The sequence below is a fragment of the Muntiacus reevesi genome, chromosome 13, assembly GCF_963930625.1.
Source record: "Muntiacus reevesi chromosome 13, mMunRee1.1, whole genome shotgun sequence".
Taxonomy (NCBI): Eukaryota; Metazoa; Chordata; class Mammalia; order Artiodactyla; family Cervidae; genus Muntiacus; species Muntiacus reevesi.
In genome coordinates this window covers 52,153,996-52,298,174 of record NC_089261.1, presented here as the reverse complement: position 1 = coordinate 52,298,174, position 144,179 = coordinate 52,153,996, and the positions used below count along the sequence as shown (strand labels likewise).

Genomic DNA, 144,179 nt, shown 5'->3' with positions numbered 1-144,179 from the left:
GCCAGCAGCAATCCATATAGAATGAATTTTCAACTTTTACGTGCTCATACTATATATTTTTTCAGAAAGTCACAGATTTTGCTTAACTTGACCTAGCAAGGCGTCCTCAAATGTGGGCTAAGGCATGTTTTCCTACTGGTGGGAAAGCTGTCACCAGGCTTAACAAAGATAAGAAGTAGTTAGCAGCAAAACGTGACCTGAGTTGCTTGGCCCTGGGGTGCCGTGGATGTTGATAAGGTAATCCTGTTGCCCGTGAGAGGGTGTGAGACAGCATGTGGGCCCCCAGCTGCCGTCTCAGGGGATCAGATGAGGCTCCCCAGAGCCCCCCAGCTTTGCAGGCTAGGCCCCCTGTAACGTGTAACGCGAGCCACGGTGCAGTCAGTCACTCTGCCCCCTTTATTTCTGACTCGCGTGATGAGAAGAAAACCTGAATTCTAAGACATTTTAGATACTGCATTCTTTGGAAACATTCTAAAACTTTTCTTTTTCCACCTGTGAAACAAAAAGCAAGCACTAAAAATAACTCTGGGAGCTGCCAGTGTCACATTAGGACACAGTCTCTAGCCCTTAGTTCCAGAGTAAACAGATGCATATCTTGCACCTTGGCCAATCACAGAAGCTGCTTCTCAGCCACTGTACTCATCTGCTCTCTCTGTTGGTCTCCCACACTTCTCTGCAAACCACAACCCAGGGGTTGTTCGTTTTTACCCAAAAACTTGTTTCCCATCTTCCAATCTGCATTTATTTGCCCAGAAATGATCTCACTCTGCCCCTTCACTAGTGGGTCTAAACAGCCTGCATCTCAGAGTCACCCAAGTTTGCTGAAACACAGCCCACTGGGCCCACCCCCCTGGGTTTCTGATTCAGTAGGTTTGGATTGAGGAGTCTGAGAATTTGCATCTCTAATACACCCTCAAGCGATGCTGATGCTTACTGGTGCAGTGACCGCAGTTTGAGAACCACTGCCCTAAACCAGCTTTATTGATTCAGATGAACTACTAGAATGGGGTAAATTTAAATGGCATCAGATTAGGCATTAGGTGGAGATGATGTTTAATTAAATTCAATTAAATAAATAAATTAGATCAATTTAAAATGCCAACAGATAAACTGAGATACCACTGGGCCATTTTAAAATACCATCAGTCACAGATGATAATTCACCCACAGATTCTACGAAAAGGGACAAAAATATCAAGAGCAAGTGAGAGCTTTGAGAACTTCTTGCTTCCGTAAGTTCTTCAAAAACATATGGGAAGATATGCAGGCATATTTATGTGTTGATCCAAGTACACCAGACCATAGTAAGGTTATGGTGCATTATTTTATCAGCTCAGCTAAATTATGGGTTGGAATATAACCCTCACAGCTTGATATAAGGCTAAGATGCTGATAAGGCAGAGGTTAGTCCCTTCTCTTAATTCAGAAAATGGTTATTGAGGTTCTGTTATGTGCATGAATTGGATTAAACATAGGTGCAGAAGGTAGATGATAAGGTTCTAAGAGCTTGCAATCTAGTATGTAAGATTAGTCAGAACTATAGCATTAAGGCATTGAAAAATGCCACAAGAGAAATAAATGCACATGTATTATTTTGGATGTTCAGAGCGGGAAAGGTTCATGGGAAGCTGGGGCTAAGGAAGGGAGAATGAGAAAAAGTATAGAAGAAGAGGGGGCCTTTTGAGGGTACAGTGAACTTCCTAGGTCAGGGACGGGGCAGGGGGCTGTTTGAGTACTTGAGGACATTGACAACCTGGGCAGGTAGGTGGTCACTGTGTGATTGTGAGTGCACGACTTGAAAAATGAGCGTGAGTGTGACCTAGGTAGGTGGGAAAGGGTGAGAGTCTTCAAAAGAAGGGGACATTTTGAGTGGAAGAGTGAGAAAGATGAAAGATATAATTTCAAGTGTGAAATGCTTGCTTGAGGAATTTATTTCAAAGGCTTGGCAGGGAGGGGGGTACTCATTGGTGTTTTTTGAAATGGGGAAACTATCTGGTAAATAAGAAGGGTGATTGTGTCAGGTGAGTGTAACAGGTTACCTTCAATGAACATTTGCAAATGTGCTAGGCTCTGTGCTAAGTACTTCAGGGGGAATACCTTTAATCCTCACAACAACTCTGACAGGTAAGTACGTTATGGTTCCCATTATGAGGACACAGAGGCCTGGTAGCCTAAAGGGAGTTGCCCATGGTGTCGTAACTAGTAAATGGTGGGGAAGTAATGAGAGCCTGAGGAAGGGTGATGTGGCAGGAGTCCTCAGCAGGGGACATGCTCTGGAGACATAATCGCGGCAGAGATGGTGTCTGCAAGGCTGGGCAACAAACCATTGTGAGGGGAGAGGGCACGGGACAAGTCAGAGGTGACTCAGATTTTGAGGCTGAACAGCTGGGGAAAAAGTATTACCATCACTGTGGTTTCCAGTCCTGATAATATTAGCACTGTAAAGAAGATTCATTGCTTTTAAAAAGGAAAGTGGAAAACAAAGAAGAGAGACACCCAGTTGGAAAGGCTACGAAGAGAGTGAGTATTATTAGGTGAAGGGGACCCTGCTGTGTGATGTTGCCCCGTGTGTGCGGCGCACAGATGTAGGGAGCTCTTTGATCCTATTTTCAGCACCAGCAATGCTCCAAGTCTTCCCACCTTTTTCCAGTGTACCCTTGTTTGTTGTTGTCATTGTTTAAACAGGCACTCGGTCAAGACCGAATCTTTCGCGACCCTGTGGACTGTAGCCCACCAGGCTCCTCTGTCCATGGGATTTCCCAGGCAAGAATACTGGTGTGGGCTGCCATGTCCTTCTCCAGGGGATCTTCCCGACCCAGGGATCAAGCCCATGTCTCCAGAATCGGCAGGCAGATTCTTTACCAGTGAGTCACCAGGGAAGATTCACTGTGAATTTATAATTGCCAATGGTCTGCAATTCTTTGCATCTCTTTTCTTAGAGGTACAGTCTGTTTCCCCATCCTTTGTATTTTGACTGTCTTTGACCATGATTAATGTTGTCGAAGTGATGTTATTCCAGTTCTAATCCTGCTCCTTGCTCTCTGGACATGTGCTCACCATGCTGGGAGCCCCTGGTGAGCCCGCTGATGGAGACCCTGGGGAGCTGAGCTGAACCCAGTATCAGTGGAGTCTCCAGACATGTGAGCAAGGCCATCCTAGGCCACCTAGCCTCACCTGAGCCATGTCACAACTAACGTACCACCCAACCAACCTTCAGAATTGTGAGCAAATGAATGACTGCTGTTTCAAGATACTGAATTAAATATATATATATATATATTTTTTTTTTTTGTTTGTTTGTTTTTGTTTTTTTTTTTTTGGCTGTGCCACATGGCTGATGGGATCTTAGTTCCTCAACCAGAGATTGAACCCAGGCTTTCTGCAGTGAGAGTGTGGAGCCCGAACCACTGGACTGGCAGGGAATCTCCACCACTGCATTTTGGAGTGGTTTGTTATGTAGCAAACTCTGATTCACCATGTTACTTGATGGACCCCTCAGCAATATTGTCAACTGTGGATTTCCCAGCCATATCAGACCCAAAGGACTCAAGACTCAAAGAGTTATTCTGTCACTTCAGGCGATCACTTTCCAGTCCTAAAAGGTTTAAATTTGTTTCCTCAATTTTTACTCTTTAAAAACTATTTATTTATTAATATTTATCTTTTTTTTTTGGTTATGCTGGGTCCCCGTTGCTGCACAAGGGTTTTCTCTAGTTATGATGAGTGGGGGCTACTCTCTAGTTGTGGTGTTCAGGCTTCTCATTGCAATGGTTTCTCTTGTTGCAGAGCACAGACTCGGTGCATGGGCTTCAGTAGTTGTAGAGTACAGGCTCAGTACTTGTGGCACACAGGCTTGGTTGCTCCGTAGCTTGTGGAATCTTCCCAGACCAGGAATCAAACCCATGTCCCCTGCATTGGCAGGCAGATTCTTATCCACTGTACCACCAGAGAAGTCTGATTTCTTCATATTTTTAAAAGAGAACAAAAAAGAAGCCTGACTTAGTTTGTGGACTCAATGATAGATTTGGGGAAGATTTCTCCAAATCCAATTGTTAAACAATGACACCACTTTAACTAATCTTGAAAAGAAACTTCCTCATAAGTGATAATTTTTGTTGTCTACATCAGTGATTTCCAATCTTTAATGAGCATAAATATAACCTCAATAATTCTTGGGCCTCTTCTCGGCAATGTGATTCAATAGGTCTAGAGAGGGGCTTAGGAGTATTTTAAACTTGGGAGTATGTATATACATATAAATTGGCTGCACTGGTTCTTAGTTTTGCAACAAGGGATCATCACTGTGACATGTGGGCTCTTAGCTGCAGCATGTGGGCTCTATTAATAGTTCCCTGACCAGGGATCGAACCTAGGTCCCCTGCAGTGGGAGCATGTAGTCTTAACCCACTGGACCACAAGGGAAGTCTGTTGGGAGTATACATTGATAATAAGGGCCCAGGATTCTTATGAGGCATCCACTTCACAGATGGCACTTTGGAAATATTGGCCTAAATATTAAAGATTGATTCTAAAATAGCCTATGCCTCCTTTCTGGCCTTGCTTTGTGACTGACCCATAATTACAGGTCATTGGAAACAATTGCTGGAATAGGCCAACTGGTAAACAAATATCAGGATATTGAGAATGCCAATCTCCCATACTTATCCATGTAGACGCCAGAGTTACTAAATGCAATACCCTCTGTTTTCTTCTAAGTGAGGTATATTGAGGGAGTTAATAGAATGAGAGCCCTGTTTTGTAGATATTGTCTTTAACTTTCATCAGTCATTGACATTCTCAATCCTACTTACCAAGGAGGCTTGAAAAGTTACACAGCGGGTAGGGGGCAAAATTAATTGGTGTCTAGATTTCCTTAGGTCTGTCCCCCTTTCTTCAGTGTCATTCTTGATAACTGGGGTTTGGATGAGAAGTTTCAAAACGTGTATAGAAGACAGAGAAAGATGGGGATAAGGGAGAAAATGAGAGAGAGAGAGAGAGAGAGAGAGAGAGAGAGAGAGAGAGGTAGTTATACTGGGTGAGAAAAAAAGGGAGGGGAGGGTTTGTAAGTTTATGAAAAAGTAATGTTTACCACTATTCCTCCTTTTTTCAAAATTTCAAGTTTCAGGAAAATCTGTGTGGGGTATGGAGAGAAAGTTAGCTGTTCTAATCTAGCTTCTTACTTCTTGGATTCCTCATGAGTTTGAACGTGAATTAGAACTTGAGGAAGTGACCCTGTTCTTTGTCTGAGTTTGCAGGGTGTCAATTTCCATGCTTCATGCCTGACCAGTTTCACCACTGGATAAATCAGTAGTGCCTGAAAGAAATAGCCATCGTTGAAGTGAGGAGAGAGTTAGGAATCTTGAGAAGAGTGACTAATTTTCCTCATGCCCAAAAGGGGCTCTTTAAATTCACCTTTTCACTCATTTCCCCACTTGGTGATACAGAACTTTCTCCCCCTTCTGTTGATGGTTTTTTCTTTTTTAAGTTTTAATAGTCTTGTTGGAACGTAAAACAAATACAAGGAGGATATTCCACAGGGATAATACCCTGATTTTTCTCCATGGTAGAGGGATCAGAATGTGTGGGTGAAAACAGGGAGGAACAAGAGAGGAACTCATTGATTGGAGTTCAGGGCTCTCCTGCACTGTCAAATCACATTCGTCCTATTTCTAGGCAATTTCAGAATAACTGGCAGCTTTTGTTCATTGAAACATCCATTCAGTGTAGTAAAGCAAAAATCAATCCATCTGACTGATTGAGTTAGCCTGTCCATTTGACTAAAACCATGTGTTTCAACCTGAGAAGTGGTGGTCTTAGGGGGCAATGAAGAACTCCAAGTCAGAATCTACCAGAGAAATTACCTTTTTTTTTTCCTTTAAAATACATGATTAGGACCTCCCTGGTAGTCCAGTGGCAAAGACTCCTTGCTCCCAAAGTGGGGGGCCTGCGTTTGATCCCAGGTGAGGGAACTAGATCCCACATGCCACAACTATGACCTGGTGCAGACAAATAAATGAATAAATAAATAATAAAAGACAGATGCTCAGGCTTCTTCCCACAGTTTTGGATATGCCTTTGGAGTTCTGAAAAGACACCGAGATCATTCTGACAGGCCTCCTGACTCTTATTGAGAAACTTTGAGTTAAATAGCCGTGTTCAGGTAATTTTAAAGGTTTAAAATAGTCCCCTGGCCTCAGTAGTTTTAATAAAAAAAAAAGAGTGAGCCGATGGTTGATTTTCTAAAGGTGAAAACAAGACTAGTGTTACACTTGTCCTAAATGATTGGAAGGATAATTTCTTTTTTGGGGGGGTGGGGGCTGGTGCTTCAGTTTGTGTTTTAGGAAGACACGGACACCAACAGCACAAATGTGAACCCTTGCTTAATCGGAATCCGCTTTCAGCCTGGCTCTGACAGTGAGGGGCTTCCTCTTTTGAATGTTTGTCTTATGATCAACCAACCTCCTCTGCAGAACAGACAGTCCCCTGCACGACAAGGCTCTGGGCCATCCGGGGATTTACTGATGGCTAAGCCGCGTTATGAACAGAGATTTATGATCAACTTCCCAGTCAATTAAAATTTCAGATATGACTAAGGCAGAATTCAATTAAGGTTAATTGGGGCTTCTGAAAACTGCTTTTCCAAAGGGAAACTGTGATGGGATTGTGATTCCTGGTGGGTTTCGATCAGTTTTAAATAACTTTCCATGCCTTTCTTTTCTTGGCACACGACGCCTCTTCTCCCCGCTGCCTGGCTCCTGTGTTATCATTCGATTCAGATGTTGATTTTTCTGTCATAAGTTATCATGGTGACTTATTTGGTTTCAGCTTTGTCTTTTTCTTAAAAAACAAAAAACCCAGAAAAACAAAACAAAACTCCCAAGGCTCTCAGCAGACCAGAACCCTTAACAAAATTGCAACCTGCACTGGGCGGAAACCACAGTGGTATGACATGAAAGAAATATAGTCATTTGGAAGATTGTGACAACATTTCAGAAGCAATTATCCAAACTGGAGAAATAACCCATTTCTTTTCCTTTGTCATTAAGGTGGATGAAAAGGTTCCCAAACATTGTCAATGATGGGGGAAAATAAAGCCAGGGGGTGGCGGTGGTGGGGTTGGAAAACAGGTGCAGGCAAGAATTACAATGCAAGTCAGGCTTTCCATTCTACCCGAAATTTTATTTTCTTGTCGTCAAGGGCTATTGTGACAGTTCTTAGCACAGTTGATTGAACTGGGAAAACACATGGGACGGGGCCTTAGTCACCGAATGCAGAACATGTATTCTGTAGCTCACAGAGCAATCTGGAGCAAGGGGTGAATAATAATTTCAGCAGTTTGTTTTCTCAGAATTTCCAACCTATTGTTTATCACTGGAGATTAATAACATCAAGCTAAAGAGACATTTTCTTTCTGAAAAGGAGAACTGAGGAGTGTGTGAGCAGGGGAGAGACATGGTAACTGCTCAGATGTTTCGTTGTTTGAGAATTCTCCCATCTAGCAGACCTGGGCATTTGCCACAGCAGCTAGGAGCCAGTCAGATGTTGCCTCCTTCTTGAATTAGTGACTCTTCCCGAGTTTCACACCCCCATGCCTCTCCTGGCACTACTACCCACGAGGACATACATACTGGGGACAAGTTCATCCAGCGAGTGACTTTGGAATGGCCACGCTTAGGGGACAGGGGAAGGATGTAGGTGAGGCAAGTAGTAAAGGCTGTTGATTCATGTAATTTTCTTTGTGCATTTCAGCTGATGGTCAAACTATGCCGTGGACAGACTGTGACAGGTGAAGATATCTACAAGGCCGCTGTAGGTGGCAATGAACAGGCCCAAGCTGTGTCACCTGTTTTAAATGAGCTCCCTCCCAATGCCTCTTTTATTTGTACATGAGGGTGGTGTTCAGATTGCTCCTGCTCCCCCCCTCGAAGGAAGGACCCACATTGGAACTGTTTTCTAGGGATGGTGATGGTCCAACTGGCATAGCTTTCTCACCCACTACTTTTATCTGTGGATGAAGCACAACTGATGGGAAGGAATCATGTCCTTATCTTTGCCGATTTCCTCTTCCCTCTTTTTTTAAAAGGGAGACTAGAAAAGGAGAGACTGGAAAAAGGAGAGGTTCTAGCATTGTAGAGAGGTTAAGGGGAAAAGTTTCTGTAATCAGAAATCTGGGGTGTAATTATATGATCGCCAGAAGAAAGACACATTCAGGTGGAATAAGTCTCCTGAGTAAGATTACTAATGAATTCTCTCTGTTCCTTATGGAAAGAGCCACATTTGTAAAATTAAAAGTCAATGCCTCTTTGATGAGAGGATTTGCAGGCTCCGCTGTCCTTTTTTTCAAATATTGTGTGCTTGGAAAGAAGAGCAAGGAAGCGAAACCTCTAGTCAAGGGCATTGGAGCAGAGCTGGCAGCTGACTGCACCCCCTCCCCCAAATCTCAGGGCTGTAGGAGCCTTTTTCAGAAAGGACTTGATCGGTGCTACGTGCATGGCTGTTTTGAAGAATATGGCCTTGTCTAGACAATATCAGAGTCCCCAGTTAATTCAGAGGAGAAAAACAGAGGAGCTATACCAGTCTTCTAGTGTGGTGCAGCCCCAGCGAGTGGTTGCCTGGATTTTTCCCCCTCATCCCGATGTTTGGGAGCCACACTGGCTTGTGGGCGTGTGTTCCAGCCGACATAAACCGCAGGTGCGGCAGCCACCAAGCGTGACAGTGCCTGAGGCTGTTGTCTAGCTGGTGGGGAGAGTCTTCACGGAAAAACACAGATTTTGAGAGGAGACCAAGAAACAGCTCCTTCATAGACCCTCCAAGTTCCCTGAAATTCATGCTTTGTAGCTACTCTGTTGTTCACATAATAAATGCTGCCGATTAGCAGTCACCTTAGCAAGCCAGGAGGAGGGCTTGGGGCAGGGGGTGGGGGCGGTGATGGTGCTGGGGCATGCGCGGGGCAATTGTTTGCTGCAGCCATCCCCTACAGCCAGAGAGAGCCAGTTGTTCAATTTCTTGGAAGCTTGTGAGCTGGCTGTTAAACCCAAGTGTCAGTATTAAGAGTTAAATTACAAGAGCACAACTCAATACATTATTATCAGAAACAAAGATCACACTCAGTACTCACCCTTTCCCGAATATTTTTACTACATTTAACGTCTGTGCCCTGAGGCTCTGTGCCTCTGTCATGTCTGTGGGGTGGAGACGCTCTGTAATGGTGCGCTGGTGTCCAGCCCTTTCAGCAGCCCTCCAGTGGGTGAGGGACTTCCCGTTGGTTTCTTGAAATGAGCCCCGATGGCGGCTTTTATGCCACTGAAATGGCGAACCCCACAGATCAGGGTTTTTTTCTGTTTGAGAAAGTGGATTGATGAGCATTTACTGGCACAACACTCTGTGTGTGCGAGAGAGGGAGGGAGTTGAGGTGGTGGAGGCGTCAGGACGGGCCTGCTGGGTCAGCACAATGTTGGTTTTTATGTTGGGGGAGTGTCTTAGTCAGCTCCAGCTGCTGTAACAAGAATACCATAGCCTGAATGGCTGAAACAACAAATGCTATTTCTCATCGCCTGACGGGCTTAAACAACAAATATATTTCTCACAGTTCTGCAGAAGTTCTGGGAAGTCCAAGATCACAGTGCCAGCATGGTCCAGTTCTGGTGAGGACTGTTTTCCTCATTTCCTCACGTGGCAGGGGAGAGACCATGAGAGAAAGAGAGAGAGAGGGAGGGAGGGAAGAGAATGCTGTCTAGTGTCTCTTCTCACAAGGGCACTGATACCAACACGGGGACTCCACTTCCAAGACCGAATTACCTCCCGAAGGCCCCATCTCAAGCCATCAGACTGGGGGCTCGGGTTTCAATGCATACAATTTGAGAGGACACAAACATTCAGTCCAAAGCAGGGAGAAAATAAACCAACAGCGGGCAGGCAGGCTGGGGCAGGCTTGCTGGAAGGAGAGGGAATGCTATCCAGGGACAGGAGTCTTCCAAGAGAGAAATAGGAAGATCCAGCATAAACCCCCATGCTTTGCAGTTCCGTCCGGGGGCAGGCTGTGGTATGAGGGGGTCCTTCCGGGGTTACTCTTCTCTGCTTTCTGCCCGCCCCCCCACAACAAGCTCTCCATCCCTCCCCAGGTTACCTCAGCCAGTGGTCTTTGCCAATACCTAGCTTCACTACACGGCTTCCCTGGTAGCTCAGCTAGTGAAGAATCCACCTGCAATGCAGGAGATCTGGGTTTGATCCCTGGGTTGGGAAGATCCCCTGGAGGAGGGCATGGCCACCCACCACCGTATGCTTGCCTGGAGAATCCCTATGGACAGAGGAGCCTGGAAGGCTTCAGTCCATGGGGTGGCAAAGAGTCGGACACGACTGAGTGATCACGCACAGCACAACTTCACTGCTGATGAAACTTCTGACAGACCCTGGGTTCTGTCAGGGTTATATTAGAGACTGAATGTTTGTGTCTTCCCCACCCCGCCTCCCCATTCATATGCGGAAGCCCTAAAGCCCTTGGTATTGGGAAATAGGGCCTTTGGAAGATCAGGTTTAAATGAGGTCATGAGGGTGGGGTCCCAAGATGGGATCAGCGCCCTTGTAACAAGAGGAACTGGCCAGAGAGCTCTCGTCAAGAGCCAGCGCGGACCGTGGAGAAACCTCATGAGCTCACACAGAGGAGGCGGCATCTCGGATGGGAAAGCCAGCTCTCACTTGACCCCGAATCAGAAGCACCTAGACTCTCCAGACTCCAGGGGTGTGAGTAAGAACTCTCTGTTATTTAAGCCATTCAGTCTGTGGTATTTTGTTGCAGCAGCCCGAGCCACTAAGACAGATTATGAGCATAATTTTGTACAAATAGGTTGGGGGTGATTTCAAGGTATTTATTTAGTCTGCGCACAATCAAAGGAGCATGTGAGGCTTCTGGGGTGCTTTGTACACCCACTTGAGTTTCGGGAGAATAAGGGAAAAGGTACTGCGCTGGGAACCAGGGAGCCTGGGCTCTAAAGGCAGGCGCTGCTCTTGCGACTGCGGCACGGGTGTTGGGCAGGAAACAAGCGGCCTCTGTTCGCCCCGGCATTCAAAGGCTTGTGTCATCACTATGCTGTGAGATTCAAGAGGGAGGCTGTTTGAAAATTTATAAAACTGTGCAATTGGAAGTTGTGAGGATTCCAGGGGGAACTCTCTAATTCACAGGCCCGGTGATAAAGGCAATTTTTAAAATTTCGGAACCCGCTTACCCTTCTCTGCAGAGCCTCCCTTCTCTTCCCCTAATATTTAACTTACCTCTTTTTACTGTCTTGTTTGCTTTATTTTGACCGTCCCTCCTTTCCTCTTTGCTCTATTTTTCTCTGAGATTCTGTCCCTCTCTATTTCTCTAGTTATATGATAGAATTACTGTATTTTGAGTTTATCCTCTTGTTTAAAAATATCAATATCGCTTTATGTTTGCTCTCTGAAACCTCCCCCTGCTCCTGTGCTCAGGAGGTGGGAAGGACCTTATGTTGGGACTCTTGGTGATTTTCTGACTTGGTGAGTGAGGTATGGAAATGGGCAGGGAATCTTCTGGGGCCAGGAGAGATGATGCTTGCAGAAGTGGCACAGTTGAGGCTTAGAATCCCAGTTTTCCTCAAAGGAAGGGTGGCAATTAACCTTGGCATCGGAGCAGAACTCACTTGAGTTTGTACTTGTAAATCTGCACCTCTCCTTAAGCAAATATGATGAGAAGAATCCAGATTTTCCTCAAAAGTAAATTAAAAACGGAGTCTTCACATCATGAAAGAACTTGCAAGGAGATTTCTTTAGCGAGCAGCTCTTCCTCCCCTGTATTTGGGTGTGTTTTGAATCAGAGAAATGCATTACCAATAGGGCTTTTTCTAGCAGAACACCTCATGAAAACGTGAGGCACAGCTGGTTAAGTGACAGGCCAGTCCACATCTTCACTAAGCTTATGAACTGGCCTGCATCCTTAATTCTTATGGCATTTGACTATTTTTTAAGTTGTCTTCTTTCAAGGTGGACATTAAACCCAGGTGAGCCTATTGTTTTACTTCTCCCCACTGGGGCTTAAGACATGACTTGTTTATTTGGACTGTGACTCTGTTCTCTCTCCCCTTAGGCAGGGATTTTACTTTCTGTGATGTGTGAGTGAGAAAGTAGGTCACTAATGAAATGCTTCATGCAATGGATAAATGATCTGCCATCTGAATGGCAGACAAAGGATGTTTACCAGAGAGACAGTCCAGGCAGAGGGCGAGAGGCTTGGCCAGCCTAGGACACTTTCCAGGAATTGTCCAGGATGTCACTGCAGTATGGATGTTTGGAGCTATGAGCTGCAGGAACTCCGGACTGGTAGAAAATTCATACAGTGTCCCCAAGGGCAATAGCAGTAGTGGTGGACGCACCGCCTTCTTTGGGGCAGGATTTGCCAGAGGTTAACTGGCTCCAGCAGCTCAGCGGTAAAGAATCTGCCTGCAATGTAGGAGATATGGGTTCAGTCTCTGGGTTGGGAAGATCCCCTGGAGAAGGAAATGGCAAACCCACTCCAGTGTTCTTGTCTGGGAAATCCTACGGAGAGAGGAGCCTGGTGGGCTACAGTCCCTGGGGCTGCAAAGAGTTGGACACAGCTGAGTGACTACACAAACTACACGGCTGAGCCATCAAAGCTGTTTTTCTGACTTTGGGTTCATCTCTGGTGCATCCTGCGACCCTCTGATGACCTGGAATGTTGGGGTCCAGGAAGACGGTGCAGATTGAAGTGAGCAGTAGAGCCGGGGAAGGCCTTTCTGCAGGGACTGTGATTCCTCTTGAAGGTGTTCTCCACGTTGCAGTTACCGACCCCTCACTGCCTGTGTTAGTCTCCCGTGGTTGCTGGAAAAAACGACCACAGACCTGATGGTTAGCAACAATAGAAATGTATTCTCCCACTGTTCCAGAGGCCAGAGGTCTGCATGCAGTTTCCTGGGCTGAGAGCAAGGTGTCGGCAGTGACTGGTCCCCCCGGAGGCTCCGAGTGGGCACTTGTTACTTGTCTCTAATTTCTGATGACTGCTCAGCGTAGCCATGTGCTGCTTTTTATGTCAGATCTCCCTTTGCCTGTCTCTTATGAGGGTGCTGTGATGGAATTTAGGGCTCACTGAGACAATCTGAGATAATCACCCAAAAACTTGCCAAGGTTTTGCCAAGTAAGCTAACATGTGGGCTTCCCAAGTGGCAAAGTGGTAAAGAATCTGCCTGCCAATGTAAGAGATGCAAGAGATGTGGGTTTGATCACTGGGTGGGGAAGAGCCCCTGGAGAAGGAAATGGCAACCCACCCCAGGATTCTTGCCTGGAAAATCCCATGGACGGAGGAGCCTGGCGGGCTACAGTCCATGGGGTCGCAAAAGAGTCAGACACGACTGAGCGTGCACACACAGAATCAAAGGTAACATGGACAAGTTCTAGGCACCTGGTCCTGACATCTTTGGGGCCATTCTTTGGTCTACTGTACCATTTCTCAGTTTTCAGCAATCCAGTGTTTCAATGTTAGTGTAGCTCTGATCATTTGTAATTATTGAGTGGCCCTCGAAAGCTCTTCCATGGACTTCCTGCCAACTAAGGACTCTCGGGCCTCATAGCCTACAGACAGGTGTGTGTGTGTGTGTGTGTGTGTGTGTGTGTGTGTGTGTGATACAATATCCTGCCAAGGAGGGGCATTTGTTGCACAGACATTGCTTCCAATTGCCTTTGTGTGACAGCAATGATAAAACTGGGTCAGTTTTATTTTTGGCAGACCACGCCCCATCCCCACTTGCTATGTCACTGTCCCGGCAAGTTCTTAGTAAAGGAGCCAGTTCCCACTTTCCTGATCACACTAGACTTAGAGGGGTGAGGAGATCTGCTCACAGAGCTGAGACCAGCACTCCTGGCTCCTCACTCACAGTTCGGGGCTAAGTTCTTGCCCCTTAGTTCCCTCCTCAAGCCCCATGACTGGCTTCCACTTCCTGAGCCATGCATGCTCCAGAGGTCCAGCCTGACCCTGATGCTCCTCTTCTGAGCTGTCATCTTCTGGTTTTCCTTAGGGACTTTTCTCTTTCTCAGTCTAGGTTGCAGAGTGGGAGGTTCTTTCTCTACTTTTCCTAATTCCCCAAGAAATTCTTCCACTTTTCCCCGAGAAAAATTGGGGCAGGTGGGGCATCTCGTCCAAGGGCCCCTAGGATGCTCGCCAAGGGAAAAGAAACAGGAACAGAGATGTAGCAAAGATTCTGGGCATCTTATATATTCACATGGCTCACGAGTCACGATTCATAATTCCATGTTGCCTCTCTTAGATTGTGTGGGAAGTCCCTCTGGGGTGTTCTTGGATAGCCTTCTCACTTTATGTGACCAGATTTAGCTCCCCAGGTTGGATTAGGCTGGAGGCTGCCTGGCCTGCTCAGAAGGATGGGCTGGCTGGTCCTCCTAAACCCTCCTTCCTCATCTTTCTAGGTGGGGACTCTTAGGTTAGCCCTGGGATAGCTCTTGGGAACCGCTTTGCACAGGCTGTGTGTTCCTCTCATGATGTCTCCCTTGCCACCCCTGAAATCATATGCACAGAGTCAGGCAGAGGACACTCTCCCTTGCTATTTTGTTTTATACCCCGAGCCCCAAAGTAGCTGTTGGTCAGCTCGAGTAAAACCGACTCACTTTCCCAGGCTAGAGACAGCGCTCTGTGGCCTTCGACCCCGAAGGAGGTGGGGCAGCTGTCACAATCTGCTCTTACTTCTGAGTGCTCCCCTCCCAACTCCTGGACCATTCCTGGGGTGGGGTAGCTCTCAGGAGGGAACACCCGCAGGCTATCTTCCCTCTAAGATGTGAGCGATTCCAAAAAGAAATAACCACATTTACTGCTCCGCTGAAAGCTCCGTGCTGTAGCCCCTGAGGCCCCATTAATATTGGAGACCTTGATTCATCTATGTGACACCTCTTTTTGGAGAGTGGGGAGCGGAGCACGCACTCTTTGTAGCCCATCTTTCCTTCCCAATTTCCAGCTCCCTCCTCCCTCCTGTGATGATCCTGTAGACTCTGGTCTAAATAACCCTGGCTTGCCTTTCTCCTCTAGAGAAGTCTGGCCCGTCCTACACTGGCACTTACAGCTCCTTTGACATTTCCTCATTTAGCCTCTGGGAAGACCCCAGCCCCTGGAAGTCCTCCTCTCTTCCATGGCCAGCTTTCTCTGCTCTGCTGTGCTTGCTAGTTGCTCATCACTGCCCAGTCCTTAAGGCTGATTTGACGTTGGTTGGATGTCAGAATCCTTTCCTGCCACTTTAAGCCCATAGACCACCCCCCTCGGATACAGCCTGGCCCCACTGGGAGAGCCTGGCTTGCTTTGCAGGAATCTACATCTTTTATGTCAGGGGTCCCAACCTCTGGGATCTAGTGCCTGGTGATCTGAGGTGGAGCTGATGTAATAATAATAGAAACAAAATGCACAATAAATGTAATGTGCTTGAATCATCCCCCAAACTATCCCCAACCCCAAGGTCCCTGGAAAAATTGTCTTCCATGAAACTGGTCCCTGGTGCCAAAAAGTTTGGGGACCACAGCTTTACGTCCCCTCCCTCCTTCCAAAGGTTCCCTGGAGTTTCTCGTCACACCTAGCTCCTGTCGTCACACCTAGCTCCTGTCCTCCCCAGAGGGGCCTCTGGTTCACAGCTCCCCGTGGAGCAGAGTGGAAGAGTCCAGATCCCCTATCTCAGGCTCTTGTGGGTGGAGGCCCCCATCTTGTGTTACTTCCTCTGTTTTCTTCTCTCTCTGCTGCTCCCTTCCTCTTGCTCTCAAAGGAGCAGTCTTTGACAATCGCATCTTTAAAAAAGAAAATGCTTCAAAATACAGAGACGATAAAAGATGTAATCCCCACCGAGGGACCAGGAGGTAATTTCCTCACATGCATTTTTCTGACAATTTTGGCAAAGCTGCTTTCCAACATCTGCATTAAATATTCCCTACCAGGTGTGTGTTTCATGGGATCTTGGAGTAAATAACAGAATTGTAACCACCAGGTGGCCTGGGACTGGCCAGGACATTTCCCTGCATTGACTTCTTGGGGTGAAGGAGGCCTGGGGCCGGGGCTGCATGGTGAAAGATTTCAGGGACATGGAGAAGGCAGCCTGGGCTCAGGCTTTCAAAAGAGACGACCTTGGTTTTTTAATAGAAGCACAGCCCTGAATATCAACTTGCTGTTAATTTAACCACCATACTCTCATTCTTCGGCTTTGCAGATGAGAAAAAACGAGGCAGTGAGTAGTCAAAGATTATATCCCAAATTCATCCTCTGTCCCCTCATCTTCGAGATGAGGAGGGTGGACTAATGCTTTTCCTTGTTCTCAAATGGTCTGATTCTATAAAATCACTTCTTCCAAATTTATACACCCTTGCTGATGAGTGCGGCTGCCTCTCTAATTTTCGAGGGATGTGAAGGGTTTTCTAGCAATCTTGCAGGCTGAGCTGAATGCCTCTTTGTGCTTTCCATTGTGGGCTCAAAGAAAATCTTTGGAATTGTAGCAGAAGAAGGAAAAAAAAAACTCCTCTGAAAAAAAGTCTCAGAAAAAGAAAAGTGCCTTCACGGTAACCTCAGTTTCACAAAAGGAAAGAGAGCTTGATATTTTCCCAAGAGTGAATGAGCAGGTGTGGCAATTGTAAGAGGTAATGGCAAGATTTCCCAAGAGCACTGGGATAAGGATAGGATCATGACCGAACTTCTCAATGAGCTTTTTAAGGGGCAACGTACAGACTGGAATCTGGGATGCCATTATATTTCTCGGGTGAGGAACAAAAAGGCTGTTTCAGTGCGTCTGCTGCTCCACCTCCTCAGTGGCCTGCGGGTCTGCGTGTGTATTGTACATGTATGTGTCTCTATCATTCCACAAATGAAGCGAAAGTGAAGTCGCTCAGCCATGTCTGCCTCTTTGTGACCCCACGGACTGTAGCCTGCCAGGCTCCTCTTCCACGGGATCTCCAGGCCAGAATACTGGAGTGGGTTGCCATGCCCCCACCACGGGATCTTCCTGACCCAGGGGTCGAATCCAGTCTCCTGCACTGCAGGCAAATTCTTTACCGACTGAGCCACCAGGGAAAGCCTATCATTCCACATATGTATGTATATATCCATCCGTCCCTCGGTCTGTCCATCCACCTCCTTTCTTTCCCTTGGTCTCACCTGCTTGCTCTGTCTGTCTCTTCTCATTTTTGTCTCGTCAGGCTGAAATTACTTGTCTTCTCAGTAAGGATGAATAATGAACTAGTGTTTTCCCACCCGCGGTATGTCAATCTTTCTCCTGAGTGGACTGTTCAGATAGTTTTCATTGAATTAAAATTCCAAGTCTGCCCTGGAAGTTGAAGCATGCATCTATAATGCTTCCTGAGGGTTTTCAGAAATTCCACGACAGGTGATCACAGCTGCTGATGGTGGGGCCCTCTTCTCTGAAGAGTCCCTAAGGCCTTTTAGTATGATCATCAAGGAGGTGCCCCCAGGCGCCTGTTGGCAGTAAGGGTCCACATCTTCCCATTCAAATTCTCTTTGTCTCCAGAGGTGTGGATGGAATTTAGAGGCTGCAGAATCCCATGGAGAACCTGTTAATGCCATCTTTTCCTTAAGGGGCTAGAAGTCTTTGAAAGAAGACTCTTGCATTTCCTGAGAACAGAGTCATGAAACACACAAAAAGAATTTTGAAGAGCAAGTCATGTCTTCTGGCTCCCAGGCCTTGCTCATTTGACTTGCTGGAGTGTAGTGACGATAGCTAGAGTTGATCTGGAGCTTAGACATTGTGGCAAATGTGCATGCATGAACACACTTAATTCCCACAATAACCCAATGGGGCAGATACTGTTTATAGCTCTACTTTGCAGGAAGGGGGTTAATGAGAACACTGATATCTTTTTGATGGCGAGGCACACATTCTGCTCAGAGATTAAATAGGCAAGGGAATCCACAAAGTGTATTTCTGTCTTACCCACATTTTAAATTCCCTACTGGCAGGTAAAAATAATGTAAAAAATAGGGCAATAAGGATAAATAGGGCAGGGGAAAAAAAATAGAGCAACGATGGATGGATTGCTGGTCTGGACATGAGTGGAGATGATTCCATTCCAGGGTAGACGTGAGTAGAAATGACTGACATCGTCTTGAGATCCATCCCCAGCTGCTGGTTGGCCCTTGAGAACATTAGTAAGACAGATGGGTCGCTCCAGTTTTGTGTCATGACCATTCTCAGCCCCATGGGGTTGATGATGCCTCTTCCCTATCTCCAGTCACCCTCTCCCCACCGGGAATGTAGACTTGCTGGATGCAATAGAATCTGGGTTTCCCTCTATGCCTGACTTGTGTTTTCTCTTTACTCTGCAAGTTTCCTGGCTCCTGAGAGGTGGAGGGGGCAGAAGAAAAAGCTCTAAGGACCACTCCCCATGCCTCTGACTGGTGTCTGGTGGCAGGTGCAGGGTTGAGGAGGGGGAGGGCACCGAACTCAAGTCGCTGCCTCTGCTAGGCTGGTGGGATCTCCGTCACATTCCATCAAGAAGCGGCTAGTTGCCATCCTTCTGGACAGCACCGTGAACCGCCTGTGCTTTCCAACGGGCTAAACTTGGCTTCTGTTTTTAAGCCTTTAAACCAGAGCGTGGAGAAAGAAGGTCCCTCCAGTGCAGGATATTGACAGCTTATCTAAATTTAGAGGCCACGCGGGGTGTGATTTTTGCATATGTCCCTTCCTGATGCCAGTTGGCACAGCTGAGCTCAGCATAAGCCCCGAGCATTTCCGTGCTGCTCCCTCCCCGCCACACACACACCCTGTGCATTCCAGATGGGGTGCTTCAAGCAGGTGACTAAGCAGAGACAGCAAAAGCCCTTTACAGATTGCTTTGAAAATGGCTCTTTTCAAATTGCCGTAAGGTCCGGGTGCAGCTCCCTCTCCGGAATCTAAGGGGGAATGCCAGGTACCCGGAACAGGGTACTGAGGCACAACAGTTCCCGTGTCGGCCAACTCTGCCCTCTGCCAAGCCTGTTTAGAGTCTGAACCTTCACTGCCAGAGCCTCTCATGCGCCTCAAATTCCAAGAGGAAAACATTTGCTAGGCCTGACAGGCCATAGCCACTAGATGGCGCTAAAGGTCCGTGAAACATTTTCGGGTAGGCCCTTAAATCTGTAATTCCGCCCTTAGCTGAAGAATCCTTGTAGAAGAGAGAGACCTTGATCATAAATCCCACACGCAATAACAGGTTCATAATGCATCCTAGTGACTACATGTTGTATTTTTTTCTCCCTGAGAAATAAAATTTCTCTTTCAATGGAGAAGGATGTTCCTTAACATCTAACATGTGCTAATGTTAAATCTCTCTCTTAGGAAGCCTGCAAAACGAAGCCTTTAATGTGTGCTGACCAAGACATCTGGGCAATGTCTGTGGCGAGACGCCGATTGATAGCTTGAGGGACTGGGAACACATAAGCCACAGTCTTGGCAGCCTGGATAGGGAAGGTTATTTTTCCCCTAAAAAATGAACATTTGACTTGTCAAAACCGTTTTCTCATTGATCCACTGAGACAGAATCTGCAGGTTAGAGAGGCAAGTTTACAGAAAATCTCCTCCATTTTTGGAAGGGACGTTAGGGGAAAGCAGAGACTAATTTCTTTCATTTAAAAAGTATTTTCCTGAGAGTGAGTTTAAGAATAAAATACTGGTGGGATAGAAATGCATCTCTTTTTTGCGTTGACCCTTCCCATCCTATAGCCTTCCATGTTACCTGGGTAAGAGGAATGACAGAACTTCAAAAAAAAATGCCAAAGAAGAGAATCAACAGCAGAATCTATCTGAAGACATAGCACAATATATTCCCTGACATCTCAGTTTATTCTTAATATTGGTCCTTTCTTGAAGCAGTGTCACACAACAAAAAGGGCTGAAATTTCCTGATTATGATGCACCTTTTGGTTACCTTATTGGTCGAGTCTTTATGTGTTGATTATTTACCATGTGCGCAATGTGAGATTAGGTAAAAAACCAAAACCGAAACCAAAAAATCCACACACTGCAAACTAACTTTGGTGTTGTGTTGCAATTCCTTGGAAATCTACAGATTCCCAGTTAATTCTCTAGATTGATTTCTTGGATCTGGACTAGGGCAGGTGGTCTTGCATCTTTTTCCTTCTCGCATGCCTAGTACCTGGCATCTCAATCTACCTGCTCTGTGAGAGATGGGCACAAAGACCTGGCTCAGGGCCCTGCGTGGAGAGAACATGTTAAGTCCTATATTTTGTATGTGTCACATTCCACAATCTGCTTCTGGACCGACCCCTGCAGGGTCCGAAACTTACCTAGAGACCTTGCAAGCTTATGGTTGGAAAAGGAAGGATAAAATCACTGAATCTTTTTTTTTCATTTATTTTTATTAAAAAAAATAAAACAAAACAAACCATTGAATTTCCATGACACAAATGGGGACAATCTGCTGCCTTTCAGAGAAATCAACCAAGGTTCTCAAAGTTCTCAAAGCACAGTTATTTTCATTGACGTGTAGTTGATTTACAGTGATGCATTAGTTTCTGCTGTACACCAAAGTGGTTCAGTTATACATGTATGTTCTTCTCCACATTCTTTCCCATGTGGTTTTCTTGTGGTTTATTACAAGGTATTGGTTATGGTTCCCTGTGCTATACAGTAGGAGCTTATTGTCTAAAAATATGGATCAATGCTTCACGAATTTGTATGTCATTCTTGTTTGGGACCACTTTAAGCTTCTCTGTATTGATGCAATTTTAGCATATGTTCTGCCAAAGTGAGCGCTGGAACAATTATTTTTAACAGATTTGTTTGTTTTAATTACTATGAATCATAAGTAAGAGGTATTTTCTCAGTCAGTATTTTTATTTTCCAGAGTTTGATGGTGTTTTCCTGGTTTCCATAATGCTAACCAGCCATCCCATGTTTAGTGCAGGCCCATGTGTTGCTGTTGTTCACTCGCTCAGTTGTGTCCAACTCTTTGCAACCCATGAACTGCAGCACGCCAGGTTTCCCTGTCCATCACCAATTCCCGGAGCTTGCTCAAACTCATGTCTGAGTCAGTGACGCCATCCAGCCATCTCATCCTCTGTCTTCCCTTTCTCCTCCTGCCTTCTATCTTTCCCAGCATCAGGGTCTTTTCCCATAAGTTGGCTCTTAGCATTAGGTGGCCAAAGTATTGGAGCTTCAGCTTCAGCACCAGTCCTTCCAATGGATATTCAGGGTTGATTTCCTTTAGGGTTGATTTCTTTCAGAATTGACTGGTTTGATCTCCTTGCAGTCCAGGGGACTCTCAAGAGTCTTCTCCAACACCAGAGTTCAAAAGCATCAATTCTTTGGCACTCAGCTTTCTTTACAGTCCAACTCTTACATCTATACATGACTCCTGGAAAAGCTATAGCTTTGACCACACAGACCTTTGTTGGCAAAGTAAAGTCTCTGCTTTTTAATACGTTGTCCACATTGGCCGTAGCTTTTCTTCCAAGGAGCAAGCGTCTTTTAATTTCATGGCTGCAGTCACCATCTTCAGTGATTTTGGAGCCTGAGAAAATAAAGTCTGTCACTGTTTCCATTGTTTCCCCATCTATTTGCCATGAAGTGATGGGACCGGATGCCATGATCTTAGTTCTTTGAATGTTGAGTTTTAAGCCAGCTTTTTGACTCTCCTCTTTCATTTTCATGAAGAGGTTCTTTAGTTCCTCTTTGCTTTCTACCATAAGGGTGGTGTCATCTGCATATCTGAGGTTATTTGTATTTCTCCTGGCAATCTTGATTCTAGCTTGTGCTTCATCCAGCCTGGCGTTTCATATGATGTACTGTGCACATAAGTTAAATAAGCAGGGTGACAATATACAGCCTTGATGTACTCCTTTCCCAATTTGGAACCAGTTCGTTGTTCCATGTCTGGTTCTAACTGTTGCTTCTTGACCTGCCTACAGGTTTCACAGGAAGCAGGTAAGGTGGTCTGGTATTCCCATCTCTAAAAACTTTCCACATTTTTTTGTGATCCACACAGTCAAAGTCTTCAGTGTAGTCAATGAAGCAGATGTTTTTCTGGAATTCTTTTGCTTTTTCTATGATCCAACAGATGGTGGCAATTTGATCTCTGGTTCCTCTGCCTTTTCTAAATCCCCCTTGAACATCTGGAAGTTCTCAGTTCATGTACTGTTGAAGCCTGGGTTGGAAAATTTTGAGCAGTACTTTGCTGGCACGTGAAATGAGTGCAATTGTGTGGTAGTTTGAACATTGTTTGGCATTGTCTTTCTTTGGGACTGGAATGAAAACAGACCTTTTCTAGTCCTGTGGCCACAGCTGAGTTTTCCAGATTTGCTGACATATTGAGTGCAGCCCTTTCACAGCATCATCTTTTAGGATTTGAAATAGCTCAGCTGAAATTCCATCACCTCCACTAGCTTTGTTCATAGTGATACTTCCTAAGGCCCACTTGACTCCGAATTACAGCCAGCTTTAGGTAGTGATCACACCTTTGTGATTATCTGGGTCATGAAGATCTTTTTTTGTATAGTTCTTCTGTGTATTCTTGCCACCTCTTCTTAATATCTTCTGCTTCTGCTTGGTCCATATTGTTTCTGTTCATTATTGTGCCCATCTTTGCATGAAATATTCACTTGGTATCTCTAATTTTCTTGAAGAGCTCGCTAGTCTTTCCCATTCTATTGTTTTCCTCTATTTCTTTGCATTGTTCACTTAGGAAGGGGACGTCAAAGGGGACGTCCACGGCACATGTTCATTTTGACACTGAGAGAAACAAAGTGGAAACTCTTAATGAGGTGAGAGAAGTGTTTCTTCTCCCACTAAAGTCTTTGTGGTCAAACTTCATTTTCAGGAATAGAACAATACAGGGCTTCCCTGGTGGGGTCCAGTCGTTAAGACTCCACTTCCACCGTAAGGGAACTAGGTTCGATCCTTGATCCGGGAACTAAGATCCTGCATGCCACATGGTGTGGCCAAACAAAAACATTTAAAGGAAATAGAACAATATAAGGAAGCAGATGGGTATGTTCTAGGCTTTGGGTTTCTCTTTGATACTGCAGAAGACTTCTTACCTCCCTCCCCTTCCTTCCATCCCCTCCTGTACCCTGCTCTTCTCCTCCAGGCAAAGAGGTTTTTTTCTTTCCCTTCTAAGAGGTAAATCACGGTCCTGACCTTCAAATGAGGAACAGTTCTGTCTCCTTGGGCTGCATCCATACCCATTCAGTGATGTGGAACTGCAGGGCAAGTGTGGGGGATGTACCATGTGCCTCCCAACAGCTGAGCCCTGGAAGCTGGGATGCGAACACAGCAGAACCAGGAGGAAGGAAGAGCTCCTTGAGCTCCTTCCTCCTCCCTAGCTGCTGACGCCAGAGGCCCAGCGGGGAGGGGGCGGAGCTAGCTCCTGGCTCCTCCTCCCACCAGAGGCCCAGCGGGGAGGGGGCGGGGCTAGCTCCTGGCTCCTCCTCCCACCGGAGGTTCAGCGGGGGGAGGGGGCGGGGCTGGCTCCTGGCTCCTCCTCCCGCCCAGCTCACTTCCCTTCGACCTTCTGACCTTCCGATGACTGTCACACTCAGGAAGCAAGCTGAATGCAGTGCAGATGGCGCTTAAGCCACTCTTTCTTCTGAGAGTTACTTATTCTAGAGAAGGCAAGGACAGGGGGAAGGCTTTTCTGCTGGTCCCCAGAGCCCCCTTCTGCTCTGGGGCAGCACCTCCCCTATTCCACAGGGGTTTGGAGCAGTGTGGCTATCTCAGAAGATAGGCTGTATAGATATTCTCATCCCAACCCCTTACAAAGCTCTTGCTTCTCTCTGCCCTCTTTTCACATCCTAATAGTAACCAGGGGTCAGGAGTTGTAGAAGAGGTGCTGGGGACATCTCTGTGAATTTTCTGAGAAAGGTCTGTCCCAAGCATCTTGATATCAGGTACCTTTTTTTTTTTTTTTTTGGCATCTCAGTCGAAATGGAGGCAGAAGGAGTCTTATTCTGCTATCTCATTTCTTGGGGACTGAATGAGATTCTGTAAGTGAAAACATTTAGCATTTAGGACTGATTCTGAAGCTGAAGCTCCAATACTTTGACTACCTGATGGGCAGAGCTGACTCACCGGAAAAGACCCTGATACCGGGAAGGATTTAAGGCAGGAGGAGATGGGGATGATAGAGGATGTCATGGTTGGATGGTATCATCCACTCAGTGGACATGAGTTTGAGCAAACTCTCAGAGATAGTGAAGTACAGGGAAGCCTGGCATGCTGCAGTCCATGCGGTTACAAAGAGTTGGATCCAGCTGAGTGATTGAACAGCAACAAGTGAAAACCAAGTGTGAAGAGATCTCTGTTAACTATAAAATTCTGTGCAGATGTCACTTGTTAGGATCACCATTATCTGCCAATCTGGTAATGGAGTCTTGTTACAGCCACTATCAGGAAATAGTAAAAAACCCTTGCCAGCATGAAAGTGTACATTCTGGAAGCAATGTTTAGAGTCCAGGATTATTAGTGAGTGATAATCTTTGGTGGGGGGTAGTTAATTTCCAATCTTATATCAGAGGCAGTGGGCAATGGTGAGTCGTGGGCTGTGACTGTGGGGTGAATACCAACTGCCCTCAACACTGCCGCCCGATTCACACGGGGTGAGGGCAAACAAGAGCACATCAAGTGACTGTCAAACAGTGCTGCGGCCTTCAGAAGCCAAGAGAATTTCAGTCAGCATTTAACAACTAAGGCAACGAGAGGGGAAGGGGGAGTATTCCAGGCATGGTACTGCGGCCTGGTTGTGCAAATGGAAGGGAGAGAGGGACTACATGAGGGGTGTGTGTGTGTGAGATATGTGTGTGTGTGAGATATGTGTGTGCTCTGTGTGTGTGTGTGTATGAGATGTGTGTGCTCTGTGTGTGTGTGTGTATGAGATATGTGTGTGTGTGTGTGTGTGTGTGTTAGGGCTTCCCAGGTGACTTAGTAGTAAAGAATCTGCCTGCCAAGCAGGAGAAGCTGGTTCAATCTCTTCGCTGGGAAGATCCCCTGGAGAAGGAAATGGCAACCCACTCCAGTATTCTTGCCTGGAAAATCCCATGGAGAGAGGAGTCTGGTGGGTTACAGTCATGGGGTTGCAAAGAGTCGGACATGATTGAGTGATTGAGCATGACGACGTGTGTGTGTCTGGAGAAGGAAATGGCAACCCACTCCAGTATTCTTGTCTGGAGAATCCTGTGGACACAGGAGCCTGGTGGGCTGCTTTCCACAGGGTCGCACAGAGTTGGACACAACTGAAGTGACTTAGCATGCATGCATGCATTGGAGAAGGAAATGGCAACCCACTCCAGTGTTCTGGCCTAGGGAATCCCAGGGACAGAGGAGCCTGGTGGGCTGCCGTCTATGGGGTCGCACAGAGTCGGACACAACTGAAGTGACCTAGCAGCAGCAGCAGCAGCAGCATGTGTGTGTGTTATGTATGTGGTGTGTGTGGCATGTGGGTTGTGTGTGTATGTGGTGTGTAGTATGATTTGTGTGTGATGTGTATGTGGTATGTGTGTGTGCTGTGTGTGTGTGCACACAAGCTTGTTTACCTGCAGAGGGGGAAAGGTGTCTTCAGAGCACTAATTAGACATTTAATTGCCCTATAGAAAGCTGGTGGGAAGAATGTCTTAAGAGCTAAATTTGAGTTCAGGTTTGAGAAAAGTGAATGTTGAGACACACTGGATTCTTTCAAAACCTGTGTCTCATCATAGAGGGAGTCCTGCATGTGGTGTAACATGGAGATGCTGTGAAAGGCTCACAGAACGGGGTAGTGGATTTCCATCGCCATCTTGGCTCCTTGAGTTCACACTTGCTGCATCTAGTTCCATCCTTGTCCAGAGCAGGCCTCCCCTCTGATGTTGTAACCAGCCTCTAGGCTCACGTCTTGCATGATCTGGGGCCAGGCAGTGGCTTGGAGATGTCTGTGTCATTGGAATAGATGCCAGGAGTCTCCTCAGGAGGTGGGTGGGGAGGCAGGTGTGGGGCGGTGCTGGGGAGACTTGGGGTGTAGATCAGTGTCACTTTGAGGTGGACATCTCTAGGTGACAAGCCACCCTCAGCCATGGGTGGGCCTCACTGTGGGGCTCGGCCACTGCCGGCCACCTGCACCCCGACAGGTGGGTGCAATCAGCGTGCTGCTTTCAGGAGCCAAGAGAAATTCAGTCAGCTAACCTCTGCAGGTGGGGCTTGCAGCCTCTCCTTGTCGCCCTCTGAATCTTTGGTGGTGTCTCGCATCTTCTCCTTGGCCTGTGGAGCCTTTTCATCCAGTCTTGCTCAGCCTTAAACTTTTGTTCTGTTAGCATATGCCAGGATCTTCCTGCCCGAAATCAATCACTTGCCTCATTTTTCTTGTTCTAGCATGTGCCACTCATGCCAGTGTACCAGCAAAGGGTTTTGTGAGTCTAGTTGGAGGGAGGAACACATGCTGGTTAATAAATTTGAAATACCCCATATGGATAACTTAAGAGAGAAAGCCCCTCACAACACCATCCCTTAGCGAAGTTTCCATTAGTCATATGTTCTTCCATGCTTTTCTAGGCACGTAATAACACAGGCAAATAAGACACGTGATTATGTCTGTGTTATTTTCAAAATGGGGTCTTACTACACAGACTCTTCTGCATCATGTCCTTTTCACTTAACCCATCTTGGACGTTTCTCTGAATTGTGAGCCGTTAGATCACCCTGAGAATCTCTAGGGGGAGGAGGAGAATTGCGTTTTGGGAAAGCTGCTCAGGCAATTCTGGGAGGTAGTCCTCTGCAGCCCCGCTGCTGCCGTGTGAGCCCTCTGCGATGAGGACCCTCCCTCTCACTTGGTGCCCCCGGGGCTGTGCTTGATGCTGTATCAGTATACTCACTGCCACTTCTTTTGATTTAAAAAGTGTCCTCTGGGACTTCCCTGGTGATCCAGTGGTTAAGACTCCATGCTCCCAATGCAGGGGGCCCAGGTTCAATCCCTGGCTGGGGAACTAGATCCCACACGCTTCAACTCAAACTTCCACACGTGGCACCCAAGACCCCGCACAACTAAATAAATAAATATTAAAAAGGTGTCCTCTAACCTCTTTCAAAATCTCCCTTCCTGGGATAGTTAGGGAGTTTAAGATGGCATGTACACACTGCTGGGCTCGCTAGGGTGCAGTAGTCGTAAGGAATCCACCTGCCAATTCAGGAGATGTAAGAGTTGGGGGTTTGATCCCTGGGTTGGGAAGATCCCCTGGAGGAGGGCATGACAACCCACTCCAGTATTCCTGCCTGGAGAATCCCATGGACAGAGGAGCCTGGCGGGCTACAGTCCATGGGGTCACAAAAAGTTGGACACGGCTGAAGCGAGTGAGCACGCACACATGTACACACTGCTATATTTAAAGTGAATAATCAAGAATCTACGGTATAGCGCAGGGAACGCTGCTCGGGTTTGTGGCAGCCTGGATGGGAAGGGAATCTGGGGAGAATGTATACATGTATGTATGGCTGAGCCCCTCCACTGTCCGCCTGAAACTATCACACATTGTTAACCGGCTGTACTCCAGTACAAAAGAAAAAGTTCAGAAAAAAATCCTCCTTGCTCCCTCCCTTCCTTCTCTTTCTCTCCCTCTCTGCCTCACTCCTTCGTCCTCATTTATTTCTCTCTTCATAATAAAAAAGCCACCGAATATAAAGAATACTATTAATGTGGAAAAGAACCACAGACCGTCAGTTCCCTGCCTTCCCTTTCCCGTGAACAGAACCCTAACGGAGCTTGGATCACCCCGAGGGAGAAGATGCTTTACAGATGCCCGCCCCGCCAGTGGCTGCCGGACTGCGGAGGAGCCTGCAGCCGGGGGCGGGGGGGGAGGGCAGTGCGGCAGGAGGGGGCTCTGCAGGGCCCTCCGGATGCAGCCGAGGCTTCTCTGATACCTCGGGAAATATCCGGTCTCCCCTGCCGCTGCTATTAAATCTCTCACAAGATGCTTCTGTGCTCCTCTCTAAAAGCATAGAAGGAAAGCAGCTCTGGTTTGCCCGTGGTTTCACCGCAACAGGAGCCTCTGCCGGTGTCGGTTGCCTGATGGCTGGTATTCTGGCCTTTAATCAGCCTCATATGTCTGGATTGGGTGTATGCTTGTAACTCAGTGCAGCCTTCACCACGACAGAGCCTCTGTTACAATCCTCACGGTCAGGGGCACCATTACAGTTTCACCTGTTCCCAGAAACCAGAGGCCTAGTTCAGCAAATCTCTCTCTAACATCAATATTCTGTCTCTGTCTGATCAATAAGGAAACATTTTTGACAAGTCTGATGTTTGGTTTTGAGGAGGAAAATGGCCTGCTTGAGCTGGGAGGGGAAAGATTTATGTGCTGCTGCAAGAAGACCTTGGTTTCCACCCTGAGCTTGTGGAAGGAGGTTTTAGGGGAATGGGTACTTGGCTTCTTTTGCCTCTATGACAACTTCTGTCTACAGGGCTTTTTTTCTTAAGTGCAAATACCAAGGTTAGTAGCAAGCATTACAAACCATAACACCGGCAATCACAAAGAAGAAAAAAGAAGATTGCTGGAAGAGTAGATGACATCCTCTGATTTTCTTAGGAATAAGGGACGTGGTTATATTACAAGGTGTCAGAAGGAGTTATTCTGACCCTTGAATGGAATTTCCATTCAGGAAAAGGTTAATTTCTTTCTTACACCCCCTCTGTCTAGTGTTTTATTTTGTGACTTTCCTTTTCATCTTACGAATAAGGAATTTGAGGTACCGACAGGCTTGGTAAGTCTCAAGGAGCAAGTGGTATTGGAAACCTTTGTTCTACTGCGTATTATGATAGAGTCTCTGTTACTCTCAATTTTCTTGTTCCTGCTGGTCTTGAGATCAGAAGATATTGAAGACGTCCAGGAGAATTTCAGCACAGAGGCAGGAGACCCACAGAGATTTGGGAGTGCCACGTCCCTGAGGAAGTTTGGCCTCACCCTACCCTTACCTGGTGGTTCTTGGTACAAAGAAGTCAGGTGTGATGCCCTGGATCAGCCATCGTACATCCTGTTCTCTAGGTGCTTGGGATGCAGGAGAACACACCATGGTCAGATAGAATCTTAATTGTGGGCTTCCAATTAAATGGGATGTACACACGGTGTTTTTTTCACTCCCAGAAGACATAGAAGGGAATCTGGGATGAATCCGTCTGCTGCTTACAAGTCTATACTTCTGAGAGGTTTAGAGAAAGAGCATTCCCTCTGGGGGCCAGACCAATTCCAACTCTGAGGCAGATATATTTAAATGATTGACCGGGAGCGTGGATACCTATTCAGGGCCTGAAAAAAGAAAGCCAGGGCTTAACAACTAAGAAACTAACTGAAGCTTGTTAGAAATCAATGTGTTAAATGGAATTGAGCTGGTAGATGAAGCCTCAGCCAATCAGGGCATGTGGTTTGGGCGGCTTTGTTTATCAGCTCTGAGTCTAGCTTTGTTCAGTGATAATCTGATAGCAGTTCTGCAGGCTGGTTGGCTGGGGAGGCTCTCTTCTACAATAAGAAGATAATCAATCATGTTACTGGCTTTTGTCTTGGTGAAAGTATTTAGATTTCAACCAGGTGGTAAGCTGCCTCAAGGCCACCTGCTTGACTGAAAAATAAAGCATCGGTCTCCCTTTGGAAGGAGAGGGGAGGAAGTACTGACTTGTGTGATAATTTTAGGTGGATGATTAAATTTGGCCTCTTAGGCTCCAGCTGAAAATTCAATTCAGATGACTGGTTTTTCTTTTCATACACCATTGAGCAATCCTGTGTACTGCCATGGCTAATATTCCTGGTGCTGATTTTCCCTTCACTTTAACAAAGCACAGGATCCCTGGCCCACTCTCTATTTCACGTGCCTCCTGGCTACCAGAGCAAAATGAAGAAAAGCACTCTTTCTGTGTAAGTTAAGAATAAGACTCTTATGCGGGCAAGCTCAGAGAGGCTCTCCAAGGAGCAAAATTGCTCTGTAGGAGAAAATCAGAACAGTGATGATTTCTCTAATGATAATTCATAAAATATGCCAGTCTCCTCTAGTGTATTTCACCTCTACAGGGCAATTGGTTGTGCGTCTGGCACCATTTGACTGAAACATCACAATCTCAGATGCCAGAGGAGCAAACAGGTTCTATGTGTTTGAGCTGGCCCCAGATTGTAGTGGTGATCTTGACTCCCTCATTCCTCACGTGAAATCCATCAGCAAATCCTGCCATTCTAACTCCATAACATTTCTCTGAAATTTCTATTTCTCTGCTTCTTCTCTAAGTACCACCCAGTAAAAGCCTCCATTATCTCTTACCTGGCCCCTGCCATCACCTTGTAAGCTGTTCTCTTGCGTTCATTTTTGCCTTCCAAAATTTACTCCTCTCACAACAGCTAGAGCACCTTAAAAAAAAAAAAATTGGTCACAAATCCCGCTTTCTTGGAAAGCTCTAATAGCTGCCCATGATATTTAATGTCAAATGAAGCTTTCCAACGAAGTCCTCAGGACCTTATGAAATCTGGCCCCTGCCTGCCTGTCTGAGCTCATCTTACACCTGTCTTCCTCTCCTTCACCCTGCTTTTGCTGTGTCTGGAAAACTTCAAGTTCCCTTCCACCTTAGGGCCTTTGCATTTAGGAGTTCTCTGTGTCCAGACTGTTCTTCCTCTAACCAAGGTCGTCACAGGACGTCATCATTTTTATTCTGGTTTCAACGCAAAAGTCAACTCTTCAGAGAATCTTTATTGACTAAAGCAAATGAAAGTAGTCTAGTATTATATTGATTGGGCTTCCCTTGTAGCTCAATGGTAAAGAATCTGCCTGCCAATGCAGGAGACGCGGGTTTGATTCCGGGGTTGGGAAAATGCTCTGGAAAAGGAAATGGCAACCCACTGTAGTATTCTTGCCTGGGAAATCCCAGTGGCAAAGGAGCCTGGGTGGCTACGGTCTACGGGGTCCCAAAAGAGTTGGCCATACTTAGTAATTAAACTACCAAGTATTATATTATCCTATTTTATCTTCAAAATAGCACTAACCACTACCATACATTTTTTCTTGTGTATTTGTTTATTGCCTGTCTCTTTTACTCAGTTGAGTTTAGTCGCTCAGTCGTGTCCAACTCTTCATGACCCTATGGACTGCAGCACGCCAGGCTTCCCTGTCCATCACCAACTCCTGGAGCTTGTTTAAACCCATGTTCTTCGAGTCAGTGATGCCATCCACCCATCTCATCTTCTGTCATCCCCTCCTTCTCTTGCATTTAATCCTGCCTAGTATCAGGGTCTTTTCCACTGAGTTAGTTCTTCGCATCAGGTGGCCAGAGTATTGGAGCTTCAGCTTCAGCAACAGTCATTCCAGTGAATCTTCAGGGTTGATTTCCTTTAGGATTGAATGGTTTGATCTCCTTGCAGTCCAGGGGACTCTCTAGAGTCTTCTCCAACACCAACGTTCAAAAGCATCAATTCTTTGGCACTCAGTTTTCTCTGTGGTCCAACTCTCACATCCATACATGACTCCTGGAAAAACTATAGCTTTGACTACACAGACCTTTGTCAGCAAAGTAACATCTCTGCATTTTAATATGTTGTTGAGGTTGGTCGTAGCTTTTCTTCCAAGGAGCAAGTGTGTTTTAATTTCATGACTGCAGTGACCATCTGCAGTGATTTTGGAGCCCAAGAAAATAAAGTCTGTCACTATTTTCCATTGTTTCCCCATCTATTTGCCATGAAGTGATGGGACTGGATGCCATGATCTTAGTTTTTTGAATGTTGAGTTTTAAACCAGATTTTTTCACTTTCCTCTTTCATTTTCAGGAAGAGGCTCTTTAGTTCCTCTTTGCTTTGTGTCATCTGCATATCTGAGGTTATTGATATTTCTCCTGGCAATCTTGAATCCAGCTTGTGCTTCATCCAGCCTGGCATTTTGCATAATGTACTCTGCATATAAATTAAATAAGCAGGGTGACAATATACAGCCTTGACATACTCCTTTCCCAATTTGGAACCGGTCTGATGTTCCATGTCTGCTTCTAACTATTGCTTCTTGACCTGCATACAGGTTTCACAGGAGGCAGGTAAGGTGGTGTGGTATTCCCATCTCTTTAAGAATTTTTCACATTTTGTTGTGATCCACACAGTCAAAGACTTTGGCATAGTCAACAAAGCAAAAGTAGATGTTCTTCCGGAGCTCTCTTGCTTTTTCTATGATCCAGTGGATGTTGGCAATTTGATCTCTGGTTCCTCTGTCATTTCTAAATCCAGCTTAAGCATCTGGAAGTTCTCAGGTCACATACTGTAGAAGCCTGGCTTGGAGAATTTTGAGCATTCCTTTCCTAGCATGTGAGATGAGTGCAACTGTGTGGTAGTTTGAGCATTCTTTGGCATTGCCTTTCTTTGGGGTTGCAATGAAAACTGACCTTTTCCAGTCCTGTGGCCACCGCTGAGTTTTCCAAATTTGCTGACATATTGAGTGCAGCACTTTCACAGCATCATCTTTCAGGATTTGAAATAGCTCAACTGGAATTCCATCACATCCACTAACTTTGTTCGTAGTGATGCTTCCTAAGGCCCACTTAACTTTGCAATCCAGGATGTCTGGCTCTAGGTGAGTGATCACAGCATCATGGTTATTTGGGTCATGAAGATCTTTTTTGTACAGTTCTTCTGTGTATTCTTGCCACCTCTTCTTAATATCTTCTGTTTCTGTTAGGTCCATACCATTTCTATCGTTTATTGTGCTTATCTTTGCATGAAATGTTCCCTTGGTATCTCTAATTTTCTTGAAGAGATCTCTAGTCTTTCCCATTCTATTGTTTTCCTGTATTTCTTTGCACTGATTGGTGAGGAAGGCTTTCTTATCTCTCCTTGCTATTCTTTGGAACTCTGCATTCAGAGGGGTATATCTTTCCTTTTTTCCTTTGCCTTTCACGTCTCTTCTTTTCTCAGCTATTTGTAAGGCCTCATCAGACAACTGTTTTAACTTTTTGAATTTCTTCTTCTTGGGGATGATCTTGATCACTGCCTCCTGTACAATGTCATGAACCTTAATCCATAGCTCTTCAGGCACTCTATCAGTTCTAATCCCTTGAATCTGTCTGTCACTTCCACTGTATAATCATTAAGGATTTTATTTAGGTTATACCTGAATGGGCTAGTGTTTTTACCTACTTTCTTCAATTTAAGCCTGAATTTGGCAATGAGGAGTTCATGGTCTGAGTCACAGTTCACTCTTGGTCTTGTTTTTGCTGACTATATAGAGCTTCTCTATCTTTGGTTGCAAAGAATATAATCAATCTGATTTCGGTATTGACCATCTGGTGATATCCATGTGTAGAGTCGGCTCTTGTGTTATTGGGAGAGGGTGTTTGCTATGACCAGTGCATTCTCTTGGCAAAACTTTGTTAGCCTTTGCCCTGCTTCATTTTGTACTCCAAGGCTGAACTTGCCTGTTACTCCAGGTTTTTCTTGACTTCCTACTTTTGCATTCCAGTCTCTTATGATGAAAAGGACATCTTTTTTTGGTGTTAGTTCTAGAAGCAGGTCATCATAGAACCTTTCAACTTCAGTTTCTTTGGCATTAGTGGTTGGGGCATAGACTTGAATTACTGTGATGTTGACTGTTTTGCCTTGGAAATGAACAGAGATTATTCTCTCATTTTTGAGATTGCACCAAAGTACGCATTTCGGACTCTTGTTGACTATTAGGGCTACTTCATTTCTTCTAAGGGATTCTTATCCATAGTAGTAGATATAATGGTCATCTGAATTATAGCCATCCATTCCAGTCCATTTTAGTTCACTGATTCCTAAAATTTTGATGTTCACTCTTTCCATCTCCTGTTTGACCACTTCCTTCTACCTTGATTCATGGACCTAACATTCCAGGTTCCTGTGCAATATGTTCTTTCCAGCATCAAACTTTACTTCTATTACCAGTCATATCCACAACTGGGCATTGTTTTTGCTTTGACTCCCTTTCTTCATTCTTCCTGGAGTTATTTCTCCACTCTTCTCCTGTAGCATATTGGGCATATTCTGACTCGGGAAGTTCATCTTTCAGTGTCCTTTCTTTTTGCCTTTTTATGCTGTTCATGGGGTTCTCAAGGCAAGAATACTGAAGTGGTTTGCCATTCCCTTCTCCAGTGGACCATATTTTGTCAGAACTCTCAACTATGACCATCTGTCTTGGGTGGCTGTACATGTCATGGCTTATAGTTTCATTGAGTTAGAAAAGGATGTGATCCATGTGATCAGTTTGGTTAGTCTTCTGTGATTGTGGCTTTCCTTCCATTTGCCTGCTGATGGATAAGGATGGGAGACTTACAGAAGCTTCCTGATGGGAGAGACTGACTGTGGGGGAAACTAGGTCTTGTTCTGATGGGTGGGGCCATGCTCAACAAATCTTTAATCCAATTTTCTGTTGATGGGCTGGCTTGTGTTCCCTCCCTGTTGTTTGGCCTGAGGCCAAATTATGGTAGGGGTAATGACTATAATGGCAGCCTCCTTCAAAAGGACTTGTGCATGCACTGTTGTGTTCAGTGCCCCTGACCACACAGCAGGCCACTGTCAACGCATGCCACCACTGGGGACTCCTGGACACTCACGGGCAAGTCTAGTCTGGCTCAGTCCCTTGTGGGGACACTGCTCCTCCTGGTTCCTGGTGCACACGAGGTTTTGTTCATGCCCTCCAAGAGTCTGTTTCCCCAGTCCTATGGAAGTTCTGTAATCAAACCACACTGGCCTCCAAAGTCAGATTCCCTGGGTGTTGTCAGTCCTTTTGCCAGGTCCCCAGGTTGGGTAATCTGTTGTGTCTCTTTTAGCAGAATGCATTAATAAGATCTATTACAATATGGACTTTGTTGTGTTCAGAGCATGCCCAGTGCCTATGATTGTGTTTCGCTGAATGTGTGCTCAATCGTGTCTGACTCTTTGCGACCCCATGGACCGTGGCCTACTAGGCTCCTCTGTCCATGGGATTCTCCAGGCAAGAATACCAGAGTGGGTTGCCATTTCCTCCTCCAGGGGATCTTCCTGACCCAGGGATTGAGCCCGTGTCTCCTGCCTTGATGAGAGGATGCTTTATACCACTGAGTCACCTGGGAAGCCCTAGAGTAGGGTTTTGTAAATAGCAGGTGCTCAGTAAATGGTTATCTAGTAAATGAATGAGCCAAGCCTGGCAAAGAAGAGGTTTTTCCCAAGTGATAGAGCAACAGGATGCTTTTGGTGTGGCCCTATCAAGGGTTAGGGAATGAGGCTGAATGGCTTTTTGCAGGTTTTCTTTTTTTTGGATGCATATTCTGATCGTCTAAGCTATGTAATGTTTTCTGAGACCCAGTGTCTGTGATGCTGTTAAATGTACTCAAACAATGACAACCTCTTATCTTGAGGAGGTAAGACATTGACCTCACTCTCGCTGATCTGATCAACTGAAAAGTAAAATGTGCCATTAATTTTAGGATCCATTATATGTGACATTTTTGTCTTGCTAAAGGTTAGGGGTCAATAGGAGAATTGGAGAAACTTGCTAACCAATGTATCTTTATTCACATTTGGAAATTAGTTGGCCCTGGGGACAGTCTGTGTTCTCACCCTGAGCTGAGGTCTAGGTCTTATTTTTCCAGGAAGGGCTGGTGTCTATGCTTTGTCCTCAAGTGTCTAAAATATCTTATTCATGCATAAACAAAGGGCAGGCATGATTCAGACAGGATGAATCCCTGAACCCACGGACAGGAGAAAAATGTAGAGTCGTGATACTTGAAACATTTCTCAGCTTCTGCTGTCAGCGCTGGTACCCACTTCAGCACATTTCTGAAATGAACTCTGCTAAGGCTAGGTCAGTGACACCATAAAAGAGAATTTTGCAATTAAAAAGGCTTAGAGGGATCACTGGCAAGATGGCTTCTCCCCCCCCTACCCTTTTTTAAAAAAACCAAGTCACTTAAAGAAGTAAACTCAACAGAAGTATGCCCTGAAGTTTTACCACCAGTCAAAATGAAGGCATCCAGGCAGGGAAGAGCCACCATTTGAGAAACCCTATACGGCATGTTTTAGAACTCAGGCTTTGCTTGGGAGCCATTTTTATTTTTATTAATTTTTGGTCACACTGTGCAGCATGCATGATCTTAGCTCCCTGGCCAGGGATGGAACCTGCGCCCCCTGCATTGGAAGTGTGGAGTCTTACCCACTGGACTACTAGGGGAGTCCTAGGGAAGCCTTTTTTAACATGGTGAAGGCATCTGTATGGTGATGTTAGTGGTCCTCCAAGTTTGATAAGCCACAGAGAAAGATAATAGGATTAGGAAATAAGATATAGATAAAACAACTAATTGGAAAAGTCCTAGCTTTTATGAACAGCTATAAGTTTTACTATTTTAACTTGCTAGATTGATGGTAGTGATTTAATATTATAATACAAGAAAACAATCACTCCCACCAAATCACATAATATTCAATGTACATTTACTATTTTGATCCATCCGGGTCCTCAGGATTTCAATCTTACTGGCTGTTTAATAAATTAGCCAAAATACCCCAACTCAGAAACCAGGAAATGAATGAAAAAGGAGCAAGGGTCACTAGTGTCTTTGGTCCTCGTGGTATTTCAGGGAGGCAGCTATTTTCTTGAGCCACCCTGTGATGATAAGTGACTACTGGAGTTGACTTGAGTTCAGCCTCTCTCTCTTGAAGGGAAAGCAATTAAGATCCATAATGAGAGATTATCCCAAGGGAGGAGCTTTAAATCAAACAGCTGACTGGTTCTCATAGTTTGCAATTACCAGGACCACACGCATTTAGAGCAAAAGTGACCATAACTCTGTGAGGGGACAGAATGGGACATTTGGAGACTATTTGGCTGGAAGATCTCAGAGAGCATCCAATCTCTACTTCCTTCTTATGCTAACAACAAGGAACCTGAGACCTGAAAGGGTTAAGTGATGTGCCAAGTGCCACACAGATAACTAATGACAACGTGAGGGCTGGTACCTGAGTGTGGAGAACCACAGTCTTTCTAGACAGAATTAGAAAAAGCCCCATTGTTTCTAATGCTTATTATACAGTCTCTTCAATGCCTTTCTGTTACAAGGTGGCATATATTTGAAGAACTATGGCATCTGGATCTTTTACTCTTACCTGTCTGATCTTGGGTAAATTGTTTAACCAGTCTGGGTTCCTGTTCCCTGATCTTTGGAAAGTACAAACATAGGCAGTGGTGAGCTTGAAAAACAGTATGTGCAAAAGCTGGTGTACAGTAAACACATAGCAAATGGTAGCTGTTCTTATATTAGAGGAAATATTGTTTACTAGGAAAGAGAGTGGACACTGGAGCCAGGCTGATAGGCTTTGAATCCTGCCTTCACTTCCGAGTTCTGGGGTCTGTTTAGTTCTTTAAGCCTTGAGTCCTTCACTTTTAAAATGGGGAAAACAAAATACTTACTTCATAGCATTGCCATGGAGATTACTTCATGGTACATGTGTAACTGCACTGCATGCTGAAAAGTTTGATAAACATTGGCCATTATGATAATTATCTTAAATTTTGCTATAGAGGATATAGGGCAGGGTCAGTAGACTTCCTTTATGAAGGATCAAATAGTTAATATCTAGGGCTTTGCATGAAGTAAGAGTTCCATTGCAAATACTCACCTCTGCCATCGTGTCAAGAAAGCAGCCGTAGAGAATGTGGAAATGAGCATGCATGACTGTGTTCCAATAAAACTTTATTTACAAAAACAGGCAGTGGGCTCTACTTGGCCCGTGGGCTGTACTTTGTCAACACCTGAGAGAGGGCGGTTAAGAACTCCTGCTCTATGGTTTCTCGAGCGAGGTATCTGTTCGTGTAGGTAAAGAGTCGGGTCTCGTTTTTCATGGAAAGAAGAACTAAATGTCTCCCTCAGGCACACGTTTCCTACCTTCAGGCCCTGCTCGTGGCAGACTCATCGAGTAGCAGGGCAAGAGTTTCCTTTTCTCCCCCAGCCACAGCTGGCTTTCTCCACCACACAGCCAGCCAGGTTCATAGGGAGACAACCTAAGAGCCACCTCACAGAAAGATCCACACTGTCCTAGAATTTCCTTTCATGATGTCAGAGTACAAGATAAGGGATACTACCTGCAAATGCTGTGGGGCTCTGATACTGGCATGAGTTGCACAGTTCGCTAGGGGTTTTCAATTTTTCTTCTCCCTGTCTGTGGAATAGCAGCTGGAAATGCTTTGCTTTGGAGAAGGCAATGGCACCCCGCTCCAGGACTCTTGCCTGGAAAATCCCATGGACGGAGGAGCCTGGTAGGCTGCAGTCCATGGGGTCGCGAAGAGTCAGACATGACTGAGTGACTTCACTTTCACTCTTCACTTTCCTGCATTGGAGAAGGAAATGGCAACCCACTTCAGTGTTCTTGCCTGGAAAATCCCAGGGACGGGGGAGCCTGGTGGGCTGCTGTCTATGGGGTCGCACAGATTTGGATACAACTGAAGCGACTTAGCAGCAGCAGCAGCATGCTTTGCTTTGAGTCCTAGGGTGCTTCATGAGGAGAAGGTCTTCAGAGACAAGCTATTTTTGGTGTTGACACCATTCAATGATCTTTCTCCTGTTGTTCCTGAACCCAACAAGTGGAAGGTCAGGTGCTCCCCTTCTGGAGATGATTAAAGGTGGCACTTTGTTCCAGAGTGGAGGTGTAATCTTATTAATTTGGTACCAGAGTACATCTTTCAGGCAGAGAAAAGAGAAATTTAATCTTGGCCACGTTCACATACAGTATCCAGACAATTTATTTCCTACCCACTGATCCAGATTCTGGGACTGTAGGAAGGAAGCACCTTAGGAAACTGCAAAAATTAGGGAGTGGAGTCTGAGAAATAAACACTCAGTTGCTTTATAAAAAACAGTGCCACTGTTTACAATAGCCAGGACATGGAAGCAACCTAGATGTCCATTGGCAGATGAATGGATAAGAAAGTTGTGGTACATATACACAATGGGATATCACTCAGTTATTAAAAAGAAAACATTTGAATCAGCTCTAATGAGGTGGATGAAACGAGCCTATTATACAGAGTGAAGCAAGTCAGAAAGAAAAACACCAGTAGTGTATTAATGCATATATATGGAATTTAGAAAGATGGTAATGATGACTCTATACAGCAAAAGAGACACAGATATAAAGAACAGACTTTTGGACTCTGTGGGAGAAGGCAAAGGTGGGATGATTTGAGAGAACAGCATTGAAACATGTATATTACCATGTGCGAAACAGATCACCAGTCCAAAGTCAATGCATGAAACAGGGCACTCAAAGCCAGTGGACTGGGACAACCCAAAGGGATGGGATGGGGAGGGAAGCGGGAGCAGTGTTCGGGATGGGGGACACATGTACACCCATGGCTGATTCATGTCAATGTATGGCTAAAACCACCACAGTATTGTAAAGTGATTAACCTCCAATTAAAATCAATAAATTAATTAGAAAACCTCAAATACACAGTGCCAACAAGTCTCAATGGTAGTGAGCTATTCATTAGGGTGAGGCTCTAAGACTTTATCGGTGATCCAGGGTTTACTGTTGCCTACAGAGCATGTGTGAAAGTAAGTATTTTGGGAAAAAAGATTAGGTCTTTGTGGTCTCAGCAGAAACCTGTGACGAATCTTCCCTGGTTAGAGCAGGGGAAGGCAGTTAAAAGAATACCACAACATTTAGTAGAAAAGGAAAATTCTCTCATATTTCTTTTTTTTTTTCTTTTCTATTATGTTTTATTATAGGACACGGACTGTAGTTTCTTGTGTTCTGTCACATTTATGACAGTAAAATACATTATTTCAGGAGCTACATAAACAGATATTGATAATTTTCCCAGAATCCTCCCTACTGTAGAGCTTCGACTCTCTTGGGGGTGGGACATCAAATTTGTCATCCTTAATCAGAATTCTGGGGGGTTAGGATATCACCTTGCCAGTTCTCAACTATGGAAATGTTTATAATGTTTTAATTATGTGAATAGTGTTTCTATAGGTATTAAAATATATTTATTTTCTTGAGCATGATTTTATTTTGGTCTATCCAGACAACAGTTGTCATGCCTTCAAAATGGACTCATTTTATATTGCATTTTTTTAACATGTTACTTTCTGATTTCTGAGGTAACCTTTAATTATCTATGAAATTATTTTCTTATTAATAGGTGATGAATTAGTGTACAATCTTCTTAAAGGCATTTGTTTTTCAAACAGACGATTCCGTGAGATACAAGGTCTTAACCCAGAGAGATGACGTCTCAATTACAAATTTCACGTATGGGAGGTCTCTGTGCAGGGAGGTGGTGAGACTGTTGGTTGGAGAACTTTGTTTCCGCCTCTCCGAAGCCCTCAGACATATCCCTACTGCTCCGCTATGACTGAAGCCAACAGGTGGGGTCAGGATCACAGACAGGCAGGACCAGGCAGAGGTGAGGCGGGTGGACGGACAGGTTGGGGAGCTCAGAACGAGGGTTTCCTCTGTCATGTCAGACACACACACAGTGTCCAAAGGATTAGAAGTCCTCATAGACAATCAGACGTGGCAGAAAGGTTGGATTGGATGATCTTTAGGGGTCAGTGGTGGGCTGGGTGGGAAGGCTGTCTGTAAGATGTTTGAGGGAAGAATATGCGAAGGTAGTGGAGATCAGGCAGTTAAAGAAAGGATGAAAGTAAGGCTATATCTGCGGGCAGTAGCAAAGTCGAGTCATGAAAACAGCATGAGGAGAAATGATGCTCCTAACAGCCTTGCCAGGGACACAACAAGTCATGTAAGAGCAGGGGCTGGAACCCACGTCACCTGATACCCAGCCTTGGGACGATTTTCCACAGAAGACGAGCATAAGGATATTTGATGACAGGAGGGAAGGACCAGTGGAGGCTGGGAGCGGATGCTGCAGAGCCAGTGACTTTTGAGAAAAAGAGACCAATTGTCTCTGAAGGTGGAGAGGGAAGCCCAAAAAAGGTGGATAACAGGACAAGGGAGGCAGATGGAGGACCAATGCCAAGTTGTCACACTTCTCAGGAGAATCCATATTAAGGGTAAATGAAAAATCTCTCTCTCCCCCACCCTCCCCCCCCGCCCCGTACACACACACACACACACACACACACACACACACAAATAGTGGACAATAGAAATTTAGTAACTCTTACTTGGGCTGATTCTTTCCCTTTTCAAGAAGTAAATCGTCAAATGATTGCTTTGACTTGGATTTACGTAGGGAGAGAAAATTGTTGCCATTTTTCTATTTAAGTCTCTTTTAAATCAGGACAATTTTGATGCAATCCTTTGCCTACAGAATGCAGATTATGGATTGCTGTGGAGCTGGCTGTATTTCACGGAGACAGGAGATCACCACCCTCCCTTCCCTTCCTTCTTTTCTCTTACAAACTGATTTCTAAGTGTTGAGTACATGCCAAGACTAGGATCTATAAAATAGCCTTAATGATTTTACCAGAACTAGTAGACATTACAAGCTATCTCTTTAAGGTAGGATAATACAAATAATAATAAAAAATCTACCAGTTCTATGCTAGCATCAGGCTTGGAGGCCCAGTGGAAAGCAGGGACATTTCGAAAATTTTCTTCCAATGCTCTTTTGGTTTAGTTTGTTAGGAAATTCTAGGGGAAAAATGATGGGTGCTTTCCAATCACCATAAATGGCCCACATTCCTTTACTTTCATGCTGATCCTGAGGACAAGCCTTCATTCCTGCTTTACCTGCTAACTCTCCTCTGCAGCTCGGGACTGAGAGCTAAGAGGATCCTCCTTTTATATTTATAATCTCAGGATAAACTGTAGATGCTAGACATGAAGACGTAAGTTAATGTTTATCCAAAGTTCAAACATCCACAGAGATCATATTAGCAGAGTGTGTTTCTAAGAGTGCTGGGCAGTGATGAACAGTTTTCGTAATTGTCACCCAAGGCTTAGACTGATCCTGAGGGGCCGTCTGCATTATCAAAGAGAGAGGCCTTTTTGTTCGGTTTCCGGATTTGATTTCTTTCATTTGATTTTCTCATTTGCTGAAAACAGAGGATGGTTTATTAAACCTCAGCCAGGATATTTGATTAGCGGGGGCCCTGAAAGTCTAGCCGTTGCATCTGAATGGGGACACAGAGAAAGCAAATTCTGCCAGTTCTCTTTCCTGAAGAGGGTATCGGGATGGTGAGACAGTCCCTTCTTACCTCGCCAGCCACCTGTGTTCAATCACAAAAGGAGATGAGGCCACACAAGGGTTAATTCCTAACACCCGACTGCTCCTGCCAAACTGAGCGAGGGGGCTGAGGGTACCTGCTTCCTTGGTCTAATTACCCACCAACGCTGGGGTGGGGGCCCGCGCGGCAGGACACCCTGCCCTGCCTGCTTGAACGCTTAGACTGGAACACTCCCGGTTTTTAATCCTGTCCACAACCCCATCTTCTGTTAGTTGTTATTTTCCTTCCTCACCTCTGGACACTTCAGCACATTCACTGGAAACATCATCACAGGCGAACTTGGCTTTGACAGAAACCTCTCTGAAATGATTTTTTTCTCCTGTTCTGGCTTGCACTTGAATAATTCTCCATCAACAGCACGTCTGATTGAGTTGGCATCACAAACCCTTTTGTATGCTATTTTTTTTTCTTCAAGAAATATTAAAGTCTGAATAAAATTGGAATAGCTGCCTGGTAATGATCTCATTATATATAAATACAGAAGTGTTCGCAGGGGAGATAATGACTCCAAGACTCAGGTATGCGGCGAATTCCTATTATCTTGCAAGGAGTCAGCCCACAGCTGCCCTCCTCCACCATTCCCCCACGCATCCCTCCTCCACCATTCCCCCACGCATCCCGTTCAGTCTCAGGTTCAAGTCGCAGAGAGCGAATGGCTGATTGAAGCTGGGAATAGGGTTTTTTTTTTTCTTTTCCCCTTCATGACATATGTTAGGAGATGAAAGGAACCTGGGCTGTGTGTTTACTCTTCATTTGGGAGTTTCACATGTTCTGATCGATAGGGAAGACAAAAAAGGCAGAAGGGGAAACATTTGGTGCTGGCTGCAAACCATATCCATTCTCAACATGAGGTTGCCTCGTCTGGTGAGGGTAATTGTGATGAGGCTAGTTTTGGGTAGAGATGCTACTAAGAGATTTTTAAAAAATCACAGCCCCCTACCCAGTTTGAATTCTTATAGAGCAAAAAGTCACACACAGATGGCAGCAGCAGGGGTGGGGGCTGGGGTGGGAAAAGCCCTCTTAATATGGGAGTTTACTAGTTATTAGCCCTGGTCCTGTTTTCTGGCTGCCAAGGGTACATTACAGAGGGCCCCACATCGCATTCGTTTCCCTATATGGGCTAAGCAACCCTGAACAGTTTTTATTCCTTGTGATTAGCATCACAAAAAGCAATTGGATAAGGGAGGTTGTACACCCCATTGTTGTCATGTGCCTGTTAGGTTCTAAAGGGGTATTGATCTAAAGGGGACTTGCCATCTGCCCTCTTAGACCAGACAGAGGAGGGAGAACTGGACAGATACTCGGCTGTTTCCTCTGGCACGAGGTTGATTTTTCTTTCTGCCATCCCTGTTTTGTTGTTTTTGTTCAGTTGCTTAGTCGTGTCGGCCTCTTTGTGACCCCACGGACTGCAGCACGCCAGGCTCGCCTGTCCTTCACTATCTCCCAGTTTGCGCCAACTCTTGTCCATCGAGTCAGTGATGCCATCCAACCGTCTCTTCCTCTGTTGCGCCCTTCTCCTCCTGCCCTCAGCCTTTCCCATCCCTAACATCCCTGTTGAAAGAGAAGTTGCTCAGTCGTGTCCAACTCTTTGCAACCCCATGGACTGCAGCCTCCCAGGCTCCTCCATCCATGGGATTTTCCAGGCAAGAGTCCTGGAGTGGGTTGCCATTTCCTTCTCCAGATAGGCACTGTCAAAATACAAAATAACAACATGAGCATAATTCTTTGGCAAAAGGATGGAATTAATGACGAGGATATTTTGTCCACAGTTAAAGTATGTTGTAGAACAGTGACAACAAATTCCTATTGACTGAGAGAGAGTCACAGTCATAAAATCTAAAGAAGAGTTAGATTAGGCAGCGACCTGTGTGGTCCGACGGGAGCCCTTGGTATCAGGTGAGACCATTCTCACTTTGGGGAGAATCAGGACAAATGTCCTTAGCCACAGTTGGGTCTGTACTATACACATGCTGTTTGATATGCTTTTAAGTCTTTCCTTAGTTTATGTCTTGACATTTATAATGCCTGGGCTTCCTAGGTGGTGCTGGGGTAAAGAATTCACCTGCCAATGCGAGAGATGTGAGTTCAATCCCTGGGTCAGAAAGATCCCCTGGAGAAGGGAATGGCAACCCACTCCAGTATTCTTTCCTGGAGAAGCCCATGGACAGAGGAGCCTGGCGGGCTACAGACCATGGGGTCACAAAGAGTTGGATTCTACTGAGTGATTGAGCACACCATGGTAAAATGCCTTAGCCTCAGGGAAGGGATCTTCTTTCTCCTTCCAGGGCCACAGGTCCTGCTGAGATCTGGGAGAATGGCCCCTGATTTCCTTGGGTGGTGGCAATTCAATGTGGATTCAACTGTTTGCAGAAATTGAGTGTCAGAATCCTACCTTCTTGTATATTTCACTTTACCTGTAGAGGGATCTAAAAGAAATCGCCAGCTCAGTAATAACATTTTCTCCAATACCCAGGCAGATCTCAGGATGCCTCCGATTTTTGATGATGATGACGCTACACTGTTATTCTTTGAGAGTTTAACATGCGCCAAGCACAGTGCTACCTGCTTTGCACACTTTGGCTCATTTCTGGGGAGTGGATACTATTATGTCATTTTCAAGATGATCTTACAGAGAGTAGCTCGATGTCCAGTGGGAGAAGGACAGATTTGTGACTACAGATACTTGGAGGCTGTGGAGACAGGAGGGGAGATGGGTTACACAGAAGAGAAATCTCTGAAGGAATCCCTTATTTTCTCAATCCCTTTTCTAGCTTTCATGATGACTTCAGTATTCAGCCTCCATTGTGATACCACAGAGATAGGAGGCGCAATGCCTGCCTACAAGGCACCTGTTATCTAGTAGATGAATAAGACTAGAGCATGAAAACACCGCCATGTGGAACAAATCTGGATTTGGTCTCTCCTGTTCTATTCATTAGCCTTTACAGGCTGCGGGTTTTTTTCTTTTTTTGATTGTGTTGCGTGGTTTGTGGCATCTTAATTCTCCAACCAGGGATGAAACGTGGGACCCCGGCAGTGAAAGCACCAAGTCCTAACCACTGGACCACCAGGGAATTCTCAACCTAAGCTTCTTTTTAAAAAGTAAACGACTGGACTAGATAAGAAGTTGGCAAATTTTTCTTATAAAGGGCTGGATTGTAAATATTTTAGTCTTTTGGGGTCTTGCAGTCTTTGACTACTCAGTTCTGCCTTTGTAGCAAGAAAGTGGCCATAGACAATATGTAACAATAGGCATGCTGTATTCAAATAAAATTTTATTTGTAATTACACTTGTAAATAAAAATCAGGTGGGTTGGATTTAGCCTGTGACTGACCTTTGTACCAGCTGATGGCTATAAGCCCCTTTCAGCTAGAAAAATGCTATCGTTTGTTCACCTTCCACATTGATTTCAGCTTTGGAGTGTGGAGATATTTCTTTGACTTTTCTCTACTTGAGGCGGAGTATACAAAAGATGGCAATAGAAGTGGTCCTGGAGAGGCACCAGGAGGGATTCCCAGCAATGTTCTGATTGAAATCACAATGGGAAGAAGCCATTAAAAAAGGTGGGGAGAAAGGTCCCATTAATCAGAGATGGGCACTGCTGTTTTAGTTGGAGATCTGGCTATTAGCTCAGCAGGAAGACAAGATGGGGTAGGCTGGAAAATTGGCTTTTCCAGAGCCAGAATGCTAAAGAATTCTTTTTTAGAGCAAAATTTTCATGTAGTTCCTTATATAAGGCTTAGGACCCAAGGCACAAAACTTCCATAATGAAGATTTGCTTGTACTGGGAAGTACAATCCAGCATCGCAATATAACAATCTCACACAAGACTCTTAAAAACCGTAATGGTCTAACACAATCTAAACACAGATTTTATTTTTGTTGGAAATACATCAGTTCAGTTCAGTTCAGTTGCTCAGCTGTGTCCAACTCTTTGTGACCCCATGGACTGCAGCACGCCAGGCCTCCCTGTCCATCACCAACTCCCGGAGTTTGCTCAAACTCACGTCCATTGAGTCGGTGATGCCATCCAACCATCTCGTCCTCTGTTGTCCCCTTCTACTCCCACCTTCAATCGTTCCCAGCATCAGGGTCTTTTCAAATGAGTCAATTCTTTGCATCAGGTGGCCAAAGTATTGGCGCTTCAGCTTCAGCATCAGTCCTTCCAAGGAATATTCAGGATTGATTTCCTTTAGGATGAAAATACATACACATCTCCATTTGAAAACTCTCCCATTTATTTTTTTCCATATATCTGAATAACTAGGTTTTCCAAGACATTTAAACGAATGCACAATCGTAGGACTCTTCTTGTTGCAAGTGACAGAAACACCTTGCTCAAATTGACTTAAAAAATGGACTATATGGACTTAGAATATAGTGTGATCCAGAGGAATGCTGGTTTCATCTGGGGGAGGTTCTGACCCAGAATGTCCCACGAGGGTATTCGTTTCTTGTCTCTTTCACTTCTTCCTTCCTTTCTTGTATATCAGCTTTACCTTCAGTTGGACTTCTTCCTGGCGGTAGGATGCAATCTAAGACTCACTTTCTATATGCCCAAATACAGCAAAGGAAAAAGAGCTGCTTTTTTGGTCAAAAGTTATAGCACAGTCTCCTTGGTCCTGGCTGGGTTATGTGCCCATTTCTAAACCAGTTCCTGGGGCCTCAGCAAGAATGGTAAAGGCGGGGTTCCCCAAAGAAGAGTTGGGTTACATCTATTGGAAAGAGGTGGATGGTTTTGGATAACACACAGTAGACTTCCAGTGTAATGAGGCATTATCATTTTCAAAACACTTTCACGGAAACTCTAATTTGATTTTATAGTGTTTTCATGGAACGATAGTATGTTTGTCAACCATTATTTTTTAAAGACTTTATTTTTAATTGAAGGATAATTGTTTTACAGTATTACGTTGGTTTCTGCCATACTGTCAGCTATTATTATTTCCACTTTCAAATGAGAACATTAGGACTTAAATCGAATGGCTTGTTCAAATTCACATAGTTGGTGAAAGAGACTGTACTAACTTTTTTCCCCTCGTGCTGTGATGTTTGACCACTAAACAAAAGAACTATTACCTCTCTTGTTTTGGACTAAATGCCTATTAATGTCATCTAAAATATAATTGGCATTTTGGGGCAGCCATATCCCACTGGCTTACATTGGCTTATAGCAAAGTAAGAGCCCCACTGATTTTTCACATAATTGCTGGTAAAATGTATTAATACCTAAAATGGCTTTCTGAACCTAAGTGCAGGGCTATCTTTATTCCTGTGATATCTCACAATAAATTTCCCCCACTGCTCCAGACTGGCAAGGATTTTTGAGTCATGTGGGATCTGAAATATTAACTGTCTCAGCTTTGTGCCATGTTCAAGTTTAATATATACTTCTATTTCATCTTTTAAGTAATTGATAAAAATGCTGAACAATAAGATATATGTAATATTGATTAATTACTGATTTTAATCTGGAATGAGGTCTCCAGTGACATGTCACAGGACTCTCCACCTTTGGATTTATTCAATATTTTTATAACTGATATGGATGGAGACTTAACTGATATGTTAAAAAGGTGAATCACCTCACAGATGGAATATATCTTCTCATTTGACCTCTTGGCCCATATTTCTGATATGAGGAACATTTTGATGGAGGACATCACCTTTGAAAATAAAAAGCCAAATTATTGACCTGGAGTCAATGGTAGCAATGATTTTATGAAACTCCAGTATCATTTATCCTGGATAGAGTCAGGAAAATTGTGGCCATTCAGTTAATGTTAAATTCCTGCAATGAAAATAAAAAGATAATCACAGTGGTGATCAAGTATCACCATCTGTGAAAATTTAGGAATAAATAGACAGAATGTATTCCCTTAGTGACTTAATTTTCTTTTTTTCAGATTGGAAAATTGAAATTCTATAACTCAGATGTAAGTGATAACAAGGATTTGGCCAGAAATAGCGTCTAGGGCTCAGATTCTCAGGCAGGAGCCATGGCAAGTGGGATCATTGGTGGTAGAATCATCTGGTGGTAGGGATGGCTTTTACACAAGCTTCTTCTCCTGCAGGCATGTTAAGTCGCTCAGACCTGGCCCACTCTTTGTGACCCCATGGACCATAACCCTCCAGGTTCCTCTGTCCATGGGATTCTCCAGGCAAGAACACTGGAGTGGGTTGCCATGCCCTCCTCCAGGGAATGAATCTTCCCGACCTGGGGATACAACCTAATACTCTTAGGTGTCCTGCATTGGCAGGCGGGCTCTTTACCACTAATGCTACCTGGGAAACTCCGCTTTCCCCCTCTACCTTTTGGCCTCTCCGCAGCGCCTGTGGGATCTTAGTTTCCTAATCAGAGCCTGAATCCACGCTCCCTGCAGTGGAAGTGTGGTGTCTTAACCACTGGACTGCCAGGGAAGTCCCTGTCTTATAGCTTTGACTGGTGATTAGTTCAAAGCACTTTAAAGGAGGATGAGAGATTCTTAGGAAAATTAGAAATAATTTGATCAATTATTATTGACCTCAATAATTGATCTCAAATATTGATCTCAATCTTAAACAAGATTGAGAAACATCACTGTGCAACTTGATTTCCCTAAAAAGACTCCGTTTAGGATTGGTCTCATCCTGGAGCGGGAGGCATGCTGGACCACGCCCACCAGCAAAAGCTTTGCGGCCACTCCGTCCCAGGTGATGACATCTCCCCGACAGTGATCTCAAACACACGTGTTCCTGCTCTGCCTCACTTCTGCCACTCCCCTGCCCTTAGTTCTCTTAGAAACGCCACCCTTATGTCGGTATTTCCTAGACAAATCTTGCTTTCAAACTAATGGATAGATTTCACGGAAGATGAACAAAAGCTATTCTCGTCTTCCTGTCCCCATTAAGCGATTAACCGGTGCGATCAGGAAAATACCGTTTCTGTTTAAAAGGAGAAATATTTAGAAAGCAAATTTCCTTCACCTTTTCCCAACTGTTTTCAGAAAACAAGAAAACAGCAGCTGGTTCTGGTGCCTGATCCCGCCCCCTCCTCTCCCAGCGATCCCTCCTCCCCGCCTCCGGCGCCCCCCGCCTCCCCACCACACTCCTTCAGCTACAAGAAGAGGTTATCAAGGTGATAATAAGCGAGAAAATGTTCCAGCCTTGTTTTAAGCCTCAGCCACATTGCACTGCTTAAAAGAGGTTAAATGCTTGTGTGAACCTGTGTTTTCCACACCCGGCCAGGCAGCCCTAAGCCGGGCTGATCCCGCCTCGCCTCGCCCCCTCTCCGCCAGAGACTCGTGGTTCAGGATGATTGAGGTGGTCTCAGCCTCCCCAGCAGCTGCTGACTTGCACTTGGAAATTCAATCCTCTCAAGGTAATTCCTCAGCTTATGAAAAACTTCTAGCAGTGAATTCTGAATTTGATGCCTCCCACTCCCAGCGGGGCAGCTGGCAGGCTCCCTGACTTCCAGCAGCCTCCTGGCCTGGAGTGGGTGGGGAGGTTGTGTTATCTATCAAGGCAGTTTTACAAGGGACTTTCCTGGCACTCCAGTGGTTAGCACTCTACCCCTCCACTGCTGGGGGCCGGGGTTCAATCCCTGCTGGAAGAACTAGGATCCCACAAGCCCTGCAGCAACACAAAGCAGTTTTACAAGTAGGACTGTTTTGGTCTCATTAGATTCCTAGCTATTTCTAGAGCATCACTGTCAATCTCCTTTCTCTTCTGAGGTCTTCTAAATCCCAAATGACTTGGGGCCCATCTGGTCACCTGCAGGCCACAAGTTGGCCCGGCTTCTATGTCAGTGTAAAACTGTTGCGGGGTGGGTGGGGGGACCCCTTCCAGGGCCCGGGAGTGGTCTCTTAGCTCACACTCAGAAATGAATTGTCCGAGGAGACGTGTGCTGACAAAGCAAGAGGTTTATTGGGAAGGGGCGCCCGGGTGGAGAGCAGGAGGTAAGGGAATCCAGGAGAACTGCCCTGCCACGTGGCTCGCCGTCTTGGGTTTTATGGTGATGGGGTTAGTTTCCAGGTTGTCTCTGGCCCGTCATTCTGACTCAGGGTCCTTCCTGGTGGGGTACACATTGCTCCACCAAGATGGATGCCAGCGAGAAAGAATCTGGGAGGTTGGTAGGGCATGTGGGCTGGCATCTCCTCTCTCCTCTTGACCTTTCCCGAATTCTTCCCCACTGGTGGTAGCGTGCTAGTTTCCTGCAGCAATAATTCTTGCAAGTGGCTCCTCTCTTGCCCAGCCAGGGCAGGTGGTTTCAGTGTTCCCCTGAACAAACTGAGCTTCCGTCTCTTCTTGGCTGGAGCATTTCTCACTGCTTAGAGTGGAACTTTGTACTAAGGTTGGGAGGCCAAACTAATTGTAAAAGATGTGGAGTTACCATTTGCTATGATAACTCGGCCACCTCCTGCGAGCTGGTGGAGATGGACATCTTTTAAAAAGCAGATGGGCTACCAGGTTTGGAGACATTCTTCTCACTTCGAGAAAGTTACCCAGGATTCTGAAATAACCATCTGCTTTTAAGATGTGGGGGATCAGTATTCTCAGGCAGTGACAATGTCCCCTTCTTTTCACTCCTCACCCTGAAAGCGACTCTCGTCCCCAATGGCAGGAAATCCCTCGTCGTGGTTGCAAATGCTCCTGTGACAATCCTCTGCCTCATAACGGGGACAGCTTTGTGGTGGGAGGATCCGAATGTCCTTATTGTCTCCTAAAGCTTCAGCTCTGAGTTTCAGGATGTGTTTTGGCAAGTGCAAAATCCAATAGTTGTTGAACCCTTGATAATCTTTTATGCCCTGTAGAAGTATGTTTTTATTCATCCGTTTCTTCAGGAGGTACGAAATAAAGCTGTTCCATTCTAGGCATAAATTAGCATTTATAACAATGCAGTGCAAAAAATGTAATTTAAATAGAACTGATTAGAATTTTGATAGGGCACCTAGGAACCTCTAAACAAATGCCGATCAGGTAATGAGTGGAACAAGTCATTTATTTCAGTGGTTCAGCTATTTGTTCGATGATTGGGTCACAGTTTCCCAAACATCTACAGTGACTGTTCATTAATTATTCACTTCTCGCCCAGTAATTGTCCAATTTAACTACAAACTGAGCTTATAGGCAAAGCCACAGAAGACAGTCAAGGGAAAAAGGAACAACCTAGATAAAAGTATATTTTCTTTTTGTAATAGCATTCGATAATTCAAGGACTCAGAGAGAGGGGAGCTATTGTTAGACTTTGGCCTTGGTCTTGCCTACACGTGGTGGACTAAATTGCTCACCATTTGTTAAGCGGGGACATTTAAGCTCCAGAGTGCCGAGCTTTGCAAATGAGGCTGTTCAAATTGGCATTCAGCCTGTCTTTGTGGGTAGAGCCTCACCTTTGGGTCAGTGAGCAACGTTCTGTAAGTGGGGCAGAGAAGCTTCGGAATGCTATCAACCGCATCACATGTTTTTCTCCAGGTTCCTCCTCTTGGAAAATGTTCTGAGTCAATCTGAAAGGTTCACGTGCAGAGTTTTTCTCCTTTGATATTTTGCAGGTTTTTCTTTTCTTATGAAGATGAAGATGTTTCCCTCTTATTTCATGAGATCCGCTCACATCCAGAAATTCTTGGTGCAGTGGCTTCCCTGGTATATCCTTGCACTCCTTGATCTGTTTTGCTTATTATTGTCACTGGTAATTAGCATTAGTTTATCAGCCCTATTGTCTTGATATAATCTTGGTATTAGTAGGATGTCATTTTCTAGAATGCAGATTAGAAATGAAATCCTAAGAAAGGCAATAAGCTAAGCAAATTTCCCCCCAGGTCAGAATGAAGCACTGTTTTTTTTGTTGTTTTTGAAGCATTGTTTTAAAGGAAGAATCACCAGTTTTCAATTCAGTCGCTCAGTCGTGTCCGACTCTTTGCAACCCCATGCCAGGCTTCCCTGTCTATCACCAACTCCTGGAGTTTATTCAAATGATCATGTCCATCCAGTCGTTGATGCCATCCAACTATCTCATCCTCTGTTATCCCCTTCTCTCCTGCCTTCAGTCTTTCCCAGCATCAAGCTCTCTTCCAATGAGTCAGTTCTTTGCATCAGGTGGCCAAGGTATTGGAGTTTCAGCTTCAGCATCAGTTCTTCCAATGAATATTCAGGTCTGACTTCCTTTAGGATGGATTGGTTGGATCTCCTTGCAGTCCAAGGAACTCTCAAGGGTCTTTCTCCACCACCACAGTTCAAAAGCATCAATTCTTCAGTGCTCTGCTTTCTTTATAGTCCAACTCTCACATCCATACATGACTACTGGAAAAACCATAGCTTTGACTAGACAGACCTTTGTTGGCAAAGTAATGTCTCTGTTTTTTAATATGCTGTCTAGGTTGGTCATAACTTTTCTTCCAAGGAGCAAGCATCTTTTAATTTCATGGCTGCAGTCACCATCTGCAGTGATTTTGGAGCCCCCCAAAATAAAGTCTGTCACTGTTTCCATTGTTTCCCCATCTATTTGCCATGAAGTGATGGGACCAGATGCCATGATCTTAGTTTTTTGAATGTTGAGTTTTAAGCCAGCTTTTCCACTCTCCTCTTTCACTTTCATCACGAGGCTCTTTAATACTTCTTCGCTTTCTGCCATAAGGGTGGTGTCATCTGCATATCTGAGGTTATTGATATTTCTCCTGGCAATCTTGATTCCAGTTTGTGCTTCATCCAGCCCAGCGTTTCTCATGATGTACTCTGCATATACGTTAAATAAGCAGGGTGACAATATACAGTTAAATAAGCAGGGTGACAATAATCATCAGTTTATTATATAGTCTTAATGTTGCACTTCTTGCCCTGGGGGTTTTGTGGCTGAAGAACCTCCAGGGATGAGACTCTATAAAGTGGAGTGTGCTTTGAATGAGCGTGTGATGTCCCGGCAGGCGTGAGAATGGTCCTGCTGTCTGGCAGGCTAATGGTTGTCACAGCGATTTGTCTGAGTGGCAGTATCTTTCTTCATGCTGCTGCCTGAAAAGAGAGCATCTTCCTTCCTTTGGGTCATGGCCAGGTACAAAGCATGCATCTAAGTCACTACCCAGTGGGTCACTATTGCTGAGTTAGTAAAGCCGGGGTCTGGGCGATGCCCCCATGCTGGCAGTGGAATGACAAGCATGTGTAGAGAATTTCTGTTGTAGATAAAAACAACAGTGAATGTCTCTGGGACAGAGTCTTTGTTGGCCAAACTCATGGTGTCTTTGTGAGAGAAAAAGTGAACGTTTGTTATTGCTGGGAGAACTTACAGCAGCCTGGCTCTGTGTTTGCAGAATTCACCCATCATTTGAATGCCTGTTTCTTTGAATAGGTGTCAGGCCATTTTACAGGTGAGTAAACTAGGGGAAAGAGAGGTGAAGAGATTTGCCATACTCACAAAACAATTCTGAGGCCCTGGACGCATGAAACCAGTGGTCCACCTCAAAGCAGTTTTAAATCACCTAGGCCTATGTGTATGCCTGTGCTTTTCTTTCAAAACAGAGGGAAAAGGAAATAGATATACTTTTAGAGACGGCTGATACTGTTTTTGACACTGATGATATTGGTTCTCATAAACTCTGCTATTTAGATATGTGCTAAGAGAACTCACTACCTTGGAACAAGCAAATGGCAAATGGATAAAATACTGTGTTTGGGGTAATTTATTTTCTCTGGCTCTGTTAACTCTTGAGCAATTAACTGGATTATTCCCTTAATGTGAACAATGATTCTCTTCACACTAAAACAATTAGTTGGACAATGTGCTAGGGTGAACATTTACTTATTTTTTTTTTCCTTTCCTCATGTCACCTCTCGTTCCCCACATGTCTGGGTGTCTCTCTGAGAGCCATTTCAAATGCATAATGTCTGCGTGAAGACTGGAAGCTCTCAAACATCATAGCCAGGAACTACAGCCACACATTTCTTCTCAGCAGATCTCCGCGTATCTTTGGAATTTTATGTCGTGCTTACTCTCCAATCACTGGATTCCGTGTTATAATGTCTCCATTATTTTGGTGGGCAGATTAGAGCTGATTGTTGCTCACAGCAGCCTTCAGCCACCCCTGGTGAGACCTCCACAGCCTACCTTATCATAATATTGGAAAGCAATTTCTCTTGACTGCTGTGAACTCATGCCAGAAATCCGAAATGTTGCCACAGTCATTAAGTGATTTCCAATTAGTTAATTGGTTTCACAGGCTGCTTCTTTCTAAACTGCACCTTAAATGAAAAGCAGAACCATCCATATTTGAAAGAGAAGAAGGAAAAAAAAAAAAAATCCTGCGGGCCTTTGGGTTTTCAGATCCTAAAACAAAGCATACTTTGGAAAAAACGGTGCTAAATACACCAATCCTGCAGAACATAAAATATTATTATTTATAATTTTATTTGCTTATTTGCTCTTGGCTGAGCGAGGTCTTCATTGCGTCGCGGCCTTTTCCCTAGTTGTGGTGAGCGGGGATTACTCTTCCTAGCGGTGTGTGGGCTGCTCACTGTGGTGACTTCTCTTCCTGGGAGCACAGGCTCTAGGGGACACGGGCTTCAGTAGTTGCATTTCTTGGGCTCCAGAGCACAGGCGCAGTAGTTGTGGTGCGTGGGCTTGGTTGCTCTGAGGCATGTGGGATCTTCCCGGATCGGAGATCGAGCCCACATCGCCTACACTGGCAGGCGGATTCTTTACCACTGAGTCACCAGGAGCGCCCTGAAAGTATGATTAGAGAAAAGAATGTATTCTGTCTCCTGGCTTTCCCAAATGGTGGAGAGTTTATTTTGCCCACTTTGAATTCAAGGAAGTGAGGTAGGCTATTACAGAGCAGCACAGCACATGAAGAATTTCTAGATCAACACGGATTCTTCTCCAGGGAAGCTGCCCGGCCTGAGTGTTGGGTCTCCAGGGCAATAGCTTGGCTGCTCTGACATGCTATTAACCCTCACTGAGCAGTGGAGCGAAGTCCTTGCGAATGGTTCTTTAATAGGCTGCTTTTCAGAAAGGGATTTGGATGTGGTTAGGTGTGTGTGTATGTGTGTTAGTCGCTCAGTTGTGTCCGACTCTTCGTGACCCCAAGGACTATAGCCCGCCAGGCTCTTCTGAACATGCAATTCTCCAGGCAAGAATACTGGAGTGGGTAGCCATTCCCTTCTCCAGGGAATCTTCCTGACCCAGGAATTGAACCTGGGTTTCCTGCATTGCAGGCAGATTCTGTACCATGTGAACCACCAGGGAAGCCCCATGGTTAGGTATATGGACTGTCAAAAGGAGTGAGGTGAAGGAAGGTGAAAGGTTTACTAGAATATCTCTAGTTAATGGTGGGGAGTCATGAACAGGAGTTTTGAGCAATTACTGATTTGTACAATAGAGTAAATATTTATTTAATAGGGTAAATAGGGTAATAATTTAGCCACTAGGTAAATCAGTCATCTCTTTTCTTTGATAGAGAAAAGTAATGAGAGAAAAGTCTAATGGTAGATAGAATGCATAAAAAGTGAATGCAAAATTTCCTCTCTGTTAATTAGATAAAGATGCAGTCATTCAAACAAGCAGCAGCAGAGAGTAGTGGTTAAAAGCAGACTCTGGAGACAAATTATCTGGGTGGAAATCCTGACAATCACTTTCTAGTTGTATGACTTGGGGCAAGTTACTTGACCTCTATGTGCTCCAGTCTCCCGTGAAACAGGGGAGAAGAGCTTTAATCCCGTCCTCACAAGGTTGTTATGAAGGGTGAACATGACAGGTTAAAATCCATCAGTTCCTAAGAACCAGGTTTGATACATAATTTGTTAAAGAAACCAGATTGTATCATACACCATGTTTTGAAAGACTCACTGTTTGATCTTTACATTGAAAAAACCCTCTCCTCTTGTGGGTAAGTACCCATGAGAACCAATCCTCAAAGGAGGGCAATATCTGAGATGCTGGTGGCCCATTTGGATGGTCATTCCATCTGTCAGTCAGCTATATTCCCTACCATTACCTCTTTAAGACAGTTTCTTTCCTTCCGACTGATCTTTTTGTTAAAGAACAATTTTTATGTTAGAGAAGTAGATTAAATTGGAAGAGCAGAGGAGGCAGTGATTGGAATACTGGGTCAGAAAGAGATTAAAAACTTGTGTACAGGTGTGTATATATGTGTGTGCGTGTCTGTCTGAAAGACAGAGGCTGAGAGAGAAAGACAGATACACATACGGACAGACATGAACAGAGAGAGAGACAGGGAGAGAGAAGATCTGGGTAGCAACAGAAAATCTTCGGTGAGTGGGAGGCCGTGCACGTTGCTGTGAAGGAAACAAGAGACAAGGTGAATCCGGCGGCAAAGAAGGCAGGACAGACAGCCCTGGCTGGCACCGGTGCCTTTCTGTCTGCTTTGGAAGCAGTTGGTTCATCATTTCAGCAGCCTGGAGTCCTTTAGTAATTTTATGGATTAAAATTTAAAACCAAATTAGATGTGTTTACAAAACAGCACCCACACTGCATTGATAACGAGCTGCCAAAAGTTGGTCTGACAATTATCCGGGAGCCCTGGGGTGTGCCGTTCTGGTAGATGGTCCTGTTGTTTATTGATGTGGGCAAACCCACAGCCAGGCTTTCTTCTGTATCTGTTCCCCTCCCTGCCTAAAGATAGCACTTTTAGGTGATATGCTGGCAGGTTCGAGTAAGTAACGCATTTATGGGCACATGTTTCCTGACCTCGACAGTGACTCTGGTAGAAGTTTGTCTGCTTTTTGGGTATGTCTTTAAACATTTTTAAGTTTCCTTGTGCAGCCCATTCATTCCAGTGGAAACCATGGTTTAAAAAAAAATACTAAGTTTGAGATCTCATAATGATACAGGAGTTCTGAGGTGGTATGCTGTGAAAGTGAAAGGTTTTCAGGGATGATGAATTCCTCTGCCCCCTTCTCCAGCAGTCACCCTGTCTCCTAGCACATAGCTATTTCAGAAAGGGAGAATCTTTTATTCCAGTTTTATGCAACAGAACGCAGTATTTTCTACTCATATATTTTTTAGAGCAGGAGCTGTTCTTTCAAGTTTGTTAATCAGTATAAAGGAAAGAAAGCATCAAAGTGAATGCTTCTTGGTTCTATCTAGAGACAGCAACACTTTTTCTTGTAATGAAGAGCATCAATAGATTTTTCTATGGTCCATGAAGCTAGTTACTACTCAATAAATATTAAATCAATCAGCCGAATAAACTCTCCCTGCCCTCGAGGAACTTATGATCTGCTGAACCAAGATGAATCATGTCCCTTTATCTTTTAATATTTTTTGACTTTCACTTTTGGGGAAGAAAATCTCCAGAATTCCCAACAAGGGAGCCTGAAGAGGTTTGGGCTGTGATACACTTAAATTCATTTACAAGCCAGTGAGAAGACTCGGTAGGAGTTGTTACCTGAGCCTTAACAGTGCTTGTGAAATGGCCCCTTTATAAAAGAGAGTTAAGTGCTAAAATAACACCAGGGCTAAAGAAAGCATAGCTGCTGGGGATGATCCAAAGGGGTGTGTGTTGTGTCTCCAGGGGTAGGGAGACGAGATAGCACGCTGGGACAAGACGGTACCATCTGTTAATCACAGAATTTAAAACCACAATTCAATTACATGGGATTCCATGCTAATATGAGTGGCTTTTCCATTTCAGAAGGCAGCAGGAGCCCGCAGTAGCGTCAGTGCGCATCCCAAAGCCTGATTAAATGTGTTGGGGGTGCGCATGGAATATTTTAGTCTCGGGATATTATTTATATTGAAACAGGAGCGTCTTGGGGGAACGGAGCTGCATGAAAGCCACACACTTAACGGATGATCTTTTGCTTCCAGAGAGGCTGTGTGTTCTGCGTGGACTCCGGTGGCCCTGGTAAAGCTCTTGGCATCTTCCTGACCTGCCGTAAACCTGCTCGCTGGGCTCAGACACATTAGAAGTAAACAAAATGCACTTGTTTGAATGGATGCCAGGCTTTAAGCTGAAGCTCCTGGACTTTGTAGCAGGGACTCCAGTAGGGAGGGTTATCCTCTGGTTGCGCTGCAGTTTGGGTAACAGGAAATTTAAAACTAAAGGAGCCAGATATTTAACCCCTACAGGCGCTTGGTCCTGGGAATTTTCCTTGGTTCTTGAGCCTTTAGGAAGCTCCTGATTTGATAGGAGGGAGGGCGCCCCCCTGCCCCCAACAGGGTCTCACTGCTCTGACTCTTATCCCCTCCACCTGGGATTTTCTTCCTTCTATTGTATTGGCCACAAGGATTGGGTTTTATACTAGCTCATGGAAAACCAGAGTGAACTCTTTGGCCAACCCGATACTTCTAGATGTCCCAACTCAACTCATTCTTCAAGAGCCAGCTAAAATGTCAGATTGGTTTTCCTTGCTGCCTTCCTTCACTAGTTCTTCTTCTTCTTCTTTTTTTTTTTCGCTCTGGGTTAGTTTTTTTAAAAGGCTTTTTATTGAATTTGTTATAATATTGCTTCTGATTTCTATGTTTTGGATTTTTGGCCTGGAGGCATGTGGTATCTTAGCTCCCTGAGCAGGGATTGAACCTGCACCCCCTGCATTGGAAGGCAAAGTCTCAACCACTGGACCAGGGAAGTCCCCCTTCACTAATTCTTTTCCTCCTCACCCTGCAGTCCCATCCCCATAAAGCACTCAAGAAGCGTGTCCTCTGTGTTAGTAGTTCAGTCATGTCCGACTCATTGTGACCCTGTGGACTGTAGCCCGCCAGGCTCCTTTGTCCATGGGATTCTCCAGGCAAGAATGCTGGAGTGGGTTGCCATGCCCTGCTCCAGGGGATCTTCCCAACCCATGGGATTGAACCTAGGTCTCCCACATTGCGGGCAGAGTCTTTACCAACTGAGCCACCAGGGAAGCCCTTAGTCGCATAGAAAAGCATGGGTTTTGGACTAGATAAGTCTGAGTTTATGTTTCAGTTCTCACAGTTATTGTGTGAGTTTACCTGGTAAGGCTTCTTACTCTTTTAGCCTTACTCACCCTTAGCTATAAAATGGGGATAATGCCACTTACCTTAGGGTTTGTGGGCACCTTAAATGACGTCACCAAGTTCAAGGCTGCATAGAGAATGCTCCATAGGTCTTAGTTCCTTCATCCAGCTAGTGGTCATTCTTTACCTTGTGGTCATGGATCTCTTAGAGGATCTGATGAAAGTGATGGTCTCTGCTCCCAGGGATAAAAGATACATGGACATATTTTCATACAATTTTAGGAAATTCAGGATCCCTAAAGTCCAAACAAGAACCCCTTAAGGGTGGTGGTCCCAGGATCTTCCTGGTGGTTAGGACCCCATGCTTCCACTGCAGGGGGTGCAGGTTTAATCCCTGGTCGGGGAACTAAGATCCAGCAAGTTTGGTAAGAAAAAAAAAAAGGGTGGCGAGCCCTTGGTTAAACTCCTCCTCCACCAAAATAACCACATTTGTAAAACTGAAAAGAGACCTGCACTTATGAGGGGCTAAACAAACTCTGGTTAATCTCGACTCTTCCGAAATTGCAATCAGTGTACACCAGGCCTGGAGGAAATCTAGTTGTGATTTTTCCTTGTATTTAGTTTCGGGACGCTGTCATGGCCAAGTGACAGAAATACCTCAGAGCGGAGAGTCTAGTCCTTGACTGACATGTCTTCCAGCTGGCCTGCCATACCTGCCTTGAACAAATTTGGCCTTTTCAAAGATCTTCCCTTTCTTGTCCGGCTCTACCCTGCAGTCCTGTGTGTGCAGCTATCCAGCCAGGAGACGTGTTTTGCTGACATCTCTGTCTTCGCTCTCTGTATGGGATTTATAGCAATTATCCTTTGCTTGGTCCCGGTGTCTGTATTTTGGCAGGCCGCCCTGCCTTCCATGTGATAAGTGCTTTGCAGACAGTGCAGCCGGAGCTCTGCCAAGCCTAATGTCACCCCCATCAGATGCCACCTGGGTCTAGGGGTTACCTCCGCCTGCCCCTTCCTTTTTAAGTCTGCTGGTCCAGGTTCCCCTGGTACTATGTTTAAAAGCACAAACTGTTGTGCAAGTCTGGCTGACTTCCAGTGCCTTGGAACAATGTTAGCGGTGAACCTAGATAATTCAGGCATCTCTCAATGTCTTTTATAGCCCATACTACCTGGATTGGTTTGTCTGACTGTGTACAGCAAGTAAATGAACTGGATAATCGCCATATTTCTATTCCACTCCGTGCTGTGTAGCCTGCGCCTCTGGAAACAAAAAGTTTTCTCTCCAACAAAGTCAGTCCTCAAGAACAATGGCACCCCCTGGGGGTGAATCCCTTTGTCAGTGTGTGCCAAGGTATGACTAATCAAATTGGCTCAAAAAAGCACCTTTTTCCCATTTGACTTTCATTTGATATTTTCACTGAAGGGCAAGCCACAAGGACGACAGCAGAGAAGCTTTAAAAGCAAACAAAACTCAAACCAGCTTCCCTCCCCTCCCCCCACAAAATAACCATCTCTCACTGATGTGTGCGGATCCCGGTGTGCGGGTCAGGCTGTATTTATTCTCTGGCTGCCTTGTGTCCACATCTGAGAGCCCAGGAATACCATGGATCACTATTTCTCAAACTTGAACGTGACTTCAGATCACCTGGACATCTTGTAGAAATGCAGATTCCTGTCCAATGGGTCTGGGGAGGAATCAGAGATCCCGCATGTCTAACGAAGCCCCTGGGGATGCTGTGACCACTGGTCTCTGCATGAACCTTGGAGAAGTGAGACGGTGGCCTCATCCTATAAGGGGCCTGCACGTGAAAGTTCAGTAAACCTACGTGGCCTGTGAGGCCCTCGGCTTGGTCTGCTCTTTGTCCTGACCGGATCCTGTTTCTTATAGCAAATGCAAGTAGAAAGCATCTGGTCTTGAGAGAAGAGCAAACACATTTTCACGAAATCAAGGCAGGATCCACCTAAATATAACACATGGTCCGCGAAGATACCTCCTTGCCTGCAAGTCCTCACTGGCATCTCACTAGTTATTTAAAGTTCTCAGTAGGAAATTGTTCATCACTCAAAATTTAGGACAGCCTAGAAAAGTGCAATGAATGTAAAATTTCAAAGTCTGGAGTCGTTGTCACAGCAAAGAGCAAATTTTTGGAGCTTGAATTTGAGACAACGAAAACTCTAATCACAGCCGCTCATTCTTTGTTCATTCCTATTAAATACCATTCTTTTTTGGTTTTTATGTCTCTTTGAAAACTACCTGGACTCTTCTGGAAGGAGTCGGGTATATAGTAACATATTCATTATGTAAACATTTATTCTTTCAACACAGAGTGTCTCCTATGTGAAAAAATTGTGGTAGTGACTTCGCTTCTGAGTTAATAAAGCAAAGCCATTAACCTCCGTGAGTTTCCATTTTCACATCTGAATAATGAACAGCTGGCCCCAGGTGATCCCGCGTTGTCTGATATCGTGCATTCTGAGCACTGTGAGGCACCGAAGCAGAAGCATTCTGCCTGTTGGTGGCTTTTTAGTGTCCAGCTTGAAGGCTTTCCTTAGCTCTTTCTCATTCATGGCCGGGTGAGGAAGGTATTCATCATCCTGTGTGTGTGTGTGTGTGTTGTGGTTTATAGGGTGATAAGTGAGGGAAGGAATATGGTTCCCTGTACTAATGTTGCTTTTCCCCCTCCTTTTTGGTGGAAGAGTATTCCTATCAAAGAAAATCCCCACATGGATATGAATGTGAGCAAGGTGAAGGAGACCAAAGCCCATTTGGAGTCTATTTCTTTGGCTGCTAAGAAGGTTCCAGAGATGCCCCAGGTCTCTGCTGGAGAGGGTTAGAAAGCCATTGCTCTAAACATCCAAATTAGTTAGTTCTCGAACATTCAAATTCCAAACCACTCTATGCTGTTTCTATGTAAATAAAGCTGGTAATGGGAAATCTAATTTAAGAACAAATGTGTGAGAAAGAGTATGGAAATCTGAGTTGGTCTGGGTAGATAGAAATAAGGAGGATGAAGAGGCTCTGTCATGCTTCTCCCCCTGCAAGGGGTGGATGTGAGTTCTACAATGAAGAGGCTGGCCCCGGGCTTGTCTTGAAACAGGGATGAGGGGCAGGTAGAGACAGAGAGAGAGAAAGAGCAAGAATAAAGGAGAGAGAATGAATGAGAGAGAGAGAAATGTAGCCAGCCTGGGTCTGTACTCCCTGGGTCTGGTGGGCAGGAAATGAAGCGGAGCCGCTGGGAGACTATGATGGATGGCGTGGAGGGGACTCTCCTATCCTTGTAGTCTATCCATTTCCATTGAGTTGCTTTGGAAGTCCCAATCTGCAAAGCACAGGGGCTGAGTTTAGACTCTAAATCAAGTCTCTGCCTTCATTGCCTTTGGTGTCTGTGAAATGCTTAAGTACTGAGTGAGAAGAGGAATCCTAGCTTTTACTTAGGCCAGTAGAGCATAAGTCCTGCTGTGGCCTTCGGGCAAATGGCTTTTTATTTCATCTATACACCAAGTACCCCCACCCCTCATATACATGTATTTTTTTCTTTTCTTACAGGATGGCTAAAAGTGAAGAGCTCCTTTCCTGTTGTCATGAAGGCTGCTGTCTAGTTGAGTTGCTTCTCTAGCAAGAACAGTCGGTGTCATTAATTTTTTCTCCGTACTGTGTGGGCTGTGGAACACGAAACTGACTTGATTGATCACATTGCCACTTCGAAACGGGAGTCTTCGGAGGCAGGTGGGTGAGTGGGTTGGTGAAACACTTCGGAGAGTTAATGCATTTGTGCAGTTATCACAGCATTGCCCCTTCGTAGATGGATTACATTTTGGATCAGCTTGTGTGTGAGGGACTGGGTAAAATCAGGATGGAAAGAGACAGATGGGGTGAAACTAAAGGGAGAAAGTGACTCTGCCTCAGCCACACTGTGGCCACAATTGCGAGATGGGCTAGGTTCGGGAGCTCATGCAGGGCGTGATGTGTGCCTGGGGGCAGAAACAGAATGGAAAAGGGATTGAAAATCCTGGCATCTGAGGAAGAGATTAAAGACCAAGTGTATTTAATGGCAGAAGAGAAATTCTTACTTTGTGTGTGTCCTGGTTTTTGTCTTCAGTTCTTAAAGGATGGTTGAAGAAAGGGGTATGGAATATTCTGTGTGGCTTTTGACAAACAATTGAAACCTACTTGACTCCATTTGAGGGTGAAATGTTTAAATGGAGTGGGTACCTTCTTATGGAAGTGGGTTTCTCCTCATGTCGTCATTCAAGTCAATGCTTTAAGGGAAATGCGTGCTCTGGGACATATTTGGCTTGGTTGACCTCTACAGGTGCTTAGAAGGTGGTCAGACAAAGATTTCATCACATTTCATAAATTTCCTTCCCATCTTCAATAACAACTTGAACAATTTCTGGCCTTGTTGAAACCAGATATCCTGCCGTGGACAGAATCTAGTTTCCTGTGAAAGTGGAGTCGTATATAACTGGCCCTTTTTTCCCTTTAAGAAATAAGATTAAAAATCTCAGTTTCTGTGTCATTGTGGTACAGGAGAAAGAATAGAACTTGCAATCCAGAGTGGGATCCCAACTTAAACATTTTCTTATTGTGTGATCTAGGGCAAAGCTTCAGTTTTTTAATTAGTAAATTAGAGCTAATGCTGTTCCCTTTGCAATGGTTGTTAGAAGCAATAAGATGACCTAGGGACAGGGCCTGGGACATAGTAGTCACTCAGTAAGTGGACTTGTTTCCATTTATTTCCTTTTGTCTCTCAGACAACTAAAATAAAGCAGTTGGGTTATAAGAAAAGCGAACTACATGCCAATATCCCTGAGGAATACGGACAAAAAAATTCTCAACAAAACGGTATTCACAGCACATTAAAGGGATTTATACACCCCGTAGTCAAGAGGGGTTCACCCTTGTGATGCAAAGATGATTTTGACACATGCAAATCAGTAAATGTAGTTCATCACATTAATAGAATGAAAGATAATAATCATATGATCATCTTTCTGGGATAACAGGGTATGAGGCTTCTCAGCACCTGTCTGTGACTTAGGGTGACTGCGGGTCATGGATCCAAGACCCATGGGAGAGGTGGTTGGGTGGAGGGATGAGAGATGGCAGAGCGCTGGGTACCAGCCTGTGGGTAGTTCAGGCTGGAACAGGGGTGTCCTTCTGTGGTCCCATTTGCCTCAGAGCAGTGTGTGTGTGTGTGTGTGTGTGTGTGTGTATGTGTGTGTACGTGCATGTGGACACAGTTGTTTTCCTTTAGCTTCTAGGCTCAAACTGTCTACTGCATAATTTCTTCTAGTCCAGTGTTTCTCAGACTCCAACATGCATACAAATATCCTGTGGCTTTTGTGAAAATGCATATACTGATTCAACATAACCATGGAGGGGCCTGAGATTCTGCGTTTCTCACAAGCTCCCAGGTGGTACCGAAGCTGCTGGTGTGTGGACTACACTTTGGGTAGACTGTGTAGACAGCGCTGCCTGCAGAAAACCTCTGAAGCCATCTTCAGTTGGGTGATGATTTTGGAGCCTGCCTCTCTGATTCTGCCAGAACTCATGGAGAATGCCTCCTTATCATTTTTTGGTGAAGAATCATTATTTATGAGTACTGTGTATCTCTTTTTCTCCAAAGATGAAGTCTACTTGCAATCTATAAAGCCCATATATAGGCTTCTTATAGCAACGCATCTTTTTCTCAGAGTGGTGCTAACATTGCTGGTGGTGAAGCCCTGAGTACAAACCTGTTTTAGGAAAGAAATTCATCTTGTTAGAGGGAGCTGAGTACTTACAAGCCAGATAACGTTCTGCAGTTGCTGAATTGATGAAGAGAGGCACCGGGATTCAGACTTAACTATTTTTCATTCTTTGAATGAAGTCTATCTTCTGAATTACATGAGCTGTGTGAAGCGGGGAAGGAGCGCAATGGTTCTGGAAACAAAAACAGAGTTCTTATCTTTTAATACAGGAGAGAATGCCTCGGGATATTATTATTTGTGATTTATGGGGTGCATAGCAATATGACCAGTGTCTCTCCACAGCAGACAGAGGACTCTGACCCTCTGCCTTTGATGAACTCTTGTTCTTCCCAGGGGCAATTTTCCACTGTAGAATAGCTGCCGCATCACAAAATTTTGGCTTAAAAAAATCATACTGAATGAGCTGCTTGGAAACTTGGTTTTTGTTGTCAGTCCTTCTACTGACTTTTTCCTTCTTTGTCTGAATTCCTTATATCTTCTGCCCTGTTAGTAAGGTCAATCACTCTTGCTATCAAATATTTGCTTTTGAAATACATTGAGATGTTTATTAGCTAAATTAGTCTCGAGTATTTGTGAAAACTATTTCCTTCTGAAGATATATCAGATTTCTCTGACAAGATCAAACTGTGTAAATGAATAAAACCAACTAAACAAACAGAAGAATATGGAACCATCATTTGTGAGGAAGGAGTAGAAGACAAGGCAAGTTTCCTCCCTCTCTTTCTTCCTTCCTTCTTTCTTTTTTAAAACTTTATTTTGAAATATTTCAGATTTGTAGAAAAGTTTCAAGAACAGTATAAAGATTGCCCAAATGTTAACATTTTTACCATGCTTGCTGTCATCTCTCTCTCCCATCTATATCTATGTTTTGTTGACCCAGTTGAGAGTAAGTGAAAGACAAATAGATGCCCCTTATGCTTAAATACTTCAGTGAATATTCTAAGCATGTACTTAACCACAGTACAGTTATTAAAATCAAGATTAAACTGACAACACTATTAAACTTATAGACTTTATTCAAATTTGAAGTGTGCTGCCGTCCATGGGGTTGCAAAGAGCTGGACTCGACTGAGTGACCGAACTGACTATGTCCTTTAAAGTAAGACAGAAAAAAAGCAACTTCCTTTGGTTCAGACCCAGACCAGGCTTATATGTTATATATAGTTATCATGTTTCTTGTCTCATTATCCTGGAACATCAACTCAGTCTTTCTGTCTTTCATAGTGAAGGTAAATTCTTTTTTTTTAAATTGAAATATAGTTGAAATACAATATTGTATTAGTTTCAGGGATACTACATAATGATTTGACATTTACATACATTATAAAATGATAATGGCTGAGTAATATTCCACTGTGTATATACATATATATAATGTGTCTATATATGTGCATATATATATCATATATATGTGTATATATTTATATTATATGTGTGTATATATATTCCATCTTTCATAGTGAAGGTAAATTCTTTTTTTTAAATTGAAATATAGTTGAAATACAATATTGTGTTAGTTTAAGGTATAGTACATAATGATCTGACATTTATATACATTATGAAATGATCACCACAGTGTCTAGTCTGTCCCAGAGTTATTGCAATATTATTGACCATATTCCTCACTCTGTATGTTATATTCCTGTGGCTTATTTATTATATAATTGGACGTTTGTACCACTTAATCCCCTTCACCTATTTCTACCACCTCCAGTCCTCCTTCCTTTCTGGCAGCCACCTGCTTGTTCTCTGTATTTATGACTGTTTTCATTTTGTTTGCTAGTTTCCACATTTAAGTGAGATCATGCAGTATTTGGCCTTCTCTGTGAGACTTTTCACTTAGCCTAATACTGTTTAGATCCATGCTTATTGTTGCAAGTGGCAAGATGTCTTTTTTAATGGCTGAGTGATATTCTACTGTGTATACACATATATATAATGTGTGTATATATGTGCATGTATATCATATATATTCACATATATGTGTGTATATATATGTGCTTATGCATATCATATCTTCTTTATCCATTTGTTTATTGATGGACACCTAAGTTCCTTCTATATCTTGGATATTATAAATAAATAATGCTTCTGTGAACATTGGAGTGCAAATATCTTTTCGAATTAGGGTTTTTGTTTTCTGTGGATAAATACCAAGAAGTGAAATTGCTGGATCACATGGAAGTTCTGCTTTTAATTTTCTGGGGAACCTCCATTCTGTTTTGCATAATGGCTACATACACCAGTTTACAATCCCACCAACAGTGCAAGGGGTCCCTTTGCTCCACATTCTTACGAACAATTGTTATTTGTTGTCTATTTGAAAACAATCATTCTGACAGGTATGAGGTGTTACCTTGTGGCTTTAATTTCCATTTCCCCAATGATTAATGATGTTGAGCATCTTTTCATATGCCTGTTGGCCATCTGTATATCTTCTGTTCAGTAGGTGGCCTTTTTGTCTTGTTGATTGTTTCCTTTGTTGTGCAAAAGCTTTTTAGTTTGACTTAGTTCCAGTTGTTTGTTTTTGCTTTTGTTTGCTTCACTTGAGGAGAGAGATCCAAAAAATACTACTAAAGCTGATGTCAGAGAGTGTCCTGCCTATGTTTTAGTATTAATTTTGTATCCTGCAACTCTGCTGCATTCATTTGTTAGTTTTAATAGTTTTTTTTGAGGGGGTTTTGTCCTCATTTTTTCTATATAAAGTATCATATCATCTGTAAGCACTGACAGTTTTACTTCCTCCTTTACAATTTGGATTTCTTTCCTTTTTCTTGTGTGATTGCTTTGGGTAGGACTTCCAGTATTATGTTAAATAAAAATGGTGAGAATGAATATCCTTGTCTTGTTCCTGACCTCAGAGGAAATGCTTTCACTTTTTCACTGTTGAGTATGATGTTGGATGTAGGTTTGTCATATGATGTTTTATGATGTTGGGGTATCATGCCTTCATACCACTTTGTTGAATTTTTATCATCAATGAATGTTGAATTATGTCAAAAGTTTTTTCTGTATCTATTGAGATGATATTATTTTTGTTCTTCAATTTTGTTAGTGTGATGTATCACATTGATTGATTTATAGATAATGAGCTATCCTTGCATCTCTGGAATAAATCCCATTTAATCATGATGTATGATCCTTTCACTGTATTATTGAATTTGATTTGCTAATATATTGTTGAGGATTTTTGCGTTCATGTTTATCACTGATTTTGGCTTGTAATTTTCTTTTTTTTAATGTGTGATGTCTTGTCTGATTTTGGTATCAGGGTGATGCTGACCTCATATAATGAGTTTGGAAGTGTTCCTTCTACAGTTTTTTGGAATAGTTTGAGAAGGATAGGTGTTAACTCTTTTTGAATTGTTTGGTAGAATTCATCTGTGAAGCCATCTGATTCTGGAATTTTGTTTGTTGTGAGTTTTTAAATTACTGATTCAATCTGATTAGTGGAAATTGGTCTGTTCACATTTTCTATTTCTTCCTGATTAAGTCTTGGGAGATTGTACATTTCTAGGAATCTATCCATTCCCTTTAGACTATCAGCATATAGTTGTTCATAGTGATCAACTATGATGTTTTGTATTTTTGGTGTCCATTATAACTTCTTTTTCACTTCTGATTTGTTTATTTGGGCAGATCATCTCTCTCTCTCTTTTTTTCTTGATGAGTTTGGTTAAAGGTTTTCAATTTCAAAGAACCAGCTCTTACTTTCATTGATCTTTTCTATTGTTCTTAGTGTCTATTTCATGTATTTCTGCTCTCATCTTTATGATTTCTTTCTTTCTGCTAACTTTGGATTTTGTTTGTTCTTTTTCTAGTTCCTTTAGGTTTAATGTTAGGTTGTTTATTTTCTCTTGTTTCCTAAGGTAGGCTTTTATTTCTATAAACTTTCCTCTTAGAACTGTTTTTGCTGTGTCTCACAGATTTTGGGTTGTTGTGTTTCCATTTTCATTTGTCTCTAGTAGTTTTTGATTTCCTCTTTGATTTCTTCAATGACCCATTGTTTAGTAGCATACATTTAGCCTCTATGTATTTGTTTTATTTTTTGCAGTTTTTTTCCCCCTTGTCAGTTGATCTCTAGTCCTGTGCTAGTGTGGTCAGAAAAGATGCTTGATATGCTTTTAATCTTCTTAAAAATACATTGAGACTTGTTTTGTAGCAAAGCAGGTGATCTGTCCTAAAGAATGTTCCATGTCATCTTGAAAAGGATGTGTGTTCTTCTAATTTTGAATGGATTGTTTGAAATGAAATGTATCTTATATCCATCTGATTGGTCCAATTTGTTGTTTAAGGCCAGTGTTTTTTTTTTACCGATCTTTTTGTCTGGATGATCTGTCCATTGACGTAGGTGGGGTGTTAAAGTCCTCTACTATTATTGTGTTACTGTCAATTTCTCGCTTTATGTTTGTTAATTTTACTCCTATGTTGGGAACATATATATTTACAATTGTTATTTTTTTTGTTTGGTCCATTTATCTTATATAGTATCACCCATTGTCTCTTCTTACAGTCTTTGTTTTAAAAATCTAGGTTTTTTTTGATATAAGTATAGCTATTCCAGCTTTCTGTTTCTATTTGGAGGGAATACCTTCTCTCTGCTCCCCTCACTTTTAGGATGTGTATGTCTTTATATCTGAGGTGACTTTCTTATAGGTAGCAAATATATGGGTCTTGTTTATAAATCCATTCAGCCTGTGTCTTTTTATTGGAGTATTTAATCCATGTACATTTAAAGTAATTATCAGTAGGTATGTACTTATTGCTATTTGTTAATTGTTTTCTGATTGTTTTTGTAGCTCTCTTTTCTTCCTTTCTTCTTATTTTCTCTCTTACCTTGTGATGTGATGATTATCTTTAGTTTTATGTTTGGATTCCTTTCTCTTTTTTGTGTATGTATCTAAGTTTTTGGTTGGCCATTACCATGAGGTTCATAATAACAACATATATCTAATCATTTTAAGTTGATGATATCTTAAGTTTGAACACATTCTAACCACCCTACATTTTAATTCCCCATCCCCGTGTTTACCATTTCTCACATCATATTTTATATCTTTTTGTGTATTCTTTAACTAGTTATTATGGATATAGGTGATTTGACTACTTTTGTCTTTTAAGAGAATGTCAGTTCTTGACTTTAAGAGATTTTATAGAATTTGGATGGGCAAATATTACTTTATTTTAACAAAGAGTTATAGAAGGCAGCTAGGAAATCTCAAGGTTAATTTCTGAGAATATTAATGTTGGTTTACAAAATTATAAAAATCAGACACAATTACTATAATACAAAAGTGAATTCTCAAAATAGGAGTCAGCCCTTCACTTTCACTTCTGTTTGAGTAAATGCCATTAGAGATTTTAAAATATTTTTTCAGATCTTCTACTGTGCTCATAAAATATGTGCATTTATAGCTTGTGTTTGTATTTTAATAAAAATGAGATTATACCATGTGTCTTGCATTATAACTTTCTTTAAAAAAATTCAGTATGTCATTGGTATATTTGCCTGTCTGGCTATGCAGGTGTGTGAGGGTAGACTTTTGGCATCTTTACTGGGAAAGCCTAAACCCCAAAGTATTTTTCTTGCTCAAAGTCTTTGATCTTGGTTTTGGTGGTAGTTTTGGTTTACTGATAAACTTGAAAGTGGCCTTGTGCACTGGGAGAGAACATTCTTTGTTCATGCACGCAAATGGAGTTTGGAGAATAAACTCCTTTCTTCGGATTCTTGGCTCTTTCTGCTCTTCTCTTTTATGGTATCCTCAGATGCTTAATTTATTGGCTCTTCTTGGAGGATGTCATCAGGGTGTTTTTAACCTGGAAAGGCTTGATCACAACTTGGATAATATAGCTTATATTATATATTATGTATGTGTAATGTTGACTCATTTCAAAGGTCAGAATTAAAGATGAAACAAAGTTTAAAATGACATTTCAAAAAATGAATCTGTCTCTTTTGTACTGAAACTAGAACTCATGATTACATGACCTAACACACACACACACAAACACACATACACATATATATCTCAATATCCATGCATGCCTGCATGAATTTTGTACAATTTCTGTGTTCATGTATCTGGGCATCATCCCTGTGGGTGTTAATTTCTAACTGTTTAGATGCTCTTTTATCTGTATCCCAGATTAGAAGTGCAGCTGTTCTCCAGTCTTAGACATACTTGCTTGATCTTGGAATGACATTAGGGGGTTTCTTGCAACTGTTTTGCTGAGATCATTAAGAAAATCAGTCTTAAAGATTGGTTTAGGCTGGTTTTCCTTTGGTTCTTAAGTGGGATTTCTCTGAACTTTTCTGACCTTTAACTCTATTTATTCTTTGCTTATCCTGACCTTAAGGTGCCTTTAAACCTTAGAGGGCAACTAGTCAGTGATGATTCAAAGTTATTTATGAGCTTGATGGCTGTATTAGTGGGTTTTCCATTTTGCTTCTCTCCCTGAAGCCTTTAACCTGAAAGCACTTTGGAACAGGGTCTGTTTTCCACTAACTGCCTTCTTGCACTTGTTGGGCAAAATCAGAGCGGTGATTGAGTCCTCAACACCCTTATGGCACTGCAGAGTAATAACATTTATCACACTTCTTGTTTAAGCCCTTTAGAGAATGACATTTCACAGTGTAATTTTGCTTCACAGATTTTTCCCATGTGAATTTTAACTTTCAGGGTAGAATTCTCTCTTATGGCTTCACCTTTTTCCTATTTTGTGTGTTTGGGAGAAGTTGCACAAATCAGCCTCCTCTCAGCATAGCAAATGGAATCAGGTTACGATCCCAAGCGCCCTTCACCTCCAGATTCCTGATGATTTCTTCTTTGTTTTTCGTGAGCAGACCCAAATTGCCTCACCTCTCGCTGCCCTTTCCACTTTATGAAACAAGCAGCTAATAGCAACACAGCTCTAAAAATTCCCGGATGACCTGCATTTTGCTCTTTTTATTATCCCTTAAGAAATGTCTCAGTAATTGAAATCTAGAGCAGCAAAGTTTTGTGATCTTGTCATTTAGCATTTTACTTATATTTGGTTTATTTATACTGTGCCTTTAAACTCCAAGTGGTCACCGTCTGCCTAAGGGACCTAAAGAAATGAAACCCAGAACACAGTCATTAATTCAAAGGCAAGAAGTTAAGCAGAGGTCTTAGTGCCCACGGTTGTCTGGGAGTTAGGAGGAGGGAGAGGAGGAGGAGAACATGGAACATTTTAGTGGACAGCAAGGGAGAGGTGAGACATCTATGCCAAGATTGATACTGCATGCTACATTTTATTTATTTATGGGGACATGGGTATCTGTTTTGTCCCTCTACAGTAATTTATCAGTGAGTTCATCTTGATTTAGTAGTGCACAGAGGACCCCTACTGCTAATTCCCCTTTATTTCATATATTTCTTTTACCTTAACTCATAAAGCTTCAGCATTGCTACTTCCTTTATCATCCATCTGTATTTCATCACAAGTTCAACTCTTTTGATCTATAGCATGAGCCCTTTCTCCCCACCTCTTTGTCCTCTCTTCTTCACAGATTGCATTCCTCAGTATTGACGTTTCAGTTGTTTGATTTATCCCAACAGGTTCCCTGATGCCGACCAGATCATAATTCCTTAGCATCACTTCAAGACCTTCCTGGTTATTTCCCATGCCTCCTTGTATTTGTGGATTGGTACCTAAGAGATTTACCGATGACTTGTCTCCTCTTTTAGGTTTTTCTTTGCTTAGATCCAACCACAGGTGGTAACTTAGAAGGCCTGAGGATATCTGGAATTGTGTGAAATGGGAGCTTTGTTCTGCTTGGTAGGGAGTGCTGGAGTGTTCTGTCACAAGCATCCTCACAGAAGGGCCATATCTGGAATTCCTTGAAAGAAAAGAAATCTGCTAGCCTTTATAAATCAAACGTCATCTACCTAATTTCCCTGAGAGCTTCTAGATGGGGAGAATTGGATGATCATCAGTTTTCAAAGTGGATTGTCTTTTAAAAAGAGAAACACACCTGTAAGAAACTCATATTAATTTTGGTTGAAAGAGAATAGAAACCTGTTTTTCTCATGTCATCTGTTTTTCACTGGTACTGTGTCTGTGGGATCTGAGCCACACACACATATTCAGACAAGCACATAGATATATATATATATATATATATATATATATATATATATATAACAGGGAGACATGAGAAAGAGAAAGAGAAAAAAATCTCCCTTTTGTTAATTCTCATGATATTGGCATGAAAAGTCTGAATGTTGCATTATCACCAGACCTTCAGCTGTACTGATTTACATTAGTGACATCTCTTTCTCGTGTCAGGCAAGAGAAAGCGCTACAGATTTTTTTCTGGTCTTTTTAGCTTATTTTAAACAGTTTCTATGATTTCACATGGAGAGAGGTCTTGTCACTTCTGTATGATATATTAGAAATTGAGTGTATTAGGAAAAATAGCCTTGTCCTTAAGTTGAGTATAAACCAGGAATTCTCCCATTATTTAAAACTATAATGTCGTGAAGGGCACTCATAATTCTCTATTCTCTTGCTTTATTCTGTAAAGCACGTGTGACTGGGGTCTTTCAGAACTGTTCTGGTTGAGGTTGATGAAGTTGATCCCACCTCATATCATGATGGTGGATAAAAGACCTTCTGCTTGTGGGTAGGGAATGCCTATCAAGACCTCCCCCCACCATTACCAACCCCCTCCCTCCCCATTCACTGCAGAGGGCACATTGACCATAAAACACTGTGGTGTCTACTGTTCTATGGTCCCCTCATCTGTAAAATAAAAGAAGTTTGTTGAGTCACTCAGTCCTAAAGTCAAGTTTAAAATGGGCTTTTATTGTCACTGGAGGGCTTTGGGTAGCTCTGAGGAAGAATTTCCTGATGCTGAAGATGTCCAATTGCTTGAACAGTTGTATAATCACATTCTCAACAGACCTTAAAGACTGTTTTAATCTCTGTCAGATACCTGAAGGCAGAAGACAGAACCCTGTGACGTTAGGTCCATGACTCAGCTCTTTAGTGGGGGAAGCCATCACAGTTCGTAATTTCTGATAGTGGTACATGGATTTCTGCCCAACATTGATGTTCTATTGATTAAAAAATATTCTGGAATCCTGTGAAATGAATCCAAGCTGATAGACAGGATGACTAAGTAAATAATAGTAAAATAGTAACCAAAAACATCAAGAGAATAAAGCATGGAGAAAGAACTCTAACAAAGAACATATGTTTAACCTCAGAGGTAAATAATAAAAAGTCAAATTAATTTATTTAAAAAAATCCATCCATATATATATATATATATATGCCTGTTGGAATTATCAAGAAGAAGAGGGCAGTAGCAGAAGCGACATTTGCCACTAAACTCCAACACTGAGAATCATTTTTATATATTCCACCAATCCTTACCAATTGGACTTACGCAGTATTATAAAGAATTTATTATCCTATAATAATAGTATGTACACTTGGAAATTAGGAATATGCTATAGGCTTTGACTGAAAATGCATAGGCTGATGGCTTTTAACAAGAATGGAAGACAGGATTTAAAAACAAAACAGACCCCTAAGCATTGAGCTATGGCTTCTCCTTAAAACACCTTCTCACAATTTTTTTTTTTTAAACTGACAGAGAAGTACTGATTTACCATTTCTTTAAGGGGCATAATTTATCTGCACTGATTAAAATGATCAAGTATACAGTGACAGCTCTTTATATTCCAGGTAAATGCTTCCTTTGTGCTTTTCAGACAAGAATTTCTGACATGATGTGGGAAAAGCTGAATTCAGTCAGTCTTTGGGGTGTGTTTTTATCCAGGAGGTGGCTTGAAATGGATTAATGGCAAATCACAATAAATTATTTATCAGATAATAGGTGTGATAATTATTCTTATTTATCATCAGTATAACTTGCCTTGTTCTCCTGTCATGCTTTCAATCAAATCCTCCCCAAAGATTTGCTGGTTAAAACATATGGCCAAAAGGTCATTCCAACAATTTTTACTCATAATGGCACAGTGATTATCTCCTAATTGAAAAATGTAAACTAGGAGCTCTGTAAGAAATGCGAGTGACCCTTGCATTTCTAACACAATGAGGAGAGTCATTCTATTCCTCATTCATCCTATCAAGGGGAACAACACAATTTTCAGTAATTTTGATGGTCTCCTGAATTAATTGGAAATAACTTTTTGTTTTCCATGGAGAAGGAAAAAAAAAAAAACTCACATACCCAAGTTTGCTGAAAAAGTACGGATGTAAAATACCACTATCTACTGTCCTGCTGGCAGCTAATCCATTGAAGCTTAATTGTAATTATCCACCAGGTCTGGAGCCGGAGAGGAATACTGATTACTGCTACGTGCGTTTCCATGGGCAAGACTGTGTATTGAGCCTGTTGCAAAGTTGTAAGTAAATTTATTTCTACCGGCAGCTGTAATGGATCATTGGTCATGGACTATTTCTGGACTCAGTGCAATGGGAGAAAATAATTCCAACTTATTCATGCAGAATTTCTCCAAAGATTGCCAGTGTTGCAAAAGGAGCCTGACACACACTTCAGCACCACACACTCTTATATAGAGGTACCCGTGGTCCCGATATTTTACCTCCACCCAGAAAGCCCATGCTCAACTAGACAACCCAGTAAGGGTTTCCCCACTTCCTCAATGAGAGTGGTAGCCGCCACAAGCAAAGAAGTCTACACACTTCTGTGTCTCTTCCCTCCCCCCGCCCCTTACCCTTTCCCGCCCCCTCCTCCTTTCTTTGCCCCTCACCTATTTTGGGTGTGATCAACTGGTAAAGAATCTGCTTGCCAATGCAGGTGATGCAAGAGACGAGGGTTCTATCCATGGATGGGGAAGATACCCTGGAGAAGCAAATGGCAACCCGCTCCAGTGTTTTTGCCTGGAAAATTCCATGGACAAAGGAGCCTGGTGGGCTACAGTCCATAGCGTTGCAGAGTCAGACATGACTAAGCACGTGAGTGCGCACATACACATATCAAGGTCGTGGCTCAGATAGGAACCTCTCCTAATGCACCATTTCCCTTTTGGTTGCACGCGTCCTGCTGCAGCCTCTTTTGGACTGTTGCTCTGAGGGGACTCCATAAACCTTGCCTAATTCACATATCTGTTTTTTCCTGGTCAGCCTGCTTCTCTTGTAATTCTGAAGATTTTCACATATTTGAGTTGGATTACTGTCTATCCGAAGTTGCTTGCATCCTTTACAACTCCAATCTACAGGGCTCCTATTGATGCCCTTGGCCAGGCCCTTCTATACCTACTTTCTCTACTCTTGTTGTCTTGGCTCCAGTCCCCTTTGCCTTGTATCATGTTTTTGCATCTCTGAACCACTCTCTTCAGATCGTTTGTATTGTTTCTCTCTCTCCCAATCTTGCCCTCATCCTTGGAAACTCTTCAGTTCCTTCTTTTTTAATGTTCCACAGGGGTGAGCTGGATTTACCTCTACTTCCTCAACTTGATCCTTCTGCTTTACACCATAATGAAGTTTAGACACTATTAGTGTTGACTCCCATAGTAGAGGCCACTTCCTGACTTTTAGTAACCTGGTCAGGGGGCCTGTTTTTCCAAAGAGTCTTAATAGCTATTTCTGTGATTTTATCAGTTCCTCAAGAAGTTGCCCTGCCTGAGGGGGTGTTAGTGGTAAAGAACCTGCCTGCCAGTGCAGGAGACACAGGAGATGCTGGTTCAATGCCTGGGTTGGGAAGATCCCTTGGAGAAGGAAATGGCAACCCACTCCAGTATTCTTGTCTGGAAAATCCCATGGACAGAGGAACCTGGCAGGTTAAGGTCCATGGAGTTGCAAAGAGTTGGACATGACTGAGCACACATACACTCTTATCTAGGAAATAGAATTTTTTGGTGAACTGGGTAGTGATAGAATATTCCTAGAGTGCCATACAGAACTTCTTGGTTTTGGTACTGATTGAGATTCAGTGACTATAACCTTGTATGCAGGGAAAACAGTAGTTTTATTGATCAAATTCTTTGAATCCCCAACTCAGGACACATAGGACAGAATATTTGAAATCATGAGAAATCCAGGATGCCATATTAGTCATCCATTGCTGTGTAATGAACTACCCCAAAACTTAGTGGCTTAAAACAGCAAACTTTTAATATCTCATACAGTTTTTGTAGGTCAAGAATTTGGGTACAGTTTAACTGGGTGGTACTGGCTCAGGGTCTTTTATAGGGATGCTGTCAAGATGTTGGCTGAGGTCACAGTCATCTGAAGGACTTGTTGCTTCTAAGGGGACTCACTGAGATGGCTGTCAGTAGAAACTCTTCTGCACCACATAGTCTTTCTATAGGACTGCCTGAGTGTTCCCACAATATGGCAGCTGGCTTCTCCTAGAGCAAGTGATCCCAGAACGGCAAGTTAGAAGATTTAACGTCTTAAATGACCTAGCCTTGGAGGTTGGCACTTCATTGTTTCCAAGTACTGTATTGGTTAAACATGTGTGTTCAGTTACTTCATCATGTCTGTCTCCTTGTGACCCCATGGACTGTAGCTGCCAGGCTCCTCTGTCCATGGGATTCTCCAGGCAGGAATACTGGAGTGGGTTGCCATGTCCTCCTCCAGGGGATCTTTTCGATACAGGAATTAAAACTGCGTCTCCTGCATTGCAGGTGGATTCTTTACCACTCTCCCACCTGGGAATCCCCATGCAGAAGTCAGCCCTATTTACTGTGGGAGGGGACCACCCAGAGGTAGGATACCAGGAGGCAGAGATTACTGGGGACCATCTTGGGGGCTGGCTACCACAAATGTGTAGATCCATTTACTGTGCCTTATTCTGCCCCTGTTATCCTTCCAACCACATTTGGAAGGTGATGAAAAGCATTGTGCCTTGTTTAGCTGAGCTGGAAGAGACACTGGGGCGCATTATGTCTTTTGAGCAAGTGAATCAGAAAACAAGGGACTACAGCAGCCATCATGGTTAAAACAAAATGTTTTAATTCACTCTCTCATTCTCTTTTCCACAAACCTTGGTGTTTCCCAATGTGTATTTTCCACGGTTCTAATCCTGTGAAATACTCTACCAAAATTATTTTGCACTCAAACTCAGAGATCCACAGTTTTCATGATGACTCTGAGAATTCTTGCAATAGAGATACTTGTTTCACTTTAACCCAGCATTTCTCAAGTTTGTTTATCCACAGGTTTTCAAACTTTGTCCTACCTAAAAACATCCTCTAAACCTAAGTGTTGTTTAAAAATATATGTTTTGAAACACTGGGCTGGAGAGTTAGATGTCCATAGCCAATATTATTCCAGAAAAGATTTAAGATGGTCGTAATATAAAAACAGTATGTTGAACCTTCCTGGCATCATACAGTTGAGAATGCCCATTAGATTGAGGTCCTTGAAGGGCAGTCTTATATCCACCATACCTAACTCAATACCTAAAACTCTTTGTTTGCTGGGGAGCCCTCCATCGATTATCCCCTTTATTATGCTCTCAGAGCATCTACTTTGATGTTTCTTTACCCCTGTATGAAATCTCTATTGAAAACTGGCCCTCAAAGTCTTTCAAACAGCATTAACCTCCTTCCCCCAGTTGGAGAGAATTTTCTCCACCTGCGTATAAACTCCAAGAAGCATTGCACTGCTGAGATTAAGCATCTCTTAGCTGGTGTATTTTATGACTGAATTGTTTGTCTTGGTATGTAAGCCTCTGGGGCATAACCATTTCTTCTTATGAGTCTGGTATAGCACTCAGCACACTGTCAGCATTCAACCTCAAATAAATCATCATAATAATAGTCATAAACATAAATCAAGGGAGCACAATTCAACTTATTTATAGCCTTACAGGAGAAGCACAATAGAGAAAGTGCAGTTATTTTCCATCATATTATCCTATATCATTTCCAAGCAAAATGTCATATTGTCCACTAGTGTGTAACCAGGTAATGAAGGATTCTGGTATAACCTGCAAATTCCTTGAGGCCAGGGTTAAATGATGTGAGGCTAGACGCTCACATTTTCTAAGTTTCTGTAATTAAAATCTGAATTTCTAGGGCTTATTAAGGTAATATTTAACATATAATTATCTTGACATTTTAAAAGGGAGAAGTGTTTAAGACAAATTATGTAGTAATATTTAATCACAAAAAATCTACTGGTTCTGCTCATTTCTTCAAAGGTCTGTTCTCTGATTTCTAAGGTGAAAGCTTAAAGCTTAATAAAGTTTTTAATCCAGTGTTTAATCTAATGGATAATAGTAGATTAGTTAGTGGGTTATAATATGCAGAGTGCTTTTACCACATGGAAATTAGGCCCACCTTCCAGTTGGGCTTGTTATTCTATATGACTGAATATCAAACTATAGTAGTCACATTTTCTACCTTTTTTTCTTTAAACTTGAGAGATTTGGAAAACACATCTACACATACCCAGCTCCCGGTACCCATCACCCCTGTATGCCTACAAACAACAAACTCAAGTGTATCCATCATCAAGCAAGGTGCTTGAATATTTTGATAGACTTCTGTTCTGGCTTTATCTTAAGCATCTTCTTAAAATAATATCCAAGAAACACTTGACTGTATTTTCCTTTTTTGTCTTTTAGGAAAACACTGTAGATTGGGCTGAAGTCCTCTTTGATGATCATTTAAATCTTGCCCTCCCTCTTGTAAGTGGCAGCCCCTTTTTGGTGTTCATAATCATGAGTTTGTTCTATATTCTTCCACATGATTGTTTTTTGCACTAACATACACATATATGTACCTCTGTGAAATGTATAGTATTGTTTTATAACATGAAAAGCATTAACATTATATATAATATATTCACATTATATTTTATATATTTTATGGAAATAACTTTAAAACAAAACCGTCAATGGTGACGTACACACACATCCGTTTATTTATTCTGGTCTATTCATTTTATCTACCATATGATATTCCACATCTTAACTATACATCAATTTTATTTAACAATTCCATGATTTCTGTTGTAGTGAACATCTTTGCCTGTACTACAGTGTTTTTCTAAATGAATAGATATCTTAACATTTAACATGTGGGTTAGGGTTAGGGCTTCTTAATGTTCATGCTCCCCACATGAACATTTAAAATTTTAACAGGTGGTATGAAGTGAATGTTCTCATTCACAAGGTCGCCACTGGTGAGTAAATCCTTCTGTCTATAAAACCTTGCCAATGCTGGGTATTCTCAAATGTTAACATTTATTCTTATCTGATCACTGTAAAATATCCCTAGTGACTTAGTTTCTATTTCTCTGGTTATTAGAGAGGGCAAACATATTGTCATATGCTTCTTGGCCATTTGTATTTCCTTTTCCACGCAGCCTTTGATTGTGTGAATCACAACAAACTGTGGAAAATTCTTAAAGAGCACCTTACCTGTCTCCTCAGAAACCTGTATGCAGGTCAAGAAGCACGAATTAGAACTGGGCATGAAAGAACTGACTGGCTCCAAATTGGGAAAGGAGTACATCAAGGCTGTATGTTGTCATCCTGATTATTTGACTTCTATACAGAGTTCATGATGTGAAACGCCGGGCTGGATGAAGCACAAGCTCGAACCAAGATTGCTGGGAGACATATCAACCTCAAACATGCGGATGACACTACTCTAATGGTAGGAGGTGAAGAGGAACTATAGAGTTTCTTGAAGAGGGTGAAAGAGGAGAGTGAAAAAACTGGCTTAAAACTCAGCATTCAAAAAACTAAGATCAAGGCATCCAGTCCCATCACTTCATGGCAAATAGAAGGGAAAAAAGCGGAAGCAGTGACAGATTTTATGTTCCTGGGCTCCAAGATCGCTGTGGATAGTGACTGAACTCACGAAATTAAAAGACCCTTGTTCCTTGGAAAGAAAGCTATGACAAACCTAGACAGCGTATTAAAAAGTAGAGACATCACTTTGCCCACAAAGGTTTGTATAGTCAAAGCTATGGTTTTTCCAGTAGTCATGTATGGATGTGAGAGCTGGACCATAAGGAAGGCTGAGTGCTGGGAAACTGATGCTTTCAAACTGTGGTGCTGGAGAAGACTCTTGAGAGTCCTTTGGACAGCAAGGAGATCAAATCAGTCAATCTTAAAGGAAGTCAATCCTGAATATTCATTGGAAGGACTGTTACTGAAGCTCCAATACTTTGGCCACCTGATGCGAAAAGCTGACTCATTGGAAAAGACATTGATGCTGGGAAAAGCTGAAGTCAAAAGAAGGGGCTGCAGAGGATGAGATGGTTAGACAGCATCACCGACTTAATAAACATGAATTTGAGCAAACTCTAGGAGATAGTGGAGGATGGGAGCCTGGAGTGCTGCAATCTGTGGGGTCACGAAGAGTGAGACATGACTTAACAACTGAACAATGACATTCCTCTTCAACCCGTTGCCTATTATATTCTACTACTGGATCATCTTTTTCTTATTGATGTTTAGAAATTCTTTTTATAGTTGGGATATAAGCATTTTGTCTTTCATATTTGTTTCAAATATTTTTCACAGTCTGGTTCTTGTCTTTGAACTTTGTTTAGGTGTCTTTTGTTTAGATGTAGGTTTAAAATTTTCAGGTAACCAATTTAATTTACATTTTATTTTATGGTTTTTCTTTTTTAAATTTTAGGAAGACAGGTTCAGTTCCTTTTTTCCTCTAGAACAATGAGTTTGCAGTAATTCTGGATCTTAGCTTGATCAGAAGTGAAATCAATATGGATTTGAAACTAAGGTAGTTGACACTGGTCCTAATGAACTTAGTCAGTGGAGAATCACAGAAAATATCTAATACATGTACCCCATCTTGACAAAGTGAAGGTACTGCTTTCTTTTTTCATCAATGATTTTATGCCCGAGCTTACTATATTTAGCAGTTGCATTCTCCTCCTTTGATTTTCAGCATCATTTAATTAGACATTTGGCAATCTCCATTGAATGGCTTTCTCATTCTGTCACTAAAATTTTAACAGCAGTTGTTAAGTGAAACAAGAGAAAGCTGTGTTCACCAGGATATACTCCAAATTCAAGGGAAAATGGGCTCCTGAATTGGAATTAACATGGTTATGTCACAAGAAAAATCTCTCTTGAACTTTTCTGCTTTATGTACACCGAGTCCCCTCTGTTTGCACATTAAATTTCCTATGTCAAAACCACCTCACAGCACATTTATCCTTGTCTGTTTATTGGCTTATGTTCAGAGTAAGATATCAAGTAGTGAGACTTTTCGAAATTTGACCAAGTCTAAAGTGGCTGCTGCCCCAAATTTTAGCAGTGGAGATGGAATACAGGATCTTAGTGAGATGGACAGACTCCTGGCATACCACTGTATCTTGGGGCCAGGCTTCAGGCTTGTTGCATATGCTAATTTAAGAACATGTGCAGATAGTGACTGCTTTGATAAGTTTTAGGCTTATTCTTAAATATAATTGGATTGACAGGATGGCATCAAAAAACCTTTTCCAAGGAAAATTTGAATGTAGTCATATGGTTAACATAACATAGAATGTTCTTAATGGAGAGCTTTCATATATCTTGAAGTGAAGTGAAGTGAAGTCGCTCGGTCATGTCCAACTCTTTGCAACCCCATGGACTGTAGCCTACCAGGCTTCTCCGTCCATGGGATTCTCCAGGCAAGAGTACTGGAGTGGGTTGCTATTTCCTTCTCCAGGGGATCTTCCTGACCCAGGGGTTGAACCAAGGTCTCCCGCTTTGCAGGCAGACACTTTACACTCTGAGCCATCAGAAGGGCCCAATATCTTACACTGTCCTTTACTCCTTGCAACAAATCTGATAGGGATTATTTTTCAGTTAATTAATTAATTTGGCTGGCTCAGATCTTAGTTGCAGCATGCGGGATCCAGGTGTTTCTTCAAGAATCTTTTGTTGCAACCCTCAGACTCTCTAGTTGTGGTAAATGGGCTCAGTACTTGGGGCTTGTGAGCTCAGTAGTTGTGGTTCATAGGCTTCGTTGCTGCAGGCATGTGGGAATCTTAGTTCCCTGATCAGGGATGAAATCCGCATCCTCTGCATTTCAAGATGGACCACCAGAGATGTCCTGGTATTATTTTTTAATAACAACTTTATTGAGATATGATTCAAATAACATACAGTTACCCTTTTTTTCTTATTTATTTATTTTCATTTTTATTGGAGTATAATTGACATAATGTATTAGTTTCAGGTGTAGAGCAAAGTGAATCAGTTATACACATATCACCTCTTATTAAGATTCTTTTCCCATATAGGCCGCTACAGAGTAATGAATAGAGTTCCCTGTGCTACATAGTAGATCCTTATTAGTTACCTGTTTTATAAATAGTAATGTGTATATGTCAATCCCAGTCTCCCAGTTTATTCTTCCCTCTCTAACCCCGGTAACCTTAAGTTGTTTTCTACATCTGGGACTCTATTTCTGCTTTGTAAATAAGTTCATTTGTACCCTTTTTGTAGATTCTACATATAAGTGATATTATATATTTGTCTTTGTCTGACTTCTTCACTTAATATGATAATCTCTAGGTCCATTCATGTTGCTGCAAGTTGCATTATTTTGTTCTTTTTTTTATGGCTGCGTTCAATTACCTTTTGAAGTGTTCAGTTCAGTGGTTTTTCTTATGTTCATGAAGTGGGGAACCATTAGCACACTCAATTTTAGAATATTTTCATTACCCCTCCCCCAAGTCCCATGCTCGTTAATGGTGAGTTCGCCATGTCTTTATTTCTCAACCTTAGACAACCATTAATCTACTTTCTGCCTTTACAGATTTGGCTTTTATGGACATTTCATATGTATGGAATCATTAATATGTGGCCTTTTGTGAGCGACTTCTTAGTATAGTATTTTCAAGATTCATCCATATTGCAGCATGTATTAGTACCTTATTTTTTATTAATGTTTAATAATCCATTGTATGGATATACCACATAGTTTTGTGGGAGATTTTAGAAATTGAAGTATAGTGGTTGTACAATGTTCTATGTTACAGGTGCACAATACAGTGATTCACAGTTTTTAAAGGTTATGCTCCATTTATAGTCATTATAAAATAACGGCTATATTCCCTGTGCTGTGCGATATATCCTTGTAGCTTGTTTATTTTATATAGACTACAAAAGTAGTTTGTACCTTTTCACCCCCCACCCTGATTGTGCCCCTCACCACTTCCTCTCCCCGCTGCTCTCCATTAGTTTGTTGTCTCTATCTGTGACTCTGTTTTGTTATATTCATTAACTTGTTTTATTTTTAAAATTCCACATATAAATGATATCATACAGTATTTGGCTTTCTGATTATTTCACTTAGCATAATATTCTCCAGGTCCATTCAGTCATTACAAATAGCAAAATTTCTTTCTTTTTTAATGGCCGAGTACACTGATTATCTGCCTTTCACATTTTCTTTATCCATTCATCTGTTGATGAACACTTGGGTTTCTTCCATATCTTGGCTATTGTAAATAATGCTTCTGTGAACATTGGGGAGCAAATTACAGGGTTTTTGATTTCTTTGGATTTATGCCTAAGAGTGGAATTGCTGGATCACACGGTAGTTGGAGGAGGGTATGGCAGCCTACTCCAGTGTTCTTGCCTGGAGATTGCCCAAGGACAGAGGAGCCCGCGAGCTACAGTCCTTGGGGTTCCAGAGTCGATTGCAAATGAGCAACTGAGCGCCTGGTAGTTCTATTTTTAGTTTTTTGAGGAACTTGCATGCTGTTTTTCATAATGGTTGCACCAATTAACATTTCATCAACAGGATACTAGGGTTTCTTTCTCTCCACATCTTTGCCAGCATTTGTTATTTGTGGTTTTTTTCATGATAGCTATTCTGACAGGTGTGAGGTGGTGTCTTGTTCTTTGGAAGTGCATTTCCCTGAATGACTAGTGATGTTGAACATCTTTCCTTGTCTGTGGTCATTTGTATATCTTCTTTGGAAAAATGTCTGTTCTGGTCTTCTGCCCATTTTAAAAATCAGGCTGTGTGTGCTTTTGATATATATTAAGTTGTATGAGCTCTTTTATATATTAATATTTTTGATATCCCCCCTTATTAGTCATATCATTTGCAAATATTTTCTCCCATTCAGTATGTTTCTTTTCATTTTGTTAGTTTCCTTTGCTTTATAAAAACTTTTAAGTTTAATTAAATCCAGTTTATTTTTTGCTTTTGTTTCTTTTGCCTTAGGAGAGTGATCCTAAAAAACATTGCTGTAATTTATGTCAAAGAGTATTCTGTTTATGTTTTTTTCTAGTAGTTTCATGGTGCCATATCTTATATTCAAGTCTTGAATACATTTTGAGTTTATTTTTGTTTATGGTGTGAGAAAATGTTCTAATTTCAGTCTTCTACATGTAGCTATGTTTTCCCAGTGGCACTTATTGAAGAGACTGTCTTTTCTCCATTGTGCAGTTTTGCCTCCTTTATTATGGATTAACTGACTATAAGTGCATGGATTTATTTCTGAGCCTCTGCTCTGTTCCATTGATCTAAGAGTCTGTTTTGTACCAGTGCAATATTGGTTTGATTGTTGTAGTCTGTAGTATAGTCTGGGCTTCCCAGGTGGTACAGTGGTAAAGAATCTTCTTGCCAAAGTGGGGACATAAGAGACTAAGGTTTGATCCCTGGGTCTGGAAAGTTCCCTGGAGGAGAAAATGGCAACCTGTTCCAGTATTTTTGCCGGGGACATCCCATGGACAGAGGAGCCTGGCTGGCTACAGTCAGTAGGGTCAGAAAGAGTTAGAAACGACTGAGGACTGATCACACACACACACACACTTGGTATAGTCTGAAGCCAGGGAGCATAATACCTTCACCTTTGTTCTTTTTTCTCAAGATTGCTTTGCCTATTTGGGATCTTCAGTGGTTCTGCATAAATTTTAGGATGATTTTTTTTCTAGTTATATGAAAAATGACCTGGGTATTTTGATAGGGATCACATTAAATATATAGATTTCTTTAGGTAGTATGGACATTTTAACAATATTAATTGTTCCAATTCATGAATATGGATATTCTTCCAGTTCTTTGTTTTGACCTCAGTTTCCATCATTACTGTTTTGTAATTTTCAGAGTGTGTCGTTTACCTCCTTGGTTAAGTTTATTCATAGATATTTTATTCTTTTGATGCAATTTTAATTAATTAGTTTCAGCTGCATTGTATAGCATGCAGGATCTTAGTTCTCCAACCACAGATCAAACCCTGCATACCTCCTGCTGTGGGATGGTGGAGTCTTTTAACCACTGGACCACCAGAAAATCCTGATGCAATTTTAAACAGAGTTGTTTTCTTGCTTTCTCTTTCCAATAGTCCATTATCAGTGTATAGAAAAGCAATTGATTTCTGTGTATTAATCTTGTATCCTGGCAACTTTATTGAATTCACTTATTAGTTTTAACAGTTTTTGGGTGGAGACTTTAGGGTTTTCTCTAAATAGCATCATATGATCTGCAAATAGTAACAGTTTTACTTCTTCTTGTCCAATTGTATACCGATTATTTCTTTTCCTTGCCTGATTGCTGTGGCTAGGAAGTCCAGTACTATGTTGAATAAAAGTTGTGAGAATGGACATCCTTGTCTTATTTCTGATCTTAGAGGAAATACTTTCAGCTGTTCACTATTGAATATGATGTTAGCTGTTGTTTTGTCATAAATGGACATTATTATGTTGAGATATGTTCTCTTTATACCAACTTTGATGAGTTTTATCATGAATGGATGTTAAATTTTGTCAAATGCTTTTTCTGCATCTATTTTAGATGATCATGTGGTTTTTTAATCCTTTGTTTTGTTAATGTGGTATATTACATTGATTGATTTGCAGATATTGAACCATTCTTACATCCCTGGAATAAATCTCACTTGATCATGGTGTATGATCCTTTATATATATAATTGAATTTGATTTGTTAATATTTTGTTGAGAATTTTTGCATCTATTTTCATTAGAGAAATTGGCCTCTAATTTTCTTTTTTTGTGTGTGTTTTCTTTTCCTGCTTTTGCTATTAGGATAATTGTGACCTCATAGAAGGAATTTGGGTGTTCCCTCCACTTCAATATTTTTGGTGTAGTTTGAGAAGGATAAATATTATCTTTTCTTTTTTTTTTTTAATGTTTGGTAGAACTCCCCTATGAAGCTGTGTGGTCTTGGAGTTCTGTTTGCTATGAGTTTTTAAGTTAGAAATTCAATTTCACTACCAGTGATTTGTATGTTCAGATTGTCTGTTTCTTCCTTATTCAGTCTTGGAAGATTGTGTGTTTCTAGAAGTTTATCCATTTCTTCTAGTTTGTTCAACTTTTTGCATATAACTGTGTATAGCATTCTCATGATATTTTGTGTCTCTGTGATATCAGTTGTGATTTCCCCACTTTGATTTCTTATTTTGTTTATTGATAAGCCACATTTTGTTTATCTATTAATCAGCTGGTGAACATTTGGGTTTTCCCCAGTTGGATAGGTATTATTACTCTCATTTGATAAATGAGGAAAACAGTTGTCCTTTTTCACAGTCATGTAGCCAGACATCACTAGAACTATAAATTAAATCCATTGCATACTTCATAATATAAGAACATCTCTTTTCATATTCATTCACTTTCTCCTTATTTTCTCTTAAAATTAAGGACAACCTAGTATTTATGTTTAGAAGCATTGCTATTAATTTGATTTCTTTGCCACTAAGTCATTTTTGTTATTGCTTCTGTGTAGGGACTAGGTTCTTGGGCACCATGAATGTAATGAGATTTATACACATCTACAGACTCAACACAGACATTCCCCAGGCAGTTATACTCTGGAATTCCACTCATTATAGTCATGCCAACCTGTTAACTTTTGATAGTTCGGTAGCTGATGACAGTTAAAAAATTCCTGGCTGACATGTTAGTTATGATTTGAAAGTATGGAGGAGTAAAATGTCTTGAAATTTTCCCTAGTTCCAAATTTAACAGATTTAGAGAGCTCTGCTTCCTTGTTCAATATGTTAAATGTGAAAGGATGTCTTATCTTAAATGTAAAAACAAACTTGATGCTAATAGTGAGCAATTAAGTTTTTAATTCCGTACTTACTTTAAGATAACTTCATAACTGATATTTAGGATAGTTATAATGGAATTATTGAGATTGAATCTGGACAATGCAATAAAAACCTCTCATATATAGAAGAAAACATCAATTAATTTAAATGACTGTCCTTGGGACAACTGATCATCACGATGTGCCACATACATTCTTAATGTTCAGATGAATTGGCCAAAACATTTGATGTTCAGCAATATTCCATGAAACAAATGATTCCTGTTATCTGGTTGTAGGACAAGTAGTCTTAAATTTTGTAGGGACTTTAGATATAGCTAATTTTGAAGCCTCCCTTTTTAGAGTTGGAGAAACTAATTCCTAAAGAGATTAAAGTCTTATTTAAAGTCACAAAGTGAAAGTCAGTCTTCTTTCTGCTTTGCCTGCCTAACAACTGTCCTTAAAACTTAGCAGATTGGAAAATGGCACTGGAGGTTCCTGAAGAAATGAAAAATAGAACTGTCACATGATCAAGCAATTTTATTTCTGGGTATTTACTTGAGGAAAACAAAAATACTAATTCAAAAAGATGTATGTACCCCAGTGTTCATTATAACATTATTTACAATAGCCAACTATGGAGGTAGCCTGAGTATCCATCGGATGAATGGATAAAGAAAATGTGGTTTATGGATACAATGGAATGTTACTCAGCCAAAAGAGAATGGCATCTTGCCATTTGCAACAACCTGAATGGATCTAGAGGGTATTACGCTAAGTGATAGACAGAGAAAGACAAATATGATTTCACTTATATGTAGAATCTAAAAAACAAACCAAGCCAAACAAAAACATACTCATCAATACAGAGAACAAATGGGATGAGGGGAGTGGGAGGGTGGGTGTAATAGGTGAAGGGAATTTTAAACCTCCAGTTATAAAATAAATAAGTCATGGGGATGTAATATGCAGCGTAAGGAACATGGTCAATTATATTGTAATTGCTTTGCAGGGAGATGGATAGTTATTGGACTTATTGTAGTTATCCTTTCACAAAGTGTGCAAATGTCAAATCACTGTGTAGCACACCTGAAACTAGCACAAGATGTATTTCAGCTATACTTCAATTAAAAAAGACTAGCAGATGCCTCTGGAAGGACATATCCCTGAAATCCTCCCTCAGTGATCCTTTGATTTTACAAAATTTCTGAGAATATTGTTGGTTATGTGAACTTAGTTAAATGTGAGTTTGGCTATGTTCTGCTTTTCTGTGTATTCCCAATGTCCAGATCACACCTGAGAACACAACAGATGCTCTATAAATATTCATATTTCTGTGACACTCTATCCAGTGTCTTTTCATGTTTTTCTGTCTCATGGTCCAGGCTCGAGTTTTTCTATGTTTTTAGTAATGGGACAGTTTCCTCCCTGGTAGCATCTTACAGAAAGTGCCAGTGCGTAAGATAGATAACTGAAGCAGGCTTCAGGAAGCCAGGTGCTTGGCTTTTTGGTCTTCCCTCTTGTGACTCTACAAGAGGGGTTTGGGGGGAAGAGGACACGTCTTAGAGGGGTGCCAAGGTTCCAGGAATCACGGCTGCAAACCCACCATTTCCGACTCTTAAGGAGAATTAGAAGTAAGAATCCTAACTAGGAGTAACTGTTGCATATTTATTAGTTCATATTCCTGTTTAAGAAAGGTAATCATCTGTTCGCTTATACAAAACTCTAAGACTCTGTGTCTTGCAGTAAGCTACATGTTCATTCGGTTCTCACCAGTCATATTAGAGCCCTTACTATATATTAGGCTCAGGCTCTATTTTAATAGCTGTGGATCCCAAACATATTGAGCAAATGGACCAAAATATTCTTTTTTCTTGGAGCTGACATTTTGATAGGGGAAGATAGACAATAAAAAGATGTAATTACATAGTGTGTTGGATGATGATGGTGATGATACATCGATAGAGAAACAGTGTGAAAGAGTACAGGGTGTGTGTGTGTGTGTGTGTGTGTGTGTGTGTGTGCTGCAGTCAATGGGATAGTAGTGGAAGGTTTAAATGACCTTTGCATACAGACATGAAGGAAGTGAGGGGATGAGCCATAGGCTTTCTGGGGATGGAAATTGTAAAGCCCTAAGTGAAAGCATGCCTGGTAAGCGTAAAAGGGATTTCCGTCTTCAGTCTCCTTTACATGAGATACCTTAAATTACAGGGAGCCATAGAAGAATTTTGATCAAGGAAATAATTTGGTAGGATTTCCTTGGTTCAAATCCTATAATTAGGCACTAGATAGGAAAGGATTTTCATGATGAATGACTTAATGATAACTTACCTGGTATCATGGGATCAAATTTTCTTTGGCCAATTATGTTGACTCACACATGTACTGATTTGAGATATAAATGAATTCCCTTTCCATTTCTCTCTGTATTCCTGTACAGAAGGGAAGAGTTAAGAACCCCCTTTCTTAGGAGGTGTTTAAAATAGGCCAGTGTCTCATCCTGGGTAGTTTAGGGGAGTCTTTGCCTGAAGGCAGATCAATCTCTCAAGTCTCATTACCACTCAAAGAATCTCTACAATAGACTGCCCCTCTCCAGATGACCTCAAATTCTCTCTCTTAACCAGGAGAAAGTTCTTTGGTGCTGTCATCCTTTCAGTTTTCCCTATATCAGAAAATACTGGGGCATCATAGACCTTAGGGGGTATGGGAGAGCCATTCTCCATCATTTAGGCCGTAAGCAGCATCATTAGGGCGATGCCGAAGGAAACGAGTCCTGAGAGGTTGCTGTGTGATTCCATGACCACATTTACTATAGACCCTATTTTCTAAAGTGCTGCACTGGTTTCTTTCAAGGGAGGTTGTTATCTGCTACTCTAAACAACTTGCTCTGCAGCCAAGTCACTGGCGGAGAGAACAAGTTATGAGGCATCTGAAACAGGCTGGTGCTGGGTGTAACAGAATGGCAACCAAGGACCTTTAAGAGCTGCTCACACGTTAGATTTTGTTTGGAGCCCAATCCTGGCCCTGTGGAGCACAGAGTTTATGTTTTATTTAATGATAGCCTGATACTGAGAAATGGATGCGGTGTAGCTTTCTAGTGGGAGGCTGGGGAAGGGAGTTGAAGCAATAGTGTAGAAGGGAGCTTGACATGGGGGAGATATACCCTGCCCTGTTATTACCAACTGCCTACTCCTCAAGTGTTTTCACCTGTTTCAATGCCTTGTCCTGTGGCTCCCCTGAGGACCGCCCTTTAGTAAATGCTTATTACTACCGGGAGGGTGTTGGTAGAGTTGCTATTGGGGAGAAGGGTAAGGAGATAGAGGGGGGAGGAAACTTGGGATGCATCGTGAAAATTGACCCTGTTTATACAAATACATCACTTCATGCAAGACACAAATTCTTTTTATTTAAGATATTCCACGTGAGCTTTTTCCTGAAGGAGCTCAATGGCAGGTTATTTTTAAAATAGATTTTTTTCCCCTAATTTAAGTATTTTATAAAACTGAATTTTCAAAGTACAGACTTTAGGAAAGCAGGAAGCAACTGTTAAGACCCCTTGTTAGATGTCACTTGAGCTTGCCTTAGGGATGTGAAAAGTACCTAGCTTTACATAGCAGAGAGATATCAGGTTTGAATCTTGGGTCCACCATTTGCAAGCTCTGTGACTGGATAAATCACTTCGCTTTTGAATCTTCAACTGATTCATGTGCAGAAATGGAGGTAATGATTCTTCTCACACCGGGTCGTTATGATGTAAGGTTTCTGACACATGATGGAGCCTCAACAAGGGCTGTTTCATCCTGTTCTTTCTCTCTGGGTGCATGGGCACACCCATTTAGGTTGAACTGAAAGCATTGTCTTGGCTTATCAGAGAAATTGGCCAGTGATGAAACCATTTCTTGCTCAAAATAATTTTTAGTGCTTTCCTTGGACTTTGGTGATTTATCCTCAAGGATGAAATCACCTATGATAATTTTCTGACTCTGGCCCCTGCAGTGGCCACAGGGTCTTCCCCTCCTGGGACCCTGATCCCCTCTCAATCCTTAGAAGTGACCTAACATTGGATTCATCACATTTACCATCTTGTCAATCTGTTCTGTTGAATTCTGGGTCTCTTCTAAGTGCCCCAGTTCAACATTTTACACTGAGTTATTACCTTCACATTTGAGGAAAAGCTTCAGCTAACCAATAAGTTTACTGGGCTTCCCTGGTGGCTCAGATGGTAAAGAATCTGCTTGCAATGCAGGAGACCTGGGTTTGGAGCTGGCAAATAGTAGGGAAAAAACCGCTCCCAAGTTTATGTGTTTCCTATATTTATTTTCCCACAGACCACAGAAGAATACCATAATTCTAAGGCACTGGAGTCGACAACTCCTAAGGAACTCCAACAGTGGTGGATGGACATTGTAATAAAATACAGGAAACTGGTCCAGATATTATAAAACAACAAGATATTTGTCATTTTGACACTCTTGGAGGTTGGGTAGGATTGGGCTGCTCAGTCTCCTGCAGAGGAGATATATCTGTTTACTGTTAGGTCCCTGGACCGTTTCCTTCTATAGGGAAAGGATGAGTTGTGTGTAGACATTTATTCATTTAAGATATTGAAGTTTTTGTGTCTTAAAGTGTTCTTGCCCTCTTGTGGGAAATCCAAGGGGAGGCAGTGGGTTTCAGCATTTTCCCATTTAGTGCTATTATCAATTTTCTTAGGAATCACGTTGGCCACAATGTTGAGTCTTTGGTCCTCCCTGGGACAGATCTGTTTTGCTAAACATTTGAGAGTACGCTGTGTTTATATGTCTTTATCAGGACAAATGATAGCATAGTGATTTCCTGTTGCTTTATGAGCTATATTGATTGAATAGGTGGATTCTCTGCTGTACTTGCTTTCATATTTTCTACCATGGTTTCTTCATTGGTCAGTGGAACCAGATTGCTATTAATATATTTCTCAGTATCTGTAGAAAGGGCTATGGAGGAGGAATAATTCCTCCTGCTCCAGTAATTGTATGGCTTCATTTTGTGACCAGAGCCTGACGTCTGTACTATTGTTCTTCAACTTGTATCCCTAAATTAGTGCTGACTTTATAAAGAATTACCTGGAAAGGCTCAGCACTAATTCCAGCGATACCACGAATGCTGACATGTGATTGTTTGAACCATTTCTGGGACTTCCCTTTGGAAACTGCCTTCAAAGGCAAAACACTAGTCACAAAGAAAATAGTTTGCTGATATCAGGGACTTTAAAATCTGGGAACAGGAGTATTGATCTTTTTGAAAATCAACACTGTTTGAATGTATAAGCTGTAGTTTATTTACTAAGAAAATATCAGCCTCTTACTTTATAGTCACAGCTGACAAGGATAGAAATGAATTTTTATAATAACATCTTAGCACAGATATAGTTAATAACTCGTGCTAGAAAGGACAATCCACAGTATTAGCTTTTCCTTAATCATCAGCTGCATGTCCTTTACTAGTTATTATGTCATTCATTGGTTTTTTCCTCCTTCATTAAAAACATTTTTTTAAAGGATTTCTCCCATGATCCCTAAACTGGCAGTCTTACTTGTTTAAGAGAAGCTTCTGTATTCCTTGATGTCTCAGACGGTAAAGAATCTGCCTGCAATGCAGAAGACCTGGGTTTGATCCTTGGGTCAGGAAGATCCCTTGGAGAAGGGCATGGCAACCCACTCCAGTATTTTTGCCTGGAGAATCCTACGGAGGAGCCTGGCGGGCTGCAGTCCATGGGGTCGCAAAGAGTCGGACAGAACTGAGCGACTAACACAAACACTTCTATATTCCCAGTTCCAGGCAAATTCTTTGATGGTTCAAAACCGTTTGTTCTCTTTTTTTCTAGCCAATACCATCTTTATTTCTCATTCCTAAAGCCATACTTGCCCCGCTATGATTGTTCTATCAGGGGAAACTGCTAACCACTTCTGCCTCCCTGTGATATCCGCTGGGTTTATCCCCAGGTTCCTGCAGCGGCATGTTTGAAATCTGAGCTCAGAGTAAGAGAGGACATGGGTAACAGTGTTAAGATTTTCTAGTAGCCTCTTGCATGTTACATTGATGTGTGTGTTTGTGTGTATTCTTTTCTCTGGGTTCTTTTACATATGTCCTGCTGCTGGTTAAGATTCTACTAATTACAAAGGCTAAATAAAGCCTCCTCTTCAGAGGGAGAATATTTTGGTAGGGCAGCATTTAGGAGTATGGTAGCTTGCAGCATTTGCAAGAAAAAGGAAACTCAAAGTCCAGGAGACTGATAAGTGACCCAGTCGACCCGCGTCCCTGGGCACCACACTTGCTTTTTGCTTCAATAAAGTCAGCTTCAAAGCAATCTCAAGCCTTCATCAAAGAGATTTCCAGAGCGCTCCCAATGGGTTAACATAAATCTTACTATTCTCACTGTTGTTTTTTTTTTTTTCCTTCCAAGTTGCCTTTCAAAAAAAAAAAAAAAAAAAAAAAACCCGTTCTGTGTCTCCATTTCTTTAAATCTTTTATCCTCGGGCTGCTAGCACTGGCTGTATGGATTACATATTAGCAGTTAAGAATATTCCACAAAGTCCTGGCTTGTTCTCACCCTGCAGTGCTTACAGTCACCGATTGCGATGAAAGGAATTTGAAAGGCACAGCCGGGCAGCCCCGCACTAGCTCAGCACAGACCCTCTCTGTGGCTTATCGCGCTGAGGATGTTCTTTTGACCAGCCATCAGTCATGTGTGAAACTTTCCCGTGATTCCCGAGATATGAACCCCTTTGACAGAAGTTAGCAATACAGCATATGCAGCAAGGGCTAAGGAAAATGCTTTTTTGACTTCAAGTTAAAGAAATGCTTTGTTCCAGCTCGGCGTTTTACACTTTCTTAGGGTCTCCCTTCTCTTGGGCAGCCCCCGTGGCCCCCTGCCGCTAAGCTAAGTCTGAGCACCTATGGATGCTTCCGTGGCTGCCGTAACTGGAAAAGAGAGGCTCCTGGAGGGAGATTGGCAGGAATAAAGAGGAACTGAGAAAGAGATGGAGCAGGGAGAGGAGACCGGGGGTGAGAAAAGAAGAGCTTATCGAGTTGAAGGCAGAAGTGGATTGGGAAAGAGCCGATGCCCGAGGGAGCTGGAGGGGCTGACGGAACTCTCAGTTGCAAGGTCAGGGGCATCGAGAGAGGAAGAAATCCCATGAGCCTGTACGTCCGTGCTTTACAACGAGCAAATATAAAGGAGCCATTTCAGGAAATGTTCTTTTGGAGCTGGAGGTTCACTTGTTACTCAGACTTTACCCTGTATAATTCCTTTGTTGTTTTTAGAAATTTGGCCTTGCTTTTAAATATTTGAATTTTTATCGCTGCTTCAGGATGACGAGGCAGATGACTCACTCCACTTTGCTGATGGGGAGCGGTTAGTTCTGAGCCCTGGGGCTAATATTTAAACATCAAAGAAGCCGAAGGAGTCCTCACCGCAATCAGGCAGCTTTCATTTTCAGTTACTTCCAGCCGAAAGAGAAGGGGGGAGTATTCTGCAGAATTATGGGGCCCAGGACCCCCATATCATCGTGCATTATTTTAAGTGGACAGGACGCTGATTACTCAGTACGGTGGGAAAGCTGTTCATCAACTGAATCACGTTCCGAACAAGTGCCGCCTGCATGCCTGTGTTGAGGGTTGAAGACTGGAATTAAAATGTCACCCTTTCTTTTATCTTCAGCTGCAGTTTGGAGGTACTTCCCCTGAGGGTTGATCTGCTCCTTTCCTCACTGGGTTGAAATAATTCCATTAAAAGTCTTTTGCTTACTCAAGTAAAACAATCTACCAAGTGAGTGGCGTTTGGCAAACTCGTTCCCTTTTCTTGATTATTCTGGTCTGCTGATCTGTGTCTCTGGAGAAATTCTAGAAACTTCTAAGAAGTCTTTTGGAGTTTAAAATACTATCCCCCTGGTGATTAACCTGGATCAGAGACTAATAAGATGAATTCCTCCCTTGCCTTGGTGATCCCAGTTCTTTCTTCATACCCATCAATCCTCCAGCTCTCGGAGAACTCAGAAATGAAGGAGTATATTTGTCACTGGTGGGAAGCAAGGCAACAGAACAATTCAGATTGGTCAGACAGAAATAAATGCCTTTGCAGGAAAAGTAAAAGGCACACAGTTGATTCTAGGAAACTGTAAAGAGAATTTTACATGAAATTGTGGAAAGAGAAAACTCATTCTGTTAAAAGCCACAGAATTATTGTCATCCTATCTATGGTAAATTCCATGACATCTGGATCCAAATAATCTGCCACTAGGAACAAGAGGTGAAAAATGGAGGTGGCTTCCTTTGCATTTTATTTAGAAAACATCCTGATTGGCTTTTAAATTCCTGGAGCACATGAGGAAAGAATGAAGTTAGCTTTTTCAGAGTCTGCTTTCTTCTGGAGAGAGGATAGCAGAAAAATGAATGATGGGTTACTTCTAATTTATAATGATGGTTTCATCTCCCCCAGATATTACTTTAGTTCTTGGATCATCGCTTCTCCCCACCTGAATCCTGATTGCTTTTTGAAGATGAAAAAGATCACAGAGACTGTATAGTCCATTTCTAGTCTTTACAAGTTTTCAGCTTACACACTGCTTTTGATACTAGTTTAAAATTCTTTGGGTAATAAGAATTCCAGTTTGTTTTCAATTTTTTCTTTACTCCATGGTTTGGTTAACAAACATTCATAAACAAAACCGATTAGTTCCTATCACTTTTTAGTTTTGTATTGAAGCCCAGACTTCGGCTCTCCTCAGTTATTTCGAACATAACTAGTGGCTTCCTTTATTAGAATAAACTGAACAGCCAACATGAGAAATACTGCCAATGTGTGTATGTCTTACATAACAAGAAACATGGTGCTTAACAAGAAACATGTAATATGTCTTATTTTTTTTTCATTTATTTTTATTAGTTGGAGGCTAATTACTTTACAATATTGTAGTGGTTTTTGCCATACATTGACATGAATCAGCCATGGATTTACATGTATTCCCCATCCCAATTCCCCCTCCCACCTCCCTCTCCACCCAATCCCTCTGGGTCTTCCCAGTGCACCAGGCCCAAGCACTTGTCTCATGCATCCAACCTGGGTTGGTGATCTGTTTCACCCTAGATAATATACATGTTTCGATGCTGTTCTCTCGAAACATCCCACCCTCGCCTTCTCCCACAGAGTCCAAAAGTCTGTTCTGTACATCTGTGTCTCTTTTTCTGCTTGCATATAGGGTTATCGTTACCATTTTTCTAAATTCCATATATATGCGTTAGTATACTGTATTGGTCTTTATCTTTCTGGCTTACTTCACTCTGTATAATGGGCTCCAGTTTAATTCATCTCATTAGAACTGATTCAAATGAATTCTTTTTAATGACTGATTAATATTCCCTAGTGTATATGTACCACAGCTTCCTTATCCATTCGTCTGCTGATGGGCATCTAGGTTGCTTCCATGTCCTGGCTATTATAAACAGTGCTGCGATGAACATTGGGGTGCACGTGTCTCTTTCAGATCTGGTTTCCTCGGTGTGTATGCCCAGGAGTGGGATTGCTGGGTCATATGGCAGTTCTATTTCCAGTTTTTTAAGGAATCTCCACACTGTTCTCCATAGCAGCTGTACTAGTTTGCATTCCCACCAACAGTGTAAGAGGGTTCCCTTTTTTCCACACCTCTCCAGCATTTATTGCTTGTAGACTTTTGGATAGCAGCCATCCTGACTGGCGTGTAATGGTACCTCATTGTGGTTTTGATTTGCATTTCTCTGATAATGAGTGATGTTGAGCATCTTTTCATGTGTTTGTTAGCCATCTGTATGTCTTCTTTGGAGAAATGTCTGTTTAGTTCTTTGGCCCATTTTTTGATTGGGTCATTTATTTTTCTGGAATTGAGTTGCAGGAGTTGCTTGTATATTTTTGAGATTAATCCTTTGTCTGTTTCTTCATTTGCTATTATTTTCTCCCAATCTGACAGCTGTCTTTTCACCTTACTTATAGTTTCCTTTGTTGTGCAAAAGCTTTTAAGTTTCATTAGGTCCCATTTGCTTATTTTTGCTTTTATTTCCAATATTCTGGGAGGTGGGAAGAAACATGTAATATGTCTTATAATATCAAAGTGAATGATCCTTTTGTGCTCACTCTCAGATTTGGTACTTTTTTGTTTTTTTAACTTATGATGTAGTTTTTAGGTATTCTGGAGCTCTGACCACTTTCATTCATACTTATATTGAAAAATTGGAGCACTCCCTCAGATAAATGATAGTGTCTGTGCTACTGTTTTTAGAAAGAAAATTTGATCTTTATCAAAGAGCAAGGATAAAACCCATGTATTAATCACCTCTATTGCCTTTGTTTCAAATTTAAGATTATTGTCATTCCCTTTGCTTCAGCATCTTCTTTGCCCCATGCTTTCTTTTAGACAGGGAAGACAAGGACAGAGGGTAGGATATAGGGCAAGATACATGCATTCTTTGAGGGCAGAAACCATATCTTCTTCAGTGTTTATTCCATCCATAGACTATCTCTCTCTGCCAAATACTTAGAATCTAGCTTGACAATCATTTGGTTTTGTTGATGGGATAAATGAGCAAGAAGATGGAGTTTGTGGGCAAGTCTAGACCAAGAGTTCCTAAAGTCTGGTTCTAGGTAACGTTAGTCTAGATATATATCCCATACAATTATTCTAAGAAAATATAGATTGAGATTGTATTTTATTTAGGGGAGTCAAAATGCACATTACTACATTAAAGAGTCTGAAAAGAAATCCAGTAGGAAGTAAATCTGTAGCAAAGTAGTAAACCCAGGGTTTCTCAAGTCTATTTAACCAGAAACATTTTCCCCTCTTTTTAAAAAATCCCTTTGCCTTAACGTCCCACTAAACCAGTGCTCTGATTAACACTCTAGATTAAGATAGATTAAATTAAGATGGAAAATCTTGCCTTCCTTGGGCATTAAATTTAAGTTGTATTTATTGAATACATAACCATGTCTTTAGGTATCACAATAATCCCATTAATAAGAAAAAGGAGACAATGAAGTAAGTAAAAAAACCTTCATTTCCCATCAGGTCAGGAAAAAAAACCAGTTGACACAAAAAATCTTGATGAAATATTGCTTAGGGAGGAAGCACTTAAAGATATAAATGTCTATTATGAGAAGCAATGGTTAGGCCTGCCTAAAATATTTGCTATCGCTGACTCACAGGCTTAATACAATTGTACAGAGAGAAACTGTGTACTCTCCTGGAATGAATAACAATTTAGCCTGGGCAAGCAGTAGAGATCGATGGTTTTATGTATCTTTGATTCTTTTATGTTTTTCCAGAGTGCAAGTGGACTGAGAAAAAAATTCAGGCCCTCTAAATATTTTTTCTTATGTCTGAAAGGTTTATGAAGAGCTTAGTCATGAAGAAGCCTGGGTTCAGTTTCCTGGGCAAGTTTCATTGTGACTTGTTCTGTTCTGAGTAGCACTGGAGCCCTTGTTTGAGACAAATGGTCTCCATCATTCCTTCACCACTCAGACCTGTAGGAGGAAGATGGCACTGATGTGAGTGAAGCTTCGACATGGCAGTCACCTTCCCTTTATTTCTGCTCTCCCTTCTTTTTGGATAATGAATCGGGGTGTCGTTAGCTGCCTGCCTTGTGTTCATCACTGTCAGCGCTGGCAGGGTAACAGATAACGGCAGAGATTCAAGGCCACCCAGGGAATGAAGCCTGACAAGACCTCATCTATCACTCCCCTTTTAGGGGGTCTCTGTGGTGGAGCTAGCATCAAAGCTGTAATCGACGCTCACCAGGTCGCTCAGGGGCCAGGCTGATCGCTCTGCCAAAAAAGCAACTTGAGCTGTCAAATCTGCTTTGTAAATGAAGTGCTTTTCTAGAGATAGTGTGTTTATAATTGTCATCCTGTATGTAGTCCCTCAGTATCCAAGAGCTTCTCTCCATGAGCTCCCTCTGGTTATTTTCAGACAAATGAAACTTACACCATGTGGAGGAAAGGTGTGCCAGAAAATCGATGTTTTTGACCTTGGGCATACCCAAGCATACTTTTATTTCTGAGGTCTTTGCCCTAAAGGATTTGAGTGTCATCTCCTTGAGCAGCTCAATTATTAAGGCTAGATAGAAAAGGCCTGACTAGGGGGCTGCTTCTTTTCTTGTCCTTTTCCCTGGGTGAGTCTGTCCTCATGACTATTTCCACCCATCCGTCCATGTCAGCGACCTCCAGATTTACATCAACAGCCACCTCTTCTTTTCTTCAGTCTCCACTCCAGAACATCATGTCCAAATCTCTACTTGCATGCTCCACAGGCACCTCAAATTCATCATGTCCCAGACAGGATGTATCACCTTTACTCCAAACCTGCTTCCATCTGCATTCTCAATCTCAAGGAATGCATCACCTTCTAGTAAGGAAAACATCCTAGATCTGTTGTTCATCTTTCAGTTCAGTTCAGTTGCTCAGTCATGTCCGACTCTTTGCGACCCCATGAATCGCAGCACACTAGGCCTCCCTGTCCATCACTAACTCCCAGAGTTTACTCAAACTCATGTCCATTGAGTCAGTGATGCCATCCAACCATCTCATGCTCTGTTGTCCCCTTCTCCTGCTCCCAATCCCTCCCAGCATCAGGGTCTTTTCCAATGAGTCAACTCTTTGCGTGAGGTGGCCAAAGTATTAGAGTTTCAGCTTCAGTGTCAGTCCTTCCAATGAACACCCAGGACTGATCTCCTTTAGGATGGACTGGTTGGATCTCCTTGCAGTCCAAGGGACTCTCAAGAGTCTTCTCCAACACCACAGTTCAAAAGCATCAATTTAAAAAAAAAAAAAAAAAAAGCATCAATTTTTTGGCACTCAGCTTTCTTCACAGTCCAACTCTCACATCCATACATAACCACTGGAAAAACCATAGCCTTGACCAGATGGACCTTTGTTGACAAAGTAAAAAAAAAAAAAAAAAAAAGATGTTCATCTTTACCCTTCTCCAAAATCCAACTAAAATTAATTCTGTTGGAACCAACTTGTAAACGTCTTATGTAACCATGCCATCTTCTCCATCTCCTTGTTTCACCTGGATTTTTCAGTACCCTCTTAATGCTTTTCCTGCCCTTGTCCCTCCACGCTGCAAAGAGGTATCCTACCTACAAAGGTGGTCATGATACTTTCCTACTCAACAACAGTCCGCATTCTACTCAGCATCTCCCCAAAGCTATGAGATGGACTCCACCCCTTCCTGTCATGTTCCAGGCTCTTCATTATTTGACACGGGTCTATCTGACCACTGTCATCTCCTGGACTTTCTCCTGCCTTGCGATTATGAACTAGCAATACTTAAATACCTGCATGTCTTAGAAGATGCCAGTCACTTTAATGTCTCTGTACCTTTTCCATGCTATTTCCTCTTCCAGGAATGTCCTCTCAATACATGCCCATTCAGTAAATACTATTCATTTTTAAGTCTTAGTGCAGGAACTTTGTCATCTATGAAAACTTCTCTAACTCCCTACTAATACTGTTATGATTTTTCATGTCTGCTTTTCCATTATAAAAGAAGTATCACTTACTGCCTCCGATTATTGAGCAGTATATTAATTTCTTTACAGATTTATATTTAATTCTAAAGTCTGCCTATAAGGTAGATACTATTAGACCAGTTATACACATGATAAACTGGAGAAGGAAATGGCAACCTGCTCCAGTATTCTTGCCTGGGAAATCTTATGGACAGAGGAGACTATCCGGGCTACAGTCCAAGGAATCTCAAAAAGCTGGACACGACTGAGCGACTAACACACATACACATGTGAAAAAATTGAGGCTCAGACTAATGAAATAGTTTCCCCCATTCAAAACCCAGTAAGTGGTGGATATGAGCGTCAGCAAGTTTATGTGGCTTTAAGATGCTACTCTTTCTGTTGTTTTAAATTGTATCCATTCATGTCTTGAAAATAAGCACCGTCACCATGTGTTTTAAATCCCTATGCTGAGCACAGTGTTTGGTACAGAGTACATGTTTAATAATAGTTACTGAGTGAATATAACTCATAAAGTATCCCATATATTTGTACCCACAAGGTACTTTGCACACATTATCTTTGTTTTTCAAAACAATCCTATGACAGACAATGAGATTCCCATTTTCACAGTTGTGGAAACTAAAGCTTGAGCAGTTAAATGACCTTGCTAAGGTCATACAGGAGGCAGGAGCAGTGTTTTCTCATTCCATAGCCGATGTTCTTCTCAACATATCATGCTGGTTGCCGATGAAAGAATTCTCTGATGACAATGAAAGAATCAACATCAAGAGACAGAGAAATGAAGAGCATGTAGTTCAAGTCCAGATTTGTTACTGTGCCCTTCATGGCATTCTGTGGTTTCACTGTATTCTTTCCATGGAGCTTTTTCTAACACAACTCTGTGACCTCCATCCTCTTCTCTCCAGTCAGCCTGGCCTCTCGAATTCCCTCTTACATATCCTGCCTGCTGTTCTTGTTCTCTGATTTTATTCACACTGCCCGAAGTGCCCTTTTCCACCTCTGTACCCAGCCGAACCCATGCATCTCTTAAGGACAAGCTCAAGTTCTCTCTTCTCTACGAACAATTCCCCATAGCTCCATCCTGCCAGCCCCGACCAAACATAATGTTGTCGGTGCCTTATATTTTGGTCTTGCTTACATAATTTTATTGCGTTGCTCTATTCTATCTTGCATCCTATAATTACTTCAGCATCCAAGCTTTATTCCCAGGAATATTGCAAACTCCTTGACAGGAGGGACTGTGCTATATATTTCTTTTATATTCCACACAGTGTAGAGCACAATTCTAGGTGGGCCCTCAATAAATATTTATTGAATTAAATTGGTTATGGCACAGACTATGTTTAAACTTGCACAAAATTCCTTTTCATAAATTATAGGGGGCCAGACAAGAGGCTTATTGGAGGGAACCACTGAATATATTCAGTCTGGGCAAGGACACATGAGAATGATGGGCTGCGATGCAGGTTCTTGAACAGAGAGAAATGGGTAGACTGGGATTTGGAGCCAACGGTGGGAAAAGGAAGATTGAAGAGCATGAGGAGGGGAGTAGTCACTGCAGCGAGAGCAGCGAAGAGGGCTCTGAAGTGAGAGCGAGGCCTCTTAGCAAAGAGGCTGCCAAGAGTTTTCTGTTTTTAGAAGTTATTAGCAAGTTAAATAATTTGGCAGTGTGTTCTTAGGTAGTCAAGAGGTTTGCTAAGCAAGTATCTTGCTGGGTCAGCAGAATAAAGCTGCTCTCCGTAATTCCTGCACAGGTGGAGTGAAGTGTTTTCAGAGTTTTATTCATGAAAACCACTTCTGTTTCTTTTTACTGCTGCTGTCTCCGAATTCTCTTCCTCCGTCTCCCCCCACCACCACCCACACTCACACATATACACATTCTGTCTTTCAATTGGATCATTTCCACTGAATATTTGGGGTGATAGTATTCTCTCTTAAGTGACCAGATTCTTAAGAGATTTAATGATTTTTGTTTTTACTTCTGTCTCAGATTTACATATTTGGGGCTATTGAGGAAGTTCATGTGAGTAATTTGACTCATTACAGGTAGTATTGTATTTTTGCTGGGAAAATCCCATGGACAGAGGAGCCTGGTCTGGTCCATGGGGTCGCAAAGAATTGGACATGACTGTGGCAACTGAGCATGGGACAGGTAATATTGATCGGAAGATTATTGTTCAAACACAAGATGACATATCAAACCATTCACAACATTAATGTGGGAATATTTCAGTGTCATTAAGAAAACAATCTGGCTTTTTTTTCTCTTGGCCTCATTTCTGTACTTGGAGCTTATGGATTATTGCCAGGAACACTTTCCTGAACAGTTCTGAGAAGATAGAAAACAAATATGCCATAAAAATAGATTGGGATTAAACGGCAACTCAGAGGACTATGGTTAATTTCCTTGGTTTCTGGTAAGAGAGAAATTATAAACTATTTCCATTCACTTGATTGCAATTGAAAATCTTAAAATTTCTCCAGGGAAAAGCATACCACCAACTCTCTCGGAAATAGCTCCTGATGTCCCATAAATACTATCAAATATCAAGAAGTTGTTCTCTAGGAGGAAATGTTTTTCCACCTCCTTCTCTTTTTCCTCATCCTTCGTTTTCTCATTCTTGGTGCATGACTGTGAAGCAATGATTTGTTTCCATTTGGAAACTTTCTGTTTCTACAAAGGAAATAATTTTATGGGGTGTCACAGATATTGCTGGCTGAGTGTGACTATATGACAGGGTTCTGCCCAATGAGTATAAATAGAGGATGCTATTTATAGATTCCCAGAAATATAAGGTAATACACTAGTGTTATTCAAGCCACTAAATTTGTGATAATTTGTTACAGCAGTGCAGCTGCTGTGGAAAACAATATGGAGATTTCTCAAAAAACATAAAAAATAGAACTACCATGTGACTCAGCAGTTTTTCTCCAGGGTATATACACAAACAAACAAAAACAGAAACATTGATTTGAAAAGATACATGCACCCCCAAATGTTCATAGAAGCACTGTTTATAATTGCCAAGGTATGAAAGCAATCTAAATGTCCACTAGCAGATGAATGGATAGAGAAGATTTTGTGTGTGTGTGTGTGTGTGTGTGTGTGTGTGTGTGTGTATACACACTATGCACACACACATACACACATATGGGTTTCCCAGGTGGCTCAGTAGGTAGGGAATCCTCCTGCAATGCAGGAGATGCAGATACGAGTTCGATCCCTGGGTTGGAAGATCCCTTGGAGAAGGGCATGCAACCCACTCCAGTCCTCTTACCTGGAAAATCCCATGGACAGAGGAGCCTGGTGGGCTACCATCTATAGGGTCACAAAGAGTTGGACACGACTGAAGCGACTTAGCATGCATGCATGCACGGATGGACTTGAAGGGCATTATGCTAAGTGAATAAGTCACATGGAGAAAGACAAATACTGTATGACGTCACTTATATGTGGAATCTAAAAAAGAAACTGGTGAACTTAATGAAAAAGAAACAGATTCGCAGATGCAGAGAACAAACTAGTAGTTGCAGTGTGTGTGGGGGAGGTGCAGTATAGAGGTAGGGGAGTGGGAGGTACCAACTATTTGGTGTAAGATAAGCTACAAGGATGTATTATATAACATGGGGAATATAGCTAGCATTTTGTAAAAGTTAAGTTTTTACAAAATTAATAAGACTGTAAATGCTTTGTAACCTTTAAAAGTTGTATTAAAAATATATGAATGAAAAATAAAACCAAAAGGCAAAAAAAGAATTGTTATACTAATAGGAAATGAATACACTGTGTTTGCTTGTTTTCCTACCCAAACTCTTTCCTCTGAATAACTCCCCACCATCTCCCTCTTCTTCCCACTCCATCTTGTGCTTTGAGGTGTATTAGTTTTGTTAATCCATTGGAAGTTTAGACAATAACATAGAAATAGGTACTTAAATTCCTGTTCTTTTGTGTAACTACCAGGTTCCCAGTGAATGCAGCCACTTGCACATATGAAGATGGTGCTACTGAGCCCCTGCAACCATATCCCTTCTTAGTTTAAACTTGTATGATTGTAGCAACCTTCTCTGTGTTCTCCATAGTATGTTTCTTCCTCTAACTGGATAAAATTGACCTTCCTAATATGCCCCTTTTGTCACGGCAGTCTCTGATCAAGAATTGACACTGGCTTTCCATCTCCTAATAAACTGATTCCCTTTAGTTTTCAAAATCTTATCTTATTCTGGATTTCTAGCCTGAGCTTGAACTTGCTGTTTTGATTGGGTTACTGTCTTCCTATCTACTATATCCCAAGCCGTAGCAAACCCTTGTCTGGACTGGAATTATCTTCCTTCATCTTTCTTCTTTTTTAATCTTCCTCTCTCCTGATTCCCCCTTCCACTCCCTCCTCCCTTCCTTCCCATCTCTCTCCCTTTCTTTCTTTGTTTCCACCAACATTCTATACATTCTTTAAAGTTTCACTTCAGTTACCAGACATCCCTGACTCTTCTAACTTCTGATGACTTTCTGTTATCTGATCACTGAATTGTACTTGGTACCAACTATGTGGTTTTATTTGTGAGTTTAAGGTTATTTTCCTGTAGTTCCTTTTATCTGTGATTCAGGGCAGTGCACATGGTAATTATGCAAATAGGTTCATACTTAGCTGATCCCATTCTCTCTTGCCTTCTGTACTCCTCCCTAGTTACCATGTGACCAATTCCAGAGAGTCTCCATAGTGCTAACTGGAGGTAGGGAGAGTGGATTTAGAAGATATTAATGGGACCAGATAGCATATTAAAAAGCAGAGACATTACTTTGCCAACGAAGGTCCGTCTGGTCAAGGCTATGGTTTTTCCAGTGGTCATGTATGGATGTGAGATTTGGACTGTGAAGAAAGCTGAGCGCCGAAAAATTGATGCTTTTGAACTGTGGTGTTGGACAAGACTCTTGAGAGTCCCTTGGACTGCAAGGAGATCCAACCAGTCCATCCTAAAGGAGATCAGTCCTGGGTGTTCATTGGAAGGACTGATGCTGAAGCTGAAACTCCAATACTTTGGCCACCTCACGCAAAGAGTTGACTCATTGGAAAAGACCCTGATGCTGGGAGGGATTGGGGGCAGGAGGAGGAGGGGACGACAGAGGATGAGATGGTTGGATGGCATCACCGACTCGATTGGCATGAGTTTGAGCAAACTCCGGGAGTTGGTGATGGACAGGGAGGTCTGGCGTGCTGCGATTCATGGGGTCGCAAAGAGTCGACACGACTGAGCGACTGAACTGACTGACTGACTGAATGGGACCAGATCTGAAACCTGATGCAGTCAGGATTGTGTTCTATCAGAGCTGTGTTCTATCTCCCTCAGCAAACTGTCTCTGGAAGTGCTTGGCAAATTCTGAAATTTTATTTGGTTACTTGATTGACAGAACAGTTGTAGAACATGTTCACCACATCTACCTTTAAGTATGCACTTTAAGTATGTTAGCACCACCACCAGCACCATCATCTTCTCCGTCATTATCATCATCTAAAGCTTCTAGTATTTTCTTGAAAATGTAATGCAAACATCAGTCTAAAACTACCTTACTGGGGGTCATCTATCCTTGATATTTAAGTAAAATTTGGCTTATGTCTCCATTCCAGTGGGAAATTCAATGTTTCTCCCATTATCTTTGGGATTCCAGAGAAGTGACATTTTCCATAATCACTCTGGTTGTGAGACTCTGCTTTGGTTCCAGATCTGGTTTCCATTCTGCATTTGCCCTCTTGGATGTTTCTTTTTCTGCATGGTATTGTCCTGCTGAACATTGCCCTTATCCAGTGTCTTTTCTCTCCAAAGCCCCACCAACTTAAGCATCTATGTATTACAGACTTTACTGAAGACTTAGAGGTTGATGGTGGTCGACCCAGAGGGTGAGAGGGTCTGTGTTCACTGATTCTGTTAAAGCATATTAGAGAAAATATTACAGAATTTATTGATGCTAACAACAGAAAAGCATATTAGACATTACTATTCTACTCTTGAGATAGATCTGCCTTAAAAATTACTGGTCATTTCTTCTACCATGCTAGGGTTGCCCTTCTCTCCTTTAATTCCTCCTCTCTCCTTCTAGATGAGAATTCTTATTCATTTCTGGTGAGGGGAGTGGGTGGGAATCAACTAGATTTTCTTTTGTCTTGTTTTAGAAGACTCAAGTCAAGTCTTGTGGGTTTCAATTTTGTAATCAAGCATGTCTATATAGGTATGTTCCTAAACAAAGATGGTTTTCTCCTTGAGAAATTTCTGCACTATTTTTTCTCTTTTACTATGTGTGGAAAACATAAATCAGAATTAACTGTGAAAACTGTAAAATGTTACCACTCCATATTTGGGGTACTGAGATTATGGGTGATTATTGTTTTCATTTTTAAAATAATTTTTTATCTTCAAAATTTTCTGTAGTGAATGTATGTTTATTTGCAACTGGCAAAAAGTGAACAAACCACTTAATCAAAAATGAATACAAATAAAAGAATACTAAAACTGATCAACTTATTATTTATATTTTGAAATATTCACGTGTCCTGTAGTTTTAGAATCAAAACTTCTAAAAGAGGATAATTTTTAAGCAAGTTCTTTCTAAGGACTTAATGCTCTGTGGGTCCCCGATAAATGTGAAATGGTATCTACTTGATTCACTCCCTCAGCTGACATACTGGCACAGCTTCAAGACATTAAACCATTTTATGAGGAGACTTGATGGGTACAAGTTATTGCCCCATTATCAGTGTAAGACACAGAATAAAATACCCTTCAGTTGGACCTATGGGAATAAGACCTGTAAAGCAAGAATAACTTTGAAGAGAAGGAACTAAAGTGATCAAAATGGACACCAAAAGTATTTAAGGAACACAAATATTATAGAAAAATATGATAAGACACAGCAAGATAATGCCTATGGAACATGGGCATTTTTGGCCATTTCTTTTTTTTTTCTGTTTGTTCCTGCTGCTTTCTTTTCTTTAAATAAACAGTTCAGGTTGGGCCAGCTGCTCTAGTGATGAAGCTTTAAATAAGAATATTGAGATAACTGAGAGAAGTGATGGAATCATCCTTTATCATAATATATGTTCATAACACTGAATAGTCTCCCATTTAATCAAGAGATTGGCAGCACAGGGAAGACATTAGTAATTTGCAGTTGGAATATAATAAAAATGTTATAATTCATGGATGAGACACCCAGACTACATTATGTATTATGAGTTTAACTTGACTTATAACTCTTTCCGGAATTTAAACTGTCAAAACCGACCATATGCCTTGACTTTTATAGTGATTTAATGAGTTGTTTGGTGAAAATAAATGTTGACAAAGTTACAAAATTTTCTTTTTTATTCTTTTTTTTTTTTTTCCTAAAGATTGTTGTTCTCTTTTTGGATATTGGAGCTGGCTATTTTGCAATAATCCAAGAGTTTATCTTTCCCCATCATCCACGGATAGGATCTTGGCCTTGGCCTTGGATGTGTTTTGTTCATTTTGCATGCTTGATCTTGATGGATGGATCAAAGCAAAAAGAACCTAACAACATAATGATTAACCTCTGGTGGCAGAAAGATAATACTGTAAGTTTGAAAACAGGGTTCCCATAGCCCTTATATCCCAAGAGTCAGCTGATTCTCCAGGAAGTGCCTCACCTTCTGGATGTGGTTTGGCTTTACCTTGGTGTTGCTGAGGGGCCCTGATGCAGCCATGCAGAGTGCTGATCATGATGCTGGACTTGAAGGGTGAATGGTTGTAAGGACAAGCTCAATTCCCATGGAATCTCAAAGGAGGATCTCAACTATTGAATTGATGCTGTTGATACTGAAAGAAATGAAATAATGCCAAGTTGTAGTAGCAGCGTGGCAAAGAATCTTCTCAAATGAGCTGTAATTTGAGCAGGCACACATTATCCACTCATTAAGAAAAATAAGGAACTACTAATTGGCTTATTATGTACCCTTTAATTGGTTCCGCTAACTTTTAGTTAGGGCATAAGGGAATAAACAGGGAATCCTGTTTTGGGATTTGGCTAGGCCAGAGAGACCTCATGAAATTTCCCCGCATGGTAAAAATGATTAGCTGTACCACCATTTAGCAAACATAATAAGGAAATAACCCTTAATCTATTAAGAGCTGCCTAACTGTCCTGACTGCATGGTCAATGAGCCGCTACGAACGTAAAACTCCCTGGGAATAAAGTGATCTGATGTGTGGGAGGAAATGACCTCCTTCAGGGCAGCTAGTACCCTGAAAGGTGATTTACTCTCTTGTCCTACAAAGCACCATTTACTTCACAGGGGTGACATTTTTCTTGTCCATGAGTTTCAACTCAGCTTCTACCATTATCTGCTCATGTAAAGGGAAGTGAAAATTTGAGCTAACAATGTAAATCCTGTGGACCCCTAAAATTCTTTTTCTCCAGTTGCCTAGATATTTCAGTCAAATGTTTTTGGCCTCATTGCTGATTGCCTTAATTTTGCATTTCACTTTGGAGATGAGGACTGGACTATGTCACAGGATGCAAAAATAGTAAAACTCTAGAAGGAAAAGTTTTCCGAAGTGTTTGAGATAATCTATAATGCTATGTTAAAGAAAATTTGCTTGTGATACACAACCCAGTGATAACTGATGCATTTGTATCTTTCAGTGTTTACTGTTTGAGCCAAGGTTTTAATATTCAGATCAATAAACACAGCTTATAATCTGAAGGTTAACGTGGTATTTTTAGCATCAGAACTTGATCACTTCTCACCACCTCCTCTACTAAAAGATCATCTGAGGTACCATCACCTCACACCTGGATAGTTATAAAAGTCTCTAAGTTGACGTCTCTAAGCTGGTCTCACTTCTTCCCCTAGATGTGGCTCATGGGCTCCATTTGTCACACAGCAGCAAGTTTTCCTCTAAGATGCAGGTCAGCTTTCCATTTCCCCACTAGAAACTCTCCGTGGCTCCTCATTTTCACTCAGAGCAAAGGTCATGGCGCACACTGTGGCCAAAAGCCCTTCAAGATTGGTCCTCAGCAACCCCTCTGCCTGCTTCTTGAGTGCTTGCCGCTGTTCCAACCACACTTACTCACAGCCATCCCCTGACCCCAGGAAGCAGCAGCCTCTCCCCTGTGATCCTCGCAGCTGCCTTTTCTTCCACCTGGAATGCCTGGCTCTATTGCTCATCTGCTCCGGTGCGTGCTCGGTGGCTTCCGCCCTGTCCGACTCTTTGCGACACCGTGGAGCGTAGCCTGCCAGGCTCCCATGCCCAAGGGGTTCTCCAGGCAAGAATACTGGAGTGAGTTGCTATGCCCTCCTCCAGGGGATCTTCCTGACCCAGGGATCGACCCCACATCTCTTATGTCTCCTGCATTGGCAGGGGAGTTCTTTACCACTAGCACCACCTAGGAAGCCCCCAGTTGCTCCAAAATCTCTGCTTAAATAGTCCCTTATCAAGAATCCTTTTGTGACCACCCTCCATAAAATAGATGATGCTCTCAATATCCCTTTCTTTCCCATGTTCTTTTTATAGAATTATCATGTGATATTTCCTGTGTTTATCTATGGATTTGTTTATTGCCAGGCTCCTCCCACTCCTAAACATATGTGTGAGGTAGAGACTTTATTTTTTTGTTTACTTCTTGCGACAGATTGAATTTTCCAAGATGGCTATAAGATCGCCTGTCTTCTTAGAATGTAATATTGACAGTCTTCCATCCAGAGATGTGTGTTGGGGATGGTTATGGTTTTCCATTTGAATCTTGGTAGGCCTGTGGCTCTTGACAGAAGTGATTTTCAGGGCTAATGCATAAAAGTAGTCCTCTTGAGATTCTCTTGGAACCCAACCACCATGCTGTGAGGAAACCCTACCTGCAAGAATAAGCTGCAATAGTTTCATTGATGCAGTGACATCAATTGATCAGGTCCAGGACTGACTACCAGACATGTGACTAAAGAAGCTTTTATGATGACTCCAGGCCTCAGTCACCATCTGACTGTAACTATATCAGCGATACCAAGGGACAACTTCTGGGTTACCCTAGCCCACCTCCCACTATGTGGCATAATTGTAAGATGATTGTTATTTAATTTTGAGGTCTCTCATTTAGCAGCAATAGGCACTCTTTTTGTTGTTTAGTCACTAAGTTGTGTCTGATTTTTTGTGACCCTATGGACTTCAGCACGCCAGGCTTCCCTGTCCTTCACTATCTCCCAGAGTTTACTCAAACTCATGTCCATTGAGTCAGTGATGCCATCCAACCATCTCATCCTATTTTGTACCCCTCTCCTTCTGCCTTCAATCTTTCCCAGCCTCAGGGTCTTTTCCAGTGAGTCAGTTCTTTGCATCAGGTGGCCAAAGTATTGGAGCTTCAGCTTCAGCATCAGTCCTTCCAATGAATATTCAGGGTTGACTTCCTTTAGGATTGACTGGTTTAATCTCTTTGCAGTCCAGGGGACTCTGAAGAGTCTTCTCCAACACCAGAGTTCAAAACCATCATTTCTTTGGCACTCAGCCTTCTTTGTGGTCCAACTCTCACATCCATACATGCCTACTGGAAAAACCATAGCTTTGACTGCACAGACCTTTGTCGGCAAAGTGATATCTGCTTTTTAATATGCTGTCTAGGTTTGTCATAGCTTTCCTTCCAAGGAGCAAGTGTCTTTTAATTTCATGGCTGCAGTCATCATCTGCAGTGATTTTGGAGCCCAAGAAAAAAACCTGTCACTGTTTCCAGTTTTTCCCTTTCTATTTGACATGATGAAACCAGATGCCATGAATTTAGTTTTTTGAATGTTGAGTTTTAAGCCAGCTTTTTCATTCTCCTCTTTTACCCTCATTAAGGCTCTTAAGTTCCTCTTCACTTTATGCCATTAGAGTGGTATCACTTGCATATCTGAGGTTGTTGATATTTCTCCCAGCAATCTTGATTCCAATTTGTGAGTTATCCAGTCTGGCATTTTGCTTGATGTACTCTGCATAAAAGTTAAACAAGGAATAGGTGACTAGAACATGATTGTATCCCCAAGAGCCTGAAATAGTGCCTGAAACATACTTCCTCAATAAATATTTTCTGATTAGATAAATGAGGAAGAGCTCTTCAGGTGAAAAGTATCCTGATTTCTGGTTAGAAACTTCCTTTAGTCTTCTTTATTCTAATGGTAACTCTTGGTTAATTAATTTACATGTTGTACATCCCTTTGTATTTTTAGAAATTTCAGGTTATCAGTTCCAGTTGAGTTTTTAAATAAATATATAAGCAAATAGACAACTCACAAGATCTGAATAGAGGAAAGTTAAGCTTAAGGTGGGGGCTTCCCAGGTGATGCAGTGGTAAAGAACCTTCCTGCCAATCCAGGAGGCACAGGAGAAATGGGTTCTATCCCTGGAAACCAACTCCAGTTTTCTTGCCTGGAAAATTCCATGGACAGAGGAGCCTGGCAGGCTATTGGCCAATAGGATTGAAAAGAGTCGGCCACAATTGAGCACACACACAAGCTGAATGTGAGGCTTAAATACATGGTCTTTCTGAAAGCATTTTTAAAGTCATTTTAGTTACATGTACATATTTTTGACAGATAGAATATTAGTTTGTCTAGACAAAGACTTTCATGAGCAAGAGGCTAAGGTCTGGTATTATCTTTTGATTGCCTTTGTCCTTGCTGTACAGGTATCCTCCATTTTTCGAAAGTTCACCTTGAACCACTTTGCTTATACGAAAGACTTAACGTTGATACCTATTTTCACTAATCTGTAAAAATCCAGAGAGGATTTACATGTTTCTGAAAAGAAGTAAGAAGCAGAAACAGCGCTTGCCTCACAGAGGGCTGGCCTAGAAGCAGTGGGAATCCTGAGCAGCCAGAGTGGCGCCCCCAAGCTGCTTCCCCAGGAACTACACTCAGCATCTCAGCATCAAGCTGCTATGGCTTTGAATTGTGTGAGCATCTGTGCTTTAACTAGACTTATTTTGTGCATCATTAGCAAGATGTGTCCTAAGATACTTGCTTTTTGCTTTATGCCATTTTGGCTTATAAGAAAATTTTTTTAGGAAAAGCTCCACTTCCGGATAATAGGGGGAAACCTCTGCTTCTTCCCAGTTGTAATTGTTTACATAGGGAATAGAAAAACTTTAGCCTAGTTTACATTTTATACTATTACTATAATAGAATTTTAGACAAAAGAGCAAAGCAAAGCCAAAAAAATAGAAAGAAATCATTTTGCAAGTCACCATAACTCTAAGTCACCATAACTCTAAGTCACCATGAAGTAAAATTGTTTGGAAATGGGCCCTTTTCTCGCTAAGAAAGACCCATTAGACCTGAGCTGTCTTGTTTTCCTGTTCACTAACCCATGTCAAAGCAATGGGGTGTTCTGAGACACAACCCTTAAAAATGTAACCCGTATCCAACTGTAAAAGTCACCCAGCTAGACTCTGTCACTTCACTTTAGACATGAAGGAGTCAAGTTTCTGTCTTGGGACGTTTCAAAGAGGACCTGAAGTGGCATTTCTTTCCTCATTTTTGACTGAGAGCAGTTCACTCTTAGCAAGCCTCTACATCATGACCTTCCCTGTCACCCATCTGGCTGTTGAAGCATGACACTGGGGTCCTTAGGAGACGTGAGGTGGGAGGCCAGGGTTGGCTGCAGGTCGTTCCTCTGAAAACATGCAGGAGCAACAGAGGAAAAGGCCACCTCATTTGCAGTAACATCCTGTAACAGGTACATCAGAAGTCCCCAACCCCTTGGGCATGGACAGGTACTGGTCCATGGCCTGTTAGAAACTGGGGCACGGCAGGAGGTGAGTGGCAGGTGAGTGAGTGAAGCTTCATCTGTATCTACAGTTGTTCCCCGTTGCTTGCATTACTGCCTGAGCACCATCTCCTGTAAGAGCAGTGGCGGTATTTGATTCTCTTAGGAACTTGAACCCTAACGATAAAAAAGTCAAGAGGGAATATCCTGAGAAAAAATGTGATGCAGTTGAGTCTTTCCTGAACCATCCTCCCCCTACCCCCCCATCTGTAGTAAAATCGTCTTCCAGGAAACTGGTTCTTGGTGCCAAAAAGATTGGGGACTACTAGTGTAAACTGCCCATCTCTGTATCTCAGAGAGGAAACCTGAGCGATGAGAGGTGACCTCAGGGTAGCAGAACCATCTAATGACTAATGTCTTCAACTTTCCTACCACTTTCTAGACTTCAGTTCCTGGGAAGAAATTTCTCCATTCAGGCAGAAATCTACATATGTTCCATGGCCCTTACTTTCTCTTTAATCTTAGTTATTTTCTCTCATATTCCTGGGGGCTGACAACAAGTTTACCAAAGAGCATAAATGAAATTTAGCGTGGGTTTAAGCAGAGCATGAGGAGTCAGGATCTAAGACCAGACAATTGGAGACTGTGTGGCTACGGTGCAAGATTTGGGCTGAGGATCATTTACGTCCCAGCTGAGTTATCCCAGGTGCCTCTGCATGGAGCAGAGACAAATCTACCACGTGCCAACTAAAGAATGTCACTTGCCACCTGGTTCTACTAGAGTTAGCTACTAGTCACTGCAGTTGCTGACCAGCACACCCTGAAAGGAATTCATGGTGAAGATCAAGATCTGTCCTCTGGAAAAAGCTGGCAGAACAGGCCCTCAGATAGTTAGATATTTTTTGCATCTTCTCATACCTAGAAAAGCATTAAAATTGTTAACAGAGAAATCTGCTCCTTGTGCCTAGAAACTTTCTGTGAAAATGTTTTCTTTTTTGAGAAATTCTTTAATTAAAATAAGATAAATTTGTTTTTTTTTTTTTGCATGCCGGTGGCATGTGGGATCCTAGTTCCCCAACCAGGGATAAACCCATGCCCCCTGCATTGGCAGTGTAGAGTCTTAACCACTGGACTGCCAGGAAAGTCCCCTAAAGTGTTCTCTAGATTGCATATACCTCCTTTAGCAAATTGTATATATATACTGACCTCCCCCTCCACCTCTTGGAGCAGTTCCTCAGAGCTCTCTGAGAGGCTGTCTCCCTGGCTTTTGTCCTTAGCAAGTCCCCAAATATAACTGAACTCATACCTCTCACATTGCCTGTTTTCTTTTTTCAGTCAACATAAGCACTGCATTGTTTTTAAATCTTGATTCTATTATTCTTTTCCTTTTAAGTTACTAAACTGTGACATAGTTTGTAACATGGCAATACATATTGGAAGACCATTCCCCATCCTGCCTCCCAGAGGAAACACACTTGACCTTTCTATTTTTGGTATCTTCTAGTGGCTACTGACAGATACCCGAAGAAATTTTCTGTTTTATGATTTGTTAAATATAAGACATTGTCTATGGATTTTGTCCTATGATGGGTAGAGACTGTTAAATTAAAAATTTATTTTATTTAGAGTGGATTTTTTTTTAAGACAAAGAGAATGATAAGGCTTGTAGTAGAAGAACACTGCATGACTCTCTTCCTCTCCACCCTGAATTTCTGCTCCCCAGTGTCAAGCACTATCAATTCGTTTAGCTTTTATTCTGTTAATCTGATTCTATTAATCTTTGAATTTCCCAATAGCATACTTATACCACAATTTTTGATTTTTACATTTTATATCTCTTAAATTTTTTAAAAAATGAAGTATAGTTGATTTGCAATGTTAATTTCTGCCGTATAGCAAAGTGGTTCAGTTATTCATATACACTTTAAAAAATATTCTTTTCCATTATGGTTTTTCATAGCATATTGAATATAGTTCCCTGTGCTATACGGTTGGACCTTGTTGTTTATCCATTCAATGTATAATACTTTGCATCTACTAATCCCAAACTCCCATCCATCCCTTTTGTATCTAGCTCCTGCTTGGCAACCACAGGTCTGTTTTCTATGTCTTCACATTATCTTTTTGCTTCCTACTATAGAAGTTAGATTTCATTTTTCTGCACATTCTACCACTGTATCCTCCGTACTACACATTCTTTGATTGCTTCATGCTCTCGGGAGATTTTTATAGTTTTGGGATAAATTGGCTATAAAATCATTATTATGATTTTGTAAATATTGTTCATAGTTGGGCAACCATTTTTGATTTAATTATATTTCCTTCTTAAACATTTTTATTAGAGTATGGTTGATTTGCGATGTTGCGTTAATTTCAGGTGTATAGCAAAGTGACTCAGCTATACATATACATATAGTCATTCTTTTTCAGATTCTTTTCTCATTTAGGTTGTCACAGAAAATTTAGTAGAGTTCTCTGTGTTATAAATTAGGTCCCTGTTGGTTATCTATTTTATGTGTGTGTGTGTGTTAATCCCAAATTCCTGATTTATCCCTTCCCTTTGGAAACCATAAGTTTGTTTTTGATATCTGTAAGTCTGTTTCTGTTTTGTATCATTTTTGTATCTGTTCATTTGTATCATTTAAAAAAATTAGTTTCCACATATGAGTCATGTCATGTGATATTTGTCTTTCTCTGTCTGACTTCTTTTAGTATGATAATCTTTAGTTGTATCCATGTTGCTACAAATGGTATTGTCTCATTCCTTCTTTCTGGCTGAGTAATGATATTTTGACACAACTTTGAATGGTAACTGATCGCTCCTTCTGCCCTCTTCTCTGGTCACACAGACTAGCCCTTGTCCAGCACAGGCGGGAGCTGTGCAAGGGTGTGGGTCCCAGGAGGAGGGGCTCGTTGGGTCCACCTTGAGGACTGGCTACCCCATCTTCTATCCTGGATTCCATGTTCTTTCTTTGGGTGGGTTACATTTTCTGGCCACATCCTGAAAAAGGTTGCCTGGGAAGTAATCTTTTTCAGGTGTTACATCTGTGAACTTGTCTTTAATCTGTCCTCATCCCTGAAATGAGGGTTTCAGTTTAGAATTCTAGGTCGAGAACATTTTTCTCCGGAATTGTGAGCGCTTTATTCTTCATCATGTAGTTTCCAGAGTTATTTTTGGCAAGTCTGATGCCATTGTGAATGTTTATTGCTATGTACTCCCTGTCTTTGTGCTCTTGAAACTTTTAGATGTTTCTCTTTATCCTTGTATTTTGGAGTTTCACACTGTGTGTGGGAGTTTTTTCCTTCTTCATGCATTTGTGTATTGTCCTGGATATACGATGGGCTCTTTCAATTTGGAAACTCAAGCTCTTCAATTCTTCTAAGTTTTCATTTATTAAAAATAAAGTTTTTTATTTATTGGTAATTTTCTCAGTTATCTTTGTGGGGTCATATTTGTTACGTGGTTAATCTGTATTGATTCTTTGCTTTTCTTTGTATTATACTTTCTATTTTCTACCAATGTTTCTTTGATATGCTTTCTGAAAGATTTTCTCAACTTTATTTTCCAAGACTTTTATTGATTTTTAAAATTCTGCTTTTATATTTTTAACTTCTAAGAACTCCTTTGTTGTCTGATGAATGTTTCTTTCTCTCTTTTTTTAATACTTTGTCCTTCTATTCTACTTTTATCATTTTGTCTAATTTTTTACCCCTATTGGATGTTTGACTTAGTGAATTTGGACTGTCTATTAGCTCTGAAGAGTGATGCATGAAAGCTGATTGAAACTCTATGTTCAGAGGCAGGGATTGTCAAGACATGGGTATTAATTTAGGGTAATTGGTTGGTGCTCTTTCATTGATAGATATCTCAACTTAGTATTTATAAATCTTTTTCCCCCTCTTGGATTGTTTTGTTTTAGGGTGTGTATGCTGGGGGATGGATAACAAAGTAGGCTTCAGGATTCTAAGAGCAGAGCTGGGTAAGTGCGGTGGGAAATCTCATCACACTTTGTGCACAATTTCACCTGGTTTTCCTGCCTTAGTGGGTGTTCCTCAGCTCTGGCTGGCACCTCTGAGTCTGGAGCTTGTCTGGGTTTAGGCTTTCAGTAAATTGCTAACATGGAGGGAGACAGTTACCTGATTGTACCAGCTGATGGACTTCCCAGGTGGCGCTAGTGGTAAAGAACACACCTGCCAATACAAGTGACATAAGAAATTTGGGTTTGATCCATGGGTTGGGAAGATCCCCTGGAGGAGGGCATGGCACCTCACTCCAGTATTCTTGCCTGGAGAATCCCATGGACAGAGGAGCCTGGAGGGCTACAGTCCACAGGGTTGCAAAGAGTCAGACACAACTGCAGTGACTTAGCACGCACCCACACACACACCAGCTAATGGAGGGGACTTAGGATGAGGGGTTTAACTGTTTCAAAGAAAGACTTTCAAACAGTGATGCTCTGATTGAGGCTCACCTTCCCTCCAGCCTTCACAGGCACTTCCTGTCTCCTGTTTGGAGAACGTGTACCTTGACATTACTGCACATTGAGGGGCATTTATTAGAACATTGGTTCTTAGAGTGTGGTATCGGGGTCTGAAGGTCAAAAGAATTTATAATGATACTAAGATAAAATTTGCCCTTTTCCCTCACATACTCCTTTGAGCATATAGGGGAATTTTCCAGAGGCAAGATGATGTGATACCACAACAGATTAAATGCAGAAGCAGGTAAGAGAATCTGGCTATCTTCTGCTAAGCCAAACATTACAGAGATGTGTAAAAATGTACAACAGAGCTGATTTTCTCACTGTTTTTCTTTTCAATAAATGTTTATCTTTCATAAAGTATGTTATTCATGTTAACATGTACTGGGTTTACTAATATTGTTAGGTCAATTAATAAATAAATATTGAAAGTATCAGTTTTTGGTAAATATTTATATATATGTGTGTGTTTGTGCACGCTCAGTCATGTTCGGTTCTCTGTGACCCCAAGGACTGTAGCCTGCCAGGCTCCTCTGTCTGAGGAATTTTCCAGGCAAGAATACTGGAGTGGGTTGCCATTTCCTCCTCCAGGGTATCTTCCCAACCCAGGGATTGAACCCATATACCCTGGGTCTCCTGCATTGTCAGGCAGATTCTTTACCACTGAATTACCCAGGAAGCTCAAGTATGTTTGTATGTACACACACACACACACACACTCATGTAAAGACTTCCCTCGTGGCTTAGATGGTAAAGAATCTGCCTGCAGTGCAGGAGACCAGAGTTCAATCTCTGGATCAAGAAGATCCTCTGGAGAAGGGAATGGCTACCCACTTCAGTATTCTTGCCTGGAAAATCCCATGGCAGAGGAGCCTGGTGGGCTACAGCCCATTAGGTCACAAAGAGATAGATATGACTGAGCAACTAACACTTTCACTCATACATGTAAATATATATTGGCATATAAATTTACCAAAAGCTGATACTTTTAGTATATGATCAATGTGAACAAAGGTTCTTAGAGGTCTTCAATAGTTTTCAATAGTATGAGGGTCTTGAGATCAAAATGTCTGAAGTCGCTGAGTTAGAATAATACTCTTGGATTCTTCTTTTGCCCCACTCCTCTGCGGGTGACAAGAGCGACTTAACTGAAGAGTTTGGGAGAAGAAGTGGGCAGGCAGGGCTCAGCCCTTTCCTCTCACTTTTCCTTTACGTGATCCTCAGTTCTTACACGTCAGATTGGCCTGTCTGTAACAGAGCACGTGTTCTCATCAGCCTTTGATGGTGATCACCTAGGGTACTGTCCTGTGATGGGACTTGAATTGGCCCATCATGGCTTATGATTCTGATTGGATAAGTCTGTCTAATCCAGGAGTGGAATCAGAAAATTTGTCTAATTCAGGCATAATAAGCCATGTTTTCTAAGAAGAGCTTTATTTGTAATAATTAACTTTTTAAAAAGCTTTAATTTTTGTGATGATTTTAGATGTACAGGCAAGTTGCAGAAATAGTACAGAGTGTTCTTTGTTTCTTTTTGCCCAGTTTCCCCTAAAGTCAATGTTTTATGTAACCACAGGCCAGAGATAGAAAGCCGAGATAGATCATAATATACTACAATGAACTAACCCACAGACCTTTAGAATTTCATCAGTTTTCCCATAAATCTTTTTTCTGGTCCCGGATCCAGTCCCGGGTTTCACGTGAAACGTGACATTTTGATCTCCTGCTGCCCTGTTCCTGCATCTGTGTCTTACACACCAGTACAATAGTGTGTGCTCAGCCGTGTCCAACTCTTTGCGACCCCATGGGCTGTAGCCCGCCAGGCTCCTCTGTCCATGGCATTCTCCAGGCAAGAATACTGGAGAGGGTTGCCATGCCCTCCTCCAGGGGATCGTCCCAACCCCGGGACTGAACCCATCCCTCTTGCATCTCCTGCACTGGCAGGCGGATTCTTTACCACCAGCGCCACCTGGGAAGCCCGCGTCTGTGTCTTAACCGGTTGCATATTCAACTGAGAAAAAGACAGGTGTTATTTGTCAGCCTTGTCTCTCAGCACTTCCAAGTGTCGAATCTTTCTAGAGTTCTCCGGTATGAAGGGATTAGTTCTTATCTTCTTCCCCCTATTCTTCACTGTGGTACTTTCTGCCTTCTCCCTTTGACTATTCAGTTGCCCCAAGTCCACATCTTTGCCAGCTTCCAGAACTTTGTTGCTACCTTTCTGCTCCTTTCTGCCCTCCTGTTTCCTGTGGTTTGCCTTTTGAGTGACCTGTACTCTCTCCCACAATCTAGAGTCAGTTGCTAAGCCCCACTCATACTCTGAGAACTTGGGAGTGAATATATTTTTGTTCCCTTAATGTTATTATGGGGGCTTCCCAGGTGGCACAGTGGTAAAGAATCTGTCATTGCAGGAGATGCAAGAGACATGGGTTTAGTTCCTGGGTCAGGAAGATCCTCTGGGGTGAGAAATGGCAACCACTCCAGTATTCTTGCCTGGAGAATCCCATGGACAGAGGAGCCTGGTGGGCTACAGTCCATGAGGTCACAAAGAATCAGCTACACCTGATTGACTGAGCACATACACAGTGTTATAATTAGTTGGATTTTAGTAAGAATCAGCAATAAATAATAGGTTTAATCTCCTTGTTTGATTAGAAATCTGACCCTGATATGTAAGCCCCAGTTTGTACATTATTTTTGCTTTTCAGTTGAAAACCTCATTGAAATACCTTTAATGACTTGTATGCTTAAAGCTTTATAGTCACTTTTAAGGCAGACAAAACTATGGAAAAATTAGGGAAAAATTGGATAACTTTAAAACTAATTTTAGATTTATCTATTTATTATAAACAATCACTTGTAGGCTCTGATTAGAATGCTTTTGTAGTTTACCATGAATTTCTTAGCTTGGAATCAAAAGCCGTGCCCAGACATGGGTTTTTTTATCCTTTAGACTTGGCTGGCATCATGGTGCCTCCAGCTACTCACTGATCAGAAATCATTGCAGGTCTCTCCTAGTCTCCTCCTCCTCCAGTTTCTAAAAAGGAAGACTTGCTGGAAGGAGCAAACACTATCTTATCTCTGGTTCCCAGCTCTCAACTTTCTCCTATCATTTTCTCACACTCAGCTGAAAAGGAAGAGTGAGATTATGGCTGTTATACTTTTCAGTAAAGTATTTTGCTATTCTTAATTACTTTTACTTTAATTTGAAAGAAATCAGGTTCGTTTCAGTTTATAGCAGTTGTAAGGAGAGTAAAATATTATCTTACTATCTTTTGTATTGAAAATTTACCTTGATATAGCCATTCCTTGTCTTTATACTTTTGCTTATTATCTTATCTACTGTTTATTTATTATTGAGGCATAGTTTATTTATAGAACTGTACAAATTTTAGGTATACAAGATAGTGATTCATAATTTTTAAAGTTTATACTCTATTTATAATTATTATAAAATATTGACTATATTCCCTATGCTGTACAATATATCCTTGTATCTTATTTATTTTATACATAGTAGCTTGTACCTCTTAATTCCCTATCCCAACCTTGCCAGCTCCTCCTTTTTTTCCCCACTGGAGAGTCTTTTTTTCTTGCTGTATTTACTAGTTTGTTGTATTTTTAGATTCCACATATTAGTGATACATAAAGTATTTGTCTTTCTCTGACTTATTTCAATAAGCATAATACCTTCCAAGTTCATTCATGTTGCTGTAAATGGTAAAATTTCATTCCTTTTTATGGCTGAGTAATATTCCACCGTATGTATATATGAAACTATATCCCATATTTTCTTTATCCATTCATCTGTCAATGGACACTTCGTTGCTTCTATATCTTGGCTATTGTAAATAATGCTGCTGTGAACATTAGGGTACATGTATTTTTATATTAATAGACTGTGTGCTACATTATTTATTATATATTCACAAATTGCATCCATTGCTTCTTCTTGAGATGGAAGGAGCATGGAGAAGGGAATATAGGGACAGTTTCCTTGACTGTGATGCTTTATTTATTAAAAGATTAAGGTCTGGAGCACATATGGCAAAATATTTAATGTTTATTTTGGGTGGTGGAAATGGGTATTTATAATGCTGTTTTTACTCTTTGGCATTAAAATTTTTCTCTCAAATTCATAACCCTTTTTTAAACTTGCATATAGCTTAATTTTACTAGGAATCATAGTGACTACATGATCTTCTCTCTTTGGGGAGTGAATTACTTTCTGTAAGTGAAAGGATTCTAGCCCATCAAAACTTAACTTTCAGATGTGTAAACATTATTTTCCAGGTCACACCTACCTTGGTAAAACTTGGGATGGTAGAAACAATTACAAGGCAGTATTTCTATATATTTTTCTCACTTGGTCTGCAGAAATTCCAGCCCTCTCAAATGTGGTGAAGCGGTCTGTGTGTGGTAAGTTGTTTTAACGTGTCTGACTCTTTGCGTCCCCATGGACTGTAGCCCACCAGGCTCCTCTGTCCTTGGGATTCTCCTGGCAAGAACACTGGAGTGGGGTGTCGTTTTCCTCTTCCAGAGGTCTCTGAGAATTATCTATAAAATTGAAGCATAATAATAACATTAGAATATATGCAAAACAGGACTCAAATATAAATATTGCCCACATCCAGAAGCAGGAAGTGCAGTACATAACTGCCTCTTTTAATGTGTCAGAAAGTTATGAGTTAAGTTGAATTAATACATTATCAGAAAAAGCACGTCAGTCAGAAAAGAAAGTAGATGATTAGTAATGAAAGTCTGCAAAGTGATGGGAGTTGACTTGCCCTAACATCCCAGCTGTGCCCAAGAGAAGTTCTCCTGGCCTGTGGCCTTCATCTCTCTGGGGACAAGAGCAGCTTTTTTGCAATGACACAGCTGATAGGTCCCCACATATAACAATCAATCCCATTAACATCAGGGCTTAAAGACAAGAGGTACTGATTTAATTCTATGATCACTAAGTTAACAGGGTACAACTCGAGGTCCCTTTGGCAGTTACATTTCTTGCTTTAAAGACATTGTTTGCCTTTAGATTTATATACTAGTCATTTGTATGCAGGCTTCATTTGAGTGTATCCATTGAAGAACGTTCTGCTTACTTTCTGATTATGAAAAAAAAAATCAATTAGTTGAGCTTACAAATTTGAGAGAAAGGATTCTGGAGAAGGATGAATTCACTGAAGTACCAACATGAAGATTTTTGGTAGCAGACTCTCATCTTGGCCCCACCCTACCAAGACAGATAGCCCACAACAAAAGTAATGTAGTTACATTAGAACATTTAGAATACAGAAAAAAATCAGTCACAGTTTCACCAATGTTACAGTTTTGATGTTATTGTTACTTTTGAGGTGTTTACATGTAATCTTTGTATGTCTGTGCTTTATATAAAACTGAGGTCCTAAATTTTTTTTAATCAGAATGGTAACTTTTATTTTATTTTTTATTGAAGTACAGTTGAAGTATAGTTGATTTACAATGTTGTGTTAATTTCTGCTCTATAGTAAAGTGATTCAGTTATACATATAAATACATTCTTTTAAAATATTTTTTCCATTATGATTTATCATAGGATACTTATTAATAATATAGTTCTCTGTGCTATACAGTAGGACCTTGTTGTTTATCCATTTCATATATAGTAGCTTAAATCTGCTAGCCCAAGCTTCTACTCCATCTCTGCGCAACCCCCTCCCCACTGGCAACCACAAATCTGTTCTCTATATCCAGGACTCTGTTTCATAGATAGGTCCATTTGTGTCACATTTTAGATTCCACATATAATTGATTATAAATGATATTGTATGGTGTTTGTCTTTCTCTTTCTGGCTTATTTACTTAGCATGATAATCTCTGGTTGCCTCCATGTTGCTGCAGATGTCATACTTTTGTTCTTTTTTATGGTTGAGTAGTATTCCATTGCAAATACGTACACATCTTCTTTATCAGTTTATCTATCAATGGCCATCTAGGTTGTTTACATGTCTTGGTTATTGTGAATAACGCTGATATGAACATAGGGGTTGCATGTATCTTTTTGGATTAGAGTTTTGTCTGTATATGTGCCCAGGACTGGGATTGCTGGATCATATGGTAATTCTCTTTTTAGTTTTCTGAGAAACTTCCATACTGCTTTCCATGTTGGTTGCACCCATTTATATTCTCACCAACAGTGTAAGAGGGTTCCCTTTTCTCTACATCCTTTCCAGCATTTGTTGCTTGTAGAGTTTTTAATGATGGCCATTCTGACCAGTGTGGTGTGATACCTCATTGTAGTTTTGATCTGCATTTCTCTAATAATTAGTGATGTTGAGCATCTTTTCATGTGCCTATTGGCCATTTGTATTTCTTCTTTGGAGAAATGTCTATTTAGGTCCTCTGCCCATTTTTTGATCGGGTTGTTTGTTTTTTGTTGTTGAGTTGTATGAGCTGTTTGTATATTTTGGAAGTTAAGCCCTTGTTTGTTGCATTGTTGGCAAATATTTTCTCGCATTTTGTAGGTTGTCTTTCTGTTTCTTTTCCTGCACAAAATTTTGTAACTTTGATTATGTCCCATTTGTTTATTTTTGTCTTTATTTCTATTGCCTTGGGAGACTGACCTAAGAAAACATTGGTACAGTTTATGTCAGAATGGATTGCCTATGATCTCTTCTATAGGTCTTGACTTTTTATTTTATTTCTTTTTTTTTTTCTTTTTTTTTTTTTTTTTAAATTTTATTTTATTAGTTGGAGGCCAATTACTTCACAACATTTCAGTGGGTTTTGTCATACATTGACACGAATCAGCCATTGAGTTACACGTATTCCCCATCCCGATCCCCCCTCCCACCTCCCTCTCCACCCGACTCCTCTGGGTCCTCCCAGTGCACCAGGCCCGAGCACTCGTCTCATGCATCCCACCTGGGCTAGTGATCTGATTCACCATAGATAATATACATGCTGTTCTTTTGAAACATCCCACCCTCACCTTCTCCCACGGAGTTCAAAAGTCTGTTCTGTACTTCTGTGTTTCTTTTTCTGTTTTGCATATAGGGTTATCGTTACCATCTTTCTAAATTCCGTATATATGTGTTAGTATGCTGTAATGTTCTTTATCTTTCTGGCTTACTTCACTCTGTATAATGGGCTCCAGTTTCGTCCATCTCATTAGAACTGATTCAAATGAATTCTTTTTAACGGCTGAGTAATATTCCATGGTGTATATGTACCACAGCTTCCTTATCCATTCATCTGCGGATGGGCATCTAGGTTGCTTCCATGTCCTGGCTATTATAAACAGTGCTGCAATGAACATTGGGGTGCACGTGTCTCTTTCAGATCTGGTTTCCTCGGTGTGTATGCCCAGAAGTGGTATTGCTGGGTCATATGGCAGTTCTATTTCCAGTTTTTTAAGAAATCTCCACACTGTTTTCCATAGTGGCTGTACTAGTTTGCATTCCCACCAACAGTGTAAGAGGGTTCCCTTTTCTCCACACCCTCTCCAGCATTTATTGCTTGTAGACTTTTGGATAGCAGCCATCCTGACTGACGTGTAATGGTATCTCATTGTGGTTTTGATTTGCATTTCTCTAATAATGAGTGATGTTGAGCATCTTTTCATGTGTTTGTTAGCCATCTGTATGTCTTCTTTGGAGAAATGTCTGTTTAGTTCTTTGGCCCATTTTTTGATTGGGTCATTTATTTTTCTGGAATTGAGTTGCAGGAGTTGCTTGTATATTTTTGAGATTAGTCCTTTGTCTGTTTCTTCATTTGCTATTATTTTCTCCCAATCTGAGGGCTGTCTTTTCACCTTACTTATAGTTTCCTTTGTAGTGCAAAAGCTTTTAAGTTTCATTAGGTCCCATTTGTTTAGTTTTGCTTTTATTTCCAATATTCTGGGAGGTGGGTCATAGAGGATCCTGCTGAGATTTATGTCAGAGAGTGTTTTGCCTATGTTCTCCTCTAGGAGTTTTATAGTTTCTGGTCTTACATTTAGATCTTTAATCCATTTTGAGTTTATTTTTGTGTATGGTGTTAGAAAGTGTTCTAGTTTCATTCTTTTACAAGTGGTTAACCAGTTTTCCCAGCACCACTTGTTAAAGAGGTTGTCTTTTTTCCATTGTATATCCTTGCCTCCTTTGTCAAAGATAAGGTGTCCATAGGTTCGTGGATTTATCTCTGGGCTTTCTATTCTGTTCCATTGATCTATATTTCTGTCTTTGTGCCAGTACCATACTGTCTTGATGACTGTGGCTTTGTAGTAGAGTCTGAAGTCAGGGAGGGTGATTCCTCCAGTTCCATTCTTCTTTCTCAAGATTACTTTGGCTATTCGTGGTTTTCTGTATTTCCATACAAATTGTGAAATTATTTGTTCTAGTTCTGTGAAAAATACCGTTGGTAGCTTGATAGGGATTGCATTGAATCTATAGATTGCTTTGGGTAGAATAGCCATTTTGACAATATTGATTCTTCCAATCCATGAACACGGTATGTTTCTCCATCTGTTTGTGTCCTCTTTGATTTCTTTTATCAGTGTTTTATAGTTTTCTATGTACAGGTCTTTTGTTTCTTTAGGTAGATATACTCCTAAGTATTTTATTCTTTTTGTTGCAATGGTGAATGGTATTGTTTCCTTAATTTCTCTTTCTGTTTTCTCATTGTTAGTGTATAGAAATGCAAGGGATTTCTGTGTATTAATTTTATATCCTGCAACTTTACTATATTCGTTGATTAGCTCTAGTAATTTTCTGGTAGAATCTTTAGGGTTTGCTATGTAGAGGATCATGTCATCTGCAAACAGCGAGAGTTTCACTTCCTCTTTTCCTATCTGGATTCCTTTTACTTCTTTTTCTGCTCTGATTGCTGTGGCCAAAACTTCCAAGACTATGTTGAATAGTAGTGGTGAGAGTGGGCACCCCTGTCTTGTTCCTGATTTCAGGGGAAATGCTTTCAATTTTTCACCATTGAGGGTGATGCTTGCTGTGGGTTTGTCATATATAGCTTTTATTATGTTGAGGTATGTTCCCTCTATTCCTGCTTTCTGGAGAGTTTTAATCATAAATGGGTGTTGAATTTTGTCAAAGGCTTTCTCTGCATCTATTGAGATAATCATATGGTTTTTATCTTTCAATTTGTTAATGTGGTGTATTACATTGATTGACTTGCGGATATTAAAGAATCCTTGCATTCCTGGGATAAAGCCCACTTGGTCATGGTGTATGATTTTTTTAATATGTTGTTGGATTCTGTTTGCTAGAATTTTGTTAAGGATTTTTGCATCTATGTTCATCAGTGATATTGGCCTGTAGTTTTCTTTTTTTGTGGCATCTTTGTCTGGTTTTGGAATTAGGGTGATGGTGGCCTCATAGAATGAGTTTGGAAGTTTACCTTCATCTGCAATTTTCTGGAAGAGTTTGAGTAAGATAGGTGTTAGCTCTTCTCTAAATTTTTGGTAGAATTCAGCTGTGAAGCCGTCTGGTCCTGGGCTTTTGTTTCCTGGAAGATTTTTGATTACAGTTTCGATTTCCTTGCTTGTGATGGTTCTGTTAAGATCTTCTATTTCTTCCTGGTTCAGTTTTGGAAAGTTATACTTTTCTAAGAATTTGTCCATTTCATCCAAGTTGTCCATTTTATTGGCATAGAGCTGCTGGTAGTAGTCTCTTATGATCCTTTGTATTTCAGTGTTGTCTGTTGTGATCTCACCCTTTTCATTTCTTATTTTGTTAATTTGGTTCTTCTCTCTTTGTTTCTTAATGAGTCTTGCTAATGGTTTGTCAATTTTGTTTATTTTTTCAAAAAACCAGCTTTTAGCTTTGTTGATTTTTGCTATGGTCTCTTTAGTTTCTTTTGCATTTATTTCTACCCTAATTTTTAAGATTTCTTTCCTTCTGCTGACCCTGGGGTTCTTCATTTCTTCCTTCTCTAACTGCTTTAGGTGTAGAGTTAGGTTATTTATTTGGCTTTTTTCTTGTTTCTTGATGTAAGCCTGTAATGCTATGAACCTTCCCCTTAGCACTGCTTTTACTGTGTCCCATAGGTTTTGGGTTGTTGTGTTTTCATTTTCATTCATTTCTATACATATTTTGATTTCTTTTTTGATTTCTTCTATGATTTGTTGATTATTCAGAAGCGTGTTATTTAGCCTCCATATGTTTGAATTTTTAACAATTTTTTTCCTGGAATTGAGATCTAATCTTACTGCACTGTGATCAGAAAAGATGACTGGAATGATTTCAATTTTTCTGAATTTTCCAAGACCAGATTTATGGCCCAGGATGTGATCTATTCTGGAGAAGGTTCCGTGTGCACTTGAGAAAAAGGTGAAATTGATTGTTTTGGGGTGAAATGTCCTATAGATATCAATTAGGTCTAGCTGGTCCATTGTATCATTTAAGGTTTGTGTTTCCTTGTTGATTTTCTGTTTAGTTGATCTATCCATAGTTGTGAGTGGGGTATTAAAGTCTCCCACTATTATTGTGTTGCTATTAATTTCCTCTTTCATACTCATTAGCGTTTGCCGTACATATTGCGGTGCTCCTATGTTGGGTGCATATATGTTTATAATTGTTATATCTTCTTCTTGGATTGATCCTTTGATCATTATGTAGTGTCCTTCTTTGTCTCTCTTCACATCCTTTATTTGAAAGTCTATTTTATCTGATATGAGTATTGCGACTCCTGCTTTCTTTTGGTCTCCATTTGCGTGAAATATTTTTTTCCAGCCCTTCACTTTTAGTCTGTATGTGTCTCTGGTTTTGAGGTGGGTCTCTTGTAGGCAGCATATATAGGGGTCTTGTTTTTGTATCCATTCAGCCAATCTTTGTCTTTTGGTTGGGGCATTCAACCCATTTACATTTAAGGTAATTATTGATAGGTTTGGTCCCGTTGCCATTTACTTTGTTGTTTTGGGTTCACATTTATACAACCTTTCTGCATTTCCTGTCTAGAGAAGATCCTTTAGCATTTGTTGAAGAGCTGGTTTGGTGGTGCTGAATTCTCTCAGCTTTTGCTTGTCTGTAAAGCTTTTGAATTCTCCTTCATATCTGAATGAGATCCTTGCTGGGTACAGTAACCTAGGTTGTAGATTATTCTCTTTCATTACTTTCATTAAGTCCTGCCATTCCCTTCTGGCCTGGAGGGTTTCTATTGATAGATCAGCTGTTATCCTTATGGGAATCCCTTTGTGTGTTATTTGTTGTTTCTCCCTTGCTGCTTTTAGTATTTGTTCTTTGTGTTTGATCTTTGTTAATTTGATTACTATGTGTCTTGGAGTGTTTCGCCTTGGGTTTATCCTGTTTGGGACTCTCTGGGTTTCTTGGACTTGGGTGGCTATTTCCTTCCCCATTTTAGGGAAGTTTTCAGCTATTATCTCCTCGAGTATTTTCTCGTGGCCTTTCTTTTTGTCTTCTTCTTCTGGGACTCCTATGATTCGAATATTGGGGCGTTTCACATTGTCCCAGAGGTCCCTGAGGTTGTCCTCATTTCTTTTGATCCTTTTTTCGTTTTTCCTCTCTGCTTCATTTATTTCCACCATTCTATCTTCTACCTCGCTTATCCTATCTTCTGTCTCCGTTATTCTACTCTTGGTTCCCTCCAAAGTGTTTTTGATCTCATTCATTGCATTATTCATTTTTAATTGACTCTCTTTTATTTCTTCTAGGTCTTTATTAAACATTTCTTGCATCTTTTCAATCTTTGTCTCCAGGCTATTTATCTGTAACTCCATTTTGTTTTCAAGATTTTGGATCATTTTTATTATCATTATTCTAAATTCTTTTTCAGATAGATTCCCTATCTCCTCCTCTTTTGTTTGACTTGGTGGGCACTTGTCATGTTCCTTTACCTGTTGCGTATTTCTCTGCCTTTTCATCTTGTTTAGATTGCTGTGTCTGGAGTGGGTTTTCTGTATTCTGGAGGTCTGTGATTTCTTTTTATTGTGGAGTTTTTACCCAGTGGGTAGGGTTGGACGGTTGACTTGTCAAGGTTTCCTGGTTAGGGAAGCTTGTTTCAGTGTTCTGGAGCGTGGAACTTGATTTCTTCTCTTTGAAGAGCAATGGTGTGCCCAGTAATGAGTTTTGAGATGGGTCTATGTGTTAGGTGTGACTTTGGGCAGTCTGTATGTTGACTTTCAGGGCTATGTTCCTGTGTTGCTGGGGAATTTGTGTGATATGTCTTGCTCTAAAACTTGTTGGCTCCTGCGTGTTGGTTGGTTTCAGTGTAGGTATGAAGGCTTTTGGACGGTCTCTTATTACTTAGAGTTCCATGTAGTCAGGAGTTTTCTGGTGTTCTCAGGTTTTGGGCTTAAATCTCCTGCCTCTGGATTTCAGTTTTATTCTTCCTGTAGTCTCAGGACTTCTCCAACTATACAGCACTGATAATAAAACTTCTAGGTTAATGGTGAAAAGATTCTCCCCTGTTAGGGGCTCCCAGAGAGGTTCACAGAGTTACACGAAGAAGAGGACAGGGAAGAGGTAAATAGAGATGAGCAGGAGGAGAAAAAGGGGGACTCAAGAGGAGAGAGACAGATCTATGCAGTCGTCTGTTCCTAGAGTGTTCTCCGTAGCCCAGACACCAGCAAAGATTCACAGAATTGAATTGGGAAGAGAAGGGGAAAGGAGGAAATAGAGGTGTTCTGATGTAGAAAACAGAGAGTCAAGATTGGGAGAGAATAATCACCACACTCCTGAATAAAAATGGAAACTGAATATTGGATTCTTAAATGTTTACGGTTTATATCATATACTGAAGAACAAAAATTAAAAATCTAGAGTATAGGTTAGACTCATAAAAATACTATATTAAAAACAAAAACAAAAACACCCCCCCAAAAATTTTAGAAATATATATGAGGTTCGGTTTACAAATAAGGCTTCTCTTCTTTTTTTTCCTTTCTTTCCTCTCCTCTTTGTAAGGTTATAGTGTATTGAAAATGAATAATTAAGGAGTAGTAGAGGAGTACTAGAGGACTTTAAAAGAAATAAGAGAAGAAGAAAAATAAAAAATAGAGGAGGAGAAGGGGAAAAAAAAAAAAAGAAGAAGAAGAGGAAAAAAAAGAGGAAAAAAAAAATTTTCCCTAACTACAAAAATCGTAAGAATTTATGAAAATGAATGTTAAGGAGTAATGGGGGAGTAATAGCGAATTTTAAAGGAAAATAAAAGAGAAAAAATTAAAAAGAAAAAATAAAACTAAAAAAAAAAAAAATTTTCTTTCTTTTTTTTTTCCTTTCTTTTCCTTCCCTGCTTAAAAAAAAAAAAAAAAAAAAAGAAAGAAAGAAAAAAAAAAAAAGTAAAAATATATGCAGGAAGTTCTCTGGAGCTGTTGCGGTCAGTGTGGGTTCGGCTCAGTTTCAGATAGCTCCTCGTTCCAGCTTACACTTCTTGATATCTACAGGACCCTTGTGGTGTGGTCAGTGTTTCCTACAGGGATTTTAATCTGTTGCACCAGTTCCTTCTGAAGCGGTTTTGCTTCCGTTTGCCAGGCTCTTCAGGGCCTCATTTCCGCCCTGACCCAAGCGGGCGGAGGTGGACTCTTATTCAGGTAGCTAGTTCCGTCGCGCTGCAGGGAGGGGCTAGAGTTGCTCGGGCTCCGGAGCTGCTCAGGCTCCCAGCTGTTCTATATGGAGTGGCGCTGCGCGCAGTTCCAGCCCTCGGGTGTTCCGCCAAGGGTCGGAACTGAGATCTGCGCCTGCTCCCTGTGCCCTCCCCGTCAGAGCGGTCCAGGCAGCCAGGGGCTTGACGCTTGACGGGCGCACTCTCCCCGGGTGCGCGCGCCCACTCCCTTCCGCGGTCCCAGTCTCAGATTCCGCCGGCGCTAGTCCGGTGCGTGCGCCTTCTGCCCGCCGCGTCCCTAGCCCCAGTCCCCGCCTGCGCCGGTCGGGTGCCTGTGCCCTTTGTCTCGCCGCGACCCTCCCGGCGGATGTCGACCATCCAGAATCTCGGTCCCTTTGCTCTGCGAACCGCAGGCGGCGTGTTCTGGCCGGTTAATTTTCTCTCTCTTGCTCTCCCACAGTTCAAGCTGGGAACTCACAAAAGCTCCCTCCGATTGTCCACAGGGCTCTCAGGCCCGGACCCTGCCCCAAGCAATGCCGCTCGCTCCTCTCCGTTCCGCTCCCACTTGCTGGTGGCGGATGCGGGTGTCTGGGGTACTCTCCTGCTGGGAGTTGCTTTTAGGTTCGTAATCTGTGGGTTTTATTATTGTTTCTCTCCCAGTCAGGTTGCCCTCTGAGATTCAAACACTTCCCCCAGGCCCGCCAGTGCGAGGGTTCCCTGGTGTCTGGGAACGTCCTCTATTAAGACCCTTCCCGGGACGGATCTCCGTCCTTAGCTCTTTTGTCTCACTTTTTATCTTTTATATTTTGTCCTACCTCCTTTCGAAGACAATGGGCTGCTTTTCTGGGCGCCTGGTGACCTCTGCTAGCGATCAGAAGTTGTTTTGTGAAGTTTGCTCTGCGTACAGTTATTCTTTTGATGAATTTCTAGGAGAGAAAGTGGTCTCCCCGTCCTACTCCTCCGCCATCTTCGTCTCCACCAGGTCTTGACTTTTTAATTAAATGTTTCTTTTTTGTCTACAGTCATTTCATAAATTTTTATTGAATTGATATTGTATTCTAGGTATTGCTTAGGTGCTGGGTGAATAAAAGCTTTTGCCTTCAAGGAATGTACCTTCTAAAGTGAGGGAGAGAAAATAAACAAAGGAAGGATTAAACAAGTGGCTTGTCTGATGGCAATCAATGACATGAAGAGTAAGTAAAGCCGTAGAAAGAAGGAGAGAGTGATGGATGTGCTCCAGGAAAGGGTGCCAGGGAAGAGTTCTCAGAGGAGCTGGTGCTGAACAAAGGTCTGACTCAACTCTCAAGAGGATACATTATTGAATGAAAAGAGGGAAGATCTAGAGTGAGTTAGATTTGGGATTACTGATGTGTATTACTAAAAATCAATTTATTTCTTCAGACTTAGGAGTGGGTTAGATATATTATAGCTATTTAATCTTTATCAGCTCTGGCATTTTAGAATATTGGACATATTTATTATTTCAAAATACAGGCTTGTATGTTTGTAGCACACTCATTGGACTAGAAGGAAAAGAGTAATGTGTAAGTGTGAATGCTTCCATGTAAGAAAGATTCATTGGACCCTCCTGAAAGATTCCAGATCTTTCAAGATCTTACTCTCTCTCTGTATGTCAAATACTCAAGTAAAGCAACTGACTTTCGTGCCCCGAATTACTGGATATAATCACACCCCTCCTAAGACTTTCCTATCCATTATAGAATCTTCACTTTGTATTCCCCAGTTTAGAATCTAGGTTCATGTCCTTGATAAAGTTTTCACAGTTAGTTGACAGTCATCTGAAGCAAGTTTATTATGAGGTGATTTTTGACTGTCCTATTTCCAGCTAATCTTTCTTTCACCTAATCAACACTTATCAAGCCCATATTATGTGCCAGCTATTAAGGAGTTGAGGCCAGAGATGGAAGACATAATCCGTATCCTGACAGAGTCTAACATTGGAAATAATCAACATGGCAGGACAGGTGCTGTGATGGAAGCAATGCAAGGCGTGGAGAGCAAGAGACCTGTGTAGGCTGCCTGTGAGGTGTCTAGAGCCCTCCTTTTAAAAGGAGACGCAATATCAAGGGCTTGTGCCATAATTTAGTTAGCAATTCCCTTATTTTTTGTGCCTGGCGATTGCTTCTAATTTTTCATTGATATAGGTTAGAAGCAATTTCACTTCTAGGTATGTGCACCAAAGAATTGAAAGCAGATACTCAGAGAGATACTTGTATACCAGCATTCACAGTAGCATTGTTCTCAATAACCAAAAGGTGGAAACAATAAAAATGTCCAAGAATGAATAAATGGATTAACAAAATGTGACATATATATGATATGTATTATATGCATTCTGATGCTGGATACAGTATGAACAAACCTGAAATATTATGCTAAATAAAATAAGCTAGACACAAAAGGACAAATATGATTCCACTTATATACAGTACATAGATTAGTCAAATTTGGAGACAGAAAATAGAATAGTGGTTACCAGGAGCTAACCACTCTTGAGGAGAAGGGAATGGGGAGTTATTGTTTAATGGGTACAGAGCTTATGTTGAGAATGATGAAAAAGTCCTGGATTTGAATAGTGGTAATGGTTGCACGACAGTGCGAATTTTCTTAATGCCAGTGACTGTGCACCTAAAATTAGTTAAAGTATATATGTATCTTTTATCACAGCTTTATATTAAAAAAAGCTGAGATGGTATCCCAGTGCATATAGGAAATACATATATCCTAATATGTAATACAGATTTCCCAGAATTTGGATTATTTCCTTATTTTAGAACTTGGAAGAAATCTTCCTGGATCAGGGTTTATGCCATTTAATAAATATCACCAAATTCTTTTGTGAAAACAACTGTGCAGGTTTACAGTTCTCCCAGGTACATATATAAGTACTGATATCATTATTCATATGCCAACCTGTATCCTTGACTAAAGGGAAGAAAATTGTTTTGAAAATTCACCAGTGAAGGACTAAGCCTTGAGTTAGGATCCAGATTAAATTATGAATAAAAACAATGGTGCTTTGTTTTAATATGCACTTCTTTATTAGTGAGGTGTGGTGTTGGAGAAGACTCTTGAGAGTCCCTTGGGCTGCAAGGAGATCCAACCAGTCCGTCCTAAAGGAGATCAGTCCTGGGTGTTCATTGGAAGGACTGATGCTGAAGCTGAAACTCCAATACTTTGGCCACCTGATGCGAAGAGCTGACTCATTGGAAAAGACCCTGATGCTGGGACGGATTGAGAGCAGGAGGAGAAGGGGACGACAGAGGATGAGAGGGTTGGATGGCATCACTGACTCAATGGACATGAGTTTGAGTAAACTCTGGGAGTTGGTGATGGACAGGGAGGCCTGGCGTGCTGCAGTTCATGGGGCTGCAAAGAGTCGGACATGACTGAGTGACCCAATTGAACTGAACTGAACTGTCTTGGTATTTTTTTTTTTAACTGGATGTATTTCCTATTGTGTGGGTTCACTAGTTTCTTAGAGTATTTTAAAATTCATTTTTCACTTTTAGACAGCTTAGCAAAATACACACACAAAAACAGGGTGTTTTAAAAGCGAGAAAATTGGAGCAGAGGGAAACTAATGATAGAAAAATAAAATGAAGACAAGGTAAGTTATTAAATATGGAGTTTACCAAGGGATCTGACTAGAGGAAGGCAACACATTTGTCACTGAGTTTTCTGGAAGCTAATGGGAAGAAAGAGAAACAAGATCCATAGCTTGATGAGTTCAGCCAGCATTTGCTTGGTTAACATCACATTAATTCCTGGTATAGATTCTGAAACAAATTCTTCCTGTGGGTTCATATACTAGACTGCATTGAAAAATCACAGGAGCCATATTTTCCAACCCACCTGATTTTGCAAAACCTCTTCACTGCCACTCAAGAGGTGGAGTCTCTTTCCCCCTCTCCTTCAGCCTGGGCTGGCCTTGGAACTGCTGACCTGGATTAATAGAACCTGGCAGAAGTAAGGCTGCATGACTGCTAAGGCAATGCAGTGAAGGGGAACCTGGTTCTCACCTGGCTCTCTTTCTTGGAAGAGATGCATGGGAAGCCTGGAGCCCACATGTGAAAAGTCTGGGCACCTTGAAGTTGCCATAATGTAAAGACCATGTGATAGAGATAAAGAGATGCATCCAATCAGATGGAGCTGAGTGGGAGGAGATGAGATCCCTGCTGAGCACTGCTGAGGATGCAGATTCATGAGCCAAAATAAGTTTTGTTTTTTCTTTTTAGATTTTTTTTGGTGTGGACCATTTTTAAAGTCTTCACTGAATTTGTTGCAATATTGTTTCTGTTTTGGTTTTTTGGTCCAGAGGCCTGTGGGATTTTAGCTCCCTGTGGGATTAAACCTGCATCTACTGCATTGGAAGTGCAGAGTCTTAACCATTAGAACTGCAGGGAAGTCCCTCAAATAAATTTTATTTGTTGCTTTAAGCTGGTGTGTTTTAGGGTGGTTAGTTATGTAGCAGTAAGTAACTTGGACAGTTTATTTAGAGAAAATATAAAACTCTAGCAACTTCTCTTCCTTGGCTGATGCCTGTGAAGTTGGCAATCATCTCCAACTCCGCATCTTGGCTGCTCTGAGACCCTTCATGAAGTCCAATGATCATCAAAAAGAGGGCCACAATGTTCATCTGACATCTGTCAGACCGATACGTGCAAATTTAAGCAGAACTGGAGGAAACCAAGAGGCATTGACAATAGGGTGCTCAGGAGATTCAGTGGCCGGATCGTGATGCCCAACATCAGTTACCTGAGCAACTAGAAAACAAAGCACATGCTGCCCAGCAGCTTCCACAAGTTCCTGGTCCACAACTTCCAGGAGCTTGATGCTACTCATGTGCGACACATGCCACTGTGCTGAGACTGCTCACAACGTCTCCTCCAAGGACCGCAAAACCACTGTGGAAAGAGCAGCCCACCTGTCCACTGGAGTCACCGATCCCAGTGCCAGACTGTGCAGCTAAGAAAATGAATAGACAGCTCCTTTGCACGTTTTGTTTGTGTTAATAAAACCGTAAAACTCAGGCAAAACAGTAACAGAAACAAAACAAAACAAAAACTTCGCAACAGTGTTCTGCAGCGTCAGTGTACCAAACACACATGGGGCTGAGCTGTTGGGCTCTACAGGCTGAAGCCGGGAGCTCCAGTGCCCACTAGCTACTTTTTAAAGACCATTTAACTCTCACAGAAAACACCTTAAGTAAAACAGTTTCCTGGTAGAGGCTTATATTTATTTGATGGCAAACTATAGGATATTCTAGACTCTTTTTTTTTTTTTTTTTTTTATCAATTCAGGTGAACCAGAAAGAGATTCCAGATACCTGCTAAGAGCTCAAACCAAATGTGCATAATTGGGATCTATTGTGGGAAGGATAGGGAACTTCTTGGGAGGTCTGATTCTTTCTCCTCCCTCTGATAAATGTCACTGTTAAGCTCCTATAATTGGCAAGCTCTCCATGGAGAGGATCCAAGAGAGGGCAAGAAAGTCTGGGTCTACCCAGGAAAATTGTGACTGACTGAAGCTTTACGTGGGACCTTTGCCTCCATGGTCCTCTTTATCTTCCAAAATTTCTGTTGGATGGCAAATTCCTTTAGGAAAAGGGGGCAAGTTTTATTATAGCTATGGGAGCTGGCAGAGAACCAGGATGGATATAGCAGTTAATTATCACGCTAAGGATGTGAGAATGGACTCGGGGTCTAGAGAGGCTGGATCTAAATCCTGCTGGTGCTACTCACTAGCCAAATGACTTTAGGCAACCTAGCCTCTGAGTGCCTCAGTTTTCTCCTCCATAGGAGTACTCATAAGGGAGCAAGGGTTAAATGATTTAGAAGCCTCTCGAATAGTCTGTGGACAGTGACTGCAGCCATGAAATGAAAAGATGCTTGCTCCTTGGAAGAAAAGCTTTAACAAACCTAGACAACATACTCAAAAGCAGAGACCTCCCTTTGCTGACAAAGGTCAGTATAGTCAAAACTATGGTTTTTCCAGTAGTCATGGATGTGAGACTTGGACCGTAAAGAAAACTGAGCACCGAAGAATTGATGCTTTGGAACTGTGGTGCTGGGAAACACTTATGACAGTCCCTTGGACAGCAAGGAGGTCAAACCAGTGAATCCTAAAGGAGATCAACCCTGAATATTCATTGGAAGAACTGATATTGAAGCTAAAGCTCCAATACTTTGGCCACCTGATGGGAAGAGCCGACTCATTGGAAAAGACTGATGCTGGGAAAGACTGAGGGCAGGAGGAGAAGGGAACGACAGAGGATGAGAGTCTGAGCAAACTCCAGGAGATAGTGAAGGGCAGGGAAGCGGGCGTGCTGCAGTTCATGGGGTCACAAAGAGTTGGATACAACTTAGCGACTGAACAAGGATAATGTGTGGCATAGAAATGCTAAGTGTCAGCTGCTGCCGCTGCTACTTCTACTCCTATTAATTTTTTATTGGAGCGTAATTGCTTTACAATGTCGTGTTAGTTTGTGCTATAGAACAACATGAGTCAGTTATATGGATACATATATCCTCTCCCTCTTGATCGTCCCCCTCCTCATCTTACCCTTCTAGGTCATCACAGGGCACTGAACCGAGTTCCCTGTGCTATATGCAGCAACTCCCCACTAGTGAGCTATTTCACACGATACTACTGCCACTTCTATACTGTCACCACTACATATTAGTGATGGGCACCCCGCAAAGTGTGCTAAGTTTACAGGCTTTGATCTCCTCCGTTCAGCTTTCATCTTCTACCTCTTGAGTCTTCTGCTCACCCCAGGCTGTGGGTGCTGTGGCTGCTGCCTCACCCTCGGGGACCAGGTCAGCCAGCTTGCCCTGGCAGCTTCACCACCAAGAGTTAATAATCACACACCTCCAGGCCACCCTCCCAGCTGCCGGTCAGTGCCACCCCATCTTGACAGCATTTATCTGAACCCTCCATCAATTTAGAGATATACCCTGGAAAACACATTGTGTTTCTATCATGGCTCCTATTAATAAATAGTTCATTGTGTTTATTTAGCTCTATGTCTTTTTCCTATGCTTGTAGTAAAAATCTTTGGTGGAAAGAATTGGTTTTTTTTGTTGTGTTGTATGGGTGGATGTTGTGTTTGTCTTTTGAAGATTTGTGTTGTGAGCTCTTGACATAATCTCTCTCCCTCTTGTGGATTTAGGATCTTTTGGTGGAGGTATTTGTGTTAAGTCGATTCAGTCATGTCCAACTCTTTGCGACCCCTGACCCCAGGCTCCTCTGTCCATGGGATTCTCCAGGCAAGAATACTGGCGTGGGTAGCCATTTCCTTCTTAGGGGATCTTCCTGACCCAGGGACCGAACCCATGTCTCTTAATGTCTCCTGCGTTGGCAGGCGGGTTCTTTACCGCTGGCGCCACCTGGAAGGTGGAGATGAGCAGAGTGTAGAGTTTAACCCCTGTGGCTGAGTTTTTGTCAGCAGTTTGGTGTCAGACAGCTTAACACTTACGTGGTTTGCTCTTTGGTCTCCATTGTGTACTAAACAGAGCAATGGCTTGGGTGTCAGAAGACCTTGACTGATGCTTCAGTCCCTTGGACAATTCATTTCAGTTGAGCCTCAGTTTTCTAATCTGTAAGGGTGGGGCAACGATATCTCTCACAATTGTTTGAGGGTTTAATACAGTTATTCTTATCAGGCTCACTGCTGGTGAGGAGGGCTTTGTGATGATGAGGAAAGGGTGTTCCCAGCTTCAGGCAGACACAGCCTCGTCCCCAGGATCTGCCCTGTGAGTGAAGTGTGGGTTGTGTTCCCTGCTCTTCGTTTTGCTGGGTGGATGCTCTGGCACAGGTCAGAAGTCAGACAGCTGTGTGCACAGACTCCATGGCTTTCAAAAGTTTAGTTTGTAATGACAGAATGTCATACATACACTGGGAATTATTATTAACGGTACATTCTGTTTCTCAAACACTGTCCTATCTGTCTATCTATCATCAGTCTATCTCTATCATTTAATCATTCTACCTCTTTTCATAAAGGATTTGAGATGACATTGATTAAATCACAGAATCACAGCTAATATTTGCATAGTGCTCTTTCATTGATCTAAATTCCTCTGTTTCAAAAAAAAAATAAATAAATTCCTCTGTTTCATCCTCATAATGGTCTTATGAGGGGAGTATCCTGTCTCTCACTTTACAGATGAACCAACTGAGTCCCAGATGCACATAATAAATGGTGGAGTCAGGATGGAAACCCAGATTTTCTGGCTTATATCCATGTTCTTTTACCAATATCATGCCATCCAATCAGGTTGTCACTATGATAAAGTATGATATGACAGAACTATTTTTTATTTTCTGTACTATATCGCAAAAATTGGAGCTGCTCTTCAGTAATTGAAACTGGACCAAAAAAAAAAAAATCAAAATCTATTATTATAAACACAATAGAGACATATGGAATTTGTCCTCTCTTGGTTTATGTACTATCTTTAGCTGTTAGGGAATTTAATTAAGGGATGTAGTTTACATAGAAATGAACTATGCTTAAAAGGGACCCAAATAGGCAGAGAAAAAGGAAGAAGAGGATAACGTTAATACCTACAGCTTCAGTAATCACTAACATCATTTATTATGACTACTGTCTATTGCTGTGTAAATATATCACATATGATCTTATACAAGGGGGATTTCTGTAAGAAGTATTCTGCTTAAACACAATTGGATTTCAGATAAATCCCATATATCTGTTTCATATCACCCTTTGTTACAGGATTTCAAAATGCTTGTGAAACACTAAGGAAATGAAATGATATCTAGTCTCTTATCAAAAGAGCGAGAGTATTGCATTGATGGTTATGAGAAACACGAGCAAAGAGATATTTCAAAATTGCCTGTATGCCACTCAGAACCACAACCCTGGGTTTCAGAAGTCACCCCTTGTTAGATATTTTCTTAGGAAGGATACATTTCCATGGTTTGTTTGGCTGTATTCAGTGCTGTTTCAACCTCATTTTTATTGTTCAGAGTAAACATTGTATTTTTTATTTCCATGATACCAGATTTTGGGAAACTTTACAAAGTAAACTGAATCTATTTCCATAATTCCAGGTCTTGGCTTTTTTCTTTTTCTTTTTTTTTGGCTTTTTTCTTTTTCTTTTTTTCCCTATAGGATGAAGGTAATGTTTGCCCCCTCAACCCTGGAAAAATGCCAAAGTCAAGTGGCTTTCAGAATAAAGAGAGCCTGCTTCTTGTGACTGATCTTGAAGTACAGGAAAAAAGAGATTGACCCCTTCTTGTAGCTCTTATTGGGGACCAAGACATACGCCCACACTCTAGTCTAAATTTGTCATTGGTGTCTCAAGAGACATGAGTTGATTTGTGGCAACACCGAGTCCAGATTACAGAGGACAGGAGAGCCCATATGGTGCTTGGCATCTTGGCAAGAAATATGAATTAGATAGGGACTTGTTGGTTTTAATCTCAAACAATTCTCATAGAATGCTTTTGCACATATAAGGAAGCTTTAGAATAGTTTAGTCCAACATCTTTGTTTTCTAGGAGGAAACTGGCTCCAGAGTGGTGAGATGACGTGCCTGGTGGTGATGCCAAAACCAAGGCTGGAGTGCACCAGGCAGTGGGTCCCTCACCACACCATTCAACCGCTTCCTTTCCTCTTCAAGGTGACGACTAATATGTTTACTAAAAAATCAGCATAGATAAGAGTTATTTAGAATTTTGGGGGGGTATTTTGGGCACCGTGCTTTCTTCATTATGTCATTGAGTCTTTTTGAAATGCTTTGACTCTGCTAAGCTATTGTTACTACTGAGGCTTACAGAGTTAAGAAGGACCTTGATCTGAATCATACACCTGTGAGAACCAGGATTTGAGCCCAGTCTTATCTCAGAGACCTCACTCTCAGCTGCCACCTGACACTCACCCTCTTTGCTGCAGTTTCTTTGCTCTGATTCTCCTTGGAAAGGAATTGAGCATCAGCCCAAGTGTTGGAGCCCGGGGGAGAGACAGTACTTTACTCTCGAAGTGGTTACTCACTGTCTCCTTTTCTCTTTTTTATACTCTTCTTTGTCTTTCTTTCTACAACAGTCTTACCTTTTGCATTCTCACAACTAGAGGCAGTTTCCGACTTGAATTCTCATTTCCAGCTCTGGATTTCATCGGAGGTTTGCCTTCTTGTTTTATTTATACATTTGATTGTAAAGATCCTTAGGCAGAGATTTTACTTTTTTTTTTTTGGTAGTCTTATTTATTGTATAAGGCTATGTATACTTTGGCATACACATAAATATTAACATAATAATGTTGCATAGATTGTAGGAGATTTATATGCAGTCATTCTTTACAAAAAGCAGGTAGTTTGTTTGATTGCTTTTGTGAGAGAGGTTAGAAGTGGGTCCCTCAGCTTTTCTCAAACTTACTCACGTTCTTTCTATTGAGGGCAAAGAAAATGTGTTTTCCCTCTGACTTTATTGAAGTTTGGCAGGTAGAGAACACTTGTTGCATTAAGAGCATTTCCCTATTTAGTTGAATGGCTTGCTGCCTTTGGTTCTATTTAAGAAAATGCACTGTTTGTGGGTGAGGGACGTAACAATGAGGTACTTTGTGCCTGAAAGCATTTCTGCAAAGTGCTAGGGCTTGATTTATGGTGTGAATATTGTTTGGAGGATGATAAATATGCAATGTGGATTCAGTGTTGATCCCAGCAATCCAAACTGCACAATTTCTTTGCATCCAGGGTCACTCAGTAAGTGACATTCGTCTGCCTGTAGCTGAGTACTAGTTTGCTTCTAAGTGCGGTTCAGGCATGTCCAACATAGCTAATGAACCAGGGGCTGGATGAACTGAAAATTTCAGTTTGTTCTCTTAGGGGCTGTGTAGTTTCCCAAGAAGGAGCACAAGCAGGTTCTTCTGGTGCGCAGATGTGTCCAGGAATCTCTGCTCACCTGGAGGGGATGCCCACTGAAGTCTACACTCGGGGGGGCTTAGGAGACTTCTGGGCAACCACCATCTTAGGTGAGAGAGATTGACTCATCAGCAGGTGGAGATGTTTTGAGGGCTGTGTCCTGCATGTGGCTTGGATCTGTCTCCTTGGCACAACTTCTCTGCCCTTGTGACTGGAAGCAAAAGTCAGATTTGTTTGGTCTACGTTCCTCAACAGTGGGGCACAAGCGCTCTCCACAGAGTGGGGTGGTCCGTTCTCCCTCTCCTTGCCGTGGACCACTGCTCACTTGGCTCTGTTAAGATTCTTGGTTGTCTCATTCTAGAGAATTCAGTTCATTGGCAATCACATTTTCCCCCGCTCTGCACAGAGCTCCTTGAGAGTCAGGTGGCTTCTGTCATGTTCCCTACTGTATCCCCAGCACTTTATATAGGTCTGCCTCCTAGAGGAACTCAAACACCATGTTGTTGGATGGATGGAGTTTGGGTGGAGGAAGGCAGTGATGCTCAAGGCTGCATTGGGGTGCCTGGAAGAGCTGGGATGAGCTTCTGGGCCTTGTATGGAAATAGCAAGGGTTGGGGAGTAGAGCTGAATGGTGGACCAACCAATCAACCCTTTCAAGTCAGAAGTGAGCTTGATAGTTGTTTTTGAGGGTTGTTGGTTTTTGTTTTGGTATTCATTTCAGATTTGTATTCTGTCTTTCTTAGCTTCTACCATATGATTTCAAGTTTATAGCAGCCTCTTAGTTTACAAGAGCAGAGCCTTCAGTCGATTTCACTAATTGAAGTCAGTACCAGTCACAGATCTTAGTGACTTTAGTCACTTTTGCATCTGCCATTTGTTTCTCCTCTGTGTCCCAAGTTTCAGGAATGTCTCTGGTTGTCTGTGCTGCTCTTTCTGGCACCAGGATTGGAAGACACTAATCCCCTGTCCCATCCATTCCCAGGTAACCAAGTGTCATTTTGGTGCCACCTGCTAAGTCCTAAACTTCTCTTGTTTATTTTCTTTTTCTTCTACTCTTTTAAAATCCATGGATCACATGTCTCAGTGCTCCTTAAACCTGTGGCTAAGTATGGTTTTAACACCTGCCATAAGTACCAGTCATAGTTACTG

The 144,179-nt window shown here is 41.8% G+C and overlaps 1 non-coding gene and 1 pseudogene across 1 annotated transcript; one reads left to right on the top strand and one right to left on the bottom strand.

Annotated features, from left to right (window-relative positions):
* Positions 1–20,662: 20,662 nt before the first annotated feature.
* On the bottom strand, positions 20,663–20,769 carry LOC136146183 (U6 spliceosomal RNA). The gene has a single exon (XR_010658917.1). It is a non-coding gene; the product is annotated as a U6 spliceosomal RNA (small nuclear RNA).
* A 28,053-nt stretch (positions 20,770–48,822) lies between these two features.
* On the top strand, positions 48,823–137,122 carry LOC136146006 (large ribosomal subunit protein eL32-like; annotated as a pseudogene).
* Positions 137,123–144,179: the final 7,057 nt, after the last annotated feature.